General features: G+C 46.1%; 1 long non-coding RNA gene across 1 annotated transcript; it reads right to left on the bottom strand.

Moving 5' to 3' along the window:
* Positions 1-50,983: 50,983 nt before the first annotated feature.
* LOC140463738 (uncharacterized) lies at positions 50,984-95,392 on the bottom strand. Its single transcript, XR_011954765.1, has 6 exons — positions 95,331-95,392; positions 94,601-94,707; positions 87,607-87,707; positions 81,349-81,455; positions 78,837-78,936; positions 50,984-51,212 (listed from the first exon to the last, which is right to left on the bottom strand). It is a non-coding gene; the product is annotated as an uncharacterized lncRNA (long non-coding RNA).
* Between the last annotated feature and the right edge of the window lie 48,787 nt (positions 95,393-144,179).

A 144,179-nucleotide genomic window follows, 5' to 3' on the forward strand; every position in this document is an offset into this window, starting at 1 on the left:
GCAAGCGTGGAGCGGAGAATCTTGAAGGAGAACTGTTGCTGGTGTTTTTGAATCTGTAGTCTGTACTGTTTGTCCTGTTCGGGTCCGAACTCTGCTGGTTTAAAGGTGGTCCAGAGTCCGTGTGGGATGAGTTGGTTACAGAGGCAGGCACTGAGGAAGCAAATGTGGCTGTGGTACCGAGTTTGGTTCACGACTTGGTTGAAGAGCTTCAGAGCAGAGGAAATGACCTGGGAGTTGCAGTGGGAGAGGGACTCCCTGAAATTCTTGGAGAGAGAGGAGGAAAACTTCTTCAAGGCAGGCATCCTTGCAAGAGGATTCGCAGTAGGGTTAAAATCAATGAGGTAAAAACAATGACTGCAGATGCTGGAAACCAGATTCTGAATTAGTGGTGCTGGAAGAGCACAGCAGTTCAGGCAGCATCCAACGAGCAGCGAAATCGACGTTTCGGGCAAAAGCCCTTCATCAGGAATAAAGGCAGTGCGCCTGAAGCATGGAGAGATAAGCTAGAGGAGGGTGGGGGTGGGGAGAGAGTAGCATAGAGTACAATGGGTGAGTGGGGGAGGAGATGAAGGTGATAGGTCAAGGAGGAGAGGGTGGAGTGGATAGGTGGAAAAGGAGATAAGTCCGGACAAGTCAAGGAGACAGTGCTGAGCTGGAAGTTTGAAACTAGAATGAGGTGGGGGAAGGGGAAATGAGGAAGCTGTTGAAGTCCACATTGATGCCCTGGGGTTGAAGTGTTCCGAGGCGGAAGATGAGGCGTTCTTACTCCAGACGTCTGGAGGTGAGGGAGCGGTGGTGAAGGAGGCCCAGGACCTCCATGTCCTCAGCAGAGTGGGAGGGGGAGTTGAAATGTTGGGCCACGGGGCGGTTTGGTTGATTGGTGCGGGTGTCTCGGAGATGTTCCCTAAAGCGCTCTGCTAGGAGGCGCCCAGTCTCCCCATAGTAGAGGAGACCACATCGGGAGCAACGGATACAATAAATGATATTAGTGGATGTGCAGGTAAAACTTGGTGTCTCAGCAGGATGGATGCTTGAGTAAATCCCTTCCCCCTCTCACACACACACACACAGAGCAGGTGAACAGCTCCCTAGTCTGACTGGTTTGGCCAGTTTCCAGGTGGGATGGGTAAACAATTCCCTTCTGGCATTCCCCACATTTCCAGAATCGATCCGTAGTGTGGCTGAACTGGTGTTTTGCCATTTCAGATAAATGCTAGCATACTGTTACACACACCGTTAGCCCCCCCCCCCCCTCCAAAAGAACCCACTATAAAACAGTAAACATTATCTCCTGCTGCGGAGGGACAGCCTGTATTGGTCTGAGTAGGAACACTGAGCAGATTTACCTCAATGACAACTTAATCGGTGACCAGAGCAAGTTAAGCAAGTCCAAATAAAATGCATTATAGCACAGAAAGAGGCCCATCAAATCCAAGCTGGCTCTCCGTAGCAGAATCCAATATTCTCATTCCCCATAAGTACCCCAAACTCTGCAAGTTTATTTCCCTCAGAACTATAAGACCATAAGACATAGGAGTGGAAGTAAGGCCATTCGGCCATTCATTCATGGCTGATGGGCATTTCAACTCCACTTACCCGCATTCTCCCCGTAGCCCTTAATTCCTCGAGACAACAAGAATCTATCAATCTCTGCCTTGAAGACATTTAGCGTCCTGGCTTCTACTGCACTCTGCGGCAATGAATTCCACAGGCCCACTACTCTCTGGCTGAAGAAATGTCTCTGCATTTCTGTTCTGAAATGACCCCCTCTAATTCTAAGGCTGTGCCTACAGGTCCTAGTCTCCTCACCTAACGGAAACAATTTCCTAGCATCCACCCTTTCCAAGCCATGTATTATCTTATAAGTCTCTATTAAGTCTCCCCTTAGTCTTCTAAACTCCAATGAATACAATCCCAGGATCCTCAGCCATTCCTCATATGTTAGACCTACCATTCCAGGGATCATCCGTGTGAATCTCCGCTGGACACGTTCCAGTGCCAGTATGTCCTTCCTGAGGTGTGGGGACCAAAACTGGAACCAGTACTCCAAATGGGGCCTAACCAGAGCTTTATAAAGTCTTATAAAGAACTGATCTAACTGTTTTTATCAATCATTGATCTTCTCTACTTGCACCACCATAATAGGCAGCATGTTCTGCATATTTCCAGCCAATACAGTCAGCAGAAACACTTGCTCATCTCCCGCTGTCTCAAATCCTCACATCTGGTCTTAATTCTTGTGCCATCACCTATCAAATGCAGATATTTTTGTCTGCTATATCTAGGTCTGTTATAATCTTATACAGCTTTATCAAAAATATATTTAACTTGTTTATTTTAAAGAAAATAGCAATCTCTTCAAATCAATCCAGTGACTGCATTTTCTTCATCAGTGAACCACTCCAGTAAGTCTTTACTCCACACCCTGAAGATTACTCATGTTGTTAATGTCTGTTTTGTTCCACAAATCCAGACAACACAAGTTTTCTGTACAACAGCAGTAGCTTTATTATCAGACAGCTGGCAAGAATTTCAAAGCATCTCTAACGTAGGTAAAAACTATGACTGCAGATGCTGAAAATCAAATACTTGATTAGTGGTGCTGGAAGAGCACAGCAGTTCAGGCAGCATCCAACGAGCAGCGAAATCAACGTTTCGGGCCTAACCCTATCGCAAAAGCCCTTCTCTAACGTAGCCAAGTGTCTACTTGTACAGACTCATCTTCATGAATCTCTGCCTTACCCACAGAGACAGTATATTTAGTAAGAATTAGACAAAGGCATATCAGTCACATGGGCGATTGTCATTACATAGTTTAAAGCTGGTAATTATGAATTTACAAAGCTTGATGAATGCCAATGTCCTGTGATAATGTGTGAATGGATTACAGAGACTGATTATCGTATTGTCCTTGATTATGTGTTGATGGGAAGAGATTAAGTCAGAAGGGTTCTTCTTTCAGTAAATGGGGGATTCACTTACCTATGCTAATATGGAGGGGAGGTAAGACAATGGGAGCAGGAGGCAGTTTAACAGGGTTGTGCCCCAGGGCTCTCAGTCTTGTCTGGAAAGGGCAAATTGCTCTATCTGGGGTTATGGTGGAATCCACATGTGTGGCTCCTATTTTGAAGATACGGTCTGCTTCACCCCTACTGAGGTGTTCAGTCTGTATTGGAAGAGTACAGGCCTTGTACTCTTACATTACGGCAGTAAGACCTTTGGCAGGAGAATGTTTAACCCTTGAGTCGCCAATGCATCATGAAAGAGAAGCAAAGTATGGAACAGGCCCCTCTGTGGTATTTTAACTTCCTCATCCTGACCAGGAATCTGTTGACCACAATTGAATGCAATGATTGACTGTGACCTAACTAGAACTTTGTCAATGGTCAGCATCTTTTCCATGAGTATGTTATCATCCCCTCTATTAATGAAGCCCAGCATCCTATACGTTTACTCAAAACACTTTATGTTCTCTCTCCTTTAAGGATTTGTACACATTGTCCTGCATTCCTGCTGTCCTGCTCTCTATGTCTGTGCCATTCAAATATATATTGCCTTTCTACATTGCTTCTCTCAAAATGCATCAACTTACTGTGTGTTCTAAAGAAGAGACATATTACACTCAAAATATTATCTCTCGCTCCACACATTCTCCCGCCTGGAAAACAGAACAGGACAGCACCGGAATAATTGGCCCACCATGTCTGTGCGGATCATGATGCCATTCCAAACTGATTCCATGTGCCTGTGCATGATCCATATCCCTGCCAACCCATGCCTGCCTATGTGTCTGTCCAAATGCCTCTTAAACATTGTGATTGTTTCTGCTTTTACCAACTCTCAGGCAAGTACATTCTAGTCATTCACCATCTTCTGCATAAGAAACTTGTCTGACACAACTCCCTTTTAACTTGCACAGATGTTGTTGGAAATGCTCAGCAGGTCATGCAGCATCTGTGAAAAAAAATCAGTTAATGTTTTGGGTCTGGTCCCCCTTCCTCAGAAATGTTAACTAATTTCTCTTCACAGATGCTGCTAGAACTGCTGAGCTTTTTCAGAAATTTCTGTTTTTCTTTCTGGTTTACAACATCTGCTGTTCTTTCGGTTTTCATTTCCTTTAAACTTGCCCCCTCTCCCCTTAAATCTATGGCCTGTGGAATTGGTAATTTCCACTTGGAAAAAGATTCAGATTACTCACTCTGTCTGTGCCTCTCGGATCACTCCACAGCCACTGACTTTCCAAAGACAACAATCCAAGATTTTCCAACCTCTCCCAATCCAGGCAACATCCTGGTAAATCCATTTCCAACAGCACACAATACTGCAAAGGTGGCCTAATGACAGTTTTATATTCAGTCCCCTGACAGAAGAAGGCAAGCCTGACATCCACCTCCTTCACCACATTCAGGGAGCTGTGAACTTGCACCTGAAGATCCCTCTGTATATCAATGCTGCTCAGGGCCCTTCCTTTTAGTGTATACATTGCTCTTACAATGAGCCGCCCAAAACGCATCACGTCACACTTGTCTGAATTAAAATCTATCTGCAATTTCTCCGCGTAACATCCAACTGATCTCATCCTTGATGTTTCCTTTGACAACATTCTTCACGATTCACAACTTCTTCACTTTGCAAACTTGCTAATTCAATCTTTTACATTTTCAGGCTAATCATTTAATGTATTACAAAGGACAGATGTCCCAGCTCTGACCCTTGTGGAACAGAGGCACTGGTCACAGACCTCCAGCCAGCAACATACCCCCTGCACAACTGTTACTGGGAGAAATATCAAAGAGGAGCCTTGAGTTCTGTGCTGAGCAGCACGACCAATGTTTATTCAGAGCTCCTTACTAATGCAGGATGGAAGAGTTCCCTCTCTGAAATTCTGTGACTCCCCCAGCCAAGTCCAGCATTTTGATGTGTTTCTTTCATACGTTCCACTAATATTTCCCCCCGACCCAATCTCCTGGGTTCGGGATGTGAACTCGGATGTTTATGAGCTCCCTTTCCCAGTCTCTGATTCTCTTTCCGTCTGCAACTTCCCCTCTCGGCTCATGCAGTTGCTTTGTCAGTTCTTTCACAAATTGTTTCACCCGATCCTTGCCATTGTACATCTCCTGCCCTCCCATTACCATACCCTCTGGCAGCTGCATAGTCCAAATTCAAAGGGGGATTGCTCAGTTCCCTTTGCTGGGGTTGACGTCAGTTTTAGATTAGATTAGATTAGATTACTTACAGTGTGGAAACAGGCCCTTCGGCCCAACAAGTCCACACCGCCCCGCCGAAGCGTAACCCACCCATACCCCTACATCTACATTTACCCCTTACCTAACACTATGGGCAATTTAGCATGGCCAATTCACCTGGCCTGCACATCTTTGGACTGTGGGAGGAAACCGGAGCACCCGGAGGAAACCCACGCAGACACGGGGAGAACGTGCAAACTCCACACAGTCAGTCGCCTGAGGCGGGAATTGAACCCGGGTCTCACGCGCTGTGAGGCAGCAGTGCTAACCACTGTGCCACCGTTATTAGGATTGTGGGGAGTACACTAACCCATCCCGGCCTGTCTCTGTCAGGGCCTTAGTCAGACTAGCTTTCAGTGTCTGCTTCATTCCTTCTACTGACCCTGAGCTCTGAGGGTGGGATGTGAGATGGGATTTCTGCTCAGTACCAAACAGGCCACAGAGCTGCTTAACTTCGTTTCCTGGAACATGTGTCCCTTGGTCAGAATCTGCAGGGGAATGCTTCCATCCACTGAGTAAACCGTTTTATTAAGACCCAGCAGGATTTCCTTCCCTGGGATTGGGATGGGGGTGTATGTAAAATCCATCTGTAATTGTTCCCATGAGCCCCTGGGTCCCTGTGGCTGCCTCCATTTTATGCTGATTGTTTTCCCTGGCTCACACTGTGTACAGACTACACCCCTGTGACAAAATCTTCTTGTTCCAGAACACCCCTGTAGATGATCATCCGATATTGCATTTTATCCTGCTCAATATGGGCCAGCCCATGATATGTTTTTCATAATGTTTGTCTTATACAGTGGCACTGCTGGATCATCCTATGTCCTATTACTGCCCCCTTTTCCCATTCCTGTTTCTCCTGCTATGGGATTGTTTCTGGAAATGTCTTTAAACTTTCCTTTCTCACTTCTGTAGCTACTGCCACTGCATCCTCCTCAAATATCTACACTGTTTCAGTAAGTATGCTCACCCATGCTCATCAACTACCCCGTTGTTGTGGGGTTTCTACTTTCCTGTGAGCTCTAATCTTCATTATTGCTGCTTCACTGGGAAAGTTAGCTGCTTCCACTAACTCTCTGACCTGTTCTTCATGCTCAATGTGGCCCCCAGACGGGGTGATATACCTTCACCGAGCCCAGTCAAGGACTATACCAAAGGCATGCTGACTGTGTGCATTTTGCCTCCCTCACCCGTGGTTAATGTCCACGCTTCTGCCAGGGCTCGTGATGGTTCTCTATTTCTGGATAATTCCTCACAAAATTCCCACAATAATTAAACAATCCTAAAGTTTGCCTGATCCCTTTACGGTGTGTGGGTAGATAATTTTATAATCATAGTTTTTGTTCCCGCTGGGACTGTTCCCTCTCCCTTCCTGATTTGATCTCCCCAATATGATGTCCCAGTTCCGTCTCTCCCGACCAATATCTGGATATTTTCTTTCTTACCGCTTGAGGTGATGAGGTGTTGGTAAGATCAGTGTGACGAAATCCATCAAACACACATCAGTGGGATATACTGGAATATTGCGGGATCCCTGAGGTAATAGTATCCTGGAGGCCTGTTCTCCTCGGTCAGTAAACACCACTCTCTTCTGCCATTCAATGTCCACAGGTATTGACCCAGACTATTTCCAGCTTCTGTCAATCTATCACTATCACAATTACTGCCTCCTCAGCCCCAGCTTTGATGAGATCCCGTTTGTGTGGGGAGTGAGAGGGCCCTCGATCTCTACAGGGTCGATAGAAAACAACCCACTTTCCTGTTTGAGTTACACACACCGCTGAGTGGGTCCGAGCTATAACCCACCAGATTCTCTGACTGTCCCAGTCTCCCTACAATGTAGCTACTCCGGAGAGGTTGCCTCTCCTTTTCTTTCTGTTCCAGTCCTGGCCGGAACATCCCCATGTTTAAATTCAGGTGTTGATGTCAATAGTTGCCATTTTAGAATAAATAGGAGCAACTCCCAGAATGGTCCCTTCTTGAGTGTCACACCTCCATATCTGAATACGTTTTGTCATACTCCCGGTCTACATCGGGGCAGGTTTGCTTCATCCAGCTTCCTAGGTAACCTCTCCGACTGCTCTCATTTTAGCAATTGAAGGGGTGAGGGGTAAATCCTTATCGGTAACTGACAAAGATGCTCCGGTGTTAGAATCATGCAAGTGTTGGCCCCTTAACAGCGCGTCAATGAATATTCATGGGCTATGCATATACCTACATGAACACAGGCCACTCACATTATGAACACTTCTCTCCCATACTGTGCCTACGTTCCTTGTCTATGTGCCCTTTCCTGCTTCCCTTGTAACATTGTGGGTCTGATTACCCTCCCTGTACTGCAGCTATTCCCCTGTGTTTCTGTGTTTGCCTCAGCTCTCCTGGCCCAATTCAGAATGTGGTTAGAATTATCTCCCACTGAGAGTCCCATGTTTATAATTACAGTTAAATGGGGTCCCATGTCATCTTTTAAATTCATCAAACCGATTTCATCATCACAGGTTGGGGTTTGGTAATCCCCCATGGTCCTTACACACCTCAGGCTTCCTCTCTGTATGATCCTCTATATTACCCTTGTGTCCCTGAGACACCAAGGTTACTTTAGCCCATTCAGTCTGTCCCCTCCCCAGTGTGAGCCTGCAATATCTGTAAATGCCTGGCGCCATGGATCAGCTGTAATCTGGGGGGAACCGGCTCACACCCCATCCTCTCATTAATAACTGATAATCAACGACAATGAATGAACTGAATAAAATGTGATTATTTGTACAAGTTCTTGCAATGAAAATTCAATTTTATTTAATGTTTGTCACCCATTACACCATGGGCATTGTTATTAGGGAATAAAGTAATGGAAGGATATCAGAGAAAATAAATAGACTTTAATTTTAGCTTCACTGTAATAATGAACCAAAACAATATTTGGACATATGGTTAAAATACATAACAAAGTTTCCAGTGTCATTATTGACATGAAAACTATTTTAGTTTGCAAGTTGTTTTGCACTAAGAATAATTGGAAATGAATTGTGATTTGGAATACACCATTTAAAATATATTTTGAAGACAATAATCAGATACATTTTTTGGAGGAAATTAGGAATGGAAATAAATATATAATCATTGATATTAATAGTTTTAAAATGTTGAGAAGTTGACTGGGATTATTTGATTGAGAGAGGCTGCATGATTATAAAGACCAATTCACCTTTTTCATTGCATTGTTGGTTTCACTAGAATCTGTTGTGGTCTAAGCTCTTGTTGTGTGCAATGGACTGTCACTAATAGCTTAATTAACCTGCAAGTTCCTGATCAGGTTTCCTTTGTCTGTAAGTCAGTCTGTAAGTGAGCAACACACCTCCTTTTGTGAGGGGAAATAAGTGGCAGTTCACACTGAGAATGGTTTCTAGCACACACAATCAGCAGGGAAGGGTTTTTTCTAAAGATTTCCAATCTCTATCTACAAATCTGATTTGTCAGTTTGTGGAAGATTCAGCCCCTTTGTTCTGAGCTGTTTTTATACAAGCAGTTGGTTCATTGTGTCTTTGCCAAGAATGTTGTTTACTTTTCCCTTTTACTGTGATTCTGCAGGTTCGCATATTCTGTGAGTCATTAATGTTCAGTAACTGAACATTGATTGATTTTGGATTAGTGGCGCTGGAAGAGCACAGCAGTTCAGACAGCATCCAACGAGCAGCGAAATCGACATTTCGGGCAAAAGCCCTTCATCAGGAATAAAGGCAGTGGGCTTGAAGCGTGGAGAGATAAACTAGTGGAGGGTGGGGGTGGGGAGAGAGTAGCACAGAGTACAATGGGTGAGTGGGGGAGGAGATGAAGGTGATAGGTCAAGGAGGAGAGGGTGGAGTGGATAGGTGGAAAAGGAGATAAGCAGATCGGACACGTCCGGACAAGTCAAGGAGACAGTGCTGAGCTGGAAGTTTGAAACTAGGATGAGGTGGGGGAAGGGGAAATGAGGAAGCTGTTGAAGTCCACACTGATGCCCTGGTGTGGAAGTATTCTGAGACAGAAGATGAGGCGTTCTTCCTCCAGGCGTCTGATGGTGAGGGACCGGCGGTGAAGGAGGCCCAGGAACTCCATGTCATCGGCAGAGTGGGAGGGGGAGTTGAAATGTTGGGCCAAGGGGCGGTTTGGTTGATTGGTGCGGGTGTCTTGGAGATGTTCCCTAAAGCGCTCTGCTAGGAGGCGCCCAGTCTCCCCAATGTAGAGGAGACCACATCAGGAGCAACGGATACAATAAATGATATTAGTGGATGTGCAGGTAAAACTTTGATGGATGTGGAAGGCTCCTTTAGGGCCTTGGATAGAGGTGAGGGAGGAGGTGTGGGCACAGGTTTTACAGTTCCTGCGGTGGCAGGGTGTGGGATATAGGTAAATTAATGTTACTTCTGCAATTCTGCAATTCCATCTTACAAAGTAAAATGAACTCACACCTGTGTGTAATTGTTTTAGCCAAGAGCTGAGTCAACAAGAATGGAAACGATGTGGAGGAAATATATAATTGTTTTTATATTAGCTAAAACTGTATGTCAGAAGGTAGACATTATGGGCAAGTAGATAAGATGTTGTGAGGGGATGAAGTTAAGCGAGATACGCCTGTACAAACAGTAGATATAAACATGTGCTTCCCACTTTTACAAAAACACAGGAACAAACCACAATTAAAAGGGTCATAGGGATCAGAACGGCCTCGGGAAAGGCACAGATGAAGGGGGTAGATAATGATGAAGAAAGAATATGCCTAACAATGACCTACAGCAGGATGAGGTCAAACAGCCTTGTGAGGCCAGGAATAAGCATTTTGTCACAGACAAGGCCGGATAAGGCAAGAGATAAACAGGGGTAATGGGGGCCGGTCTTAGGGAAGTGGACGATGTAAACAGGGGAGGGAGCAGTGTAAAACAATAGACAGCAAATCATATGAATGTTGTGTATGAATTGAATTTGGGGTGTGTATGTCCTCTACCTTATGGGCACTGGACATCACACCCACTTGCAAGTGTAAAATAAATGGCACTACTGATTCAGATCTTGTCTCGGACTGAAATTATTGAAGTGAGTGGGCTTTGTTTCTCACAATTGGGGGCTGTCCGGGATTTTCTTCAATCACCGGGGGGAGTGGCTGGCCTTGGACACTGGGAAGATGCGTCCCGTTCCCCATTGAGGAGCGGTCTCGTGTCCTGGTTTGGTCTGCTCCCTTGGGCGACTGGTACGAATCCCACAAGAGAGACATCTGAATCAGACAGTGATAGGAGCTCGATAGACAATACGGCACAAAGGGGCCAGGCAACTCTGTGCACAGACCAAGGTAAGAAACCTGACTTTTAAGTATTGCCTTGGTGGCCGGGATTGAGTTTTAGTAGTTAATAAGGGACTAACGAAGGAACTCAATATGGGTTGTGCTGTGGGTAAGGAAAAAGCGTCCGGGAAAACAAAAGAAGGAAAAAGCAATGGAATTGGAGGCGGGGTCCCTTACAACATACCTCCAGAAAGTCCTTTGGGGAGGATGTTGTGGAATTGGCAAAATAATACTTGTACAGGGGAAAAAGATGATTAAATATTGTTGCTTCATATGGACTAAGGAATCCATTCTTTGTCCCGCCTCTTTTGGCCAAAATTCAGGTCGGACAAAGACTGGGTTTGTAAATATCTGAATTTATTTGTCAATGAGTGAGAGGGAGAGACAGAGAGAGAGAGAGAATGAAGAGAGCTGTACAGCTGGTAGAAAGTTTAACCCTTTGTGATTTGGTTTGAATGCACATTTGTTTGTTGGTGATTGAATGTTTGCGTTTTATTCCCTGGAGCTTGAGTTCCGGGACTGTTTTGAATCTGATTTTTATTATGGAAACTTAACATGATTTCTTTTAAGGTTAAGGATTCTATAGAGATTATGAAAAAAAGAATGATAACTCCTGTTCTTCTTTCAGGTCATGACTGCCTTACTATCAGTTTCTAACTAATCTCTTTTATCTTTACATGAAAGCGATTTATGGAGGACAGTTGAAGTTTCAGTTCAACATTAGATTGTAGTAAAAACAAGATCCTATGGTTAATATCTGTGACCTTGGATTCGGCCATTGTTCATGCATTAGAAGTTTTTTTTTAAACTTGAATAGACAAATAATTTTAAGGCAGCTCTGATTATTTCAAGACCAATAGTATTGTAATTGAGCAATGATTGGTCAGGACTACTTTAGAAAACTAATTTTGGATTTAAATTAAGGGACTAAAACTGGGTGATTACAGTGGATTTCAAAATGGAGAACTGTATGCATTTTACATTTTGAATATTAAATACTGAATAAATGAATGTAAATATATAAATATATTTACAAGTTTGGAACAGGCTTTAAAGTTAGTCAAGCATGAATTGATGAATTGATGTTTGAAGTTATGGGGAGCTAGAAATATTGCAATATTTCTTTAAAAAAAGAAAAAGGGGAAGAACGTAATGACTTATCCCCTTCGGGAGGTACAATAGGGGACAAAGAGATTGGGTTTGTAAGTGTCCCCCTCAGCAGTGGGGAGGTCAGAACATTTAAAAAAGAAATGAAGGTCCTGGTTGAGGATCCGGTAGGGTTGTCTGAACAAACGGATCAATTTTTGGGGCCCAGTCTGTATACCTGGGCTGAGTTAATGTCTATTTTGAATATACTATTTACTGGGGAAGAAAGGGGACTTATATGGGGAGCAGCCATTAAAATATGGGACAGGAAACACCCCATTGGAGATGGGGATGCTGGACAGGGAGAGATGAAGTTTCCCCTCAGAGACCCCCAGTGGGAAAACCAAAATCCGGAGCATAGAGAAGAAATGAGGGAATTGAAAGACCTGATTCTAAAAGGTATAAGAGAGGCAGTTCCGAAGTCACAGAATTTGACTAAAGTCTTTGAAGTTAGACAGGAGAAAGATGAGACTCCTTCAGCTTTTTTTTTTGCAGAGATTAAGAGACTCAATGTGGAAATATTCTGGAATGAACCCTGAGAACCCAGTGGCACAGGGTCTTTTGAAAGTACATTTTTGTGACAAAGGAATGGCCAGACATACAGAGAAAGATACAGCAAATAGAAGGATGGAGTGAAAAGCGATTAGATGAATTGTTAAGAGAGGCAGAGAAAGTGTTTGTAAAGAGAGAGGATGAGAGACAGAAACAGAAGGTGAAAATGATGGTAGCCGCGGTTGATGAGGTAGTTAAGAAAAGAGTAGAACCAATCGTGACCAACCGGAGGGGCGGGTGGCAGCATGTAGGGCAGAGAGGAAGGGGGAAAGGGAGAGAGAGAGGGAGAGGACAAGGGGGAGTATTTGATAGAGGGTTCGAGTGACAGGGGCAGAGCTGGAGGTCTCCACAGGCAGGATGCTATTATTGCGGAAAGATAGGGCACTTTAAGCGGGAATGTCCGGCTCTGAAAAGGGAAGAGAGGGCAATTCCGCTTATGAATTTTGATGAAGAATAGGGGTGTCAGGGGTTCCTGCCCCCGGGGACCCACCAGGAACCCTTGATAAACCTGAAGGTGGGATCCTGTAGGGAAGAGGTAGTCTTCCTAGTAGATACGGGGGCAGCACGGTCATCGCTGAATTTTAAACCAAAGAAAGTAGGAATGTCAACACGGTCAATTACTGTTTCGGGGGTAAAAAGGGGAGGGATTTACTGTTCCAGTATTTGAACCTATGATGATAGAAGGTCCTAAGGATAGGGTCACAGGGGAACTGTGGTATATCCCTGATATAGGAAGTAACTTATTAGGGAGAGATTTAATTATCCTCTTAGGACTGGGGATTGGAATTCAGGAAAAAGAATTAGTTGTACAAAAGGCAATGTTGACAGAGGATGTGGAGAGAGAGAGATAGACCCTATTGTATGGGCTAGGGAAGGGAATTGTGGAAAACTACAGATCCCTCCCCTTGAAGTAAATTTTAAAAAACAAGGAAAGGGGACGTTGTCTGTGAGCGACAATATCCCATTTCCATAGAAGGTAAACGAGGACTGCAGCTAGTAATTGAAGGACTGATTAGAGATGGACTGTTGGAGCCATGTATGTCTCCTTATAATACCCCAATACTACCAGTGCGGACATCCGATGGAACTTATCGATTGGTGCAGGATTTGAGAACATTAAATCGAATAGTACAGATCAGGCACCCAGGGTGCCAAACCCCTATACCTTATTAAGTGAGATCCCTCATGACCACAAATGGTTTAGTGTGATAGATTTAAAGGATGCCTTTAGGGCTTGTCCCTTGGCAGAGGACGGTAGGAATTTGTTTGCCTTTGAGTGGGAAGACCCTAAGACAGGACAGCAACAGCAATACCGGTGGACTGTGCTTCCCCAGGGGTTTACGGAATCCCCGAATTTATTTGGACAGATGTTAGAAAAAATATTGGAGAAATTTAGCAGCCCCAAGGGGACTACCCTGTTGCAGGGTGTAGACGACCTCTTAGTAACAGGAAAAAGAAGAGAAAGAGTAGTAGAAGCCACGAACAAATTATTGTATTTCCTGGGCCAGGAGGGACTGAGGGTATCTAAAAACAAACCACAATATGTGGAGCGAGAAGTGAAGTACTTGGGACATCTAGTTAGTGAGGGAAAGCGAAAGATAAGCCCGGAACGGATAGAGGGAATAGTGGGAATGCCGCTGCCCAGCACTAAACGGGAGTTACACAAATTTTTGGGTCTCACGGGTTATTGCAGATTTTGGATTGATTCCTATGGACAGAAGACTAAGAAATTATATCTCAAACTATTAGAGGGGGGAACCACAATGTCTAAGTTGGGATGATGAGGCAAAAGAGATCTGATCCATGCCCCCATATTAGCCTTACCTTCCCTAGATAAACCTTTCCACCTCTTTGCTACCGTGGATAAGGGAGCGGTTTTGGGAGTATTAACCCAGAGGTGGGGGAAGGAATTAGTACATGAAGAATTGATTAAACGAGTCTTGGAGTCCCTATTACTTCCCCGAGAAAAAGCAGTAGTGCATGTAAATGGTCATCAGAAAGGAAATGAACCAGAGGTTAGGGGAAATAGATTAGCCGATGAAGTGGCTAAGGAAGCAGCCCTGAACCCACAAGAAGTGGTGATTCATTCCCTAATACCTACTGTCCCAGGTCCTCGGGAAGCTCCTATATTTACTGAAAGCGAAGAAAAAGAATTGAGAGATTTAGGGGCTGTAAAAACAGCAGACGGGCATTGGATGTTACCTGATGGAAGGAGAATGTTGAACAAAATGATGATGCAAGACATTATGGCTGTCCTACACCAAGGCAGCCATTGGGGAGTACAAGCAATGTGTGATTTGGTTCTTAGGGAATATGGATGTAAAGGAATATATACAATTGCTAAACAAATATGTGAGGGATGTATCATATGCAGAAAGGTAAATAAGAAAGTCTTGAGAAAACAGACCCCGGGAGGAAGAGACCCAGAACTGAGACCTTTCCAGAGTATACAAGTAGATTATACTGAACTCCCCAGGGTAGGGAGACTAAAATATATGCTAGTCATAGTAGATCATCTATCTGGTTGGGTTGAGGCATACCCCCTAGCTACCGCCACTGCGAGTGGAGTGTCTAAAACAATATTGGAGCACATAATTCCCCGATATGGGCTCGTGAACCATATTGATTCCGACCAAGGAACTCACTTTACCTCTAAAGTGTTACAGGGGGTAATGAAAGGGTTGGGAATTTCCTGGGAGTTCCATACTCAATGGCACCCGCCATCATCGGGAAGGGTTGAGAGAATGAACCAAACGCTCAAACGACAGCTCTCTAAATTGATAACAGGAACCAGACTCCCTTGGATCAAATGTTTACCTATAGCTCTCTTGCGAGTACGAACAGCCCCAAGGAAAGATTTGGGACTATCCCCCTATGAAATCTTATTTGGATTACCTTACTTGGGAACGAATGGAGAATTGCCAAGTCCCGAAACTAAAGATTTGTTTTTAAAGAAGTACATACTGGGCTTGTCCTCCTCTTTGTTTTTCCTCAGGAAACAGGGTTTATTGGCACAGACTCCAGCCCTTGAATGCACCATTCATCCCATCCGGCCGGGCGATTGAATCTTAGTAAAATCATGGACAGAGACTAAATTGCAGCCGGACTGGGAAGGGTCGTATCAGGATCCTTTGATTACCGAAACAACAATAAGGACAGCAGAGAAAGGCTGGACTCACTACACTCGGATCAAAGGGCCAGTGGACCCTCCAGTTGAGGAAGAAGTCTGGACAGCCGAATCAACGCAAGATTCGCTGAAACTCAGGCTAAAGAGACTTTGAGTAACTGATTATACAGTGGCGACGCGAGCGCGGGATTATTTCTGTAAGATTGTATATTCAGCATGATGTTTAGAATACTGGGAATGCTGCTAGAGATATGATGCTAGCCCTTTTAGTATTGGGATTTTGTCAAATATCATTTTCATATGTATTATTAACGGTCCCCAAGTCTGATAATCCACAAGTAATAGATGCTGATGTATGCAGCTTAGTAAATTGTGGGGACGTAGATAATCAGAGACAGTACCGCAGCTCTGAGATACATCTTAAGTCCTATGGGGATAGCCTTGGGGATGGTACTTAGTATAATGGTCTCGTCACAGTACGCCAGGCCCCCTTCCGACCAGCTCGTGATTGTCCTGATAAAAAGTGTAACCCAATATACCTAACGATAAGGAAAACCACATGGCATGAAACAATCCTGGTGGGGGGGGGGGGGCACCTATGAGATACAATGAAATGAAATGTTTGGGATAGAAATGAAAGTAAATGGGAAGGATTTCTTGGGCTATTGTTTTCGAATTAGTGTAGGACGGGGAAAACGGGTAGAACTACTGGGTAATAAGATACAATCTTTCACACCTCCCACTGATCCTAAAGTAGTAAAATTTATAGAGGTAAAGGACTTGAAACAGACCATTGAAATAGAAACTGGGTACGGGGATGCAAATGCCTGGGTTGAATGGGTAAAGTATACTGTGAAAAGTCTGAACAAGAGCAATTGCTATCCATGTGCCTCCGGTCGGCCAGTGGCCCAGGTGGTTCCCTTTCCGCTCGGGTGGAAGGGAGACAGGAAGGGCATGAAATGTATGATAGCCCTGTACCAGGATGAGACTGCATGGAATGATAGGAATTGTACCTCCCTATCTCTGATGTTCCCTCCCTTGGAGAAGAATGATGTAAAAGTTTCCCCCCTGTTTTCTGCCGCAGTTGGAAATCACACATCGTGTGTGTAGACGAGGTACAAGTCAGTCGAAAGATTTGGGGGAGCTGAAATTATGTACAGAAATTAAGAATGTAACCGAAATGGTGAAGGGAGGGAACTACTCAGCACTAAATGTTCCCTGAGCGGATCTGTGGTGGGACTGTGGAGGCAAAATATAGAGACCCACCCTCCCTCCGGATTGGAGAGGGATATGTGCAATTGTACAATTGGCAATTCCATTTACCCTGGCATTTGAGAAGGAAAAGATAGGAGGGAAAAAGGGAAGGGGTAAGAGATTACTGTTAGAGACTTCTTTCGATGACAGGATTTATCTCGATTCTGTAGGAGTCCCTAGGGGGGTACCTGATGAATTCAAGGCTTGTAACCAGATTGCAGCAGGCTTTGTGTCAGCTCTCTTTTGGTGGGTAACAATTAATAAAAATGATCAAACCCTGTATACGAGGGCTCACCCAAAGACTGATTGAAACAGCCTTGATGAAACAGGTGCCCCGAAAAGAAAAATGCAGAAGATAACAAATGGTAATTAAAGAAAAGAGGGAAATTGTGGGATATAGGTAAATTAATGTTACTTCTGCAATTCTGCAATTCCATCTTACAAAGTAAAATGAACTCACACCAGTGTGTAATTGTTTTAGCCAAGAGCTGAGTCAACAAGAATGGAAACGATGTGGAGGAAATATATAATTGTTTTTATATTAGCTAAAACTGTATGTCAGAAGGTAGACATTATGGGCAAGTAGATAAGATGTTGTGAGGGGATGAAGTTAAGCTAGATACACCTGTACAAACAGTAGATATAAACATGTGCTTCCCACTTTTACAAAAACACAGGAATAAACCCCAATTAAAAGGGTCATAGGGATCAGAACGGCCTCGGGAAAGGCACAGATGAAGGGGGTAGATAATGATGAAGAAAGAATATGCCTAACAATGACCTACAGCAGGCTGAGGTCAAACAGCCTTGTGAGGCCAGGAATAAGCATTTTGTCACAGACAAGGCTGGATAAGGCAAGAGATAAACAGGGGTAATGGGGGCCGGTCTTAGGGAAGTGGACGATGTAAACAGGGGAGGGAGCAGTGTAAAACAATAGACAGCAAATCATATAAATGTTGTGTATGAATTGAATTTGGGGTGTGTATGTCCTCTACCTTATAGGCACTGGACATCACTCCCACTTGCAAGTGTAAAATAAATGGCACTACTGATTCAGATCTTGTCTCGGACTGAAATTATTGAAGTTAGTGGGCTTTGTTTCTCACAAGGGGAAAGTGCCAGAATGGGAGGGTGGGTCGTAGGGGGGTGTGGACCTGACCAGGTAGTCACGGAGGGAACGGTCTTTGGTGAAAGCGGAAAGGGATGGGGAGGGAAATATATCCCTGGTGGTGGGGTCTTTTTGGAGGTGGCGGAAATATCGGCGGATGATTTGGTTTATGCGAAGGTTTGTTGGGTGGAAGGTGAGCATCAGGGGCGTTCTGTCCTTGTTACGGTTGGAGGGGTGGGGTCTGAGGGCGGAGGTGCGGGATGTGGACGAGATGCGTTGGAGGGCATCTTTAACCACGTGGGAAGGGAAATTGCGGTCTGTAAAGAAGGAGGCCAGGTGGAACTGGTCCTCCTGGGAGCAGATACGGCGGAGGCGGAGAAATTGGGAATACGGAATGGCATTTTTGCAAGCGATAGGGTGGGAAGAGGTGTAATCCAGGTAGCTATGGGAGTCGGTGGGTTTGTAAAAAATGTCAGTGTCATGTCGGTTGTCACTAATGGAGGTGGAGAGGTCCAGGAAGGGGAGTGAGGTGTCAGAGATGGTCCAGGTAAATTTAAGGTCAGGGTGGAATGTGTTGGTGAAGTTGATGAATTGCTCAACCTCCTCGCCGGAGCACGAGGTGGCACCAATGCAGTCATCAATGTAGCGGAGGAAGAGGTGGGGAGTGGTGCCAGTGTAATTACGGAAGATCAACTGTTCTACATAACCAACAAAGAGACAGGCATAGCTGGGGACCATATGTGTGCCCATGGCTATGCCTTTGGTCTGGAGGAAGTGGGAGGCTTCAAAGGAGAAATTTGTCTCTAACAGAGCAGTAGCCTTATTTTCAGCTCAGTCTTCACTTTCTATTTCCTGGTTATATTGAATGTTCCAGAACCAGACTCTGAGCAATGTTTCCATTCACTTGTGTTGGATTCACTGACAGCCACATGGTCAGTCAGTTTCAGCAGTTTGAATTCAATAATCATCTGGAATTATGAGTCTATTGATGAAATTATTCTCGATTGTCAGTAAAAGCCCATCTCGGTCACTGATGTCCTTTAGGGAAGGAAGCTGCCATCCTTACCTAATCTAGTCTACATGTGACCCCTGACCCACAGCAATGTGGTTGACTCTTACCTGCCCTCTGGGTAATAAATGCTGCCCATAGCCAGTGACACCTACATCCAGTGAATTAATTTTCAACAAAGCTCTTAGTCCTGTGACATGTGAGAAAGAAGCAGAAGGTGACCTTTCAGCCCCTCAAGCCCGCTCCATCATTCAATAAGGCCAGGCCTGATCTGTTAGTGATTTGTGTTCCATCTTCCCCCAATGTCCCTTAACAAGAACCTATCAACCTGTGTCTTAAAATACTCAGTGAGCCCACCTTCTGGCAGTTCCAAAGTTGCACAGCCCTCTGAGAGGAAATAAATCCCCTCATCTCTGTCCTGAAAGGGTGAATCTAATTTTAAAGCAGTTCTCTTGAGTTCACGTATGACCCACAAGAGAAAACATCCTTTCCACATCCTCCTTAACAAACCATTCAGAATCTTAGACACTTCAGTCATGTCATCCCTCACTCTCATAAACTCCGGCTGAAATAAACCCAGCCTGTCCAACCGATCCACATTTTATTACTGTCATGCCGAGTTGAAATGTTGTGTTGTGTTTATTATGCAGTGAATGTGTTGTTCCACTGTGTGGGGTCTAAGAGTCAACGTGAGCCATACTAGCTTTCCTGTCTCACTGTGTTACATATATCTTACATCACTGTGGTGATCCCATCCCTCCCTACCTCATATAATCAAAAAGAATGGCAGAGAGAGATCAAGAAAAGTTGTTAGAAAATTTGTTGTTGCCTAAAAGGTACTTGGTCTGTTTGTAGAGATTGCATTGTAATTGAAGTAACCAGTTAATGAAAAGTTACTGACAAAATATTTTAAGCGGAGTTGCTGCTGGTGATGGAAATGCTGCTGGTTGGTATAAGAGAGGGCTGGGGGGATTACTGTACTGATGAGAAAGTTGAGCAAGGTAACCTTTTATCTTTGTCAATAAGAAGAGGCAGAGATTGCAGCTAGGACAGTGTTGGAGCTGTTTTGATCTTGCAGACATTATTTTAATATTTATTTGATGCTATTTGGTTGTCACTGGCTGGGCCCCGCATTTATTGCCCATCCCTAGTTACCCTTGAGATATTGGTGCTGAGCTGTCTTCTTGAACCGCTGCAGTCTACCTGCTGTGGGTTGACCCACGATGCCATTGGGGTGGGGATTTCCAGGACATTCACCCACCGACAGTGAAGAAATTACGATATATTCCCAAGTCAGGGTGGGTTAGTACCTTGGAGGGAACTTGAAGGTAGTTGTATTTCCATCTAGCTGCTGCCTTTGTCCTTCGAGATGGAAGTGGCCATGGGTTCCTTGAGTGTTGTTAGGGCTGCACTAATAGAGGCAAGTGGGGAGTATTCCATCACACTCCTGACTTGTGCCTGGTAGCTGTTGGGCAGACTTTCAGGAGCCAGGAGTTGAATTACTCTTGTAGCCACTGTGTTTGTGTAGTGAGACCAATTCAGTTTCTGATCAATGATTATCCCAAGGATAATGTTGATAGTGGGTGTTCAGTAATGGGAACAGCATTGAATGTCAAGTGATGGTGGTTAGGTCATTTCTTATACTTGATGGTCGCAGCCTGCATTTGTGTGGGATGTAGGTTACTTGCCCCTTGTCAGCCCAAACCTTGTCTGTATTGTCCAGATTTTGTTGTTCTTGGGGTTGGACTGCTTCAGTACCTGAGGAGTTAATTGTTTATCAATGTTCAGTAATTACAAAATTATGCAAATTCCTTTTTCTATCAAATGTCATGGACTGTATCTTGTGGTCACTCTGATATTCACTTTCATTATCTCCTTATTTTCTTCCTAATTCAGACACAAATGATTGAACATCGATCAGGATAAAATTAAATAATTTAAAAACATACGTTTCGACATGTAAATTAATTGAATGAAATGCATTACTTCTGTATTGTCTGCATTTTGAGTAAAAGTCATTTCTTTTCAATAATTACTGAATGGCTCATTTATTGTCCTCAATCCATCAATCCAGCTGTTAGATTTTAGTCTCCATAATGTTCCCACGCAGGAAGTGCAGGACTATAATCACATACTTACTGTGGTTACTCACAGGGAAAACTGCTCAGATATTTATCGTGATAATTGGACTAGGATTGTATTGGACAGTTCCAGTGTGTAATGGATAAAAAGAATTACTAATTTCTAATAATGATTAGATTACTTACAGTGTGGAAACAGGCCCTTCGGCCCAACAAGTCCACACCGCCCCGCCGAAGCGCAACCCACCCATACCCTTACATCTACCCCTTACCTACACTACGGGCAATTTAGGATGGCCAATTCACCTGACCTGCACATCGTTGGACTGTGGGAGGAAACCGGAGCACTCGGAGAAACCCACACAGATACGGGGAGAACGTGCAAACTCCACAGTCAGTCGCCTGAGGCGGGAAATGAACCCGGGTCTCTGGCGCTGTGAGGCAGCAGTGCTAACCACTGTGCCACCATGCCGCCCACAACGAACGAAGCGACAATGATCTTAAATAAATATAAGTCTCATGATAATCAAATAATTCAATATGTTTGAAGCAGTTATTCATATACATAAATTAACATTGACCTGCTTTGTAATGCACATGAATTGGAAACGAAGCATTCGCCATTCAACGTGATGACTCAGCGAAAGACAACTTTCCTCAGTTTCACAGAATTGTGATTTCTAAGAATTCAAGATTTATTGTAAAAGAATAGATCAAACATTTGTTAATTCAAGTTTGTGTACACAAGAAACACATGAAATTTAAATAATGTTTAATGTGAGAAATAGTTAGCTCTTTTGAAATAATCAGAAATATAGAAATGTTAGTATTGAAGTGAAATACAATCAGTACAAGAACGCAAAAAACTGTGAATGCTGGAACTCAGAAACAAAATCAGTAATTGCTGGAAAACAACACAGCAGGTCTGGCAGCATCTGTGGGAAGCATTTAGTGATAATTCTCTGGGTCCAGTGACCCTTCCTCAGAATGTATTTTTGCTCACAGCCAATTCAATCCAACTAAGCTTCCATACTGAAAATTATTTTGCTAAGATTAAGAGATTGTAGAGCGCAATATTGTTTGTCAGTTGATGTATTGAGCCATTGTTCCACATCGACAGCTGGATATATTGCATTTAAACAATGATTACCAGTTAGACATTAGCAATAATTCGTTTTAAAATGGCTGAAACCAAATTTAAGGTTGATAAGAAAATCCTTATTGCAATGTAATTGTGCAGTATATCTGAAAAAACTGAAATATTGAAGTGAAAAATAATTAGCCATCTCTTAATTGATAAGGCTGATTAATAATCCTTCCATTAATATGAGAATTCAAATGAAAGAGAATGAGATAGTTACTATGAGTGTTGGGTGAGAAAACTTTGGTTGATTGCAGGTGTGTTGACCTGAAAAGAGTGTGAATATTTCATTGTGATACTGGCACTAAGAAATAATGGATTCAACTAAAATGTGAATCTCATGATTGTGTGAGAATTGAAATGACAATCAAATAATAATTAATGTTAGAACTCAACACTTAAAATGGTTCAATATATTCAAAGCAATTTGTACTTGATATTCATTAAGATCAGTAAACTGAGAATTAAAATACTGGGTTAATTTAAAACAAAAATCACACCTTCAGAGATTATTCATCAGAATTGTTTTGTCATTGAAAAAACCTCATTTATTCAATAATTCTGCATTTCCCTCATTTTCTGTCTTTTTTCCACAGGGATCTGTACTGGAACCCTTCTGGTTATGATACAAATATATAGAAGTGACATGAATTAAAATCTAATTGGGTGAGTTAATAAGCTTGCAGATGATACAAAGTTCAGTGCAGTTGTGAATAATGTAGAATGTTGTCGAAGAATGCAGCAGGAAAAAAGATAAACTGCAGCTATGGCCAGAGTAATAAAGGTAAAGCTTAATCCATACAAGTGTGAGGTGTCTCACTTTGGGAGCTCAAATGTTAAGGAAAAGTAGATAGTTAATGGCAAGACCCTGAACAGCTTTGTTGTTCAAAGGGCTCTTGGCATTCAAGACCATGGCTCCCTGAAAGTGTCCATGCAAGTAGATAGGGTGGTAAGGAAGGCAAATGGCATGCTGGCCTTTATTAGTTAGGGAACTGGTTACAAGAGTCAGGATATCATGTTGCAACTTCATAAGACTTTGGTTAAGGCGTACTTAAAGTATTGTATTTACTTCTGTTCACCACATTACAGGAAGGATATGAAGGATTTGGAGAGGGTACAGAGGGCATTTACCAGGATGCTGCCTGGATTTGGAGAGTCTGCTTTTTTGTGGAGTGGCGTTGGCTGGGGCAAGAATTGATTGAAGTCTATACAATCATGAGATACATAATTCAGGTTGTCAGTCAGGAAGTTTCTCCCCAGAGTTGAAACATCAAAACTATGAGGCATGCATTTATGGCTAGGGGGGGGGGGGAAGTTCAAGGGGCATGTGAGGGGCAATTATTTTTTACACAGGGAGTGATAGGTGTCTGGAATGAACTTCAAGGGTTGGTGGTGGAGGTAGATACATTAAGGCTATTTAATGTTCATTTAGATAATTTGGATGGATATGGATCAAGGGTCGGCAGAAGGGATGAGTTTCTTTTGCATTATATTCAGCATAACGTTACGGGCCAAAGGACCCATTCCTGTGCTGCACAGATCTTTGAGAGAAAACTAATATCTCACTCATATGACATTTAATCTAATCAATATTTAGCCACTGGTGTCAGAAATAGGAAGAAAATAAGTAGAGAACGAACTTGACTATAATCTAAAGATTAAGAGATATCTAATGACATTTCACCAATAATTACTGTTTATTTCGAAAAACAGCAATGGGAAGTTTCTCATTAACATGCAGTTCATTGACAGCATATTAATAATTTAGTTATTGCTAATATCTAACCACTGATCAATCCAGAAAGGGATAGAAAAGTGGAATTATGGCTCAGTACATCAACTGATGGAAAGATATTGAAGTGTTCACTCTCCCAATTATTATGAATATCGATGTATGTTTTGATTTGATTTGATTATATTTTTCTTCAACACAAAGATTTATTGTAATTCTGATCACAGTAAGATTTAAATATTTTAAAGCTAAAAAAATTTAAATTTGTGACATTTTTTGTAAACAAAAAAATAGAATTTACAGGTGTTTGCTCTTTCCTTTATCAATCAGAATACATTTGGAATTGTTGCAAGTTATACATTTGTAGAAGGAAGAGAAGATGTCTGCAGCTGAATAGTCACAGTGAATGACCTTTTCTTCCGATTCCGTCCGACTGCTAAACATTCTCATTATCTTTTTCTTTATAAGAAAAACTGCTTTAAACGTATTCAGCAGTTGTATTTTTTATGAATTTACAATATGTCGATTTATCTTTCTTCCAATTATCCTGATATTAATATGTAAGTGAGAGCATATGTGCTTAGTACTATTATTATTGTGAATTACTAGTTCATTCTCAGTCCATGACACAGAAACAGTCTAATTAATTCCCAGCCCAATTATCAGAATAAACACTGGTTAGTTTTCATTTGAGTAATCCCAATTGATTATAATCCCACCCTTCCTTGTTGGGAAGATAATGAAAGGCACTTGTGTATCTCTAGTAGTGTCTCTCCTAAGAGACCAGATAACCAGATGCAGAGCCATTGCCTTGAAAGCTAGTGCTTCCAAATAAACATGTTGGACTATAACCTGATGTCATGTGATTTTTAACTTTGTCCACCCTAGTCCAACAGGGAGAAAGTGAGGACTGCAGAGCTGAAAATGTGTTGCTAGAAAAGTGCAGCAGGTCAGGCAGCATCAAAGGAACAGGAAGAAGGGCTTATGCCCGAAACGTCGATTCTCCTGTTCCTTGGATGCACCCTAGTCCAACACTGACATCTCCAAATTATTGTTGCACAAAGGAATTTTAATTTTTAAAAGAAAATATGACTTTAATTAAGATCTTTAACACACGATTATTAATCCCTTCCTATATTAATATAATTGTAATTGAAAAAAAATGCTCACTGAACACGGCACACACAACCACACAAATGTCTTCCTGTTCATCTAATTACTGCTCAAGAGAAAAGCCTGAGTAAATATTTTATTGTTTCTGAGAACAAGAATCACAGTAAACATTTGTTGAGCAGTTCCATCCAATAAATGCACTTGATTTCTTAAATTTCACTTCAGTAATTGCACACGACATATTTCACTAAACCTAATAACAATGCATTATTACAAATGACCGAGGACGCTAACATCAGCATACATAGATTTCCAATCCCCTTGAAGTATCACAAAATAAAATAATGTATTTTGGCTTAGTACAACTGTAGTTGAAAACATTTTGAGCTCGCACATTAAAAATCTTTATCTGCTTATTCAGACAAAATAGTGAAACTTGGCACTGTAAATTTATTTTGACTTTCACTCATGAAAATACTCATGTGAATCGTTTCTCATTATCTTTCTAGTTCTGATCCAAATGTTAAAATATTTACGATAATAAAACTTCAGGAATAATAAGTGTTCTTTGCAAGAATGATATGAAGATGTTCAAGGTCCTCGAATTACTGTTGAATAGAATACTCTTCATAAGGGCCTTATTGTCTCGAGCCGATGTTTTCTGTGACTGGTATTTTTTTTGACTAGTGACTGATGTGTTTTCAAATCATGTGCACTGCAGAAGGATTTTTTTAAATTTTCAATTTGTTATGAGCAAAAAAACTGTTTTGAACACGCTGATTTACTTTTTTTACTCCAAAGTTACTTATCAATGTACACTCATCACAAAATTATGGAAGTTCCCTGTATCTTATTTTCACTGTCATGCACACTTTCACTATCTACTTATTAACTTCCTACTTCTGACAGGAATGTCTAAACATTGGTCATGAACAAAAGTATATAAATTAAAAGCACGTCTCAAGAAGCAAACCAATGGATGGTAACATGTCATTCTTGTAATCCTGCATGTTTGACCCAAAAACAATTCTGCTGAATAATAACTGAATGGCTCATTTTTGTGAATCCATAAAGCTAGCTATTATATTGTATTCCTCAGGTTACCGATCTTAATGAATATCCAATAATCATCACAGCAAAGTGCTTTTAGAATATTAAATCAATTTATTTTTACAGATTATAATGTTATTTTTCCAGTCATTGCCATTACAATAATTGTACAGTTATTGGAGTTAGTCTTTCTAACAAATAGTGAAAATCGCATCTCAATTGCATCAATTGTTTCTGAGTACAAACACTACAATATAAACATCAATTTACTTCTCAGTTAAACGATCCCATAATGGAACCAATGACTTCCCATTCAATGCCTCATTGTAAATATTTGATGATTGCTCATTTGAATGATCACGGTAATCTCAGCCTGAAGTGTTCAGAGAACTGTAATTACTTTTCATTAGAATAATTCCTGGTCGTTTCTTCACATTGTTCAGTGAAATAATCAACTAAGATTTCTCAGTATTCTTAAATTAACTGATAGAATTTGGACAATCCAATTACTGCTATTATTTAATCATTGTTCAATATAGTTCAGGGTATATCTGTGGAATTATGGCTCATACATGAAATAATGTAAAGATTTGCAGTGTATGTTGTAAATATCAATTTTTATTTTAACCCTAGCAAAAGTTGAATTGATTTAATTATGTTTCGCTTACATGTTAACATTTACTGTATTTATAAACACGGTACAAGTTAATCATTTTTCATGGAACAAAATCATTTAAAATTCTTATGACGTTTTGAAGTACAACAAAAGGAACTAACGTCTCTATTGTTTCATGAAATAGTCACAGTACATTTTGAACTTTGGGAAGTGAACATTTCTGGAAAGAAGGGAAGTTGTCTTCAGATGAATAGTCACATTGTGTGACTAATTCATTTATTTTCCTATTCATTTATGTTGCAAAAAACATTTGAATTTTCCTTTTATTCTGTGAAAACTTGCTTTGAACATATGGACTTATTTTATTGATTTTTGTTCATCAGTTTACAATGATCAAATGATAAGGCATTTTTTCCTCTCATGGATCATCATGAGATTCATATTTAATTAAAGTCATTATTGCTTTGTTACATCATTACTGTAAATACTAATTCATTTTGTCAGTTCATTACACACAGGAAATATGTAATTAATTCCCATACAAATTATTATCTGATTCGTTTTCATTTGTGTTGCCACAGAAAGCATGTGATTATGGTCCTACCCTTCCGGGGTGGGAACATTATGAAGGGTCCTTGTGGAGCTCTGACAGTGTCTCTACAACAAGATCAGGAGGAATGATTTCAATTCCCACCTTCAGCAGAGATGTGTCAGAGCAGCTCCAAATATTCATGAAAAAATACGTGAGCATAGATTGAACTGCTTTTCAAAACAACATGAAATATACTTCAATCTGCTGTGCATTTCAATCATCACCATATCTATTACTTATTTTCTTCAGGTCACTGATAAAACGATGCATCTAATTCTGCTAGTTCAACATTCCCTGAAAAAGTAATTGAGAATATTGCAATCTTAAATTTGGAAGAGTCTAAGAAATGATACTGATTTTTTTCTCTCTGTTTGAAAGACATTTTAAGCATATAAATACTTATTCTCCAGTATTATAAAGATGAAAAAATAAACAGTCGAAATTCCTCTTCAGCAACTTCATATTATTCATTGGTCAGTTGATCACCCACAATTGTAACTAAATATTGCAATTCATCTAAATATTGTTATGTGCTTTGAACAAATTAAATTTCTTATTAATATTTATTCTTGAATTGTCAGGAATTTGTTTTTATTTTCCATCCACCTATTCATAATTCATAAGATTGATATGCTTTCAAAATATTGACGTGTTCATGTGAACATTTAATTTGTCTCTCTCTCTCACTTATCTCACTTCATGCATGATAGCTTCAATGCATTTTGCTAATTAACTCTATGAAACTTAAAAATGTTGTTGACTTTACTTCTTTTGTATGCAAGAAAACAATGTAGGTACACCCATTTGTTCTTTAGCTCAAATAACACTAAATTTTAAATTATTGAAAAGACTACACTGGGGGAAAAAGAACGATTCTTCATCTCAAATATCACATTAAATGACACTTTTTCAAATCATGTGACCTCTAAAATGATTTGTATTTTAATTTCATTATAAGAAAAGAAAACTGCTTTGGAAATGTTAGAATCTGTTTCTTTTACTTCCAGCATTAGTTGTCAATGAACAATAATCACGTAATTATCAGTCATTTTGTGCAAAATAATTTTCTGTACCAAATGTCATTTATTCAACCTTTTGTTCACAATAGTACTCACTTTCCTGGTCTAATTATTTTCTTCCTTATTCTGATATAGATGTCTAAACATTTATCACGATAAAAATTAAAAAAATGAATATGACTCAACAAAAAAAAAACCCAATGTTGAACTGTGTCAATTGTTGCTGAGTATTTTTTAGAATTATTAAAGCGACTTTTTATATATTAATTTTCTGTTTATCAATCTTAATTATTACGTAATCGATGTCAGAGCAAAGTGCTTTCAAAATATTAAGTTAATTTATCTATCAATATTCTAGAAACAATGAACAATTACAATAATTACACAGCACTTTGTGCTTGTTACGAAGTCTAAGTTAATGTGTTTTTAATATTTTCTATATTTCTTATTGTGAATGCTACAATATAAAAACCTGTTTGGTGGGGCCAATACACCTAGAAAAGACCAATAACTGCCCTTGCGACATCCTTTGTAAATATCTGACTTTTGCTCATTTGAAAGATCACAGTCATCACAGTCATTGATATTCAGAGAACACCAGTTACTTTACACTGCAATATTTCTCTTCATTTCTGCACATTACTCAGTGGAATAGTAAGATGAGATACCTCATTATTCTTAAATTCATTAATAGTAGTTTTAAAATCAATTTGTTGCTAATATCGAATAATTGTTCAATTTAGTAAAGGATGTGAATGTGGAATTATAGTTCCATATAATAACTATTGCAAGGACTTAGCAATGTACAATCTCTCAATCATTGTGAATATTGCTTTTCATTTTAAACTTGGAAACACTTCTGAAATGATTTGATTGTAATTCACTTCAATGTTAACATTTATTGTGCTTCTAATCACAATAATAGTTGAATATTTTTCTTGTGCAAAATTATTTAAATTCCGATGAATTTTTTTGAAGTGCACAAAAAAAGGATTGACATCTTTCTTGTTTCATTAAACACTCACGGGAAATGGTGGCTTCTTAGAAATCAGACATTTTCAGAATGAATGAAAGTTGTCTTCAGCTGAATAGTCCCACTGACTGACCAATTCATCATTTTGTTCCAATTTACGTGTAGAACAAGAGAAAAATTACGTTGCATTTCATAAAATGAGAAACTATTATGAATATCTAGAATGATTGTATTCATTTTTATTTATCAACTTACAGTAATCACACAAATCTGTCAAGTTGTCATTCTACAAATTATCATAAAAATCATATTTAATTAAGACATCTGTTAACTCCCATCATTATTGTAAATTACTATTTAATTTTAAGTACATTACACACAGGATCCATCCATTTAATTCCAATCCAATTATCACAATAAACATCTGATTAATTTTCACTTGAGTGACCACAGTGAGCATGTGATTATAGACCTGCCCAGCCTGGTTGGGAACATTATGAAGGAATGTTGTGCAGCTCTGATAGTGTGTCTGTTACCAGACCAGGAGGTACAGTTTCAATTCCCACCTTGCACAGAGTTGTGCCAGAGCAGCTCTGAATGTTGATTAGAAAATATCTCAGAATCAATTGAATTGCCAATAACAGAATGTATCTAATTCCACTCAATCATTATTCGTTAGAAAATATTTGAGAATGTTGCAGTCATACAGATGAAGTATACAAAGTAATGACATTCATTGATTTTCTTTTGTTCTGAAGAGCTGAATTCAAACAGTACATAGAACTTGATGCTCCAGTGCTATAAAAATGAGGAGAAAAAATAAATTTCTTGTTCAGTCAAATAAACAAATGCCAATTCCTTTTATTTATCAATTTTTAATTATTGATCTGTTTATGAATTGTGTGAAATTTGTTTTTCGTTTTCCACTCACCTATTCATATTGAATGTGAGATTGAACTGCTGTGAAAATATCCAAGTGCATTTGAAATTTGACTTTGCATATTTATCACAGTGGGATATATGTAAAGTAGTGTTACTTCTGCAATCATAATTGTTTATTCAAGGTAAATGAACTCACACCAGTGTATAATTGTTTCAGCCAAGAGCTGAGTTAACAAGAATGAAAACTATGTGAAGGAAATATATAATTGCTTTTGTATTAGCTAAAATGTGCATACAAGAATGAAATGTGCCTGCAAATAATGGTAGATGTTATAGCCAAATAGTTAAGGTATTGTGAGGGGAGGGGGTGTAGGTTAAGCTAGATGTGCCTGTACAAACAGTTACAAGCATCTGTTTCCCGCTTCAGCAGGAACAAAACAAAACCATCAAAAGGTCATAAGGCTCGGTGTAAATAAAGAATAAAAGGAAATTATGCTTTGGTTAGCACGGAAATAGATGGCAGTGAAGAAGGATAAATAACAATAAGACCACAGAGGGAGGTGGTCAAACGGCCTTGTGAGGCCAGAGATAAACATTTTGTCAGGGATGAGGCTGGATGAGTTCAGAGATAAACAGCCAGGTTTAGATTAGAAACAGATGTAAACAGGGGAGGAGCAATGGGAGGAGGGAAGAGTAACGAATTACATAAATATTGTGTACTCGTTAAATTCAGTGTGTGTGTGTGCCTTGTGGACAATGAACACCACACCCCTCTTGCAACAGCAAGTGACTGAACTTCGTTTCTCACAATCACTTATCTCATTTATTGCATGATGTCTGAAGTGTGTTTTGTTCAGCAATCATATTAACTATTTAAAGAGTCTAATCTTAAATAAAATCCTTAATACCCAATTATCAATCTATTCCTAATTCATGTTATTATCTCAATTTTCTTGAAGTCAATGTTCACACAAAACAGTGCACATAAAGCGACACAAAGATATTCATCATCAGCTGATTACTGTTCAGTGGAATAACCTGAGTATCTTATTGTTCCTGAGACCAATGACAACAGTAAGCATTTGTTTACTCGTCCATGCAGTAAGTGCATTTGATATCTTATATTTCAGTTCAGTTGTTAACGATGATTTATGTTGTTTAAACCAATAATTCTAATTTATCATGGATATTGACTGTAATACAATAACACTGGAAACAATTTTTAAAATATTCTAACAATCTTTAAGCTCCTCTTCTGTTGTGTGTGTGCAAGAGACAATTCAAATTATAACAATTTTTGTTGCAAATTCAACAAATGCTACATTTTGAATTTATGAACTTCTTACATTTTTGCAAAAAGGTTAGTCTTCACTGTATGTCACATTAAAAGACTGCTTTTTCCAATCATGCATGCTACAAAATGATTATTGCTTTCATTGCATTGTAAGAAAAGAAGTGTTGAATTTTTTTGTTGTTTCAATTCCAACACTATTCATCATTGTACAATAACGACACAATTATTACAATCACTTTATAGACCACCCAGCAGTGACTTCATTGTTTGTTTAGTTTCATGCTCATTTTCATGATTTATTAATTCTCTTCCTAATTCTCTTCCTAATGGAACGGGTGCAGAGGAGGTTTACCAGGATGTTGCCTGGCATGGTAGGAAGATCGTATGAGGAAAGGCTGAGGCACTTGGGGCTGTTCTCATTGGAGAAAAGAAGGTTTAGGGGCGATTTGATAGAGGTGTACAAGATGATTAGCGGTTTAGATAGGGTTGACAGTGAGAACCTTTTTCCACGTATGGAGTCAGCTGTTACTAGGCGACACAGCTTTAAATTAAGGGGAGGTTGGTATAGGACAGATGTTAGAGGTAGATTCTTTAGTCAGCGGGTTGTGAGTTCATGGAATGCCCTGCCAGTATCAGTGGTGGACTCTCCCTCTTTATGGTCATTCAAGCGGGCATTGGATAAGCATATGGAGGTTATTGGGCTAGTGTAGGTTAGGTAGGCTTCGGTCGGCGCAACATCGAGGGCCGAAGGGCCTGTACTGTGCTGTATTTTTCTATATTCTGTGTTCTATGTTCTGACACTTTATAATATTAATCAACGTACCATCTCTACAAGGAATCCAGTGGAAAGAAATTCACAATTTGTATATTGCATATATTTTTGAGTTCAGAAAAGAATTTTGTTTAATAATCACTGAATGTCTCATTTTTTCTTCAAAGGAAAGCTAGCTACTATGTTTTATTCCTCAGTTTACTGATCTTAATAAATATCCAATCGACATCACAGCAAAGTGCTTTTGAAATATTGAATCATGTTAATTCTTCATATGTATTGCAGTGTACAATCTCTCAATCATTGTAACAACCAGTGTGAGAAACAAAGCCCACTCACTGCAATAATTTCAGTCCGAGACAAGATCTGAATCAGTAGTGTCATTTATTTTACACTTGCAAGTGGGTGTGATATCCAGTGTCTATAAGGCAGAGGACATACACAACCCAAATTCAATTCATACATAATATTTATATGATTTGATTTCTTTTGTTTTACATTGCTCCTCCCCTGTTTACATCTTCCACTTCCCTAAGACCGGCACCCATTACCCCTGTTTATCTCTTGCCTTATCCGGCCTTGTCTGTGACAAAATGCTTATTTCTGGCCTCACAAGGCGGTTTGACCTCATCCCGCTATAGGTCATTGTTAGGCATATTCTTTCTTTATCATTATCTACCCCCTTCATCTGTGCCTTTCCCGAGGCTGTTCTGATCCCTATGACCCTTTTAATTGGGGTTTGTTCCTCTGTCTCTGTAAAAGTGGGAAACAGATGTTTATACCTACTGTTTGTACAGGCGTATCTAGCTTAACTTCATCCCCTCACAACATCTTATCTACTTGCCCGTAATGTCTACCATTGTTTTGCAGTCACATTTCATTCTGACATACAATTTTAGCTAATACAAAAACAATTATATATTTCCTCCACATCGTTTCCATTCTTGTTGACTCAGCTCGTGGCTAAAACGATTACACTGGTGTGAGTTCATTTTACTTTGTAAAATGGAATTACAGAATTGCAGAAGTAACATTAATTTACCTATATCCCACAACCAGTTTTTCTTTTACCTGTTGAAACATAGTTGTATTAATGTAAATATATTTCACTTCAATGCTAACACTTAAGACAAGCATTTTTCATGCAACAAAATCCAATGAAAAAGCATCAGCATCTCTTTATTGTTTCATTCAACAATGACAATAAATTTTGAATTTTTAGAAGTTCAACATTTTTAGAAAGAAGGAATGTTGTCTTCAGTTGAATATTCGCATTGAATGACTTTTTCACAGTATCTGCTGTTTATTCTCTTCTTCGGGTTCCCAAGAAAACTAGTTCTGCTGGTTCTAAATTCCTGAAAAATATTTGAGAATGTTGCGGTCTTAAAGGTGAAAGGCTAAGTGATCGTAAGTGATTAGTTTTTTTTTGGAAGAGCTTGATTCAAACATTTCGGACATTCACATTGTTATTCTGCTGTGTTACAAGGGGGGAAAGCAAGTCACTTTCTTCATCTGTAAAGTAAACATATGCCACTTCCAATTATTCATTAGTCAGCTAATTACCTACATTTGTAATTAAAAATTGCAATTCATCTATATATTGGAATGACCTTTGATCAAATTAAATTTCTAATTATTTTTCATTCGTGAATTGTTGGAGTTTTTGTTGTTTTCCATTCCTGTATTCGTATTGAATGTAAATTTTACATGCTTTGACAATAGCGGAGCATGTTCATTTGAAATTTGTCTTTGCATACCTCTCACTGATTTTACTTATTGCATATAGTTGCACAGTCGCTCAGTCATTAACAATGCTGCCTCACAGTGCCAGGGATCTCGGTTTGATCCCATCCTTGGGTAAGTGTCTTTGTGTACTTTGCCCATTCTCCCCAAGTCTATGTGACTTTACTGTGGTTTCCTCCAACAATCCAAAGAAGTGCAGGTTAGGTGAGCTGGCCATGCGAAATTGCACATTGTGTTCAGGGATGTGTATGTTAGTCAGCAGTAAATGTAGAGGATTATGGTTGGGAAAGTGTTTGGCTGGGTTACTCTTTGGAGGGTAATTTTTTTCAACGAAATGACCTGTTACCACACTGTGCTAACAGGGATTCTACAATAGTTTAATCGCGTTTCTCTAAGCAATTCTAACTTTTTAAAAGTTGACTTTAGTTAATACCTTGAACACTTGATTATCAGTGTTCCTAAATCTTGTAAAATATCTCAATATTTTTTAAATCATTGCTCACACAAAACACTAAACATGAGGCCACACAAAGGTCTTCATGACCATCTAATTTCTGTTCAGTGGAATAATCAGAGTAACTATCTGATTGTTCCTGAGATCAATCCCCACTGCCACAGTAAGGATCTGGTTATCATTCCCTTCAATAAATGCAGAAGTTGTCCTCTGATATTTCATTTCAGTAATTACACACGATACTGGTTGTTCAAAGCAGTGGTTATTCTTTATTATGAATGGCAAAGGATTCTAACGGAAGAGGTGTTCATATGTCCTAATGTGTTGCATGATCACAAACAATTTTCAGTCCAAATATTGCACAAAAAAGTGTCAATTTGGTTTTGTTCAACTGCCGAGGATAACATTTTCAGTCATGTCCATTACAAATATTTGGAGAAAGTGAGGAAAGCAGGTGCTGGAGATCAGAGTCAAGAATGTGGTGCTGGAATAGCACAGAATATCAGGCAGCATCTGAGGAGCAGGAGAAACCATGTTTCAGGAATAAGCCTTCATCGGGAATCTCCGGCTCCATGGATGCTGCCTGGTCTGCTGTGCTTTTCCACCACCACACTTACGACATAAAAATATTTGCTTATTTGGAGCAAATACTCTCTGTTTGCTCTGTAATTTAAATTTACTGTGCTTTCTATTCAGTCAAGTTCTCATTTTAATAGCTCCTCGTTTTCTTCTTAATCCGATACAAATCTCAAAACTCCGGGCACAATAAAAGCGATATGAATTATAAAATTAGTATCTGGACAAGAGAACCAATGAACAGCTACAAAGACCTCTTGAACAACAAAGATATTAGAATGAAAAAGCAATGCCTTCCAAAAAAATCTCTGTACATCTGTATCCTTTTCCAATTCAATAATCCAGTTGATCTCTCTTAATGATGATCTAATCAATGTCATTGTAAACCACTGATAAAATTGAAACATTTTATTTGTTAAAATGCAAAGATTCATTCTCAATTCGTTATTACAACAATAAGTGAACCATATTTTATCTGTCCGCTAAGGTCTAGTGACCTGTGGCCCATAATTGAACATTCTAAATATTCCTACAGCTGGGAAAAGCAAAGCTAAAAAGGTCAAACTAAAGGAAACAGTAGACAAAGTAACCAGCTCCGGAAAACAGTGGAAAGAGCTCACAAAGGTTCGGGAGATCCTGTTACAACCAGCCCAAGAGTTGTGTTTTGGAGAGGTTGAAGCAGACTTCCTGGCACCTTGACTTCCAGCCAGTGCCTGAGCATTAGAAACCTCACTTGAGAATGACGACAAGTGAAGGGTGTTTGCACGAAACCCATTGAATGCTTAGAATCCAGAATTTTGGTAAAATGTTGTGAAACATTTCCCAGATCATGGAAATCAGCTGAACATTGTTGAAATCAAAGTACTTGTAATGGTCTTCAAGACCACCTAATTACTGTTCGGTGAAAAACACTTTGTACGTGCCTTATTGTTCTCAGGATGAATAATCAAAGCAAACATCACAGTGTCACCAGATCCAAACATATGTAAAAGACACCTTATTATAATTTACACACTACATCTTTCCCAGACCCATGATGACACCTTATTACTTATGACTGAGGATACTACGTGTAACATGTATCGAGATGAAGCAAGTCCTGAATATACCTTTTTTTTTTTGATAGATTCCCAATCCAAAAATTATGATAAAAATGATATTGTGGTTCATTACATTGTCAACAGATCCCCATTAAATGTATTTATCCATTTATTCAGAGACAATATTGAAACAAATACGTTGATAAATGCTGTTGACTATATGCTTCTGTGAAAATAAATCTTCCTTATTGACTTATTTTCATTATAATTCTGACTCAAATGTTGAAATATTGATGATATGAAAAATTGCATGAATTAAATACAATGCAGAATTGTTCTTATTATATATCATATTTCTACAGAAGAAAAGGAGAGAAACCAAGTATAGAAGTCTTGAAGATCTGAGAATTTTGAATGACAAAACATTTCTGATCAACGTTCACTGAATGTCTAATGTCTTTCCATATCATCATGCCAGAACTTGCATTCTCAGCTGACAGATTAAGAAATATCTAGTCAACATCAGAGCAAATCCATTTAGAAATATTGAATCATTTATTTTGCCAAAGTTCTAAAATTAATTATCAATCATTGTCATTCCAAAAATCACACAGTAATTCAGTTTAGGTTTTGTAACAAACATCGTCAAATTCACATTTTAATTTATTTCAGTATTTCTTAAGTGTCAATATTAAAAGAAAGAATAATAGTTCTCTTATTCCAGGATAACACAAACTAATTAATGATTCCTTATCCAACACTCAGAGATAATATCTGTTCCCTTCTCATTTGAATGTTCACAGAAATCATTGGATTAATATTTGGCCTGACATATTAAGAGACGTCTGATTATTTTACACTCCAATAAATGCTGTTCTTTTTTACACATGACGGGCAGCTATATGAGATTTCTAATCATTTTTAAGTTTGCTATGAAATGTTTTTAAGATTAATTGTTGCTTATATCTAATATTTAAGAATTGATCAAATCCAGTATATCCAGCTTTCAGTGTGAAATTAAGGCTCAGTAACGTAAACGTATTGCACTGTACAGAAACCAATGATAGCGAATGGTGATTTTTATTTCAATACTTGAATCTTAGTTGATTTGCTGTTCTGGGCATGGCCTGCCCCCATCTGGAATAGAATGGTCCATATTGGCTCTTACAAAATGCCTGACAATCAAAAACAGGCAGCCTACCTTAGAACTAAAATACAAGGTGTCAGGGGGTGATAAACTAGACTAACATTCTGTTCCAGCCTTAAATTAGAAGAAAGCACATTACCAGTGGACCTACTCCAACGCCAGGACTACAGCATTTCAGACATTTCTTGATAAGAGTATGCCGACATACAGACAAATGACCAATCCTGATCTTCATAAATGAAAGGATAATTGTCCCAGTAAATGAATAAACCGAAGCTGCAGGGTGCAGCCCAGTTAACTCACTAAGCAGCTATCATGACAACAGAAGAGTTCATTTGTCAGATATGGTTATTATTTTACAGTTACTCAGAATATTAAACAAAGGTTCTAATTACAGATTCTTGAGTATAATAGGGGAAATTTGCAACATAAGTTTGATACATGTAACCAATGCCTACTAAAAACATTATAGAAAAGCACTTAGACAGAGATTTGAAGTTAGCTAGTTTTAGGAATTAACTTCACTGTATGATGTTGACAGCCCATTAATTATAAAGTCCTGACAGAAAGAGTAGCTAGACACAATATAACAAACTTTATAACACAAGTCATATTACTAATGTTATGGCAAGGAAGCTAAAATTAACTGTCTTTTCTATTTCTTTGTACATACATAATTAAGACAGTGAACAATATGAGGGGTAATTGGCTTTGATAAATTAAAATATAAAGTATAGCAGAATTCAAAATGTCCCAACTGACAAGGTATCCTGAGAGGCGCAAGGGAGTTCAGGAATAACTTTGGAATCTAAGTCAATAAGATGCATGGAAAGATCCCAATAGGAATCTGGGGATGTCCATTAGAATGCCCATCTGCGATTATGTGTTTCAATTGGGTGGCTGGATGAGGAGGGAAGGGCTGTAACCACATTGCATGTGGCCATTGTGATGCAGAAAGTCCATAAAAATGCTGCTTTTTACTGTACATGTTACAGTGTGTCATGGATCTGCCTTCCGAGATTGATCTTGGGGGATGATCCCTTCATTAACTGGTTGCTGCATGAGTAAACATCTTCCACATGCCTGAGCTCAGCCAGCCTCCTGAGTCTTCATTCCCTGCCAGGGGAAAACACTCCTACAGCTATGATGACATTTCAATTCAATACAAACATTTATTGTGTGTGAAATGATTACACTCAGAGCGATATAATTTTCATGATAAAATTGCTTTACATTTACTTGTTTTGGTGTACAAGAAAACATTTCGATGATATCCATTTGTTCTTTTGTTCAACCAACACTAAGTTTTAAATTATTGTAAAGACAACAATGGGGGAAACGGGGATGAGTCTTCAGCCCAAATGTCATATGAAATGACTGTTTCCTTTTTTCAAACAAAATTGCCCTCCAAAATGATTTTTATTTTCATTTCATTATAAGAAAAAAATTGCTTGGAAGTGTTGACAATTCTCCTTTTCCTTCCATATTAGATGTCAGTGAACAATAATCACACAAGTATGAGAATTCCTTTCCTTATCAAATGTCAGTGACTCTATATTTTGTTCACAATAATAGTCACTTTCATGGCCTAATTCTTTTCCTCCTAATTCTGAAATAAATATCAAAACATTTATTGTGGTAAAAATTACATCAACAAAATTGACATGACTCTTCAAGAAAACTATTGGAAGCATATAAATCTTGCATTGCCTGCATTTTTAAACAAAATCTTTTTTTCAATTGCTGCTGAATGATTTTTTTCACATCATCCAGCTAAATTTTATGCTTTAATTTTCAGTTTCTTAATCTTAATGAATATCCAATCAACATCAGAGCAAAATGTTTTCAAAATATTAAGTCAATGTATCTGTCAGGATTCTAAAAGCAATTATTAATTACAATAATTGCACAGCAATTTAACATGGACTTTGTCAAAATGCAGTGTTTTTTTAAAATTTCATTCATTATTTCTTATTGTCAATGCTACTATATTAATACCTACTTGTTCAGGCCATGCACATACCAATAATATCCCTTACAAAATTCTTTGGAAATGTCTGATTTTTGCTCAGGTGAAATATAACAATTATCTCAGCCTTTGAAATTCAGAGAGCTCCAATTACTTTTCCCTGCAATATTACTCTTCATTTCTACATATTTCTCAGTCTAATATCAAGATGAGATATCTCATTATTCTCAAATTCACGAATATATATTTTTAAAAATCCCTTTGTTGCTAATATATCTAATAATTGTGCAATCCAGTAAGGGATACAAATGTGGAATTATGCTTCTGTACAATAAACACGGCAAGGACATTGCAATGTACAATCTCTCAATCATTGTGAATATTGTATTTATTTTAAACTTGGAAACATTTTTGAATTGATTTGATTATAATTTACTTTATTCTGACACTTACTGTATCTTCAATCACAATATCAGTAGATTATTTGGAGATATCATCGTCCATTTCAATAATCACAGTATCTGCTGTATACTTTCTTCTGGTCACTCATAGCAAAATGTATCTAATTCCACTCAATCAAAATTCCTCAGAAAATATTTGAGAATGTTGCAGTCATAAAGCTGAAATATACAAAGTCACAATAGTCATTAATTTTCTCTTGTTCTGTAGATCTTAGTTAAAACAACACAGAATTTTATGCTCCAGTGTTATAAATATGAGAAAAGATCAATTACTTCTCAGTAAAATAAACAAATGCCACTTGCTATTATTTATCAATTTTTAATTAATGGTCAGTTTATGAATTGTGTGAGATTTGTTTTTAGCTTTCCAGTCATCTATTTATATTGAATGTGATATTGAAATAGTGTGAAAATATCAGAGTGTGTTCATTTGAAAGTTCAATTTGCATATCTCTCACTTACCCCGTTGATTGCATGATGGTTTAAGAACGTTTCACTCGTTAATATCAAAAACTATCTGATTTTAAATCATATCATTCGCACCCAATTATCACTCTGTTCCTAATTCATGCAAATATCTCAATTTTATTGTACCCAATGTTCACACTAAACATTACACATAAAGCAACACAAAGACTTCCATCACCATCTGATTATTGTTCAGGAGAATACCCTGAGTAAGTACCTTATTGCTCCTGAAACCAATGACAACAGTAAACATTTGTTTACTATTCCATGCAACAAGTGCAATTGATATCTTCTATTTCAGTTTAGTAGTTAATGATGATTTATGTTGCTTAAAACAATGCTTCTACTTTATCACTGATATTGACTGTAATACAATCATGCAAACAACAAACGTTTTGTCATTCTAAAAATCTTTAAGTTTACTTATTTTAAATTTGTGTGCAAGAGATATTTCAAATTACAACCATTTTTTGTTGTATAATTCAGCAAACCTAAATTTTGAATGTGGAAAAGTCTGCATTTTTGCAAAATGGAAGCAGTTTTCAGTTTATACAACACAGGAAATGACTGTTTTTGTTTTCAAATCACGCGCCCTGCAAAATGATTATTGGTTTCATCTAATTTGTAAGAAAATAACTGTTTTGAACATGTTAATTCTTTTTCTCTTTTCTATTCCAACATTATTCATCACTGTACAATAATGAACAATTATTATAATTCCTTTATGTACCAAATGTCATCGACTACATCATTTGTTCACTTTCATGCTCACTTTCATGATCTATTAACTTTCTTCCAAATTCTGACACAAATGTCTGAACTCTGATCATAATATTAATCATCTAAATTAAAATAACATGTCTCTATGATGAAACAATTTGATAGAAATTCATATTTATTATGTTACCTTTAATTTTTATTAAAGGAAGAAAAAACTTTTCTATAATCACTGAATGGCTCATTTTTTTCTTGAATTCATAAAGGGAGTTACTATATTTATTCCACAAGTTACCAACTTTAATAAATATCCAATCAACATGACAGCAAAGTATTTTTGAAATATTGAATCATTTTAATTGATGATATACAACATTATCAAGTCATTGTTATGATAATTATTGTACAATTCTTTAAGAAAGTCTTTTGAACAAGTAAAGTGAGATTCACATTTTAATTTGACCAATTGTTTCTGAGTACCAACACTGCAATATGAAACTTTATTTTCAGGTCAAGTTTCCCACAATGGATCCAAGGATTTCCCATCCAACATTAATTATGAATGTCTAATGTTTGCTTATTTGAATCACAGACTTTAAATTCACAGACATGCAATTACTTTTCATTGCAATAATTCCTATTTGTTTGCACATATTCCTCAGTCACATAGCAAAACAAGATTTCTCATTATTCTAAATTCATTGATTGAATTTTATAATTCAGTTGTTGCTCATACCTAATCATTATTCAATCTAGTACGTGCTGTGAGTGTGTAATTATGGCTCTTTACATGAATAACTATTGTAGTGTGCAATCTCTCAATCATTGTTAATATTAATTCCTATTTTACCTGCAGAAACATAATTGAATTCATTTAAATATATTTCACTTTGATGCGAATATTTACTGTATTTCTAATCATAATAAGATTTAAGTACTTTTCCATGACACAAAATCATGTAAAATTCCTATGTTTTGTTAAGTCAAATGAAAAAGAATGAACATTTCTGTATTGTCTCATTAAACAACAACAATGCATTTTGAATTTTTCGAAGTTGAGCATTTTTGCAAAGAAGGGATGTTGTCTTCAGTTGAACAATCGCATTGAATGACTAATTTACAGAATCTGCTGTTTATTCTCTTTGAGTTCCCAAGCAACCAAATTAACTAATTCTGCTGGTTCTAAATTCCTGGAAAGTATTTGATATTGTTGCAGTCTTAAAGATGAAGAAGTCAATGTGATTGTACTGATTTTTTTTATTGGAAAGAGCTAAATTCAAACATTTCAGGAACATAAATTGCTATTCTGCAGTGTTACAAAGATGAAAAGCAAGTCCATTTCTTCATCAGTGAAATAAACAAATGTCACTTCCCGTTATTCATTAGTTAGTTAATTCCCAAATTTTTAATTAAACAATGAAATCCACCTGAATATTGTTGTGCCCTTTGATCATATTAATTTTCTAATTGCTGTTCATTCATGATTTGTCAGGGATTTCTATTTTTTTGTTTTCCATTCACCTATTCATATTGAATGTAAGATTGATACACTTTGGCAACATCCGAGAATGTTCATTTGAAATTTGACTTTGCACATCTCTCACGTATCTCACTTCTTGCATGGGGCTGTGCATTGAGAACAGAGAATCAGTGGTTAGCACTCGTGTCTGACAGTGTTATGCACTTGGGTTTGATTCCATCCTCGGCCACATGTTTGTGTGGAGTTTGCATGTTCTGGTTTTCTCCCACAATCCAAAGATATGCAGGTTAGGTAAATTGGCCATGCTAAGCTGCATGTTCTGTTCAGGGATGTGTAGGTTATGTACATTAGTCAGGGGTAAATGTCCAGTAATCTGAGAGCAGAATGGTGCTGAGTGGATTATTCTTTGGAACGTCAGTGTAGACTTGTTGGGCCAAATGGCCTGTTTCCACACAGTAGGGATTCCATGTAATTAGGATTGTGTTTCGCTAAACAAAACTGACAATTTTTTTAAATGTTGCATTTAAAACTTATCTTTATGTCAGTTGTCAATCTTGTAAGATATCTCAATGTTACTAATTCAATGTTCAAACAAAACACTGCACATAAAGCCACATAAAGATCTGCATGACAATCTAATTACTGTTCAGTGGAATAATCACAGTAAAATTTTATTGTTCCTGAGATCAATCACTACTATCACAGTAAGGATCTGGTTATCATTCCCTCCAATAAATGAATGAGTACCGAATCAATGTCAATGTAAACAGCTGAAACATTAACAACAGATTGATAACTGGGTGTTAAAGATCTTATTTGAAGTGAACATATGTTTGGAATTTACTTGAATTCCACCAGGAAACATTCTTGAATCAAAGTACAAGAAATGAGATATGTGAGAGATGTGCAAACCTTATTTTTAAATGAACAAACTCCAATATTTTCAAAGCATTTCAATCTTACGGTCAAAATGAACAGGTGAATGGAAAAATAAAAACAATTCCCTGACAATTCATAAACTGAACAACAATTACAAATTCACTTTGATCAAAGCACAGAGTAATATTTAGATGAATCACAACATTTAGTTACAAAGTAGGTAACCAGCTGAATGACAAGTAATAGGCTGGTTGGTTTACTGAAGAAGATATCAACTTTATTTCAAATTCATAGCACGAGAGAATAATGTTTAATATGTTTCAATTGTTTGGACTTGCCCCTTTGCAATAAAAAAAGATCAATCTCATTACGTAGACCTCATAATCTTTAATTCTGCAACATTTTCAAATATTCTCCAGGAACTAATAAGCAACAGAATTAGATACAGGTATCCCCACTATCCGAAAGTAGAACGTTATTATGAAACCTTTCATAAGTTGAAAAGGCATAAATCGAAGAAGCGTTAATCTTTTTCCTTTTTTTCGTAAAAGTGAAAATTCTCTTCAGATTTCTTTCAGTTAAAGAAAGCAGGGCAGATGTAAGTATTTTTGTAAAAGAAAAGTGGCTAAAGTAAACTTTCCAAAAGTGGGGGATACGTGTACACATATTTCTTGGTAACCTGACATAAATAAGTATCAGATTTTGTGATTATTGATATAATAGATAAAAGCAGATTTAATGTTGGATTGAAAAGCAGTTCAATCTGTGCTTAGGTACTCTCTAATCAACATTCAGAGCAGCTCTTGATATATTTCTGGTGAAGGTATGATTTGAAACCTTCCCTCGTGTCTAGTAATGGAGACACTGCCACAGCTACACAAGTTCCTTTCATAATGTTCCCACTCAGGACGGTAGGACTGCAATATTATGTTCAATGTGGTTACTCCAATGAAAACTAATCAGCTGTTTATTGCAGTAATTTGAATGGGAATTAATTAGGTAGTTTCTGTGTGTAATGGACTGGAAATTAAACAATATTGTACAATAACAAAAGAATAAAGGAATGATAGTCTTAAATAAAGAGGAATCTCATGACAATTCTTTGAAAGACAAATTGACAAAACTGCGTGATCTTTGTACTTTAATTTTAAAAATGCATCAATCATTCAATGTGAATATTCAGCCGAAGACAAGTTCCATTCCTTTCAACTATGTACAACTTCCACAATTTAAAAATGAATAGTCATTGATAAAGGAAGGAACAAGCAGACATTCATTCTATTTTCTTCACATAAATGTGTGATTCATTTAAGTAAGTTTTATATATGTAAAAAGGAAACTCTTATTGTGGTTCTAAATACGATAAATGTTAGCATGACGTGAAATATAATCAAATCAAAACAAATGTGTTTTCTCAGTTAAAATATCGTTCAATATTCAAAGTAGTCGAGTGATTGTACACTGCAATATCTTTGCAGTAATTCAGTGCTGAGACATAATTCCACATTTATACACCTTATAGTGAAGCAAACTTGTTACAGGAGTCTGAGCAGGTAGGGGAGGTCTTTACTGAGTACTTTGCTTCAGTATTCACGAGTGAGTGGGACCTTGCTCCTTGTGAGGACAACGTGAAACAGGCTGATATGGTCGAACAGGTTGATGTTAAGACAGAGAATGTGCTGAAAATATTTAAAAATCATGGGGATAGATAAGTCCCCTGGGCCATAAGTTGTTATGAGAAGGGAGGCAAGTGATTACTGTGTTTTGGCAATGATCTTTGCATCCTCACTGTCCACTGGAGTCATACCAGATGATTGGAGGGTGGGAAACGTTATTCCCTTATTCAAGAAAGGCAATTGAGATAATCCTGGGAATCATCGATGAGTCAGTCTTACATCAGTTGCGGGCAAATTTTTGGACAGAATTCTGAGAGACAGGATTTATGATTATTTGGAAAAACATAGATTGATTAGAGACGGTCAGCATGGCTTTGTGAGCAGCAGCTTATGCCTCACAAGCCTCATTGAATTATTTGAGGTTGTGGCAAACACATTGGTGAGGACAGAATAGTGATTGTGGTGTATAAGGATTTTAGCAAGGTGTTTTGTAAGGTTCCCCATGGTATGCTCATTTAGAAAGTAATGAGGCATGGGATATAGGGAAACCTGCCTGGTTAGATAATAAATTGGCTGACCCACAGAAGACAGGGTGAGATTAAATAGATAGTTTTCAGCTTGGAGCACGATGACCAATGGTGTTCTGAAGGGATTAGTTCTGGGACCTCTGCTCTTTGTGATTTTTACAAATGACTTGGATGAGGAAGTGGAAGGGTGTGTTAGGAAGTTTGCCAATGACACGAGGGTTGGTGGAGCTGTGGATAGTGTGGAAGGATTTTGTAGGTTGCTAGAGGACATTGACACGATGCAGAGCTGGGCTGAGAAGTAGCAGATAGAGTTCAACCTGGGAAAATGTGAAGTTATTCATTTTGGAATTTCAAATTTGAATGCATATTTTCAGATTAAATGCAGGATTTTTGACAATGTGGAGGAACAGAGGGATCGTGGGGTGCACGTCCATACATCCCTCATAGCTGACATCCAAGGTGATAGGGTTATTAAGACGGTGCATAGTACGTTGGCTTTCATTAGCGGGGAGATTGAGTTTAATAGCCACAAGGTTATGCTGCAGCTCTATGGATCCCTGATGAGACTACACTTGGAATATTGTGTTCTGTTCTGATCACCTCATATGATGCAGAAACTTTAGAGAAGGTGCAGATGAGATTTATCAAGATGTTGCCTGGACTGGAAGGCATGTCTTATGAATAAAGGTTGACAGAACTGGGGCTTTGGTCATTGCAGTGAAAGAGGATGATAGTTTACTTGATAGCTTTGTGTAAGATGATGAGAGGCATAGATAGAGTGGATAATGAAAGACTTTTCCCCACAAAGTGGCATAATTTTAAGATGAATAGGGGAAGTTGTGGGGAGATGTCAGAGATAGTTTCTTTATAGATAGTGGTGAGTGTGTGGAATGCACTGCCAGTGGTGGTAGTAGATTGAGATCCATCAGGGACATCTAAGCGACTCTTGGATAGGCACATGGATGATAGTAAATGAAGGGCATGTTGGTTAGTTTGATTTTAGAGTAGGATAAAAGGTCGGAAAACATCGTGGCCAAAGGGCCTGTACTGTGCTGTACTGTTCTATATTCTATGGATTGAAATGAACAATTATTATATATTAGCAACATTAGATTGTTGTGGTTCTGTTCGCCGAGCTGTCCACTGTAGTGGCCGGTATATTGGGTCCAGGTCGATGTGTTTGTTGATAGAGTCTGTGGATGAGTACCATGCCTCTAGGAATTCCCTGGCTGTTCTCTGTTTGGCTTGCCCTATAATGGTAGTGATATCCCAGTCGAATTCATGTTGCTTGTCGTCTGTGTGTGTGTACCTACTAAGGATAGCTGGTCGTGTCGTTTCGTGGCTAGTTGGTGTTTATGGATGCGGATCATTAACTGTCTGCCTGTTTGTCCAATGTAGTGTTTTCTGCAGTCCTTGCATGGGATTTTGTACACTACATTAGTTTTGCTCATGTTGGGTATCGGGTCCTTTGTTCTGGTGAGTTGTTGTCTGAGCGTGGCTGTTGGTTTGTGTGCTGTTATGAGTCCTAGTGGTCGCAGCAGTCTGGCTGTCAGTTCGGAAATGCTCTTGATGTATGGTAGTGTGGCTAGTCTTTTGGGTTGCGGCATGTCCTCGTTCCATTGTCTCTCCCTTAGGCATCTGTTGATGAAATTGCGAGGGTATCCGTTTTTGGCGAATACTTTGTATAGGTGTTCTTCTTCCTCTTTTTGTAGTTCTGGTGTGCTGCAGTGTATTGTGGCCCTTTTGAATAGTGTCCTGATGCAACTTCGTTTGTGTGTGTTGGGGTGGTTGCTTTCATAGTTTAGGACTTGGTCTGTGTGTGTGTCTTTCCTGTATCCCTTTGTGGTGAATTCTCCGTTTGGTGTTCTCTGTACCATCACGTCTAGGAATGGGAGTTGGTTGTCCTTTTCTTCCTCTCTAGTGAATCGGATTCCTGTGAGTGTGGCGTTGATGATCTGGTGTGTGTTCTCTATTTCTACGTTTTTAATTATTACAAAGGTGTCATCCACGTATCTGACCCAGTGGACAGCTCGAACTGACAACCGGAAGCGGCAGAGACAGGCCACTATAAATGCCGGAGGAAACAGCACAGAAGTGCTTCACAGGAGGCTCCCAAGCACTGAGGATGTCACCTAGACAGGGGACGAAACGTTTGCAAGACAAATTCCCAGCTCAGCGAACAGAACCACAACAACGAGCACCTGAGCTACAAATCTTCTACCAAACTTTGAACATATAGATTTTCAAAATTCTATTAGCATACTTAAGAATAATGATAAATTTCATCTTGCTATTTGACTGTGCTATTTGCAAAAATGAACAGGAATTGTTGCAGGGAAAAGTAATTAGGATTTTCTAAATTTGAAAGACTGGGATTACACAGATCATTCAAATGAGCAAAAGTCATATTTTTAACAGTGCGCGTTGCATCAGAAATAATGGATTCTTTTGTAGGTGGGTTGATTGGAAATAAAATAGATTTTTATATTACTGTACAGTTACTAGGGAAGATTGGATTAAATTCAAATATAAACTTCACTGTAGTTGTTAGGAAGACTAAACTAAAGCATACTATAATTATTGTCGTGCAAATGCCTTAACAATTACTGTTAGAATCCTGAAAAAAAGGATATATTGTACCATTTTTGGGTTGGAAGCATGTTTCATTGCCCCAGATCATCAAAGGTGCTATCTAAATGTGCATCTTTCTTTCTATCTGTCTGAGTTAACAATCAGATGGACAGGTCAATGTCTGAGTGTCTTACCAAATCCCTGATTGAATCTGTCTCCGCCCACAAACTCAGATGCCTCACCACTCACTAGGTCATGGAGAAACTCTGCCGTTACAATGAGAACTGTCTTTGCTGTCACCGCTCCTCATGCTTCCGCCTAATCCCCACTTCCCTTCATTAAATCCCAGCTACCTCTAGTCCACCCACGTGGACATGTTGAAGAGCATGACAGGAGATTGGATTCAAACCGTGTCAGTCAGTAACAATGTGTCAGTCAGTAACAATGTGTTAGACATGGAGGTGAAGTGAGCAGTGAGGGGAAATGTTACCACAAGCTGACGATGTAAAACTTTCATTGGAACAGGAGGAGGCCATTCAGCCCCTCGACTTTGCTCTGCCATTCATGATGATCATAGCTGATGTGTGACCTAATGTACAACTTTCAAAATCCTCTGATTTCATCAATAAACTCCTCTGCAACAGACAAGATGAGTATTGGAAAACTAAACATTGCAAATGCTGGGAAAACCTGAAAAAAATAACAAAATTGCTGGAAAAATTCAGCAGATCTGTGGAGAGTGAATCTTTCAGGACCAGTGACAAGTCAGGTGACCAGCTGCAGCTGACCATTCTACCTGTTCTGGAACACTCTGGAACAGGTTCTGGTGTGAGATTTCAATAATAACTGAGAGAAACAGGAGGACGGGCTCAATCAGAATAAAGAATTCACTTAACCCTCCCAGTGGGACACTAACCGACACAGTCACACTGCAGAGAGGCTGTTCACCTGCCCCACGTATGGGAAGGGACTTACTCGATCTTACAATCTGCTGAGGCACCAAAGATGGCACAGTGGATTTACACCCTACACCTGCTCCATGTGTTAGAAAGTATTCATTCAAATCTCCCATCTGCGGAGACATCAGTGCATTCCCATCGGGGAGAGGCCATTCACCTGCTCAGTGTGTGGGAAAGCATTCACTCAGTCCTCTGACCTGCTTAAACACTACCGAGCTCACGCTGGGGAAAAGGTCATTCACTTGTTCCCAGTGTGGGGGGAGATTCACTCAAATGCAGCACCTGTGGAATCCCCAGTGAGCCCACACAGGGGGAGAGGCCATTCAGATGGTCAGTATGGGAGAAGGGATTCAGTGATTCATCCTGCCCCACTGAGACCTCAGTGAGCCCACACAGGAGAGAGCTCATTCAGATGCTCAGTGTGGGAGAAAGGATTCAGTGATTCATCCCATCCTGAGACCCCAGCGGGTTCACACTGGGTAGGAGCTGTTCACCCCTCTGTGTGACAAGGGATTTGCTGCATCTTCAACCCGACTGAGAGCCCAGTGAGTGCTCACAGGGAAGTGGTCATCCCCCTGCTCCATGTGGACTGCAGGACTCTGATTCTGATGTTACTGTCCATCAGAGTCAGGAGTGGACCTTGTACATGATGACACTGCTGGAGTATTGATGTTGTTATTAATCACATTAACTGTGCTGGAGTTGACTAAACTTATATTGCCACTTTCTGAACCTCAGGATGTCTCTTTGGGCAGTAAGTCTCCACAAGCAGCAATGTGACAAGGAGCAGGGATCATCTGTTTTGATTTAAATTGTGATTGTAGCACGGCTGCTTCACAGCATCAGGCACAAGGTTGGAGTCCAGCCTTGGTCAACGGCCTGTGTGGAGTTCCCACATTCTCCCCATGATAGTGTGGGCACCCTCCAGGTGCTCTGGTTGCCTCCCATAGTCCAAAGATGTGCAGGTTAGGTGGCTCAGTCGTGCTAAATTGTCCACAGGATCCAGGATTGTGCAGACTTGGTGGATCAGCCATGGGAAATGCAGTGTTACAGGGATGGAGTGCTCTGGGCGTGAAGTTCTTCGGATGGTCGGTGGGGTCTGATGGGCCAATGCTCTCCTCCCACACTGTAGGGATTTTATTCTATGATTGAGGATAAAGGTACACAGCAGGGTGTCCTTGGAGAAGGAGCATGTGGTCTGTATCAATGCTCTCGATGCCTTTAGATAGAGGTGGGCACCGTAGGGAATATAGTGCTTTATCTCCACCACTGCCCCCTCCGCACAACTCTACTTTGATTTAGTCCCTTCTCATTCTGTCCCTTGTAATGGTTTGCTTGGCCCGTGATGGGCTTTGTTTGGAAATATTCTATTGGTTACACAAATGGTTGACTGCTGGTGATGATACGTTTAGATTAGAGTGGTGCTGGAAAAGCACAGCAGGTCAGGCAGGATCCGAGGAGCTGGAAAAATCAACGTTTTGTCAAAAGCCCTTTTCCAGCACCCCTCTAATCTAGGCTCTGGTTTCCAGCATCTGCAGTCCTCACTTTTGCACTGCTGGTGATTATATGTTAACCAAAAGCAAAATGACGTAATGATGATTTTGATGGTGGGAAGGTTGTGGTGGTTACATTTCTGGGTCGGAGAAATGGGGAAAAAAGAACGCTTCATAGCTCACAAAACGAGAACTGAAAAGCATTTAAATCAAACCAAAGGTTCAGACAGGGAGGGAATATTTCCCTGGAGTTTGAGTAGCTGGAAAGTGATTGTGTCCGGGAATAGACAGGATTTTACAAAGGTTGAAAGTTTCAAAACCGTTATATTCAGACAGTTTACGTTATTTTCTTTAATTTTATTTGCTGTGCAAATAAACCAAAATTTACAAACCTTCTATGAAAGATAAATGTTAAATAAAATCCATCAAACCATCCCTCACTGAAAACTGTTGTGGAAGTGCAATCTCCTGGAGAATCCCTGCAAACTCCTTGCTGCCCGGGCTCCATGACTATATACAGACCTGGGAGATAGCAGCAGGAGGCCATTCAGCCTTTCAATCCTGCTCCACCATTCAATAGGAAACAGCTGACCATCCAGCTCAGTCTCCTGTTCCTGCTGTGTTCCAATCCCTTTTCATGACTTTACCTCGAAGAACTATATCTAAGTCCTCCTTTGGCTTCACTGCCTTTTGTTCCAGTGGCGTTGTGGTGTTAGTGTGTGGGTGTAGGCAGGGGTAATGTGATGGTGCTGCCTCCTGGAGGATGGACTCAGCATCCCTCATCATCCTGCAGTAACATCAACCGGATTTCAGCAACTAGAGATAGAAACCATTTCCGGGATATGGGCATCACTGGCTCAGCCAGCATTTATTCCCCATCTCTAGTTACCCATGAGAAGATAGTAGTGAGCTGCTGTATTGTACAATTCACAGTCCATTTGGTGTAGAGAGATCGAAAATGCTGTGAGGAGAGTGTTGCAGGATTTTGGTCCAGTGACTCTCCATCTTTGCTTCTTCAAATGCTGGTTAACTTAATCACGACCTGCACGTGATTTGAGATTGCAGTCTACAAATCTTCACCATCTAGCACCCTGTGTAAAGGAATGTGTACAGGTTAGAAATTCAGAACAGACTATTCTAGTTTCTCTGGAATATCTTTTTCCCCCTTCTTCCCCCAAAGCTGTAACCCTCCAGCCCACTTACTCTCTCCCACCGCTCTCTCTCTGACTCTGCTACCCTGTAATGTACACCCTCCAAATTCTCATGGAGCTACTGATAAACAGATCCATGCCACCACTTCCCATCCCTGGTTAGACTCTGCACCCTTTCTGGGTTCACTTCCTTTCCCTTCAGTTGCTGAAAGTCAATAATCTAACAGCAGAATGAAACAAAAGGAAACAGAAAGGGAGGTGGCAGATCCTGGACAGAAGAGGAACCTTCAGTCTGGGAGAATGGGTCAGATTCTTCCTTGCTTCCCATTAATTTATTCCCAGCATTACAATGAATTGGGGATGGAGAGTGGTCCCACGTGGGTGTAGTGACACTTTGACCCCCCAACTGATCAATACTACAAGCAGATACGTTCCTCCTCTAGCCAATCACAGTGCGAAATACTTTCCCCTAATTACCCCAAAACATGTGCTCCAAAACCCGCCCACATTCTGTACATATACAGTGCCGGGTTTCCCCAATCACCTGTGGTCCCTGCCTCAGGAATTATGGGAGTTACAGTCCCCATGAAGTCACTGGAGCCCTGTCTCTGGAAAGTGAATGAAACGTGTGGGGTGGAGGGTGTTGTGTATCAGATCCCCATTCAGACAGACAGGACATATGGCTTGTCACTGGGTTTTACTGAGACATCTGGTTAGTCAATATAGATTCAGTCAATTGCGGGGTGGAGGGGTCAATAAGGGGAAGCAGTTTTAGGCAGAGGTGGCTCAGTGGCTAGCACCTCTGCTTCACAGCTTCAGAGACCCTGGTTTGATTCAAGCCTTAGGTGACTGTGTGGAGTTTACACGTTCTCCCAGTGGCTGCATGGCTTTGTTCGGTGTTCTAGTTTCTTTCCAAAGTCTAAAGATATGCAAGTTAGGTGGATTCGCCATGCTAAACCACAGTGTCCATGCATGTGCAGGTTAAGCCATTAACCATGGGAAATACTGGGAATGAGTGAGTCTGAACGGGATGCTCATTATAGGATTGGCGTGGACTCGATGGATGAATACCCTGCTTCTGCACTGTAGGGATTCTATTTTATTCTCATGAAGAAGAATGCACCTATCTCGAGATGTTGTGAATCTGTGGAATTCCCTATTCAAAATGCGGTAGATACCAAGACAATGAGCAAATTTAATGGACAGATACAGATTTTTAATTTGCAATGAGCTGAAGGGTGAGGGAGAGAGAGAGAGAGAGCAGGCGGGAAAATCCAGCTGAGACCGAGGTGAGCTCAATCATCATGGTATTAAATGGTGGAGTTGATTCGAAGGGCTGCATTGCCTCTCCTGTGCCCAGTGCTTATCTTCTTACGGTAATAACTGGAAAGCTGAATCCAAAACTCACCACCTTCACCAAAGGAGATTTTCGGAAAATGTAGGATAGTCAAGTGGAATAGTATTCAAAACTGAGATAGTGAGGAAGTGTGTAGAAGATAATGATTTTGCAATTTTAAACTGAGGGGTAACAGTGATTTATGGTTATAGACTGTGTGGTACATTCACACTGTCCAGAATACTCTATTGTGAATATCTATTCTGTAATTTATTACAAAGCCAATAATGAAAACCAAAACACCCAGGAAACATCGCCTCACCTCGTAATCTGACAAAAGATGCGTGAGAAATCTGGTTGAATTCAGAACACAGATGGAAAGCAGGTAGATTAAATCCAGTCCCAAGATCCTGTGCTTAAACAAAGAAGACTACAATAGGATGAGGCAGGAGTTGGTAATGTAGACTGGGAGCAAAGACTTTACGGTGGGACAGTTGACAGACGGTGGAGGAATATCAAAGCAATTTTTCGAAGTGCTCAGCAAAAGTCTATATCAGTGAAAAGGAAGGACTGTCGGAAAAGGAGGAAGCTGCCGTGGGTGGCTAAGGAAATAAGGGAGTCTATCAAATTGAAATAGAAGGCATACAAATTGGCAAAGACCAAGGAGAAACTAGGAAATTAGAAAAACTTCAAAGGTCAACTGAAAGCTTAATGGGATTGGGTAAAAAAGTGATGAGTAGCTATGCCCAGGGACAGAATAGCAGTTTACACTGCTAGAGGCTAACCTATTGTGTGGGGAACATATGGCCTCTGTAATTGTTGAAGCATTTAACAGTTACCAGAGAGATAATCCTGATCTGTTAAAAATCACAGCATACCCCAAAAGCTTGTACTTCCAAATAAACCTGTCGGACTATAACCTGGTGATGTGGGGTTTTTAGCCGCTCCAACACCGGCTCCTCCACATCAGAATCCTGACAGACAGCCCCACTGAAACTGAAGTGCCTGTCAGGTACTTGAGGGAGTCAAGTGGTGTGGGGGGTGGGGGGTGGGAAGTGATGTGTGGTTTAATCACTGAACTCGACTTTTTAACTGTTGTTGCCATGGAGATAATCCTGATAGACATTCTCTATGCAAAGTCACAAGTCACAAAAGGTAGAAGAATGGCAGCCGTACATCGGACCTGATGCTGCCTAAAGGCGTTTTGCACGTAAAATACCCAGGTAACTACCATGTCTCATCAATAAATACTCAAAGAAGACCTCTCAGAGTTCTGTGCTTTGTAATTCTGATCCAGTAGGGTTCAGGAAGATGAGTACACAGCAGTCAGTCTTCACAATGGAGAATAAGAAGAACATGCCAGTAATTGATAAGGAGACTGAGGAAGGTGAGGACCTAGATAATAACCATTATCATGAAAGAGTTAGAGCTGGGCAAGCTAATGGAGCTAAAGGTAGACAAGTCTCCTTCCCCTAATGGAATACATCCCAGGATACTAGAGTTCGTGGGAGAAATAGCAAATGCACTTAGTTTCAGCATCCTACAGCAGAGACAGGCCCTTTGGCCCCAAATGGCCCATGCCGATCAGAATGTCCATCCACGCTAACCCCATTTCCCTGCACTTGGCACATTTGTTTCTGACCCTTTCCTATCCATGTATTTGTCCAAATGCCTTTTACATGTTGTTAGTGTACGCCTCAACCACTTCCACTGGCAGCTCATTCCATATACACACCACCCTCTGTGTAAAACAGTTGCCCCTCAGCTTCCCTTTTATTCTTTCTCCTCTAACCTTAAACTGATGCCCTCCAGTCCTTGGTTCCCTGGGAAAAAAGACTGAGTGCATTCACCTTACCCACGCCTCTCATGATCTTATTCACTTCTATAAAATATTCCCCCTCAGTTTCCTCTGCTCTAAACAAAGAAGTCCTCACTTGTCCAACCTCTCCCTGTAACTCAGACCCCTGAGCCCTGGCATCATCCTTGTAAATTTCTTCTGCACCTTTTCCAGTTTAATAACTGAAATCTACACTGCATTCATCCCATTTCCAGTGTTTTCCCACAGCGTTGGAACAGACATGACAACACCAATGGATTACAATCAATGATCGATAATTTACCACCTTACAACAATCCCATTTTCATAGCTTCTTCCATGATGCAGGAATCCTTTTGTCTTTCTGGTTTCATGGTTAATTGTCCTCATACAAAACCAGTGGCTTAACTGTTCCTGGGAAGTGTGCCATGATTTTTTAGATTTTCAAAAACCAATGAAATCTCTCTCCACAGTCCCCACGCTAACATGGACTTCACTGTCTCGGTACTTTTTTCCCAATCACACTGACATTTGAAATATTCGTCCACGGGCAGAATGCACACCTTTCCTTCCAGATGAAAAGGCCAATGATATTCAGATCGGCACGGATCCAGTAACTATTAAAACTGAAAATGAAGTTCAATTTGAATTTCTCAACTGCAAATCCCCCCTTTCAATACTCTACAGCAGAGAAAACTGAAAGTGCTGGAAATCCTCAGCAGGTCTGGCAGCATCTGAAATGCTGACAGATGCAGGAAACATTGCAGCCTTGAAGAAGTGTTCAGATGATCACACCAGGCATGTTCGCTTGATGGCCAGTATGTAGAAGATGGGGGCATGGTGTTCAACAGTTTTATACCAGAGACTCTGACCTCATTTGATTCCATGTTTCTCTGCGATTCCCTCTTTTTGGAAGCAGGCAGGAGTGGGAAGCAGTTGAGAATGTAAATGATGGGTGACCTTCCTAGTGAGAGGATTCGTGTACAGTAGCAGGGATCCCTTTCTGGAAGGGCCTTGGTGAGACCACACCTGGAGTACTGTGTATACATTTGTTCCCCTTTCCCAAGGAAGGCTCTCCTGGTTATTGAGAGAGTAAAGGACGGTCACCAGCCTGAGTCCTGGGATGTGGTGATAGTTAAGGGCTGCAGATGCTAGAAGTCAGAGTCCATACAATGTGGATCTGGGGAAGTGCAGCAGGTCAGGCTGCATCACAGGAGCAGGAAGGTTGATGTTTTGGGAAGGGACCCTTTGTCAGCCCTGATGAATAGTCCTGACCCGAAACATCACCTTTCCAGCCCCATCGTATTCATGCTGGTCATCAAGCACCTATTAATTCTAGTCCCACGTTCTGGCACTCAGCGTGTAACCGATATTGTCGTGCCTGGTGTGATCATCTCAACACTTCTTCAAGGCTGCAATGTTTCCTGCACCTGTCACCATTTCAGATGCTGCCCGACCTGCTGAGGATCTCCAGCACTTGTTGTTTTTATTGTGGATTTCCCCCATTTTGCTCAAGCACTTAGAGTCAGAGAGCTGCACAGCTCCATATTTTGCTGACTATAATTCCTGGGATGGCAGGACTGATGGATGAAGAGGGACTCAATCCTCATTTCATCCTCCTTCCCTTTGGCTTTCTGAGCCGCTGACTACCTCACTAATATTCTACCTCCCATTCCCTGTCCTGAATCTGACCCATCTAAGCCTACACTTTCGTTCCCATCCCCCTGTTAGACTCGTTAAAACCGCACCAATGGGACTGGCAAAAGCCTCCATCAGGAGATTTCTCCCAGCTCTGCCCAGGGGTAACCGGTCAGGCTGGTACAGGACCAACCCAGAAACGGTCCCAGTGCCTGAAGAATCTAAACCCTTCTCAGGTACACCATTTCGCCGGTCACACGTCCAGCTGATCTATCCTCTTATTCCTGCTCTCACTAGCACATGGCACTGTGATTAAGTCTGACATTATTTTATTTCAGGAGCTACATTTTACTGTATCCCTGATCTCCCTATATCCAGCTTTCAGGACCTCATCCCTTTGTTTGTGATGTCATTGGTATCGGTGTGTTCCACAACCACTGACTTTACCCTCCAGCTCCAGAATGTCCGGCAGCTGCTCCATGATAATCGTGGATCCTGGCACCAGGGTGGTAACATACCATCCTGGATTCATGTCTGTGGCCACAGAAGTGCCTGCCTGTACCCCTGACCATTGAATCCCCTGTCACTATAGCCCTGCCACTGTCTTTCCTCCGGTTCTGTACAGCAGAGCTCTCTGTGGTATCATGAACCTGGTTGTTGCTGATTTCCCGAGAAACCACTCCACGCATTCACCCCCAACAGAATCCCAAGCAGGATTCAGTATTTTTTTGAGGGGTGGATGATCACTGGGGATTCCTGCACTGCCTTCCTGAGCCTTTTATTTGGTTTGATGGTCACCCATTCCCTTTCTGCCTTGCAGTGTGACGAACTCACTAAATGTGCTGTCCATAACATTCTCAGATGCTCCACAGTGAGTCCACTCATAACTCCAGGTCGGAAAAGCAGTTTCCCAGCAGCTGCAGGTGGGCCCACTTCCTGCACACATAGCCGTCAGGGACACTGAAAGTATCCCTTATTTCCCACATTGTACAAGAGGAGCACACCACGGGTCTGAGGGCTCCTGTCTCAATGTCTCTCTAGATTCAGCTAATTACTCCCATGAAGAGAATTTAAAAGAGCGTTCAACCTTCCTCTACTTCAAACATTTCCATTGTATATCAAAAGCCCCAATCTTTACTTAAGCTGATATGTTATATTTTAAAAACTTAACAAATACTCTGCAGGTATCACTTACAAATTGGCTGTTCCCATTGGGACCATGTGAATTTCTCAATGGCCTGAACTAAAGCAGAGTTTCAGCTTCAACTTCTCCCTGTCTCACCTCCCTCTGTTTTCACCCAACTCCAAAACACACTCATTGAGTCAAGCAACACCCAGTGCAGCCCTGTCATTTTCCTTGTCTGGTCACACCTACACTGCCCTCAGCCTCCTGTCCTGTTCCAATGCATCTCAATGGGAGCTCAGGAACAGCATCTCATCTTTCAGCTCAGCCCTTTGTAACCCCAGAGTCAACATGGACCTCAGCAGTTTCTGGATGAACAGACAGTTGTCAGAATCTGGAATATTCCACCTGAAAATGTGCTGGAATTTGAGTTCACAAAGAATTTTAATGAGAATTTTGCAGGAAGTTGAAAATTAGGAGTTTACAGGTTAACATCATGAAGTGAGTGATTGGGACTAAATCTGACAGTTCCTGCAAAGAGACTAGGTATAATTTGGATAAGTCTGTGCTCCCACTCAGGCCAAATCGCCCATGGGCAATTCACCCACAAATTTGAACATCTTTATGCATTTTGCTTTACAAAAGTATTGAAGATATTTTCCCAGAGACAGAACAGGCAACCCGTTCTCCATCCACAGTAAAATGCTAATGATATTCAGATCCTGATGACTCCGCTGAGTGCGGAAATCTGCTTTTTTGAGATCCCGTCCTCAATTATTCTCAATTAATATCCCATAAAAAGAATTCACAAAACAAATCTCAGCCAGTGCAGGATCAATTGGAAAGACAAATATTTCTCTGGTATGTGTCTGATGTGTAAATGCTCCTCTTTCAAATCAACCCTGCCCCACCCAGGAAGAGGACATGTCCATGCACCTCGCTGTACCGTGCCCCCAATAAAAATGGCGGCCATAACCCAGGACCTATCACTGACTGAGGACCACAGCCGTTTTCCCATTTGCTGCAAACATGGGACCAAGAGTTTCTAGTTCAGGACTAACACCCTGTACAGATGTGTAAATAAAACCTCCCAGTCTAAACTGAATCATTTTCTCCCGGTTTCCGCTGCCACTCCCCCTTCCCAGTTTCCGGCTCCTGCACACACCAAGGGCCATTCCGGGTCCAGTGACCCTTCCTCAGAACCGACGGCAGCTGGGAACATTAGACTCCCTAGTGTGGAAACAGGCCATTCGGTCCAACAAATCCACACTGACCCTCTGAAGAGTATCCCACCCAGACCCATTCTGCTACTCTATTATTCTAAATTTCTCCTGAACAACGCACCTCACCTTCACATCCCTGAACACGACGGGAAATTTAGCTTGGCCAATTCACCGAACCTACACATCTTTGGACTGCAGGAGATAGGGGTAAAAGAGTAATTAATAGGTAGGATGGAATGACCCTTCAACAACATGGCAACATTTACTCATCTCCTCTCCCTGACCTTATCTCAGATCCAACCCTCCAACTCAGCACCGCCCTCAAACTGTCCCATCTGTCCATCTTCCTTCCCAATTATCCACTCCATCCTCTCACCATTACTCCCACCTGCATTTTCCTATCGCCTTCCCAACTCCCTTCCCACCAGCCCTACACACCCGTCCTATTATCTGTCCTCTTTCCCACCCTCACATTCCTGAAGTAGTGCTTAGGCCCAAATGTCAAGTCGCCTGCTCCTTGCATACTCCCTGACCTACTGTGCACATCCAGCGCCACACTTTAACACAAGCTGGAAGAACACCACCTCATCTTGTACCTGGGGACCCTTCAGCCCTCTGGCCTCAATATTCGATTCCATAATTTTAAGTCCCAAGTCTCCTACGTACTAGTGTCCTAGCCCCCATCCCATAAACCAGGCCCTGTTATTACATCGCCTGCAATTACACACGACCTGTGGTTAGTCACTAACAGTCTCCATAAACAGCTATTCACCCTCCCCCAACCAGATCGTTATCCACTCCTTTGTCCAACTGCTCCCATCGCGTTCTTTGGAATCTATCACCCCCTATCATTTACACCTTAACCCCTACCTTCTGCATATAAACCGACATTGTTTCTCAGGAACATCAGTTCTGACGAAGGGTCGTTGGATCAGAAATGTTCACTTTGACTTCTCTTCACAGATGCTGCCAGACCTGCTGAGCATTTTCAGGATCTTCTGGTTATTGTTTCTGATTTACAGCATCCGCAATTCCTTTGGTTTTCATTTACTGGGAGTTGGTAATTCAGGTCTAGCAGCCTACATCGTGTGTTTATCAACCCACCCAGTACACAAACTCAATTTCTCTCCCAGTCTCTGCTGTCTCTCCCACTCCCTTCACACTCACTGGGTCCCCCCTCACAGTGACATTGCACCTGCACGTGTTGGCCTGCTGGCCAAACCCCTCATTCACTCCCATTGGCGGGAGGATTACACCAACTCCCCTATTGGTCTGAAGCTGCCATCAATCAGCCAGGTCCCATTGTGACTTGAGTGGTAGGAGGCTGAGGGGTGACCTCAGAGGTTTATAAAATCATGAGGGGCGTGGATGGGATACAGAGACAAGGCCTTTTCCCTGGGGTTAGGAAGTCCAGAACGAGGGGGCATAGGTTTAAGGTGAGAGGAGAATGATATAAAAGAGACCCAAGGGGCAACTTTTTTCATGTGCGTGTATGGAATCTACTGTCAGGGAAGTGGTGACAGCTGGTATAGTTCCACCATTTCAAAGGCAGCTGGATGGGTATATGAATAGGAAGGGCGTAGAGTGATATGGGCCAACTGCTGTCTTATAGGACTAGATTAGGTTGGGATATCTGGTCAGTGTGGACGAGTTTGACTAAAGGGTCTGTTTCCTTGCTGTACATGACTCTGGCTCTGCCCTGGGATGAGCTTCATCATTCAGTGAATGGGGCAGTATCACAGAGCACAGGGGCTGGGGGCTATTCAGCCCATTGGGGCTGTACTTTCTTCCTCTGGAGATGCTGCCAACCTGCCCTTACTCCACTCCCATTTACCAGTAGCCCTCCACATTTACCCTCAAATAGTTAAATTCCAAATCTGTTTTGACAATAACAAAAGCTGCATCCAGCTGTGGTTCAAACTGTTCCAGATGCTCAGAACCTACTGAGTAAAATAACCTTCACATTTTTAACCTGCATTATTTACCAATTACCTGAAAGTAGTTACTAAAAATTGTGACAATAATTTCTCTCAGTGTCTCTGTAAATTAAATTTCCTGGAAACAAATCTGTTTCTGGTTGAACCTTCTCAGCTCCAAGGAGAATTGTCAGGTCTTTTGCTAACTCTCCATAAAAGAGAAATTTATCTTAATTTTAATTTATTAGTGTCATAGAGATGCACAGCACAGAAACAGACACTTCGGTCCAACTCATCAATGCCGCCCAGATATCCTAAATTAATCTCGTCCCATTTGCCAACACTTGGCCCATATCCTTCTAAGTTTCCTAAACACGTACCCAATCAGATGCCTTTTAAATGTAATCGTACCAGCCTCCACACTTCCTCTGGCAGCTCATTCCATACACGTAACATATTCAGCTTGAAAACATTGCTCTTTAGATCGCATTTAAATCTTTTCCCTCACACCTCACGTCTATGCTCTCTGGTTTTGGACTCCCCTAACCTGGGAATAAGACCCTGGCTGTTCACCCTAACCATGTCCTTCACGATTTATCAACCTTGAAGGTAACCTCTCAGCATCCGATGCTCCAGTGAAAACAGCCCGAGCCTATTCAGCCTCTCTGTATGGGTCAAACCCTCAACCCTGGAAACATCTTTGCACATCTTTTCTGAATCCTTTCAAGTTTTATAATATCATTCCGATGACTGAAAGCAAAATTCCAGAAATGGCTGAATCAATGTCCTGTACAGCTGCAAAATAATGTCGCAACTCCTATACTCAATGCACAGACCAATAAAGGCAAGTTAACCAAACGCCTTCTTCACCACCCTACCTATTCCACTTTCAAAGAACTATGAACCTGCACCTCAACATCTCTTTGTTCAGCAACACTCCCCAGGCCCTTCCCATTAAATGTATAAGTCCTGCCCTGATTTGTTTTTCCAAAATGCAGCACCTCACATTTATCTGAATTCCACTCCATCTGCCACTCCTCAACCCAGTTGATTGAAGTCTCATTGTACTCGGCGGTAACTTTCTTCCCTGTCCACTGCATCTCCAATTTTGGTGTCGATGTAAAGTCACTAATCATAGCTCCTACATTCACACAGAAATCATTTATATAAATGATGAAAAGTAGTGGACCCAACACCAATCCTTACACCATATTGCTCATCACAGACCTCCAGTCCGAAAAGCAACCCTCCACCACTATCCTCTGTCTCCAATTTTCCAGCCAATTTTGTATAATTTGTTAACCAGTCTGTTATGTTGAACATCTTTCTGAAGACCAAGTTAGTGATTTCCATGCACAAAGCCATGCTGACTATCCCTAATTATTTCTTGCCTTTCCAATTACATCCAAATCCTGTCCCTGAGAAGCCCTTCCAACAACTTGCCTGACTTCAGGCTCCAGGGAATAATACACCGGTGACTTTCCTCACCACCTTTCTCAAATAATGGCGCCCGTCTTACAGCACCTCACCTGTGACTATTGGTGATACAAATATCTCAGCGAGGGGCCCGGCAATCACTTCCCTAACTTCCCTCAAAGTTCTGGGACACACCTGATCAGGTCCCAGGGATTTATTCAGCTTTATGTATTATAAGATATCCAGTACCTTATTCGCTGTAATATGGACACTTGTCAAGTTATCACTATTAATTTTTCCAAACTGTCTCAATTCCACATCCTCTTTAAGTAAAAGCTGACATGAAATCCCCCCCACCTCCGATGGTTCCACAGACAGCCTTGCTGATCTTTGAGGGTCCCTATTCTCTGCCTGATTACTCTTTTGTCCTAGGTGTATTTGTTGAATCTCTTTGGGTTCTCCTTAAAACTATTTCCCAAAGCTATCTCATGTCCCCTTTTAGCCCTCATGGTTTCCCTCGACTATACTCCTACTGCCCTTTTACTCCTGGAGGATTCACACAAACCCAGCTGTCTGTACCTGCCATATCCCTCCTTCATTTTCTTGACCAGGCCCTCAATTTCTCTCGACAGGCAGCATTCCTTACACCTACCAGCCTTGGCCTCAACAGGAACATACTGTCTGTGTACTCTCGTTGTTGCAGGCCTATGGATGCATTGGCAGATGAGGACAGAGAAGCAATCATTCTCAGTAAAGAGGTGGTGTTGGCCTAAAGGTAGATGGGTCGTCTGGCCGTGATGGAGTGCATCCCAGGGGACTATAACAGATGGCAGAGGCTAAATAGCAAACACACTCGTGATAATTCACTAAAATGTGCTGGACTCTGGGACGGTTCTGACAGATTAGATAGCTGCAAATGTGATGCCAATATTTTAAAATGGACCTGTTAGCATAACTTCTGTAATGGGGGAAATGCTCGATCTCTCAAGGAAGAAATAGTGAGCTATCTGGATAGAAATTGTCTCGGAGCAGACACAGCATCGATTCATGAAAGATAGACAATACTAAGCTGAGTGGTAGAGCAATGTGTGCAGAGGCCACTGTAAGTCTGCAGAGGGATACGGATAGGTTAAATGAGGGGGTAAGGGTCGAACAGATGGAGGACAATGTTGGGAAATGTGAGGTCATCCATTTTGGTCGGACTAACAGCTAAGTGATGAAATAGTGAAAACTTGCAGCAGTCTGCTGTACAGAGGGAGCTGGGTTTCCTCGTGTATGAATCACAGGAAGTTGGTTTGCAGGTGCAGCAGGTAAATAAGACAGTGAAGGGAATATTGTCTTCATTGCTAGAGGGATGGTTATGCTGCAGCTGTACAGGGTGCTGGAGAGGCCACACCTGGAGTACTGTGTACAGGTTTGGTCTCCTTACTTCAGGAAGGATGTACTGGCACTGGAGAGGGTGCAGTGGAGGCTCACTGGTTTGAGTGAGGATTTCAGAGGGTTGGCGTATGCGGAGAGATTGAGAAAACTAGTTCTATACTCATTGGAATTTCGAAGGATGGGGGGTTAGATACGAAAAAAATTGAAATTATTAGGGAGTAGATAAACTAGAAGCAGGGACGTGATTTCCACTGGGGACAGAGCAAACTAGGGAGCATAGAGTCAAAATAAGGGGATATCAGATTTAGGACTGAGTTCAGGATGGACTTCTTCAGATAAATCCGTGAATCTGTGGAATTTGTTGCTGAGTGCAGCAGTTGACGTTATCAACTTGACTATCGTTAGGTCAAAAGGTAGATTTGTGAACAGGAAAGGACTTAAGGATTATGGTGAGAGAGCAGGAAAGTGGAGCTGAGGCCATGAAAAGATCAGCCCTGATCTTATTGAATGGCAGAGCAGGCTTGAGGGGCCAGATGGCCTACTCCTGCTCCTCTTCCTTATGTTCTTATGTTCCCACTTTCCAGCCGTCCCTTTACCTAGGAATAGCAAAGAAATATTGAAAGTTCTCGCCTTGTACCGTCAAAATTCGCCTTTATCCAATTTAGAGCACCGTTTAGATCTGGTTTATTATTTTCTGTAACTATTTTAAAACTAGTAGAATTATCAGAGAATCCTGACAGCGTGGAAGCAGGCCATTTGGCCCATCACATCCACACTGACCCTCAAAGCCTCCTACCTTAAACTTGTAACGCTGCATTTCCCACAGCTAATCCACCTAGCCTGCACATCCCTGAACAATATGGGCAATTCAGCCTGGAATATCCACCCAACCTGCATATCTTTAGATAGTGGGAGGAAACCACAGCAAACAGATGAAACCCACGCAGATAATAGCAATAAGGTGATCATCCCTTTCTTATTTCCCCGGTCAACCTAAATAACTTCGCTGGACGTAATCTCAGAATATCCTCCCTCAGCACAACTGTAATGCTACCCCTAATCAAAAAGGCCACTCCGCCTCCTCTCATGTCCCCCTTTCTATCCTTCCTCTTGCATCGATTCCCTGGAACATTACGCTGCCAGTCCTACCCATCTCTGAGCAACGTTTCTGTAATACTCATGATATCCCAGTGCCACATTCAAAACCATACCCTGAGCCCATCTGCCTTCCCTGTCAGGCCTCTTGCATTGAAGTAAATGCAGTGTAACTTGTCAGTTCTACCTGGTTCTGTGCCTTGCCCTTGCCTGCCTTGACTGTCTGACTTCTGAACTGTACCAGCTTAAGACATATCTCTTTTCTCACTATCTCTTTGAGTTTTCCCACACTCCCTCACTGGTTTAATGACTCCTGAGTAGCACGAGCAAATCTTCCTGCCTGGATATTAGACACCTTCCAATTCAGGTACAATCCATGCTTCTTATGCACATCAACTCTACTCCAGAGGAGATTACAATGATCAAAAGATGTGAATCCTTCTGCCCTACACCAGCACCTTAGCCAATCATTCATCTCTGCCATTCTGCTATTCCTACTCTCACGAGCACGTAGCACCTGGAGTAATCCACATATTATGACCGAGGACCTGGTTTATTATATTCCAGGCTAATTTGCTATATTCTCTCATCAGGTCTTTATCTTTTCCCCTTCCTATGTCATTGGTAGGAATATACAATGACCTCCCACTGGTCATTCTTTCCTTTGAGAATAATCTGCTACCTGTCCGAAACATCCTTGACCCTGGCACCAAGGAGGTACCACCCCATTCTGATGTCTCACTGTCAGCTGCAGAAACAGCAGTCTGTGCCCGACTAGAAAGTCCCTTATCATCCTTGAGCGTTTGAAATCTGATATACCTCTCATTATAGTGGAGCCAATCTCAGTACCAGTAACTTGGCTGTCAGTACAACATTCCCTGAAAGTCTATGACCACCTACATTATCCAAAACAGTAAACTTGTTTGAGATGGGGATAGCCACAGGAGACTCATAGCTGAAAAAATGTGTTGCTGGAAAAGCGCAGCAGGTCAGGCAGCATTAAAGGAGCAGGAGAATCGACGTTTCGGGCATTAGCCCTTCTTATGCCCGAAACTTCGATCCTCCTGCTCCTTGGATGCTGCCTGACCTGCTGCGCTTTTCTAGCAACACATTTTTCAGTTCTGATCTCCAGCATCTGCAGTCCTCACTTTCTCCACAGGAGACTCCTGCTCTACCTATCTCCCTCTCCTACCTTTCCGAGAGGTAACCCATCTACCTGACTGTATCTGCAGTTTTCCGGCCTGAAACTGCCACCTATCACACATCCTGACTCTTGTAAATTCTTCATTACCATTAAGCACCGCTCCACCTGATCCATGTGATCCAAGAGGATTTGTATCACTTCCTGCAGGCTATCATCAGGATCATTCAAACTCCCCCTACTCTCCTCCAGGAAGTACACATCACTGTACGAATGGCCATCTCTGCACCTTCATCTGTAGACCCAGAAAAAGGCAGAGTCTTACAGCTTTACAAAAGACTACTCTCGAATACATTGGTACCTGTATTTTATATTTAAAACATTCAACCAAAAGATCATAACAGAGGCATTTAAACTAGTAAACACTCACCCTACTGAATGTTGCGGATTTTAAAAAGTAAAGCAGAGTAAGATTTACCTTTTAAGAGACTGAAACCCACTGAGCTGATCCCCGGCTGCGAGTCACAGACATACAGCACAGAAACAGACCCTTCAGTCAAACTCGCCCATACCGACCAGATATCCGAACCTAATCTCGTCCCATTTGCCTGCACTTGGTCAATATCCCTCTAAACCCTTCCTATTCATATACCCATCCAGAAGCCGAATAAATGTTGCAATTGTACCAGCCTTCACAACTCCCTCTGGCAGCTCATTCCATAAACGCAACACCGTCGCATGAAAAAGTTGCCCCTTTAGGTCCCTTTTACAGCTTTCCCCTCTCACGCTAAATGTATACCCTCTAGTTCTAGACTCCCTCACTCCAGTGAAAATACCTTCTCTATCTATCCGACCCATGCTCATGATTTAATAAACCTCTGAGATCACTCCTTAGTCTCTGACACTCTAGGGAAAACAGTCCCAGCCTGTACAGCCTCTCCCTATATCTCAAACCCTCCAACCCTGGCAATATCCTTACAAACCTTTTGTGAACCTTTCAAGTTACACAACACCCTTGTGATAGGTGGAGAACAGAATTGTGCACAATATTGCAAGAGTGGCCAAACCAATGTCCTCAACAGCTGCAACATGACCTCCCAACTCTCTTACTCAATACTCTGACCAAGAAAGGAAATCATACCAAACACCTTCACTATCCTATCTACCTCTACTTTCAAGGAGCTAAGAACCTGCACAGCAAGGTCTCTTTGTTCAGTAACACTCCCCAGGACCTGACCATGATGTGTATTAGTCCTGCGAAGCTTTGCTTTTCCAAAATGCAGCACCTTGCACTTATCTGAATTGAACTCCATCTGCCACTCCTCAGCCCATTTGCCCATCTGCTCAAAATCCCATTGAAATCTGAGGTAGCCTTCTTCACTGTCCACTACACCTCCAATTTTGGTGCCATCTATAAACTTACTAACTATACCTCTTGTGTTCACATCCAATTCATTTATATAAATGATGAGAAGTAGTGGACCCAGCACCGATCCTTGTGGCACTCCACTCGTCACAGGCCTCCAGTCTGAAAAATAATCATCCACCACCACCTTCTGTCTTCTGCCTTTGAGCCAGTTCTATATACTGATGGCTACTTCCGTGAGATCTAACCTTGCTAACCAGTCTCCAATGGGGAACCTTGTTGAACGCCTTACTGAAGTCCATATAGATCACATCGACAGCTCTGCCCTCCTCAATCTTCTTTGTTACTTCTTAAAAACCACATCAAGTACGTGACACATGATTTCCCATGCAGAAAGTTATGCTGACTATCCCTAATCAGTCCGTGCTTTTCCAAATACACGCAAATCCTGTCGCTCAAGGCTCCCTCCAGCATCTAGTCTAGCACAGCGTCTGTAGCTCCCGGACTTGTCCAAACCGCCTTCATTAAATAGTAGCGCCGTATTAACCAACCCACAGTCTTCTGGCACCTCAGCTGTACCCATCAATAATACAAAAATCTCAGCAAGAGTCCCAGAAATCACTTCCCTCGCTTCCTACAGAATTTTTGGGTACACCTGATCAAAGCCTGGGGATTGATCCACCTTTATGCGTTTCCAGATATCCAGTACTCTGTAGTTTGGACAATTTTCAAGATGTTACCATTTATTTCCCCACATTCTACATCTCCCGTGTCCTTCTCCACAGTAAATACTGATGCAAGATATTGCATCTTGATAAAACAAACGAGGGCAGGACTTACACTAATTAAAAGTAAGGCTTTGAGTAGTGATATGGAACAAAGAGTCCGAGGGGTTCAGGTCTTCTTAGTCTGTGTCACATGTAGACAGGGTGGTTAAGAAGGTGGTTAGCACACTTACATTCATTGCTCAGACCTCTGAGTACCGGAGTTGGGAATTTAGGTTGAGGCTGTACAGGATGCTGGGGAGGTCTCTTCTGGAATACTGTGTCCAGTTCTGGTTGTGCTGTTATAGGAAGGATATTATTAAATTGGAGCGGATTTGGAAGAGACTAACCGGGATGTTGCCATGAATGGAGGGATTGTGTCACAAGGAGAAGCTAGATAGGCTGGGATGCTTTTTCACTACAGCGTAGGAGGTTGAGGGATGACCTTAGAGGTTTATAAAACCATGAAGCGTGTAGATAAGGGGGAGAGGGGGGGATTCAAGACCTGGGTGCATACAATTTGAAAATAGATGAGAAAAGTTTAAAAAATAAATTGGGAATTTGTTTTTATTTTTACATGGGTGAAGTGAACTCCCAGAAAAAGAGGCAGCTGTGAATACAATTACACTGTTTAAAAGACATTTAGACAAGTACATAAATAGGAAATATTTGGATGAATGTGGACCAAGCGGAGGCAGGTGCGATTAGATTAGTTGGGAATTATGGTCGACATGGACTGGTTTAACCACAGGGTCTGTCTCTGTTCTGTATCACTTTATGACTCTAACTCTCGCTATCTCTGTGAATTCCTCCATCCTCACAACTCCCCAGATCTCTGTCACCTCATCCAGACTAAACTCTTCCTTATCTCTAGAAATCCTCTCTCGCCTCAGAACCATCACTATCTCTGGTATCACAAACATCTCAATCTCTGTAACATCCTCCAATCTCCTCCCATCTCATCACCCTCACGAACTCTATCTTGACAACCCCCACAAATCTGTCCTTCTCCACAGTAAACACTGATGCCACTCGTTTAGTATCCCCCCAACAACCCCATCTCCGACGTCTTCACACATAGGCTGCCTTGCTGATCTTTGAGGTGGCCTATTCTCTCTCTAGTGACCCATTTGCTCTTAATGTATTTCTAAAAACCCTTTCGCTATTCGCCAAAGCGGAATCCTGTCCCTTTTTGCCTTACTGATTTTACTCTTAAGTATACTCCTCTTGCCTTTATACTCCAAGGATGTTTGTGATTTTTGGATTGGAATAAATGCAAAATATTACACCTTGGTAAAATAAACGAAGGCTGGACTTACACTGATTAAAAGTTGGGCCTCGGATAGAGATATGGAACAAAGAGACAGAGGGGTTCAGGTCTTTGAAGTATGTGTCACATGCAGACAGGGTGGTTCAGAAGGGGTTTAGCACATTTTCCTTCATTGCTCAGATCTTTGAAAATAGGAGTTGGGACGTTATGTTGAGGCTGTACAGGATGTTGGGGAGGCCTCTTCTGGAATACTGTGCCCAGTTCTGGTTGTGCTGTTATAGGAAGGATATTATTAAATCGGAGCAGGTTCAGAAGAGATTTACCAGGATTGTGATGGGAATGGATGGTTTGAATTATAAGCAGAGTCTGGATAGGCTGGGTCCTTTTTCACTGGATCACAGGAGGCTGAGGGGTGACCTTATTAGAGGTTTATAAAATCCTGAAGCGTTTCGGTAATGTGAGCAGCAGGTGCCCTTTACAGGAGGGGGCGCGATAAAGATTGGGGACATCCTTTTCTCACATTAAAAAGTAAGACTTTAAAAAGTAGTTCCGGATATTATTTCTTGTTTTTGCACAGAATGGTTCACGTGGAATAAACTTGCAGGGGACGTGATAGCTGTGAATACAATTACAATTTCAGGGTGGCACAGTGGCTCAACGGTTAGCACTGCTACCTCTCAGCACCAGAGACACAGGCTTAATTCCTGTATTGGCTGACTGACCACGTGGAGTTTGCATATTCCTCCCCATGTCAGCGTCGGTTCCTCCAGGTGCTCCCGTTTCCTCCCACAATCCACAGACGTACAGGGTAGGTGAACTGGCCGTGCTCAATTGCCCATAGTGTTCAGGGATGATTGGGTTGAGTGAATTAGTCGGGGTAAATGTAGAGCAAAAGGGTAAGGGAATGGGAGTCTAATAGGAAAAAGACATTTGGACCCGTATTTCAATAGGGAATGCTAGGACGGACTTGGACCAAGTGGAGGCAGGTGCGATTAGTTCAGTTCGAATTTACGGTCGACACGGACTGGTTGGACCACAGGGTCTGTGTCGATGCTGTATCACTTTATGACTCGTTACCTCTGTAAAATCTTCTATGCTTGGAACTCTCCCTATCAGGGTCACCTCATCCAGCCTTACAAATCTTCCTCATCCCTATAATTCCTCTCCAGCCTCAAAATCCAAAAACCTCTATCACAAATATCTCTATCTCTGTAAAATCCTCCATCCTCACAATCCTTTCTAACTTGCATCTCCTCCAGCTTCATTATCCTCCCCATGTCTAATTCCCTCCAGTCTCTCAAAGCTCTGTTATATCTGCCTTTCTATATTTCCAGCTTTCAGGATGCCCAATGTTTATTTCTCACTTGATGATGGCCCTTTACAATTCCTGCGCTGAGCTTCTGAATTTCCTCTTAAGCCGCTGCGTCTCACTTTCCTCCCAAGAAAATTGACCAATCACGTGTCATCTATTCTAGTATTACCTTTTCTGACCTAATGTCCAATGGAGCCTGTCATATTCCTATAATAAACAGCTCAGCGGTCTATGGAACAGAAAAACGCTCTGGTGGCCCATCGAGTCTGTGAGAAAGAAAACTACCACCGAACTATCCTCATCTATTTTCCAGTACTTGTGAAAAAGTGTCATCTATCATGGCATAGCAAGTGCACATGAAATACATCTCAAATGTTTTGGGGATTTGTGTCTCCCATTCTCACAGACAGTGAGGTTTAGTGCAACTGTTGCTCGAATGATGACATCACCCACAGGAACACAGAGCAGCTGGGTCTGTGCAAACCAGCGATCGCCCACACATTAGGAAGGATGGTCCCTGAGAGGGTGCACAGGAGAGTTACCAGGATGGTTCAAGGAATGGGGGATTTTAGTTGCAGGGACATGGGTGTTGTTTATACATATACATACTCACCCTTTAATCACCAATGGTCATTTGAGTGGGAGCAGCGGCCGAGGAAAAGCGAACCCGGGAGACTACAGCTAAGGTAAGACAGTTTGTTTCAAAATTACTTACCTGTAGCGGGCAGCGGAAGTGAGGTTGGAGCGCATAGCTGGGCGGGAAGGTAAGTGATTAGTATTTGAGTGGGTGTGTTCTAGACCCCAGGTCCTACTTTCGTAGGGCCTCCCTCCCACCCTCCTCCTCAAACCTAACTTTAAAGTCCACAGGTTATTTACTCAGTGTTCTTGTTTTTGGAGACAAAGTGTACAGTCATGGCAGCGCAGGCGGTGGAACGTTCCTCCTGCAGGATGTTTGAGGTAGGGGTGACCACCGATACTCCTGCCGACTTCGTCAGCAGGAAATGCAGTCAGATCCTGATCCTCACCGAACGAGTTAGGGAACTGGAACTGGAGCTGGACGAGCTGAGGATTATTTGAGAGGCTGAGAGGGTGATCGATAGAAGCTACAGGGACATAGTTACGCCGGAGAACAGAGGTAGCTGGGTAACAGTTAGAGGTGGGAAGGGGAAGAAGCAGGCAGTGCAGAGTTCCCCTGTGGTCGTTCCCCTAAAATGATGTCGGGAAGAAGAGGAGGAACATACTACAGCGAGACTTCGCAGAACTAGGAAGAAGGCTAAATAGCAGGACGTCCAAGGTGGTTATCTCCAGTTTGCTTCCAGTTCCTCGGGCTAGTGTGGCCAGAAACCGGGAGATAATGGACTTGAACGTGTGGTTGGGGAACTGGTGCAGGAAGCAAGGTTTCAAGTTCTTGGATCACTGGGGTATATTTTATGGTAACCATAAATTCTACAAGAGAGACGGCTTGCACCTTAATAGATCAGGGATCGGCATTCTGGCAGGCAGGTTTTCTGCTGCAACACCGCTACATTTAAACTAAGTAGCGGGGGGGAGGGGACAAGCTGGATGTTTAAAAAGGAAATTGAAGGGGTAGTTAGAACAAGAGAAGTCAAGAAAGACAACTGTATCAAGGAGGCAGAAAACTGGAAAAGGCATCATGCTGTAAAGTTGAGTGAAATAAGGGTTGAGGGGAAGGGTGAGAGCAGTAACAAATTAAAAATTCTATATATGAATGCACGAAGCATTAGACACAAGGTGGATGAGCTTGAGGCTCTTTTGGAAATTGGCAGATACGATATTGTGGGGATAACTGAGACGTGGCTTCATGGGGACAGGGCCTGGGAAATGAATATTCAAGGCTACACGTGCTATCGTAAGGACAGACCGACGGGCAGAGGGGGTGGGGTGGCCTTGTTGGTAAGGGAGGATATTCAGTCCCTTGCGCGGGGGGACCTAGAGTCAGGGGATGTAGAGTCAGTGTGGATAGAGCTTCGAAACACTAAGGGTAAAAAGACCCTCATGGGAGTCATCTACAGGCCCCCAAACAGTAGTCTGGATGTTGGAGGTAAGTTGAATCAGGAGCTGAAATTGGCTTGTCGCAAAGATGTTACTACAGTTGTTATGGGGGATTTTAACATGCAGGTAGACTGGGAGAATCAGGATGGTATCGGGCCTCAAGAAAGAGACTTTGTGGAGTGCCTCAGAGATGGATTTTTAGAGCAGCTGGTGCTGGAGCCGACCAGGGATAAGGTGATTCTGGATCTGGTATTGTGTAACGAACCAGAATTGGTCAGGGACCTCGAAGTGAAGGAGCCATTGGGAAGTAGTGACCATAATACAATAAGCTTCAATCTGCAATTTGAGAGGGAGTGGGTACACTCTGAAGTGACAATATTTCAGTTGAATAAAGGGAAATATGGAGCTATGAGGGAGCAACTGGCCAAAGTTCAATGGTGCAATACCTTAACAGGGAAGACCGTGGAGGAACAATGGCGGATATTTCTGTGTATAATGCAGAAGTTGCAGGATCAGTTCATTCCTAAAAGGAAGAAAGATCCCAGGAGGAGACATGGGCGGCCGTGGCTGACGAGGGAAGTAAAGAAACATACAAGGTTAAAAGAGAAAAAGTATAACTTAGCGAAGATAAGTAGGAAAACAGAGGACTGGGAAGCTTTTAAAGAACAACAGAGGATTAGTAAGAAGGAAATACGCAGAGAAAAAATGAGGTACGAAGATAAACTGGCCAAGAATATAAAGGAGGATAGTAAAAGCTTTTTTCGGTATGTCCAAGGCAAAAAAATGGTTAGGACAAAAATTGGGCCCTTGAAGACAGAAGTAGGGGAATATATTACTGGGAATGAAGAAATGGCAGAGGAATTAAATGGGTACTTCAGATCTGTGTTCACTGGGGAAGACACAAGCAATCTCCGAGGTAACAGTGGCTGAAGGACCTGAACTTAAGGGAATTTCTATTTGCCAGGATTTGGTGTTGGAGAGACTGTTAGGTCTGAAGGTTGATCAGTCTCCGGGACCTGATGGCCTGCATCTCAGGGTACTGAAGGAGGTGGCTCGGGAAATCGTGGATGCGCTGGTGATTATTTTCCAGAGTTCAATAGAATCAGGGTCAGTTCCTGAGGATTGGAGGGCGGCTAATGTTGTGCCACTTTTTAAGAAGGGTGGGCGGGAGAAAGCAGGAAATTATAGACCAGTTAGTCTGACCTCAGTGCTGGGAAAGATGCTGGAGTCTATTATAAAGGATGAAATTACGGCACATCTGGATAATAGTAACAGGATAGGACAGAGTCAGCATGGATTTATGAAGGGGAAATCATGCTTGACTAATCTTCTTGAATTTTTTGAGGATGTAACTCGGAAGATGGACGAGGGAGATCCAATGGATGTAGTGTACCTGGACTTTCAGAAAGCTTTTGATAAAGTCCCACACAAGAGGTTAGTGAGTAAAATTAGGGCGCACGGGATTGGGGGCAAAGTACTAGATTGGATAGAGAATTGGTTGGCTAATAGGAAACAAAGGGTAGTGATTAACGGCTCCATTTCGGAATGGCAGGCAGTGACCAGTGGGGTATCGCAGGGATCCGTGCTGGGACCGCAGCTTTTTACAATATATGTAAATGATATAGAAGATGGTATCAGCAATAACATTAGCAAATTTGCTGATGACACAAAGCTGGGTGGTAGGGTGAAATGTGATGAGGATGTTAGGAGATTACAGGGTGACCTTGACAAGTTAGGTGAGTGGGCAGATGCATGGCAGATGCAGTTTAATGTGGATAAATGTCTGGTTATCCACTTTGGTGGCAAGAACAGGAAGGCAGATTACTACCTCAATAGTATCAAATTAGGTAAAGGGGCTGTTCAGAGAGATCTGGGTGTTCTTGTCCACCAGTCAATGAAGGCAAGCATGCAGATACAGCAGGTCGTGAAGAAGGCTAATAGCATGCTGGCCTTCATAACAAGAGGGATTGAGTATAGAAGCAAAGAGGTTCTTCTGCAACTGTACAGGGCCCTGGTGAGACCACACCTGGAGTACTGTGTACAGTTCTGGTCTCCAAATTTGAGGAAAGACATTCTGGCTATTGAGGGAGTGCAGCGTAGGTTTACGAGGTCAATTCCTGGAATGGCAGGATTGCCTTACACGGAAAGACTGAAGCGACTGGGCTTGTATACCCTTGAGTTTAGAAGACTGAGAGGGGATCTGATTGAAACGTATAGGATTATGAAAGGACTGGACACTCTGGCAGGAGGGAACATATTTCCGTTGATGGGGGAGTGCCGAACCAGAGGACACAACTTAAAAATATGGGGTAGACCATTTAGGACAGAGATGAGGAGAAACTACTTCACCCAGAGAGTGGTGGCTGTGTGGAATGCTCTGCCCCAGAGGGCAGTGGAGGCCCAGTCTCTGGATTCATTTAAGAAAGAATTGGATAGAGCTCTGAAAGATAGTGGAGTCAAGGGTTATGGAGATAAGGCTGGAACAGGATACTGATTAGGAATGATCAGCCATGATCATATTGAATGGTGGTGCAGGCTCGAAGGGCTGAATGGCCTACTCCTGCATCTATTGTCTATTGTCTAAAAATAAGTATACAGCTTTGGAAACTGTTGGGGGGGACAGCCTTGCAGGTGTAAGCTGCAGTGAAGGGGTCTGTGGCTCTGAGACTCAGAAGGGAAAGGGGGAGAAGAGGAGAGCGCTAGTTATAGGGGACTCTCTAGTTAGAGGGACGGACAGGCGGTTCTGTGGACATGGGCGAGACTCTCGGATGGTTTGTTGCCTCCCGGGTGCTAGGGTCCGAGACGTCTCGGACCGTGTCTTCAGAATCCTTAAGGGGGAGGGTGTGCAGCCAGAAGTCGTGGTACACATTGGCACCAACGACATAGGTAGGAAGAGGGGTGGGGAGGTCATTCAAGAGCTCAAGGAGTTAGGCTGGAAGCTAAAAGCTAGGACAGACAGAGTCGTCATCTCTGGGTTGTTGCCGGTGCCACGTGACAGAGAGGCAAAGAATAGGGAGAGAGTGCAGTTGAACACATGGCTGCAAGGATTGTGTAGGAGGGAGGGCTTCAGATATTTGGACAATTGGACTGCATTCTGGGGAAGGTGAGACCTGTATAAACAGGACGGGTTGCACCTGAACCAGAAGGGCACCAATATCCTGGGGGGTAGGTTTGCTAGCACTCTTCGGGGGGGTTTAAACTAATTTGGCAGGGGGATGGGATCCGGACTTGTAGTCCAGCAAGTAAGCTAGCTGTGTGTCAGGATGCCCAAGACTGTAGGGAGGCTGTGGAGAAGGTAGCACTGACAGGGACTACTTGCGGACACAGAGATGGGCTCAAGTGCGTATACTTCAACGCAAGGAGTATCAGAAATAAGGTGGGTGAACTTAAGGTGTGGATCGGTACCTGGGACTACGATGCTGTGGCCATCACGGAAACATGGATAGATGAGGGACAGGAATGGCTGTTGGAGGTTCCAGGTTACAGATGTTTCAGTAAGATTAGGGAGGGTGGTAAAAAAGGAGGGGGGGGTGGCATTGCTTATTAGAAATGGTATAACGGCTGCAGAAAGGAAGTTTGAGGGGGATCTACCTCTGGAGGTAGTATGGGCTGAAGTCAGAAATAGGAAAGGTGCAGTCACCTTGTTGGGTGTTTATTATAGGCCCCCCAATAGCAGCAGAGATGTGGAGAAACAGATTGGGAAACAGATTTTGGAAAGGTGCAGAAGCCACAGGGTCGTAGTCATGGGCGACTTCAACTTCCCAAATATTGATTGGAAGCTCTTTAGATCAAGTAGATTGGATGGGGCGGTGTTTGTGCAGTGAGTCCAGGAAGCTTTTCTAACGCAGTATGTAGAGTGTCCAACCAGAGGGGAGGCCATATTGGATTTGGTACTCGGTAATGAACCGGGACAAGTGATGGGCTTGTTAGTGGGTGAACATTTTGGTGATGGTGACCACAATTCTGTGACTTTCACCTTGGTTATGGAGAGAGATAGGTGCGCACAACAAGGAAGATTTTACAATTGGGGGAAGGGAAATTACGATGCTGTAAGACAGGATTTGAGGAGCATACGTTGGGAGCATAGGCTGTCAGGGAAGGATGTGGTGGAAATGTGGAACTTTTTCAAGGAGCAGATACGACGTGTCCTTGATATGTATGTACCGATCAGGCAGGAAAGAAATGGTCGTGTGAGGGAGCCTTGGTTGACGAGGGAGGTTGAATGTCTAGTAAAGAGGAAGAAGGAGGCTTACATAAGGTTGAGGAAACAGGGTTCAGACAGAGTAGTGGAGGGATACAGGATAGCCAGAAGGGACCTGAAGAAAGGGATTAGGAGAGCTAAGAGAGGGCATGAAAAATCCTTGGCGGATAGGATCAAGGATAACCCCAAGGCATTCTATGCGTATGTGAGAAACCTGAGAATGACGAGAACGAGGGTAGGTCCGATCAAGGACAGTAGTGGGAGACTGTGTATTGAGTCGGAGAGATAGGAGAGGTCTTGAACAAGTACTTCTCTTCAGTATTTACGAACGAGAGGGACCGTATTGTTGAAGAGGAGTGTGAAACGGACTGATAAGCCAAAAGAGATATCTGTTAGGAAGGAAGATGTGTTGGACATTTTGAACAACTTGAGGATAGACAAGTCCCCCGGGCCTGACGGGATATATCCTAGGATTATGTGGGAAGCAAGAGAGGAAATTGCAGTACCGTTGGCAATGATCTTCTCGTCTTCACTGGCAACGGGGGTGGTACCAGGGGACTGGAGAGTAGCGAATGCTGTGCCCCTGTTCAAAAAAGGGAATAGGGATAACCCCGGGAATTACAGGCCAGTTAGTCTTACTTCTGTGGTAGGCAAAGTAATGGAAAGGGTACTGAGGGATAGGATTTACGAGTATCTGGAAAGACACTGCTTGATTAGGGACAGCCAGCACGGATTTGTGAAGGGTAGGTCTTGCCTTACAAGTCTTATTGAATTCTTCGAGGAGGTGACCAAGCATGTGGATGAGGGTAGAGCAGTGGATGTAGTGTACATGGATTTTAGTAAGGCATTTGATAAGGTTCCCCATGGTAGGCTTATGCGGAAAGTCAGGAGGCATTGGATAGAAGGAAATTTGGCCAATTGGATAGAAAACTGGCTAACCGGTCGAAGGCAGAGAGTGGTGGTAGATGGTAAATATTCAGCCTGGAGCCCAGTTACAAGTGGAGTTCCGCAGGGATCAGTTCTGGGTCCTCTGCTGTTTGTAATTTTTATTAATGACTTAGATGAGGGAGTCGAAGGGTGGGTCAGTAAATTTGCAGATGATACGAAGATAGGTGGAGTTGTGGACAGTGAGGAGGGCTGTTGTCGGCTGCAGAGGGACTTAGATATGATGCAGAGCTGGGCTGAGGAGTGGCAGATGGAGTTCAACCCTACCAAGTGTGAGGTTGTCCATTTTGGAAGAACAAATAAGAATGCGGAATACAGGGTTAATGGTAGGATTCTTAGTCAGGTGGAGGAACAGAGTGATCTTGGGGTCTATGTACATAGATCTTTGAAGGTTGCCACTCAGGTGGATAGAGTTTGTAAGAAGGCCTATGGAGTATTATCGTTCATTAGCAGAGGGATTGAATTCAAGAGTCGTGAAGTGATGTTCCAGCTGTACAGGACTTCGGTTAGGCCACAGTTGGAGTACTGTGTGCAGTTCTGGTCGCCTCACTTTAGGAAAGATGTGGAAGCTTTGGAGAGGGTGCAGAGAAGATTTACCAGGATGTTGCCTGGAATGGAGAGTAGGTCGTATGAGGATAGGTTGAGAGTTCTCGGCCTTTTCTCGTTGGAACGGCGAAGGATGAGGGGTGACTTGATAGAGGTTTATAAGATGATCAGAGGAATAGATAGAGCAGACAGTCAGAAACCTTTTCCCCGGGTACAACAGAGTGTTACAAGGGGACATAAATTTAAGGTGAAGGGTGGAAGGTATAGGGGAGATGTCAGGGGTGGGTTCTTTACCCAGAGAGTGGTGGGGGCATGGAATGCGCTGCCCGTGGGAGTGGTAGAGTCAGAATCATTGGCGACCTTTAAGCGGCATTTGGATAGGTACATGGATGGGTGCTTAATCTCGGTTAGAAGTTCGGCACAACATCGTGGGCCGAAGGGCCTGTTCTGTGCTGTATTGTTCTATGTTCTATGTTCTATATCAAGAATATCCATCTACAATAGATGGACTCTCATTCTCAACCTCTCCCTTTGCCTGGGCTGTGGTTATCTTCAGGCTAAACCACCACCAGGCATCTCTCCCTAATAAGAGAGCAACCCTATGGTCTGGTACGACAATGCTGACTTTACCTTTTACACAGTGATGTCACTGTACCTCAGGGGTGGAGATAGGGAATGCTGAAGGTGGTGGATGGGACACCACTCAGGCACAGTGCTTTGTCCTGGAGGACATTCGCTTTCTTTAATACTGTTGAGGGCAAGTGGAGAATGTTCCAACATGATCCTGATGTGTGCCTTATAGACAACAAACAGACATTGGGGGATCAGGGGTTTGGGAAAACTGAGATTGTTCTCCTTGTAGCAAAGGAAATTGAGGGGAGCTGAGAGACAAGTGCTAACAAAACATATACATCAGGATGTTAAGCCTTACACTCATCAACTCATCATAAAAGGATTACAGGACACATATTGAAGATTTCAGGGAGATCTATTGACAGGGTGGTTTGATTCAAAGGAGAATTTTTATGCAGAAAATGGAATTGAGATGGAACAAAACACTCACACACAGTGCAGATATCCAGGTCCTGATGAATGGAGTAATTCAATCAGAGTTTGGCGTTACCATTACTTAGATTCCCATCTGAATATCCACCTGTAGTATCCTGTAATACAAGTTTATAAAACCTGTCACTGTCAGGTCAGGTTAGAAACTCACACCATCCCCTCCTCGTGGCCCAGGATGACTGGACACATTACCCCTTGTGGAGACCAGCAGTCAGTTCAGGGGGAAATCTATGTGGGTTTCTGTGAGTTTCCAACTTGGGACTTCATGTGACTGAACAGGACAGATCTTTGACACATGGGACAGAATATTGCAAGAGTCAGTGAGATGTGGAGAGCAGGATTTGCTTCCTTTTCTTTCCTTCCGTGCTGCCGCTGTGCCTCATCAATAAGACATGGGGAGTGAAAGGCTCATGCAGCTTGATGGGCAAGTTGTCTCCATTCTGACCAAAGGGCAGCAAGATCCTCCCAGTCATTTCAAAGAGTCTCTCTAAAAAGATAGCAACTCAGTATGCTTCCCACTGCCCGGTTCTCCCTGGAAAGGTTTAGAAGAATGAGGGGGGAATCTCCGAGAAAATGCAGAACAGTAAACTACCAAAAGGATTATAAACTGTTTACAGAGAGGGATTTGTTGGAGAAGTGGACACCAAGTTGGCAAATGGAGCATAACTTGGGATAATGTGAAGTTGTTCATTTTGGAGGAGGTAATAAAAAAACAGAGGACTATTTAAATGGTGGAAACTGTAGAAAGCTGCAACACAAAAGAGACCAGGAGGTAATTGTGCAGGAAACACAGAAAGCTAGCACACAGTTACAACAGGTCATCAGGGAGGGAGATGAAACATTGTTCCTTGTTTGAAGGGATTTGCAGTATAAGAGTTGGGAGTATATACCTGAGAGCAACTTTATAAAGTGCGAGTGAGACCACAGAGAGATGTTTTGGTCCCTTTATTTAAGGAAATACATCACTTCATCGAAGGCATTCAAAGAAGATTGACTGGGATGATCCCTGGTTTGCAGGGACTCTCTTTTAAGAAAAGGCTGAAGAAGTTGGGACTCGACTCACTGGATTTGGGGGAGAATGAGACGGGATCTTATTGAAACATATCGGCTTATTAAGGGGTATGACAGGGTAAATACTGAGAGGATGTGTCCCATCATGAGGGAACCTGGAACCAGACTCTGGGTCAGTTGCAGAATCAAGGGTTCTGTTTTAGATTTGTCAACTTTAATGCAACACAGACATGGGTAAGGGGTTTCAGTAGCAATGGAGCTGGGGTGAGGTGGAGAAAAGCAACATTTTAGAGATTGGAGTTCCTGGTGTTTGTGATTGTGTAGATGTCTGATCAGAAGATCACCTTGGGGTCAGAATATGAGAACAATATTGTGAAGAGTGTAGTTCTGCCTCAGGCATTTCCCAGTGAGAGGGAGGGGCTCAGCAGTAAGGGAAAGGAATTTGTAATAGCAACTGAAGGCAATGGGTTTAACCATTGCAGTGTTTCATTGGAGGAAATTGCAGCCAATCGAGTGGTAAGCAGTTTGATGAATCAGGAACAGTGGAGCAATGGAGGGGGATGATAGGGAGAGAGAGCTGGGCATTGTCAGTGTACATGTGAAACCAATACGATGTCACCTCCTGGCAGTATGTAGGTGAGATACAGGAGGGGACAAAGATAGATCCTGGATGGACACCACATATGAGGAATTCAGAAAGGAAAGGGAGAGTGGAGATGGAGCAGGATTTTCCAATAACCCCGAGGTCAAATATTAGTTCTTAGCAGAATTGGAGAGAAGGACATAACCAGAAAAGACAGACAGAACAAGGAACAATATTTGTGAATTGGTGAGGGTTAGGAGCCAGACTCCAAAACTGCTATTTCTACATCAGTGACATCACCCAACTCCACCCTAGTCTCAGCTCATTTACTGAAATACTCGTCCATCCCTGTGTTATCTCCAGACTTCATTACCCAAACACACTCCTGGCCAGCCTCCCACATTCAACTTACATATAATCTCAAGAGTATCTAAAACCCTACTGCCCAAGTGCTCACTTGTACCAAAACTTGTAAACAGGAGTCTTTTGATGAATCAACAAGCAACAATTTAAAATTCTCACCCTTGATGTAATTCCTGGCTGTGAACATCCCTGTCTCCCTGCACCACACAACCTGTGAGACCTCGACAACTCATTTTCTTTCAGACTCCCAAAGATGCATTTATTCATTGCTTCACTGGTCTGGCTGTTTCGACAGTTGCCAAGGAAACACGGTCTGGAATTCGCTCCCTGACCCTCTCAGACCTGCTTTCCTCCTTTAAGGTATTCCTGAAAACCGCCTTATTTGGCAATACTTTTGATCACCTGACCTAATATCCCCATCTGTGGCCTTATGTCAGAAATTCTCAATTTCTGTGAAATTATAAAAATGATAAAAATACAAACTGTTGTTGATTTGCACACACATTGTCAACTCTTCACTGTCGCTGAGTGAATAATCTGTAACATCTCTTACCCAAGAACATTGTGGGAGCACCTTCACCCCACGAACTGCAGCTGTACAAGGAAGTCAAACATCACCCTCTCCACAGGCAATGGGGCTTTGGCATCGATCACTGGTGTCTGTGGAGGGAAAAACACATAGTTGATATTTCAGGGAGTGCTAAACGCTTTTCAGGAAATACTAAAATGTTGCAGAATTTGATGGTCAGAAATGGAAGGAAAATGCACTCTATTGTTGAAAAATATAATTATTCACTGGCAAAGATACTGTGGAAAATTTAGTCCGTTGAGAGAGCAGCACATTGTCAGGGGTTGGGCAGCAGAGGAAAATTAACTTACAAAAGGTCTGTGAAAGTAACAGTAAAACACTGAACAAGCCAAACAGCCTGTGCCAAAGACTTTAACTCCCCTTCCCGCTCCAAAGATATGCAGGTCCTGGGCCGCCTCCACCACCGCCAAATCCCAGACATCTGATGCCTGGTGGAAGAACGCCTCATCATCTGTGTTCAGATCCTCCAACCACATGGGATCAATGTGGATTTCACCAGTTTCCTCATTTCCACTCCCCCCACCTTATCCCAGATCCAGCGTTCCAACTTGGCATTGCCCTTTTGAGCTGTCCTACGTTTCCATCTTCCTTCCCACCAATCGGCTGCTGCCTGACCTGCTGTGCTTTTCTCGCATCACACTCTTTGACATTGAAAACATCCTGACTCTGAGACTCTGTGTAAATCCTGCCCTATCACTCCCTGCCAAGGAAGGCTGCGCATGCGTCCCCCTACAGCTTGCCCCTCTCAAAGTTGGCGGCCACACACGTGTCCCATGGATCACTGCCCCCAATAAAGATGGTGGCAATCACTCACACCTTTCACCATTTGAAGCATTTTGCCATTTGCCACAAACACGGGCCTGGGATTTTCAAATTTGTGTTTTCCGATGTGCACTAATTTCTGTAAAACGTCTCAGCCCGTTGCATTAAAATTTCCTTCTCTTCCTGGTCAATAGGTCTTTCCTTAACCATGCCCTGCACCTTCACACATTTCCAATGCCTTGGTCACAACATCACAGTGCTGCCAGTGAAGCTTATCACGTGGTATCACTTTATTCCTGATGAAGGGCTTTTGCCCGAAACGTCGATTTCACTGCTACTTGGATGCTGCCTGAACTGCTGTGCTCTTCCAGCACCACTAATCCAGAAGTTTATCCCGTGGTTGAGTGTAGCCACGCCCCTCATTCACTCAGACCAACCGGCACTCCCTTGTCTTCCAGCCCCGTCCCCATCCTCTTATTGGTCCTGCACTGAGATCAATCACCAGAGGCCCTTTGTGGGCTGGAGCATGCTCAGTGCTTCTTGCTTTTGCTGCTGTTCATCAGGTATAAGAGAGTGTTCATTCCTGTTTCTCCTAATGTCAGACATTAACAACAACAACCTGCATTGTATGGAGCCTTTCACACTGACAATTCTCCTAAAGTGCTTCACAAATGCCTGAAACATTGATTAAAGAGAACAACTTTAAGATACATCTTTGAGGAGTACAGAGGGGGTTGGGAAGGATATTGAAGAGGTGTTTAGATCAGACAAACCATCTAAAGAGCAACCCACCCAGACCCATTCCCCTACATCTAACACTACGGGCAATTTAGCAGAGCCAATTCACCTAACCTGTACATTTTTGGACTGTGGGAGGAAACCGAAGCACCCGGAGGAAACCCACGCAGACACGGGGAAAATGTGCAAACTCCACACAGACAGTTGCCTGAGGTGGGAACAGAAACTGGGTCTCTGGCGCTGTGAGGCAGCAGTGCTAACCACTGTGCCACCGTGCCACCCATCTGCAGCTCTGTCCTCTGCAGCTCCAATCATGGAGTGATGTCTGTGGAGAACAGCTTACAACGGAGACAGTTAGTGGCTAACCATAGTTTAGCAACACCATGTCCTAGCCCCCCTACCCCACACACCAGGCCTCGTTCTCACAGCCTGTCATTACACACTACCTATGGTTAGCCACTAACAGTCTCCATTAACAGCTAATCACCCTCCCCCAGCCAGATCGTTATCGACTCCTTTATCCAATCCTTCTTCTCGCTCTATCCCCACCTATCCTTTACTCCTTGCATCCTCCCCTAAACCCTACCTGCTGCATATAAACCAACATTTTTTTCTCTCAGTATCAGTTCTGAGGAAGGGACACCGGATCTTAAACTTTAACTCTGATTCCTCTTCACAGATGCTGCCAGACCTGCCGAGCTTTTCCAGAACCTCCTGGTTGTTGTTTCTGATTTACATCTTCCGCAGTTCTTTTGGTTCTAATTTACCGGGAGTTTGTAATTCAGGTCCCACAGCCTCTGTCCCAGTCTCTGCTGTCTCTCCCAACCCCAAACAGTGACACTGCACCTGCACAGCTCATGGACAGGTGTCATCTTGCTGGCCACACCCCTCATTCACTCCCATTGGCTGCAGGACCACACCGACTCTCCTCCCATTGGTCTGGAGCTGCCGTCAATCAGCTGGGCCCCATTGTGATGAGAGTGGAGGGCTAATCCCTCTCTCTGCCCTGGGATGAGCTTCATCATTCAGAGTGAATGGGGCAGTATCACAGAGCACAGGGCCTGGGGCCTATTCAGCCCATTGGGGCTGTACTCTCTCCCTCTGGAGATGCTGCAAATCTGTCCCAAGTCCCCTCCTAATTGCCCACAGGCCCCCAAATCTTTCCTTAAAAAGTAAAATTCCAAGTCTGTTTCAGAATACCTGCTGAATCTGTGTCGTTCAGACTGTTCCAGATGCTCAGAACTTACTGAGTAAAATAGTGTTCACATTTTCACTTTGTATTATTTGCCAATTACTTGAAAGTAGTTACTAAAAGTTGTGACAGTGTTAACAATTCCTCTCTCTCCACAAATTCAAGACCTTGGAACCAAATCTGCACCAGGTCAAAGTCACTGCTTCACCTTCTCAGCTCCAAGGACAATTATCTGTGCTGCAGCTTGCTCTCCACGAAAGAGGAACGCATCTTAGTTTATTAACGTCATTGACATGTACAGCACAGAAACAGAACTTCGGTCCAATTCATCCATACCAATTAGGAATCCTATACTACTGGAGTCCCATTTGCCAGCTATTGGCCTGTATCCATCAAAACCCTTACTGTTCACGTACCCAATCGGATGCCTTTTAAATGTTGCGATTTTATCAGCCTCCACTACTGCATGTGGCAGCTCATTCCATACACACACCACACTCAGCTTGAAAACGTTGCCCTTCGATTCCTTGTAAATCGTTGCTCTCTCAACCATGCGCTCTAGTTTTGGACCCACCTAACCTCAGGAAAAAGAACCCCGGCTGCTCACCTTATCCACCCCCCTCGTGATTTTATAAATCTCCATGAAGTCACCTCTCAGCCTTTGACTCACCAGAGAAAATAGCCCCAGCCTATTCAGCCTCTCCCTGTAGCCCAAATCCTCCAATCCTGGCAACGTTTTTGTAAATCTTGTCCAAACCTTTTCAAGTTTCACAACATCCTTCCCAGAACAGAGTAATTCAAACTGAAAACAGAATTCCAGAAGTGGCTTAATCAACGTCCTGTCCAGCCACAATATGGCATCTCAGCTTCTGTATTCAATGTATTGACCAATAACGGAGAGCATTAATGGAGACCCATTTGCTAGCGGTTCACCCTTATCCCTCTAAAACCTTCCTCTTCATGTACCCAATCAAATGCCTTTTAAATGCTGCAATTGTACTAGCCTCTACCCCTTCCCCTGGCAGTTCATTCAATACATGCAATGCCCTCAACATGAACAAGATGCCCCTTAGATCCCTTTTAAATCTTTTCCCTCTCACCTTAAGCCTGTACCCTCTAGTTCTGGACCCACCGAACTTGGGAAAAAGTCCCTGACTGCTCACCTTATCCATGCCCTTCATGATGTTATGAGATCACCTCTCAGTCTCCAACCCTCCAGGGAAAATACTCCCAGCCTATTCAGCCTTTCCCAATAGCTCAAACCATCCAATCCTGGCAAAGTCCTTGCAAATGTTTTCTGAACCCTTTCAAGTTTCTCAACATTATTCCAAGAACAGGGAGATCAGAACTGAAAACAGAACTCCAGAAGATCTGTAATCAGTACCCTGTACAGCCACAATATGACGTTACAACAGCTGCATTCAATGCATTGACCAATAACGGGGAGCGTACCAAATGCTGCATTCACTCCCCCACCTACCTGTGACTTTACTTTCAAGGAACTATGAACCTTCATTCCAAGGTCCCTTTGTTCAGCAATGTCCCCAGGACTTTACCATTAAGTGTATAAGTCCTGCCCTGATTTGCTTTTCCAAAATACAACAGCTCGCATTTATCTAAATTGAACTCTGTCTGCCATTCCTTGCTCCAATGGCCCATCTGATCAAGATCCTGTTGTATTCTGAACTAACCTTCTTCACTGTCCACTACACCTCCAATTTTGGTGTCTTCTGTAAACCTACAGACCGTACCTCACATATTCACATCCAAGTCATTTATTTAAGGGCCCAATATCCATCCTTGCAGCACATTGCTGCTCACAGGCCTCCAGTCCGCAAAGTAACCCTCCATCATCCTCTGTCTCCTACCTTCAAAACAGTTTTGTAATGGCTTGCTCTCCCTGCATTCCATGTTATCTAACCCTGCTAACCGGTCTGCTTTGTGGAACCTTGTTGAATGTCCATATATACAACATTCACCGCCTGGATTAATCAATTTTCTTTGTCACTTCAAAACACTCACTCAATTTAGTGAGACCCAATTGTGCATGTACAAAGCCACATTGACTCTCCCTGATTATTCCTTACTTTTCCAAATAGATGGATATCCTGTCCCTCAGAATCCTTTCCAACAACTTGCCTGCCACTGACTTCAGGCTCACTGTTCTCTTGTTCCATGTCCTCTCCTTACCACCTTTTAAAAATAATGGCATCTCACCTGTAGCTATCAACGATACAAATACCTCAGGAGAGGCCCAACAATCACTTCCCTAGATTTCCAGAAAGTTCCAGGATACACCTGATCAGGTTGCAGGGCTTTATCCACCTAGACATCCAGTACCACCTCCTCTGTAATATGGACACTTTTCAAGTTACCAGTGTTTATTTCTCCAAACTCTCGAGCTTCCATATACTTCTCCAGTTAAAATGACGTGAAATATTTGCATTTCTTTCGCACCCCCTGTGGTTGCATAGACAGCCTTGTTGACCTTTAAGGGTTCCTATTCTCTGATCCAGTTAATCTTTTGTCTGTGATATATTTGTTTAATCTCTTTGGATCCTATTCCAGGACATCCCAGAAAGGCCGACTTCAAGGACCGTAATTTTCCTCTGACTTGATCAACAATGCCCTCCAACACATACCCTCCACTTCCCGTACCTCCGCCTTAACCCCACCCCTCCAGCCACAATAAAGAATATAACCCTGCGGTCTTCACCTTCCACCCCACTAATCTCCAGATACAGCGCATTAACCGCTGTTATTTCTGCGACCTAAAGTCAGACTCCACCAGAGACATATTTCCCTCCCCAACCCTATCTGTGTTCCGCAGAGACCATTCCCTCTGCACCTCCCATGTTCGGTCCACACCCTCCCACCAACCCACGCTCCACACCCTTGACCCTCCCTTGCTGCCATGGGAGATGTAAAACATGCGGCCACACCTCCCTCTGACCTCTGTCCAAGACCACAAAAGGATCTTTTCACATCAGGCAGAGATTTGCCTGCACATCCCAAAACCTCATATACTGCATCTGGACACTATGGGAAATTTAACGTGGTTCATCCAACTAACCTACACATCTTTGGACTGTGGGAGCAAACTGGAACACCTGAAGGAAACCCTTACAGACACTGGGGAGAATGTGCCAACTCCAACACAGACAGTCGCCAGAGACTGGAAACAAACCCAGGTCCCTGGTGCTGAGGAAGCAGCGCTAACCACTGAGCCACAATACTGTGGGATCTTTGGTGCTAATGCGCTGCCCCACTGATACCTCAGTCACTCACCCTGCCTCATTTCCTAAGGGGCAGTGATGACGGAGTGAAATTATCGCTAGACAGTTAATCCAGAGACCCAGATAACGTTCTGGGGACCCGGGTTTGAATCCCATCACGGCAGATTTTGGAACGTGAATTCAATAAATATCTGGAAAAAATAATCTAGTGACGACAAGGAATCCATTGTCAATTGTTGGAAAAACCAATGTGGTTCACTCACGACCTTTAGGTAAGGAAAATGCCATCCTTACCTGGTCTAGTCTGCATGGGACTCCAGACCTATAGCAACGTGGTTGACTCCAACTGGGTAAACGCAGCAATAAATGCTGGCCGATCCAGTGACAGCCTCATCCTGTGAATGAATTAAAAAAAACAGGTCAGGTTTTGTTCCTTCTCTAGCAGGTACATCCTACAAACTGAATCTGAAATGTTCTCGTACACACTGAACAAATACCTTTCCATCCAAGCCCTTAACACTACAGCACTCCGAGGCCATGTTGGTCAAGTTAAAACCCCTTATCATTGTATCCATATTATTCTTACAGATAACTGAGGTCTCCTGGTAAAATTGTGTCTCAATTCCCCGCTGACTATTGGGAGAGAATCTATAATACAATCCCAGTAAGATGGTCATCCCTTTGTTATTTCTCAGTACCAACCAAATAACTTGCCTGGAGGTACTCCCAGGAATATCCTCCCGAAGCCCAGCCATAATGTTATCTCTAATCGAAAACACCTCTCTCCCTGCTCTGTTGGCCCCTTTCTATCCTTGCTATAGCATCTGTACCCTGGAACATTAAGCTGCTAGTCCTATCCATCCCTGAGTGATGCCCCTGTAATTGTGGTAATATCCCAGTGCCATGTTCAAAACCATACCCTGAGCCCACCTGCCTGACCTGTCAGGTCTCTTGCACTGAAATAAATGCAGTGAAACTGGTCCGTCACACCTCATTCTGTGACTTGCTCTTGCCTGCCTTGACAGTCTGACTGGTGAACAGTACCAGCCTCAGACTCACCTCTTTTCTCACTATCTCTTTAGGATTATCCCGACTCCCTCACAGGTTTAATGCCTCCCGAGTGGCACTAGCAAATCTCCCTGCTCGTCAGGACCCCATGCTTTCCCCTTCCTGTGCCATTGGTATCAATGTACAATGTCCTCCCACTGGTTATTTTCCCTTTTGAGAATATTCTTCTCCCTCTGTGAAACATCCTTGATACTGGCACCAGGGCAGCACCACCCCATTCTGATGTCTCACTGTCAGCTGCAGAAATGGCAGACTGTGCCTCTGACTAGAGAGTCCCCTATCACCATCGATCGTGTGGAACTGGATATACCTCACATTATGTTAGAAGCCAGTCTCAGTACCAGTAACTTGGCTGTCAGTGCTACATTCCCCTGAAAGTCTATTACCACCTACATTTTCCAAAACAGTATACTTGTCTGAGATGGGGATAGCCACAGGAGACTCCTGCAGTACCGACCTACCCCTCCTAGCTTTCCTGGAGGTAACCCATCTACCTGACTGTATCTGCAGTATCCTGCATTCCTTACACTGCCACCTATCACACGCCCAGGCTCCTGTCAATCCCTCACTGCCTTTAATCACTCCTCCACCAATCCATGCAATCCAATAGGATTTTCAATCACACTTGCTGCAGACAATCAGGATCATGGAGACTCTCCCTAATTTCCTACATCCGACAGGAACAGCACGCCACTCTACAACAGACCATCCCTCTGCCTTAACAATCTACAGACCAAGACAAAGGCACAGTCTTACTGCTCGAAAAATACTGCCCGAGAATAACTTAATGCTTACGGTTCATATCTTAAACACTTAATCAAGAGACTGTAAGACATTAAAAAGAAATCCTCACCTTACTCACTATTGTAGATTGAATAAAATAAAACCAACTAAAATTGATATTTGAAGAGACTGAAACTCACTGAGCTGATCCCTGGCTCTGAGTACTTCCAAGGGTGAGGTCTCTCTGAGGGCAGCTGTGAAATGTCACTGTTTCTCTTCTCTGCCCACTCCATTTCCATAGAGGTTTTTAACTTCACAGCAAGTCAGCTCAGAGAGGTCACTGCTTGGTTTTATTCACTGGGGGTTGCCTTTGCTGCCCAGACCAGTATTTATTGGCCACCTTTACTTGTCTTGGAGAAAGTGGTGGTTAACCGCCTCCTGAAATGCTGCAGTCCATGTACACCACAGTGATGTTTGGACAACAATCCCCCTCTGGCCCCACAACCCTCCCTGTCTCTGTAATCCCCCTCCGGCTTCAGAAATTACATGTCCGTGGCGTACGATTTTTATTTGGATTCATTTTTGGTGAATAAACCCCCCCCCCAAAAAGAAGTGAAATATTTCACCCCCAAACAAATTTCTGTTGATTGACCTTTTGGAGAGGCTGACACATGGACGTTGCAGTATTTTATCTCACATTGTACATGTAGAATGATGGAACTTTCTTTTAAACATTGTTAAAAAGGGAGGCAATGGCTTAATGGTATTCCTGCCAGGTGAGTGACATGTGCAATATTCCGAGGATTAGGGATAGAATCCCAACATGGCTGATGGTGGCATCAGAACTCAATACAATCTCGAATGAAAAGGTGAATGGTGACCATGAAACTATTGTTGATTGTTAGAAACCCATCTGGTTCACTAATGTCCTGTAGGGAAGGAAACGGTCATCCTCACCTGGTCTGGCCTACATGTGACTCCAGACCCACAGCAATGTGGTTAACTCTCAACTGCCCTCAGGAAAAGTACTTTAACAACTGTTAATAAATACTCAGCAGGTATCACTTAAAAACTGGCTGTTCACATTGGGACCATGAGAATTTCTGAATGGCCTGAACTAAAACTGAGTTTCAGCTTCACCTTCTCCCTGTCTCACTTCAGTCTGTTTACACCCAACTCCAAAACACTCTCATTGAGCCAAGCAGCCCTCACAGTGCAGCCCTGTCATTTTCATTGTCTGCTCATACCTACATTGCCCTCAGCCTCCTGTACTGATCCAATGCATCTCAATGGGAGCTCAGGGACAGCACCTCATCTTTCAATTCAGCCCTTTGTAACCCCAGAGCCAACATGGACCTCAGCAGTTTCTGAATGAACAGACAGTTGTCAGAAGCTGGAACATTCCACCTGGAAAAGTACTGCAATTTGAGCCCAAATGGATTTTTAATGGGAAGTTTGCAGGTAATTGAAAATATGAAGTTTACAGGTTAACATCATGAAGTGGGTGATTGGGTCTAAATCTGAGAGTTCTTACAAAGAGACGAGGTGTAATTTGGATAAATCTGTGCTCCCTCTCAGGCCAATATCTCCTTCCTCAGCTGCAGGGCCCAGAACAGAGCACACAGCCAAAGGGTGATCCAACCACGAATTTGTACATTTTTCTGCTGAACAAAAATATTGGAGATATCTTCCCACAAACAAAACAGATAAACCTTTCTCCTTCCACAGTTAAATGCCAATGATATTCAGATCCTGATGACTCCATTGACTGTAAAAACTTGCTTTTGAGATCCCAGCCTCAATTATTCTGATTTAATATCCTATGAAATGAATTCTCAAAACAAAACTCACAGTCAGTGCAGGAAGAATATAAAGACGTACTGTTCTCTTGGTATGTGCTTGATGTGTAAATGCCTCTCTTCAAATCGAAACCCCCCATCCTAGGGAGTGGACATGCACATGCGCCTCACCTGTACCTTGCCCCCAATAAAGATGGCGGCCATATCCCAGGGCCTATCACCGCCTAAGGGCCGCAGTCATTTTCCCATCTGCTGCAAACGCTGGATTAAGAGTTTCTAATTCAGACTTACGAACTGCACAGAATGTAATTAAAACTTCCCAGTCTAAAGTGACTCATTATGTCCGTCTCCAAGGCCACTCTCCCCTTCCCTGTTTGCGTCTCCCACATTCACCAACGGCCAAGTCACGTGGCACTGCATCGGCTGAGTTACTGGTGACGTGTCATCCCACTGGCCACGCCCCTCATTCATCCCATTGTTTGGATGACCAGCTGGTTCCACTTGGTCCACCAGTCCCACCACCTTTTCCTATTGGTCTGAAACTTCCACCAATCAGCTGGACCCCATTGTGAGGTCAGTGGTGAGATCCTCCGCCTGTTTGAATCAAACCTGGAAGCTACATGGAAAGCTCAGCAGGTCTAGCAGCATCTGGGAACAGAAATCTGTCCAGTGGCCCTTCCTCAGAACCGATGGGAGCTGGGAAAATTAGAATCCTGACAAGTGTGGAAACAGGCCATTCGGCCCAAAACTTCCACAGCATCCCTCCGAAGGGTATCCCACCCAGACTCATTCCCCTACCCTATTACTGTATATTTCTCCTGACTAATGCACCTAATCTACACATCCCTGAACATTATGGGAAATTTAGCTTCGCCAATTCAACTAACCTGCAGATCTTTGTCCTGCAGGAGATAGGGGGTTAAAGAGTAAATAATAGGCAGGGACAGAACCCAAAGAGAGACCAGAACATTTGGAAAGACAAAGGAGTGGATTACGATCTGGCTGGGGTGGGGGGTGAGGGGGGTGGGGGGTGACAGCGGCCCAGCCAGCAACTCACTGTATTAATCACTGCAAAGTCTCAACACAGGAATGAAACTGGATGGACCAGTTGGCAACTAACAAGGCACCAGAAATTACAACCACAGAATCAGCCCTCTCGATGGTGCAACGTCCTCCTCACTAACATATGGTTTTTGGTGCCAAAATGTGGAGAGCTGTCTCACAGACTAGTCAAGGGACAGCCTGACATAGTCATACTCACGAAATCATCCCTTACAAACAATGACCAGACACCACCATCACAATCCCTAGATCTTGACAGTGCGGTGCTGGAAAAGCACAACAGTCAGGCCATATCCGAGGAGCAGGAGAATCGACGTTTCGAGCCTAAACACTTCATCAGCCTGACCTGCTGTGCTTTTCCAGCACCAGACTCTTGACTCTGATCTCCAGCATCTGCAGTCTTCACTTTCTCCTGAAATCTCTGGATATGTCCTGTCCCACCGGCAGGACAGACCAGGCAGAGGTGGTGGCACAGTGGTGTACAGACAGGGAGGATTTGCCCTGGGAGTACTCAGCATTGGCTCCGGAGACCAGGAAGTCTCATGGCTCCTGCTGATTATCACGTCCCGTCCTCCCTTGGCTGATCGATCACTTCTCCTTAGTGTTGAATAACATTTGGAGGAAGCACTGAGGCAATAAAATGGTGTCAAATGTACTCTGGGTACAGGATTTCAATGTCCACAATCGAGACTAGCTCTGCAACAGAATTACTGACTGAGCTGGCCAGGTCCTAAAGGGTATAGCTGCTCAACTGAATCTGCAGTGGGTGGTGAGGAAACCAACAAGAGGGAAAAACATACTTGATCTCATTGTAATGAATTGACCAGCTGCAGATACATCTGTCCATAACAGTATCGGTACGAGCGACCATCACACAATCCTTTTGGAGACAAAGTCTTGCCTTAAAGTTGAGATAAACCTCCGTGTTGAGTGACACTATCACTGTTCTAAATGGGACAGACTTTGAAGAGATGTAGGATCTCAAACTGGTTATCTCTGAGGCACCTTGGGACATCAACAGCAGCAGAACTGTACTCCAGCACAATCTGTAATCTCATGGGTTTGTAAATCCTGCTCTCACCCATCACAATGGACAGGAAAGGAAGGCATGCCATGAGCAGCACCAGGCAGATCTAAAAATGAAGTGCCAACCTGGTGAAGCTATCAAACAGAACTACCTGCATATCAAACAGCATCAGCAGCAAGCAACAGAGCTAAGTGATCCTACATCCAGTGGAACAGATCGGAGCTCTGCAGTTCTGCCACACCCAGTTGTGAACGGTGATGGACAATTAAACAACTCACTGGAGGAAGCATCACAGATATCCCCACCTTTACTGATGGAGGAGCCTCACACACCCGTGCACCAGATAAGATGACAGCATTTGCAGCAATCTTCAGCCAGAAGTGCAAAGTGGGATGATCCATCTCAGCCTTCTCCAGTGGTTTCCAACATCACAGATGTGAGTTTTAAACCAGTTCAGTTGAGTTTGAATAAAATCAAGAAATGGTTAAGTAGTGCAAAGGCTATGGGCCCTGCCAATATTCTGGCAATAATACTGATGGCTTGTGCTCCAGAATTTTCCTCCCGCCGAGCCACGTACAGCTCCAGCACTGGCACCTACCGACAATGTGGAACATTGCCCAGGGATGTTCAACACAAAAACACAGGGCAATCCAACCCAGCCAATTTCACTCTATCAGTCCACACTCAACCAGCAGTAAAGTTATGGAAGATGTCATCGACAGGGCTACCAAGCAGTAGCTGCTCAGCAACAGTCAGCTGAGCGACGCTCATTTTAGGCTCCACCAGGGCCAATCAGCTCCCGATTGTGTTCCCGCCCTGATTCACAATCTGGCAACCAGTTTAATCCCAGAGGTGAGGTGAGGGTGATAACTCAGTCCCACTCTAAGACCACTATTTCTAGCTGATTCCAACCTTGTCTCAGCTCATATACTTTCATCCACCTTGTGTTACCTCCAGACTTCATTTTCCAAACACACTCAGGGCCAGTTTCCCACATTCAACCTCCCTGCAATCTCAAGAAAGTCTAAATCTCTGCTTGTTGATTCATCAAAAGGCTCCTAATTATAATCAACAGCATACAGCCATAGAGATGTACAGCAAGGAAACAGACCCTTCGGTCCAACCTGTCCATGCCGACCAGATACCCCAACCCAATCTAGTCTCACCTGCTAGCACCTGGCCAATATCCCTCAATTTAAAATTCTCACGCTTGATTTAATTCCTGGCTGTGATAATCCCTAGCTTGCTGCATCTCACACCCTTTGAGACCTCGACAACCCGTTCTGTTCAAGACTCCCAATGACCTGTTGATTCATTACTTCACCTGTGTGGCTGGTTTTACAGTTGCCAAAGCAACAAGGTCTGAAATTCACAGCTAAAACCTCACAGGTCTGCTTTCCCCCTTTAAGACATTCCTCAAAACCTGCTTATTTGGCAATGGTTTTGGTCACCTGACCTAATATCTCCATCTCTGGCCTTATGTCTAAAGTTCTGAATAGTATTTTTGTGAAATTATAAGCATGATAATAAAAATACAAACTGTTGTTGATTTGGACATTATTTTCAAATCATCACTGTTGCTGAATGAATAATCTATAATGCCACTTACCCAAACACATTGCAGGAGCACCTTCACCACACAAACTGCAGCTGTACAAGAAAGTCAAACATCACCCTCTCCACAAGCAACAGGGCTTTGCCATTAATCACTGGTATCTGTGGAAGGAGAAACAAAGTTGATGTTTCAGGGAGTGCAAAATGGATTACAGGGAATGAAAATGGTGCAGAATTTGATAGTCAGAAATGGAAGGAACATACACTTGCTTGTTGGGAAAAAGAATTCTTGACTGTCAAAAATATTCAAGAAAAAAGTAATCTGATCAGAGAGCAGAACATGGTTAGGGGCTGGGCCGCAGTGAAAAACTCATTTACGAAGGGTCTATAAAAGTAATAATACAGTAGTAAACAGACCAAAAATACACCCATGGTTCGAGAGTGAGGAAGCTAGATATTGACAAAGTGGTTATGAGGGAGCCCAGAGGTGAATCAGAGCAGTATTGGCTGCTGTGATCACAATGACTCTATACTAGATACAGGCTGCACATGCGCCTTGCTGCACCTTGCCCCCTACAAAGATGGCGGCTCCGCACGTGTCCAGTTAATCGTTGTCCCGAATAAAGATGGCGGCGCTCACTCAGGCCTGCAGCCGCGCCGAGGCCATGCCCCATTTACTGCAAACACGGGACTGGGACGTTCAAATTTGTGTGTTCCGACGTGCACAATTTGTTTGTAAAACCTCTCCGCTCATAGCATCACAGTTTTTCTCCCGTTTCCCTTACCGTATCCTTTCTCTCCATAACTTTCCGAGCATTCATTACATCGACACTGTGCTGCGCAGGCGCATGATCACATGGTTTAGTTTAGCTCCGCCCTTCATTCCCTTTAATTGGTTGGAAAACCAACCTCCCGCGAGGTCGTCCAGCTCCGCCCACCGTCCTTTCATTGGTCCGGCGCTAACATCAATCCCCCGCGGTCCCTTTGTTGGTTAGAACATGCGCAGTGTGTCCTGCTTTTGCTGATATGTTGGGTCAAGTGATGGGAGAGTTTATTGAGGGTAAGAATTCACTTTGTGTGAGCTCTGCAGTAGATTTCCTTTATTCATGGAGGGAATTGCCTTCCTACTCATGACTGTATAGCTGTGATTGATGAATCAATGCCAACTGAATCAGTACATAAACACCCAATTTTCACAACATCTGAGATCTTCAGCACATTGTATCACGCTCTTCTTTGGAAACATAAAAACATGAAATGGAGCCTCAAAGGAATCGGAGCAGGAGTAGGGCATTCATCGCCTTCAGCCTGTTCCCCCATTCTATCAGATCATGGCTTGGCCAACCCAGACCTCAACACCTCTTTTATGCTTGATCCGCATAGCCCTCAACTGCTCAATATTTCAAAAATCTATCTGCCTTCTTTTAAAATAATTTGAGATAGAATCACAGATTTCCTAGTATGTGGGAACAGGCCCTTCAGCCCAACAAGCCAGAACAACCCTCCGCAGAGTAACCCAACCATTCCCCTCCCACATTTAACTTTCACAATTGTTTGGGTGGGCAAATTCTAGCCATTCACTGAGAGAAAAAATTCTTTACTTTTTCTAAAATGAATGTTCCCTTATGTAATGTCCCTGGTTTGAGACTTCACTGGTGCTAGAAGATCTAGTCAACATCTACCCTGTCAAGCTCCTCAGAATCTTGTTTCCATAAGATCACCCCTGCTTATCTATTCATGATAGGTCAACCCTTTTGTCCTCAAAGCAGCTAAATGAAACTTTTTTGAATGGTCTCCGATGTTGGTTTATCCTTTATTAAATATGGGAGTTAACATTGGATACAGTACTCCAAGTGAGGACTCAGCAACAGCCAGTGTGGTTAACCAATCCTCAGTCCATGCTAATACATTACCCCGATACCATGAGCTCCTAAATTGTGTAATTAACATTTATGTAGCACCTTATCATTTACATTTTTAAAATCCAAATATAGAACATCATTGGATTGCCCTTTATCAGCCCTGCTTGTTATCTCCTCAATGAACTGTCGTAAATTTGTCAAATATAGTTTCTTCTTCACAAAACCCAGTCTACCATGTTTAATGATAAGCTTTTCTGAATGTCCTGCAATATCGTTCTTTAATATTCAACTCTGTAGATTCTTTCAGTAAATTTGCTAAGTATGATTCCCCCTCTTTTAAATCCATGTGGACTCTGTCCAATCCTGTCACTGTTCAGCAAGAAACTTGACTGTACTCCAATAGAGTTAGTAAATGTACCTGTATTTATTTTTAAAAATTGATTATTTATAAATGCTGGACCTATGCAATATCAATGAAGTAGTGACTCTGAATTTGGGTTATAATGTTTTTTTTTGTTAATTCCTTTTCGTACTGTGTTATGCAGACAGCACCAAGTGATCACTCTTAATTGTGAGTAACTTTGAAAATAATATATTTTAAAAATGACATCCCAAAATGCTGCCTCATTATTGTGCAAGGAGGATTTTGCATTCAATAGTTTGCAGATAAAATTGAACACATTTTTGCTGCAATTTGGCCAGACTGCAGGTTACACCAAAGTGGCAACTCTGTTGTCAAATTCTTACTTGACACTGCCCAAGGCGATACTGATGGGACCTCACTTTGCCATTCTTGTTCACCAGCTTTATTTCCAGGTTTAATCGTATAATCATTCTAGAGCTTGTAATTTTAGACAACTTCTCTTTTAGGTACATATGTAAATATCATACTGAAATGTTGCACTGAATGGTACCAAATCTGAAATTTGTCTCTAATCTGATAATAACATGCTCTGACCCTTCTACAGATGTATTGGCATAAGTCTGTGCCAGTTATTTTTCTGAGGCCTGTGAAGGGCTTATGTCCGAAACAACAATTCTCTTGCTTCTTGGATGCTGTCTGACTTGCTGTGCTTTTCCAGCATGACACTTTTCGACTCTGATGGCCAGCTTCTTTCGTCGTCACTTTCTCCTTTGAGAAGATTAAACCAAGAATAATTTTTGTTGATCAAAGTGCGATAGGAACCAATTCATGAAATTCAGATATCGCACATTTACCTTAACTCTGTGAAGGCTAAGACATTACTAAATTATTGTCAGTAATTGAAACCGTGGTGACAAACTTGTGCAGTATCAGTGCCTCACCTTTAGAGTGTTCCCAGATATCGCTCAGCTGCAGTATTTTGTTTTGCACTCAGCTATATGTTGTTCTCACTTGTTTCTTTGTGAAAGATTACAAAATTAACTTGCATGAATGAACTTATGATTTCTTTAACCAATGTTGGGAGAAAAAAAATGTCAGTATTTCAAGTGCTGATAAAGTAAAATAAACTGATAATCAGTAGAAAGGGTTTAAGATGGATATGGAACAAATGCTGGCAAATGGGATTAGATTAATTTTGGATATCTGGTCAGCATGGGCAAGTTGGACTAAAGGGTCTGATTTTGTGTTGTACAACTGTGACCTCATTCTCTCAATTATTCAAGAAGTTCAATACTTCGAGGAGGAAAAGGAGAATTTATGCAGAGAATGCACTTGAAATGATGATTGAGTATATCAAACTCACATTATTTCATGACCTTTTCATCTGGGTTCTTCAATGAACAAACTTGTTTTATTATCTGAATAACTATGTATCATGTGATTTGTTTCGCACAAAATATTTTGTTAGGATCGAGTGAACTAGTAAGAAGTGTTCATGTTTAAAATTTAGGCAGCTTGATTGTTAAGCAAGAAAAGGCTGGCGTTATACTCCCACTGAATCATTGCTCTATAAAAGGTAACAAGCTTTTTATCTGTTCTGGGCATTGAATATATGGAAGTCAATTCTGAAGGAAAAAATCCTCATCGGTAATGTTCCCACATATGTGGAGTAATTGCTTCTGGTCACTCTTCAGGTTATAGAGGCTCGGAAAGAAATGAGTTGGCCAAAGTTAGCAACGTCATTTGGATGGACTATGCTCATTAGGGAAACTTGCAGGATATGTAGAAGGAACACGTGTTTCAGAGTGTATGCAATAAACCTGAACGTTATTATTTTTTTCACAGAGCTTGGGACCCGACTGGAGCAGCAATGAAGCTCGTATTGTTTTTAAAATTTCCAAGCTTGCCAAATTATTGCAGGTGACTTTATCAAAGCACATTTCACACTCCCCAGCCAGGAACTTGGTCCCAATTCTGTCAGTCCGTCCATTCCTATGGATAAGAGGTATTTTAAATGTGAGCACTCCATTTAACTATTTGAATTGAATACTTCAGTGGTTACGTCCTCTTGGATTCTTAATTTCAAATTACTCAGTGATTTTTTTTGTCCCCCCTGAATTTGCAAAGCATTGGGCAGTTCTGGAATATTCCAAATATTTACAATAGATGCATTCACACTATTGAAGGCAACCTGGCAGATTTGAATACCATTCGGGTAGTCAACAACAATACATAAATAACTTTTTGAATTGCTTACTGTACACCAACAATGCAAGCCAAGTACTATTGAAACCACAGATTGTCTCCCAAGGATTCCCAAATCTAAACAGCGCATTCCAGATATGCTCACAATCACCATCTGGGAGCAGTCTCCTAAAATGCTCCCAGAATTTAGAAAGCACATACACTGCCCTCCAAAGCTAAATCTGCTGTCACAGGCTTCACTCTTATTGTATACAATGACATTTATTGTCCAGTTCTTTAATGTGACAAATGATTTTACAAACAATTTATAAAATACTTTAAATCCTGAAGATATGTGATGTCAGCTCTTTGTAGAAGTGAATGGAAAATGTGATGTTTGCTTGAACTTTGGCTCTATGTATCAGGCCGAACTGAGCCTTTAGCAAGATGAGGGATGTTTCCCACACACTTTGTTTAAAAAAGTAAAGATTATGCTTTGAGATTTAAATGTTCAATCAGGTTTAATAAAAATCCTTCCAAAAATTGAGTTTGACTTCAGCTCCTTTAAAGAGACATGCTCTTGGCCTTCAATTTTGTGCCATGTGATCATTCTTTGGTAAAGGTGGCTGTGTGTAACACTGCAGGATGTTGTGCTGAAGTGCCTCATTGAGTGGAGGAGCTGTATTACTGATGTAACTTGGCTAATTTTGAGATGGAATATTATTTTGAGTTAGATCTTGTTTTGAAACTGAGACGTGCTTGTGTAACTCAAGTATGGAAACTATGCTCATGTTTGCAATGAACCTTTCACTTTTGGAGATTATTTACAAAACAGATCAGAAAAGTACTAAAGTCCAATATAGGAAGCACAGTGCTGGAGAACCGCAGGTCCAGCAGCATCTCTGAGGGGAATAAAACATTGTAAGCTCCAAGTCTCATGACCATTTGTCTGTTCAGACGAAGAGTCACTGAAATTGAAATGTAACATTATTTTTCTCTTCACCGATGCCCTCAGAACTGCTGAGTTTCTCCAGCACTTTGTTTCTGGGATTCAGATCTCCAGCACCTGTAGTTTATTGTTTTGTTATTGATCCTATGATTTGACTTGGGGAGTGAGAGGCAGCAACTGTGATCAACTAGAATAAAACTCCCCAACCATGAAAAAAAATAGTTCTTTATACTTTGCAAAACACGACTGTAAATAAGAAATACAATTAAGCTAAGTGCAAGGTGGCATACCATCTGCCTTGTCTCAAACTTGCTACTCATCTTTGAGAACTAATCTGTCAGAATTGTGTTTGCTCACTTCCTTTGAGATTACAGTTTTGAGTCGCAGTTCCAGTTCCTGGGCCGGGCCCGGGTACCACATTACAGTGGGGTGGGGAGTTTGTGTCAGCCTGAAGTTTTTGTTAATAACAACATTGCAGGTTGAAGTTGACGGTTTTGACGAATATTGCGTCATCAAACTTGGAGGAAATCCTTCCGAATGTATTGATTAACTGGATAGAGCCCGTTTACATGCAGCCCTGTTAGTAGTGCTGTAATATTCTCAGTTAATAATCACACAACACCAGGTTATCGTCCAACAGGTTTAATTGGAAGCACACTAGCTTTCGGAGCACCGCTCCTTCATCAGGTGATTGGGGAGGGCACAATTCTAAGGCACAGAATTTATAGCAAAAATTTAGTGTGATGTAACTGAAATTATCCATTGAAAAATACCTCAATTGTCTGTTGAGTCTTCCATCTGTTTGAATACCATGATAGTTTCACTTCTTTCATGTGTAAATTACAAAACCTGTTGTGGTTCTGTTCGCCGAGCTGGGAATTGTTCCCAGCTCGGCGAACAGAACCACAACAACGAGCACCCGAGCTACAAATCTTCTTCCAAACTTTGAATTACAAAACCTTTTTTAAAAAAGTTGCATTCCTGACAGTGGCCTATCAAATCACTCATTGTATTAATCACTGCACAGACTCAACAAAGGAATGAAACTGGATGGACCACGTTACATCTACCAATGCACTGGAAATTATAACAACACAATCAGCCCTCTTGACCCTGCAATTTCTGTCTCACTGTGGGCCAAAACAGCAGCAGAACTGTACTCCAGCCCAATCTGAAATCTCATGGCTTGGTATATTCCCCATTCAACCATTAACATCAAGCCAGGGGATCAAGCCGAGTTCAATGGAGAGTTCCGCAGGAGCAATACCAGGCATACCTAAAAATGTGGTGCCAACCTGGTGAAGCTACCCAACCTTCATGCCAAACAGCGCAAGCAACATCAAATAGAACTATGTGATCCAACAACCAATGGATCAGATCTGAGCTCTGCAGTTCTGCCACACCTAGTCAGGAATGGTGATGGGCAATTAAACAACTCACTGCAGGAAACATCACAGATATCCCCACCCTTACTGATGGAGGGGGCTCACATATTCATGCAACAGATAAGACGACAGTATTTGCAGCAATCTTCAGCCAGCAGTGCCAAGTGGATGAGCCTTCTCCATTGGTCCCTGACATCACAGATGTGAATCAACTTGGTTGAAAACTTATTTCAAATCAGATCAAGAAACGGAGAAGAGGTGTAAAGGCTGTCGGCCTGACCAACATTGTGGCAATAATACTGATTGCTGTGCTCCAGAAATTGCTGCCCACCAAGACAAGTACTGCTCCAGCACTGGCACCTACTGACATTGTGGAACATTTCCAAGGATGTTCAACACAGAAACGCAGGACAGAGCCAACCCAGCTAATTTCCCTCCATCAGTCGACACTCGCTCAGCAGTGAATTGATGGAAGGTGTCATCAACAGTGCTGTCACGCAGCTGCTCAGCAATAACCTTCTGTGACACCCAGTTTGGGTTCTGCCAGGGCCACTCAGCTCCTGATCTTGTTACAGACTTGATTCACAAACTGACAAACAGCTGAATTCCAGAGGTGAGGTGAGGGTGATAGCCCAGTCCCACTCCAAGACCATGATTTTGACTTCTGTGATATCACCTGACCTCACCACAGTATCAGCTCATTTACTGAAACTCTCATTCATTCATTTTGTTAACTCTAGATTTCATTATCTAAACCCACTCCTGGCCAGCATCCCACAATCACCCTCCCTATAATCTCCAGAATATTGAAAACTCGACTGCCCAAGTGCTCACTTGTACCAGAACTTGCTGATCCATCAAAAGGCTCCCATTTATAAGCAACAACAATTTACTTTCACACCCTTGACTTAATTCCTGGCTGTAATCATTCCTATCTTCCTGCACCACACACCCTTTCATATCTCAATAACTCATTTTAGTTTAGACTCCCAATGATGTGTTTATTTTTGAGTTCAGCTGTGTGCCTGTTTCTATAGATTCCAAGGCAACACGGTCTGGAATTCCCACCCTCTAAGATCTGCTTTCTTCCTTTCAGGCATTCCTGAAAAATTGCTTATTTGGCAATGGTTATGGTCACCGGACATAATATTCTCCAGCTGTGGCCTTATGTCAAAAGCTCTCAATATTTTTGTGAAATTAAAAACATGTTGATTTGTACGATATCTTCTACTTTTCACTATTGCTGAGTGAATAATCTGTAATGTCTCTTACCCAACCACGTTGTGGGAGCGCCTTCACCATTCAAACTGCAGCTGTACAAGGAAGTCAAACATCACCCTCTCCACAGGCAACAGGGCTTTGGCAATGATTACTGGTTTCTGTGGAAGGAGAAATACACATGATGTTTCAGGGAGTGCAATATGTTGCTTATAGGGAATGAAAATGGTGCAGAATTTGACTGTCAGAAATGGAAGAAAAATCCACTCACTATTGGAAAAAAGAATTCTTGACTGTCAAAGATATTGTGGAAAAAAATAGCCTGATAATGGAGCAGCATACAGTCAGGAGTCAGGTAGCAGTGGATAATCCATTTACAAAAAGGTCTGTGAACGTAGTAGTAAAATACTAAACATGGCAGAAATACACTCATGTGAGACTGAGGAAGCTGGATAATGAACAAGTGGACATCAAGGAGCCCAGAGGTGAATCAGAGCAGTGTTCACTTTTCTGATCCCACAGTCAGAGATGTCTAGCACCAAAACAGACTCTTCAGTCCAACCCATCTATGCAAACCAGATATTCTAACCTAAACTATTCCCATTTGCCAGCACTTGGCCAACATCCCTCTGAACCCTTCCTATTCAAATGCTTTTTAAGTGTTACAATTTTAGTTACCCTTTAGGCTCCTTTTGAATTTTCCCCTCTCACCCTATATCCTCTAGTTCTGGGCTCCACCACCCCAGGGTAAACACCTTGTCTATTTACGCTATCCATGCCCCTCACGATTTTATAAACCTCTTCAACATCACACCTCAGCCTATGACACTCCAGGGAAAATGGCCCCAGCCTATTATGCCTCTCCCTGCAGCTCAAATCCTCCAATCCTGGCAACATCCTTAAACAATCAATTCTCAAACCTTCCATGTTTCAGTGCCTCTTTCTGATAAGAGGGAGACCAGAATTGCACACAATACTCCAAAAGTGGCCTAACCAATGTCCTGTACAGCTCCTTTACTCAATGCTCTGACCAACGAAGGGAAGAATCCCAAACAATTTCTTCACTATCTTATCTACCTGTGACTCTACTTTCAAGGAACTATGAACATGCAATCCAAGGTCTCTTTGTTCAGCAAGACTCTCCAAGACCTTACAATTCAGTGTGAGTCCTGTTCTGATTTGCTTTTCTAAAATGCAGCACCTCGCATTTATCTAAATTAAACCCTATCTGCCACTCCGCAGTCCCATCTGATCAATATCCCATTGTATTCTGAGACAAGCTTTATCACTGTGTACAATACCTCCAATTTTGGTGTCATCTGCAAACTTACGAACGGTACCGGCTCTATTCACATCCAAATCATTTAAATGGATGAAGAAACAAATCCAGAAAAAATATATCATCAATTTCTCTGGGTTTGAATGTGCTCTGGGTAAATCCTGCCCTATGAATCTCTACCAGGGAGGGCTGCACATACACACCTCTGAACTTTGCCCCCGACAAAGCTGGCGGCCGCGCACGTGCCCAGTGAATCTTTGCCCCGAATAAAGATGGCAGCGATCACGCGATAAAGTTATTTTCTTGTTTACCGCAAAAACGGGACTGTAAGTTGCAAATTTGTATTTTCCGATGTGCACCAAATCTTTGTAAAACCTCTCAGCCCGTATCAACACCATTTCCCTCCCACTTCCTACTGTTTATTTCTTTCCTTACCAACAGCTCTCCATCCGCGCCCACCGTGAGGATGATCACGTGGTATAGTCTCGTCCCGTCCCTCATTTACTCTGATTGGTCGGAGGACCAAATGGCCCGCGAGGTCCTCCAGCTCTGCCCCTGCCTTTCCATTGGTCTTCCGCTGACATCAACCACCAGGGGCCCATTGTTACCTGGAGCATGCGCACTCCTTCATGGCTTTTGTTGCTGTTTGTCAGTTACAAGAGTGAGACACAAAGTTCAAAATCACACAACCACCTGATGAAGAAGCTGCAAAGCGAGTGCTTGGAGTATAACCTGGTGTTCTGTGAATTTTAATTTTGTCCATCCTAATCCAACACCAGCACCTGAAAGTCAAGAGTGCAGGAGGAATGCAAAATATAACAACAAAAGAACGAGGAACAGGAGAAGGCCGTCCTGCCCTTTGAGCTCTCTCTGCCAAACATTAAGATCATGGCTGATCATTTCGTGGACGCAGAACCATTTACCAACGTTCTCACCATATCCCTTAATTAATTGGTTATTTCTTTAAAAAAAAACCTGAGCTTTAAAAACGTTTACTGAACTAGCATCAACGACTTCCCTGGGCAATGAATTCCATAGAGGTCAAGAAGTTCCTTCTCAATTCAGTCCTAAATTTGCTGCCTCTAATCTTGAGGTGATGCCATCTTTTCCTGTCTTCATCTGCCAGTGGAAACACTCTCTCTACTTCTATTTTATCCATTCCATTCATTATTTTATATGTTTCCCATTCTTTTGATTTCCAATGAATATAATCCCAATCTACTCAGTTTCTGTTATGCCAACCCCCTCAACTCCGGAATCAACCTAGTTAACCTCCTCTGCACCCCCTTGAGTGCCAGTACATCCTTGAGCAAGTAAGGAGACAGAAACTGCATGCAGTACTCCAGGTGTGGCCTCACCAGCACCCAATACAGCTGGAACATAACCTCTGCTTTTAAACACAATCCCTTCAGCAATGAAGGCCAAAATTCCATTCGCTTTCTGAATTGATTGTTGTACCTGGTGACCAACCTTCATGCAGACGGTTACTCAGGTGCCCCTGCATAGTAAATGATGCAACTTCTTTAAAAATTCAAGTAACAATCTCTTCTTTAACCAAACAGTAGGACTTTACATTGATGAACATTCAATTCCAAATACCAGACCATTGCCCACTCACACAATGTATTTATGTTTCTCTGCAATGTTTCACAGTCCTCCACACATTTTGTTCACCGACTCATCTTAGTGTCATATGCAAACTTTGACACCATACATGTGGTCACCAACTCCAAATCATCTGTGTCAATTCTAAATAATTGCAGTCCCAACACTGATCCCTGAGGCACACTATTAGTCATTGATTGCCAGCCAGAATAGTACTCATTTATCCCGACACTTTGCTTTCTGTTAGTCAACCAATCTTCTATCCATGTTAATACTCTACTCCTAATGCCATGCACCTTTATATTATGCAACAGCCTCTTGCACAGCACCTTGTTGAAGGCCTTTTGGAAATCTGGGTACACTGCATCCACTGGGTCCCCGTTGTCCACCTTGCTCAAAATGTCTTCATAGAATACCAAAAGATTTGTGAAGCATGACCTGCCCAACATAAACCCATGCTCTGTCTGCCCAATGGGACAATTTCTATCAAGATTCCCTGCTATTTCTTCCTTGATAATAGACCCAAGCATCTTTCCCACTACAGAGAATAAGCTAACTTGTGTATAATTCCCCACCTTTTGTCCACTCCTTTTTAAAAATGTGGCATCACTTTTGCTGCTTTCCAATCTGCTGGGACTGCCACAGAGGCCAGTGAATTTTGGAAAATTACTGCCCGTGCATTTGCTATTTCTCCTGGCATCTCCTTTAGTGCCCTGGGATGCATTCCATCAGGGTCAGAAGACTTTTCTGTCATTAGCTCAATTAACTCCAACAGTCCAACACTAGCTGTTCCATAATAACGATCGATTCCAAATCCTCACCTATCTTTATCTATTTGCTAATTATTGGCAAGATATTAGTTTCCTCCACTGTGATATCCCATAATTAAATGTTCCTTCTCATTTTTCAAAGGACCAACATTTACTTTAGCCACTCTTTTCTCATTCAATATAAAATTTTGCTATCTGTCTTTATAGTCTGTGTTAGTTTTATTTTTCTCATGTTCTATCTTACGTTTCTTTATAGCTCTTCTGTGGCTTTCTGTTGACCTTTAAAGTTTTCCCAGTTCTAGTTTCAGGCTGTTTTTGGCCACTTTGCTTTCCTTAGATACCCATCGCAGAGTATGCCTTTTCTTACAGTCCTTCCTTTTCACTGAAAGATACCATTGCTGAGCACTTTGTAAAGTGCCTTAGAAAATCTTCCACTGCTCATCAAATGTTCCACCATAAAATCTTTGTTTCCAGTCTACTTTATCCAGGTTCTCCCTCATTCTATTGTAGTTCCCTGTGTTGAAGCACAGGACCCAGGTATTAGATTTTATCTTCACACTCTCCATATGTATTCTAAATTCAACCATACAGTGATCACTTCTTTCAAGAGGATCCCTAACTCTGAGGTCATTAATTATTCCTGTCTCATTGCACAGGGCCAGATGCTGGATAGATTGCTCCCTTGTCAGTTCCATTTCATACTGTTTAAGAAAACTATCATGGATACACTTAATAAACTCAAGGCTACCTTTACTGAGCTGGTTCGATCAATCTACATGTAGATTAAAATCACCCATGGTAATGGACATACCATTTTTACAGGCAATAGTTATTTCTTTGTTTATTGCCCATCCCAATGTGATGTTATTATTTGGTGGCCTGCACACTACACCTGTCAGTGACTTTCTTGTTAGAATTTTGAATGCATCATTCCTGTTTCTCCTAATGTACAGCAATAACAACAACTACTTGCACTGTATGAAATCTTTTACAATGGCAAATCTCCTAAGGTGCTTCATGGATGGTCAAAACGTTGAATCAAGAGAATGATTTTAAAATACATTTAAAGGAGGATAGAGAAGGTTAGGGAGGGTATTCCACAGACTTCTGCCCTTGATAACACCACTCGTGGAGTGATGCAAGTCAGGTGGGTTGGAAAGGGAACGTGCAAAGGGGAAATGGAGGAGCACAGGCAGTGCATAAGGTTTTAAGGACAGAGGAGGTTCCAGACTGAGTCTGTTTGTCAGAGAGTATGGCTGCCTCATGGAGTTTGAAGCTCTGCAATGGGTCCATGCATGTCATGTTAGTCGAGGAGAGTATAACGGTGGCTGACAGAACTTTTGATGAGGACTAGTCTCCTGAGGTAGTGTTGGCTGAGGTTAGAAACAGAAGAGGAGAGGTCACACTGCTTGGAGTTTTTTTTTAAATAGGCCTCCTCAGAGTTCCAGGGAGGTGGAAGAGAGGATTAGCAAAATTATTCTGGATAGGAGTGAAAGTAACAGGGTGATCATTATGGGGGACTTTAACTTCCCCCAAAATTGACTGGAAATGCTATAACTCTAATACGTCGGATGAATCAGTTTTTATCCAATGTGTACAGGAGGGTTTCCTGACACAGTATGTTGAAGGGCCGACAAGAGGGGAGGCCACATTGGATCTGGTCCGTGGTAATGAACTAGACTAGGTGTTTGATTTAGTTGTAGGTGAGCACTTTGGAGAGAGTGACCATAATTCAGTTAAGTTTAGTTTAGCGATGGAAAGGAATAAGTACATGCCACAGGTCAAGAGTTATTGATGGGGCAAGGGCAATTATAATGCAATTAGGCAAGAATTAGTTGCACAGAATGGGGTAGCAAAATGCAGGGGATGCAGACAATGGAAATGTGGAGCTGGTTTAAGGAACAGATATTGCGTGTCCTTGATAGGTATGTCCCTATGAGGCAGGAGGAAGTGATAAGGGAAGGGAACCTTAGTTTACTGAGGAAACTGCATCTCTTGTTACGAAGAAGAAGGAGGCTTAGGTGTTGATGAGGCAAGATGGTTCAGATGAGGCGATGGAGAATTACAGATCAGCTAAGAAGGATTTAAAGAGAGAGTTAAAAACAGCAAAGAGAGGACATGAGCAGTCTTTAACAAATAGAATAAATGAGAACCCTAAAGTTTTCTATATGTATGTGAGGAATAAAAAGATAATTAGGGTAGGAATCAGGCCAATCACAGACAGAATGGGAAGATGAGTGTTGACCCTGTGGAGATCGGAGAGATGCTAAATGAACATTTCTCATCAGTTTTCACTCAGGAAAAGGAGAATATTGTGGAGGAGGAGAATGAGGTGTGAGATATTAGACTAGAAATTATCAAGGTTAGTTATGAACAGGTGTTATCAATGCTGGAAGGAGTGAAAATAGACAAGTCCCCTGGGCTTGATGGGATTTATCCGAGGATTCTCTGAGAAGCTAGGGAGAAGGTAGCAGAACCTTTGGCTTGGATATTTGAGTTGTCATTGTCTGCAGATTTGGTACCAGAGCTCTGGAAGATTGCAAATATTGTGCCCTTGTTCAAGAAGGGCAGTAGAGATGAACCAGGTAATTATAGACCAGTGAGCCTTACTTCTGTTGTAGGAAAGGTTTAGGAAAGGATTATAAGAGATAAGATTTATAATCACCTGGCAAACATCAATTTGATTTTGTCAAGGGCAGGTCCTGTCTCACAAACCTCATTGAGTTTTTTGAGAAGGTAACCAAGCATGTAGATGAGGGTAGGGCATTTGATGTGGTATACATGGACAAAAGTAAAGCCTTTGACAAGGTTCCACATGGTAGGCTGTTGGAGAAAATGCAGAGGCATAGAATTGAGGGTGATTTAGCAGTTTGGATTAGAAACTTGCTTTCTGAAAGAAGGCAGCGAGTGGTGGTTGATGGAAAATATTCAGCCTGGAGTCCAGTTACTAGTCACATGCCACCAGGATCTGTTTTGGGATCACTGCAGGTATAGGTGAATGGATTAGGAAATTTGCAGACGACACTAAAGTCAGTGTAGTCGTGAACAGTGTGGAAGAATGTTACAGGTTGCAAGGGGACTTGGATAAACTGCAGAATTGGGCTGAGAGGTGGCAAATAGAGTTCAATGCAACTAAATGTGAGGTGATTCACTTTGAGAAGAATAACAGGAAGGCTGAATACTGGGTCAATGGAAAAATTCTTGGTAGTGTGGTGTGCAGAGGGATCTTTGAGTCCATGTACATAGATCCTTGAAAGTTGCCACCCAGGTAGATAGTGCTGTTAAGAAGGCAAACGATGTGTTCGGTTTCATTCGTGGAGGGATTGAGTTCCGAAGTTGAAATACCACACTGCAACTATACAAAACGCTGGTGCAGTTACACTTGGAATATTGTGTTCAGTTCTGGTGCCCATATTTCCGGAAGGATCTGGAAGCATTGGAAAAGGTGCAGAGGAGATTTACCAGAACATTGCCTGGTCTGGAGAGAAGGTCTTGTGAGGAAAGGCTGAGAGACTTGAAACTCTTCTCCTTGGCAAGAATAAGGCTAGAGGGGATTTGATAGAGACATACAAGGTGATCAGAGGATTAGAAAGGTAGACAATGGAAGTATTTTTCCGAGGATGATGACATCTGCATGGGGGGAATGGGGGTGGAACCCTGCTCATGACTCCACCTCCATTCCCCCCACTCCAGTTACAGGCTCCGCCCCCACTCCCAGCTCTACACCCACACCGGATCCCAGCTCCCAGCCCTCCAGACCTTCCCCTCACTGAGGACGAATGATCAGTTCTCACAAAGGCCTCACCTTCATTTCCCTGCATCCACATATCAATGAATTTAATACACGCCGTGACGTCGAACACTTCTTCCACCGCCTCCGCCTCCGAGCTTACTTTCACAATCAGGACTCCTGCCCACCTTCCGAGGACCCCTTCGTCCACTTCCAACACACTGCATCCACCTGGACACCCGCGCTGGTCTATTACCTGCCCTCGACCTCTTCATTTCCAACTGCCATTGGGACATTAACTACCTCAACCTGTCTACCCCCCCTCCCCCACTCCAACCTCTCACCCTCACAACACGCAGCCGTCCAATCCCTCTGCTCCAATTCCAACCTCACCATTTTGCCAGCGGATAAAGGGGGCACAGTGGTAGTCTGGCGCACTGACCAAGCCAAACGCCAACTCGAGGACACCTCTTCCTTCTGTCCCCTCGACCATGACCCCACCCCCATCACCAAACCATCATCTCCCAGACCATACAGAACCTCATCACCTCAGGAGATCTCCCACACACAGCTTCCAACCTCATAGTCCAGGAACCCCGCACTGCCCGGTTCTACCTCCTACCCAAGATGCACAAGCCTGACCACCCTGGCCGACCCATTGTCTCAGCATGCTCCTGCCCCACTGAACTCATCTCTACCTACCATGACACTGTCCTATCCCCCCAGTCCAGGAACTCCCCACATACGTTCGAGACACCACCCACGCCCTCCACCTCCTCCAAGACTTCCGTTTCCCCGGCCCCCAATGCCTCATCTTCACCATGGATATCCAATCCCTCTACACCTCCACCCGCCATGACCAGGGCCTCCAAGCCCTCCGTTTTTTCCTCTCCCGATGTTCCCAACAGTACCCTTCCACTGACACTCTCATTTGTATGGCCGAACTGGTCCTCACCCTTAACAATTTCTACTTTGAATCCTCCCACTTCCTCCAGACCAAAGGGGTAGCCATGGGCACACGTATGGGCCCCAGCTATGCCTGTCTCTTTGTTGGCTATGTAGAACACTCAATCTTCCGTAATTACACTGGCACCACTTCCTCTGCTACATTGATGACTGCATTGGCGCCACCTCGTGCTCCCGTGAGGAGGTTGAGCAATTCATTAACTTCACCAACACATTCCACCCTGACCTTAAATTTACCTGAACCATCTCTGAAACCTCCCTCCCCTTCCTGGACCTCTCCATCTCATTTGTGACGACCGACTTGACACTGACATTTTTTACAAACCCACCGACTCCCACAGCTGTGTGGATTACACCTCTTCCCACCCTACCTCTTGCAAAAATGCCATCCCGTATTCCTAATTCCTCTTCCTCCGCTGTATCTGCTCCCAGGAGGATCAGTTCCCCCACAGAACACAAAAGGTGGCCTCCTTCTTTAGAGAGCGCAATTTCTCTTCCCACGTTGTTTAAGATGCCCTCCAACGCATCTCGTCCACATCCCACACCTCTGCCCTCAGACCCCCCCACCTCCAACCGTAACAAGGACAGAACGCCGTGGTGCTCACCTTCCACCCCACTAACCTTCGCATAAACCAAATCATCCACCGACATTTCCGCCACCTCCAAACAGACCCCACCACCAGGGATATATTTCCCTCCCCACCCCTTTCTGCCTTCTGCAAAGACCGTTCCTTCCATGACTACCCTGTCAGATCCACCCCCCCCCCCCACAACCCACCCTCCCAACCTGGCACCTTCCCCTGCCACCTCAGGAATTGCAAAACCTGCGCCAAAACCTCCTCCCTCACCTCTATCCAAGGCCCTAAAGGAGCCTTCCACATCCATCAAAGTTTTACCTGCACATCTGCTAATATCATTTATTGTATCCGTTGCTCCCGATGCGGTCTCCTCTATATTGGGGACACTGGATGCCTCCTAGCAGAGCGCTTTAGTGAACATCTCCAGGACACCCGCACCAATCAACCACACCGCCCTGTGGCCCAACATTTCAACTCTCCCTCCCACTCTGCCGAGGATATGGAGGTCCTGGGCCTCCTTCACCGCCGCTCCCTCACCACCAGACGCCTGGAGGAACAACGCCTCATCTTCCGCCTCGCAACACTTCAATCGCAGGGCATCAATGTTGACTTCAACAGTTTCCTCATTTCCCCTTCCCCCACCTCACCCCAGCTCAGCACTCTCCCCGTGACTTGTCCTGACTTGTCCTACCTGCCTATCTTCTTTTCCACCTATCCACTCCATCCTCCGACCGCCCCGGACCTATCACCTTCATCTTCTCCCCCATTCACCTATTGTACTCTATGCTACTTTATCCCCAACCCCACCCTCCTCTAGCTTATCTCTTCATGCTTCAGGCTCTCTGCCTTTATTCCTGATGAAGGGGTTTTGCCTGAAACATTGATTTTACTGCTCCTCGGATGCTGCCTGAACTGCTGTGCTCTTCCAGCACCACTAATCCTGAATCTATACCCCACTACATCACTTTGCCCCCCAATCGTGATATCTGGCTGTGCACAAGGAGTGGCACAGTCTGTGCTGGGATGCCCTGGGGCCCTGAAACACATGGTAAAGACTAAAATCACCAGAGCATTGAGAGCCCCACCACATTGTTTGCATGTTCTAATGTTTTTACTCTGTTCCTGCCTTCACTTGTTTTTTCTTAATAAAGTTGTTATTACACACACCTGCACAAGCTGTGAAATGAACTCAGGCCTCTCGATCCAAGATTCGAGATATTTTCACCACATCTCAAAACATCGACTCTAACTTCCCTTGTCCCTTAGCCTGCTGAGACGTGTCTGAATCAACTCCGCAATTGGGAGGAAGGGGACGAACAGGAGGACCGAGCAGCGGCCGGTCCACCAATCAGAGTGAGTGAGGAGCGGGGCCAAAGCATTCTCGGGGAGTGAACGCTTCAGGATTGGTCAGAAAGCAAACTATTTTGCAGGATTGATCATCCTCACTACATAGTGGAGTATTAAACCTCTCCCATGAATCAATGTGAGATTTTTAAGAAATAGTTGAGATGTAAATCTGATAACGTACATTAGGGAGATTTAAACAATCCTTAGATAAACACAAAGGCGATTTTGCAATAGTGTCGGGGGACGAGCTGAGAATAATTCACTGGTCGGTATGCACAACTCGAGTAAGAAACTTATTTTCAAACTCCCAGAACGATTGGTAATTTTCATATCTGGCGAGTATGGTTAAGTTGGACCTAACAATCTATTTGTATACTAATCATCTCAATGACTATAACTCGGCAGAGCAATTGTTAATGACTATTATTTCACCCATGATTCTGTGCAGATATGAATATTCTCTATAAATTCACCGATAATCTCAGACGCACGCGCAGTTTGGTTTCATATGGAGCATGCGCAGTGTCACATTGATCATTAGAGAAAGAGAGAAAGACATGGAGCTGCTTTCTCCGGCAGCGGCTGCGATTGGCTTCAGAGAGCGGCGCTCAGGGCCGGTGTGAGGGAGCCTCGCTGGGAGAAAGGAGCCGAGAGAATTCCCAAGTCCCGGATAAAGGTTAAAAATAACTCGAAAAAGACCCTCCAGGCCCGGGTAAGGAGGTGGCGGTCTCTGATCAGGGAAGTGGCTCAGAGTCACCGCCGCCATTTGTTTGAGGGAAGAGTGAGGACGGCCAGGGCCGCCATCTTGAGAAGGTCAAGGGGCAGGAGGGCGGGGCTCCCGGGGTCTGTAGACCAATCAGAGGAAAGGGAAGCCCCATTGTTATTGATTAATTCCACGAACACAGCTTCACTGGGCGATCCTGCAGGAATATCCTCTCTCAGTCCTGCTGGGATGTTTCACCCCATCAGAACCAGCAGCTCCCCTCCTCTCTCAGCTCCCCTTCTGTCCTTCCTGCAGCATCTGGCCCCTGGAACATTGAGCTGCCTGTCCTGACCCTCCCTCAGCTGTTGTTCTGTAATACCTGTGATATCCCAGTCCCATCTTAGATAACTTCACTAAAGACAGGAATGCACCCTATGGATGTTTCTTAACTTCAGCAAATGTTTAATATTCACTTACCTGTTTTTAATTATATCTTTTTTGAAGCATTTAATTCACATTCAATCGTTTGCAATGGTGGGATTTGAACCTGTGTCCAGAGACCACTTGCTGAGTTTCTGGATAAATTGTCACACAATAATGCCACTAGGCCATCACTTCGCCTGCTCACAGTTGGTATATCCCAGTGCAGCATGAATCAAAACCCTTTCTCCCTGCACAATTGTTTGACCTGGCACTCTGGTGATGTGACTCTCCATGTGGTATCCCTTACTGTGTGGGTCTAATTGCTGCCTCTGTCAGTGTCTCTCACTCTTGCAGCTACTCCAGATCATGAGCCAACAGAATTCTCCACTCCACAGAGATGAGGCAGTACAGGCCAGGAATGGAGACTGGGATTTTCCAGATCTCCTTGCGGCTCAGTGCCATTCTATACGTGTAACCCTCAAAGCATTAGTCTAATTTCCCATTCTGCCTATTTCTGTGTCTTCTACAGGTACTCATGGAGTTCCTGACTCAATAGACTTGCCAACTGTTGGTTGGGACGATGGTTGGTCAGCCAGAAAGACAAAGTCAGGGAGGTCAGGAGTCTTCAATAAATCCTGCTGCCAGGTAAGATCATTCCAGTGCACAGAGGAGAAAGTAATAAGGGGGATCCAAACATCAGCTAACAAGACATGACATAGAGAAAGTGCTGGAGGGGGAGCACAGTACAGACACACCCCAGGCTGAATCACCACGCCTGCTGCAAGTTTTGTTGTAATGAGACAGCATTGGGAGTTCCCAGTTATCAGTCCAGGCCTGTGCTTTCTTAGGGAGCATCAGAACAACTGAGGGGAAAGCAGGCCTCCCACGAGAGGGTGGTAATGCTGTCTGGGATCTTTCTGTTCCCTATTCCCTCTTCAACACTGTATCTATGGCTTGTATTGAGGACCAGTGTCTTCAATCATTCTAACTCCTATAACAGTTCCTATCTCTGTCATCTCCTCCCCTCTCAACAATTATTTCACACTTAGCTAAGTGTGAAGTCAGTCAGTTTGGTAGGAGTAATAAGAAGATGGATTACTGGGCTAATGGTAGGCTACTTGGTAGTGTCGATGAGCAGAGGGATCTTGGTGTCCATGTACACAGATCTCTGAAAGTTGCCACCCAGGTAAATAGTGCAGTGAAGAAGGCATATGGCGTACTGGGCTTTATTGGTAGAGGAATTGAGTTCCGGAGTCCTGAGGTCATGTTGCAGTTGTACAAGACTCTGGTGCAGCCTCATCTGGAGTATTGTGTACAGTTTTGGTCGCCATACTATAGGAAGGATGTGGAGGCACTGGAACGGGTGCAGAGGAGGTTTCCCAGGATGTTGCCTGGCATGGTAGGAAGATCGTATGAGGAAAGACTGAGGCACTTGGGGCTGTTCTCATTGGAGAAAAGAAGGTTTAGGGGAGATTTGATAGAGGTGTACAAGATGATTAGGGGTTTAGATAGGGTTGACAGTGAGAACCTTTTTCTGCGTATGGAGTCAGCTGTTACTAGGGGACACAGCTTTAAATTAAGGGGAGGTTGGTATAGGACAGATGTTAGAGGTAGATTCTTTACTCAGCGGGTTGTGAGTTCATGGAATGCCCTGCCAGTATCAGTGGTGGACTCTCCCACTTTATGGTCATTCAAGCGGGCATTGGATAAGCATATGGAGGTTATTGGGCTAGTGTAGGTTAGGTAGGCTTCAGTCGGCGCAACATCGAGGGCCGAAGGGCCTGTACTGCGCTGTATTTTTCCATGTTCTATGTTCTATATTTGAAACCTCCAGTCCAGATGACCATCTTTATCGCTGTAACTTGCTTCAGTCTCGACAACATGCCTTGTCTCGATAGTCTCCTCCTCCAATAACTGGAGACATCGGGTCTGTTTCTATGCGGCATGACTCTTCGGCCGAGGTTTCCTAAATGGAATGAGTTGCATTTGCCTGTGTTTGGCTCATATCCCTTCAAACCTTCTCCTCTCCATGTACCTGCCTGAGTGTCTTTTCCATGTTGTAATTGTACTTGTTTTTACCATTTCCTCTGGCAGTCCATTCCGTCTATACACCATCCTCTGTGGATAATGTTGCCCCTCAGCTCCCTCTTTAAATCCTTGCTCTCTTACCTCACGTTTATGCCTCCAGCTTTGGACTCACCTACCTTTGGCAATTCACCTTACTTCGGCCCTACATGGTTTCATAAACCTTTATAAGGTCACCCCGTGGCCTCCTCTGCCCAGAGAAATTTGACGACAGTGTTACCAATATCTCCAACTCATGTACTTAATGCTCTGACCGATGAAGACAAGTGTGCCAATTGCCGCTTTCAACACCCTGTCGCCCTGTGATGCCAGTCCAAGGAACAATGTTACTGCACCCCTTGGTCTCTCTCTTTTCTACAACACTGTCCCGGCCCAACCATTACCCGTGTTAGTCCTCCCTGGTTTGTCTTAACTAAATCCAACACCTGAATTAAATTCCATCCTTCATTCCTTGGCCCACTGGCCCAGTTGATTACCATACCCTTCAATAATTATATTCCCTGCCCACTCTTCCACTAATCTTGGTATCCACAAACATACTAACAGGGACTCCTGTATTTTCATAGAACATAGAACAATACAGCGCAGTACAGGCCCTTCGGCCCTCGATGTTGCGCCGATCAAAGCCCACCTAACCTACACTAACCCACTATCCTCCATATACCTATCCAATGCCCGCTTAAATACCCATAAAGAGGGAGAGTCCACCACTGCTACTGGCAGGGCATTCCATGAACTTACGACTCGCTGAGTGAAGAACCTACCCCTAACATCAGTCCTATATCTACCCCCCCTTAATTTAAAGCTATGCCCCCTTGTAATAGCTGACTCCATACGTGGAAAAAGGTTCTCACTGTCAACCCTATCTAACCCCCTAATCATCTTGTACACCTCTATCAATTCACCCCTAAACCTTCTTTTCTCCAAAGAAAACAACCCCAAGTGCCTCAGCCTTTCCTCATAGGATCTTCCTACCATACCAGGCAACATCCTGGTAAACTTCCTCTGCACCCGTTCCAGTGCCTCCACATCCTTCCTATAGTATGGCGACCAAAACTGCACACAATATTCCAGATGCGGCCGCACCAGAGTCTTATACAACTGCAGCATGACCTCAGGACTCCGGAACTCAATTCCTCTACCAATAAAAGCCAGTACGCCATATGCCTTCTTCACTGCACTATTTACCTGGGTGGCAACTTTCAGAGATCTGTGTACATGGACACCAAGATCCCTCTGCTCTTCCACGCTACCAAGTAGTCTACCATTAGCCCAGTAATCCATCTTTTTATTACTCTTACCAAAGTGAATCACTTCACACTTAGCTACGTTGAACTCCATTTGCCACCTTTCTGCCCAGCTCTGCAGCTTCTCTATATCCCGCTGTAACCTGCCATATCCTTCCTCACTGTCTACAACTCCTCCAACTTTCGTATCATCCGCAAACTTGTTCACCCAACCTTCTAACCCTTCTTCCAGGTCATTTATAAAAATGACAAACAGCAATGGTCCCAAAACAGATCCTTGCGGAACACCGCTAGTGACGGCACTCCAAGATGAACCTTTGCCATCAACTACTACCCTTTGTCTTCTTCCAGCCAGCCAATTCCTAATCCAAACCTCCAACTCACCCTCAATGCCATATCTCTGTATTTTCTGCAGTAGCCTACCATGGGGGACCTTATCAAACGCCTTACTAAAATCCATATATACCACATCTACCGCTTTCCCCTCATCTACCTCCTTCGTCACCTTCTCAAAGAATTCAATAAGGTTTGTGAGGCACGACCTGCCCTTCACAAAACCATGCTGACTATCCTTGATCACATCATTCTTATCCAGATGTGCATAAATCCTATCCCTTACAATTCTCTCTAAGACTTTGCCCACAACAGAAGTGAGACTCACTGGCCTATAGTTACTAGGATTATCCCTACTCCCCTTCTTGAACAAGGGAACCACGTTTGCTAGCCTCCAGTCCTCTGGCACTACTCCTGTCGACAAAGAGGACACAAAAATCAAGGCCAATGGCTCTGCAATCTCCTCCCTTGCTTCCCAGAGAATCCTAGGATAAATGCCATCAGGCAAATTGTTTATGTAAGTGGTGCACAACAGTGGTCCCAGCACCAATCCTTACAGCACACTGCTGGTCAGAGGCCTCCAGTCTGAACAACAACCCTCTCCCACCACCCTCTGTCTCCCACTGTCATCCCACTTTGTATCCAGTTGGCTCGCTCTCCCTGATCCTTTGTGATCTACCGTTACTAACCAGTGTATCATTCTACACCCTGAACAAGGGTTTGTTGAAGTCAGAAACCATGTCTGTTGCTCTGCCTTCATTTATCTTTTTGGTCGCATCTTGAGCAAACTCCAGTCAAGTTTGTGGGACATGTTTTCCCATGCACAAAGCCATGCTGGCTGTCCGTAATCAGGCCTTATCTTTCCAAATGCATGTAAGGCCTACCTCTCAGAATAATCTCCAACAACTGACCCACCCTGATGTCTCGCTCATCAGTCTGTAGTTCCCTGGCTTTCTCTTGCAGCCTTTCTTAATTGATGACATACCATTATAATCATAGTCAGAGTCATACCGCACTGTTTGGTTAACGCTAACCATTCTCTAAAATGGATCTCATCCCACCTGCCTGTTCCTGGATCATATCCCTGCAAACCTTTCCTATTCCCTGTACTAATTCAAATGTCTTTTAAACATTGTAATTGTCCCCATGTTCACCCCTTCCTTGGGAAGTTCATTTCACACACAACCCACCCTCTGTAACAATGTGCCTCATGTCTTTTTTTTAATATGTCTCTCCTCTAAACTTAAAAATGTAGTGCCTTGTCTTGAAACTCCCCTGTCCATGGGAAAAGACAACTCCCATTAATTCTATCTATCCCCCTCATGATTTTATAAACTTCTATGAGGTCATCTGTCAACATTCAGGTTTCAGTGAAAAATACCAACCTATTCAGCCTTTCTTGATACTGAAGCCTTTCGTACCCAGCCACATCCCAGTAAATCTCCTCCGAACCCTTTCCAGCTTAATAATATCCTTCCGATAACTGGGCGACCAGAACTGGACACAGTATTCCAGAAGAGGACTCACCAATGGCCTGTATAATCTCAATATGAAATCCAACTCCTGTATCCAAAGGACTGAGCAATGAAAGCAAGTGAGGCAAGCACTTTTTTTTCAACTATCCTGTCTCTCCATGTTGCAAACTTCAAAGAATTATGGAGCTGAACCCTGAGGTCCCTCTGTTCTACAACACTACCGAAGGTCTTGACAGCCAGACTACTATGACCACGAGGACTCATAACAGCACACAAACCAACAGCCACTCTCCAACAACAACAAAATCCCATGCAAGGACTGCACAAAACACGACATAGGACAAACAGGAAGACAGTTAACGATCCGCATTCATGAACACCAACTAGCCACGAAACGACACGACCAGCTATCCTTAGTACCCACACACACAGATGACAAGCAACGTGAGTTCGACTGGGACAACACTACCATTATAGGACAAGCCAAACAGAGAACAGCCAGGGAATTCCTCGAGGCATGGCACTCATCCACAGATTCAATCAATAAGCACATCGACCTGGATCCAATATACCGACCACTGCAGCGGACAGCTGGAACTGACAACCGGAAGCGGCAGATACAAATCACTAAGTGTCAGAGGAAAGATCACAGAAGTGCTTCACAGGAGGCTCCCTGAGGAAGTCACCTAAACAGGGGACGAAATGTCCCTCCCTCACTGTGTGTGTGAGCCTGTCCCTCCCTCACTGTGTGTGTGAGCCTGTCCCTCCCTCACTGTGTGTGTGAGCCTGTCCCTCCCTCACTGTGTGTGTGAGCCTGTCCCTCCCTCACTTTCTGAGCACATGTCGCACCCTCGCTGTGTCTGTGTGTCTCAACCTCGCTTTGTGTGTGCGCGTGTCCCACCCTCGCTGTATGTGCCCCTCTTGCTGTGAGTGAGGGTGTCCTCCCCTCGCTCTGTATGTGTGTGTGTGTATGCATTTCACTCAGTCTGTGTGTCCCTCCCTCACTGTGTGTGTGTGTGTGTGTGTGTGTGTGTGTGTCCCTCTCACTGTGTGCGCGTCGCTCTTGCTGTGTGTGGCTGTGTGTGTCCGTGTCGTTCGCTGTGGGTGTCCCTGCCTCGCTGTGTGTGTGTCCGTGTCCCTAGCTGTGTGTGTGTGTGCGCCTCTTCCTCGCTCTGTGTGTGTGTCCCTCTCATAGTGTGCACGTCGCTCTTGCTGTGTGTGTGTGTGTGTGTGTGTGTGTGTGTGTGTGTGTGTGTGTGTGTTCCTCCCTTGCTGTGTGTATCCGTGTCCCTCGCTGTGTGTCCGTGTGTGTGTCCTTCCCTCGCTGAGTGTGTCCGTGTGTGTGTCCCTCTTTCGCTGAGTGTGTCTGTGTGTGCGTGTGTCCCTCCCTCGCTCTGTGCGCGTCCGTGTGCGGGTGTCCCTCCCTCGCTCTGTGCGCGTCCGTGTGCGGGTGTCCCTCCCTCGCTCTGTGCGCGTCCGTGTGCGGGTGTCCCTCCCTCGCTCTGTGCGCGTCCGTGTGCGGGTGTCCCTCCCTCGCTCTGTGCGCGTCCGTGTGCGGGTGTCCCTCCCTCGCTCTGTGCGCGTCCGTGTGCGGGTGTCCCTCCCTCGCTCTGTGCGCGTCCGTGTGCGGGTGTCCCTCCCTCGCTCTGTGCGCGTCCGTGTGCGGGTGTCCCTCCCTCGCTCTGTGCGCGTCCGTGTGCGGGTGTCCCTCCCTCGCTCTGTGCGCGTCCGTGTGCGGGTGTCCCTCCCTCGCTCTGTGCGCGTCCGTGTGCGGGTGTCCCTCCCTCGCTCTGTGCGCGTCCGTGTGCGGGTGTCCCTCCCTCGCTCTGTGCGCGTCCGTGTGCGGGTGTCCCTCCCTCGCTCTGTGCGCGTCCGTGTGCGGGTGTCCCTCCCTCGCTCTGTGCGCGTCCGTGTGCGGGTGTCCCTCCCTCGCTCTGTGCGCGTCCGTGTGCGGGTGTCCCTCCCTCGCTCTGTGCGCGTCCGTGTGCGGGTGTCCCTCCCTCGCTCTGTGCGCGTCCGTGTGCGGGTGTCCCTCCCTCGCTCTGTGCGCGTCGCTCTTGCCGTGTGTGTGTGTGTGTGTCCCTCTCACTGTGTGCGCGCGCTTGTGTCCCTCTCACTGTGTGCGCGTGCTTGTGTCCCTCTCACTGTGTGCGCGTGTGTGTGTGCGCATGTGTCCCTCTCACTGTGTGCGCGTGTCCCTCTCACTGTGGGCGCGTCCGTGTGTGCGCGTCGCTCTTGCTGTGTGTGCGTGTGTCCCTCTCGCTGTGTGCGAGTCCGTGTGTCCCCCTCGCTGTGTGCGAGTCCGTGTGTCCCTCTCGCTGTGTGCGCGTCCGGGCGTCCCTCTCGCTGTGTGCGCGTCCGGGCGTCCCTCTCGCTGTGTGCGCGTCCGGGCGTCCCTCTCGCTGTGTGCGCGTCCGGGCGTCCCTCTCGCTGTGTGCGCGTCCGGGCGTCCCTCTCGCTGTGTGCGCGTCCGGGCGTCCCTCTCGCTGTGTGCGCGTCCGGGCGTCCCTCTCGCTGTGTGCGCGTCCGGGCGTCCCTCTCGCTGTGTGCGCGTCCGGGCGTCCCTCTCGCTGTGTGCGCGTCCGGGCGTCCCTCTCGCTGTGTGCGCGTCCGGGCGTCCCTCTCGCTGTGTGCGCGTCCGGGCGTCCCTCTCGCTGTGTGCGCGTCCGGGCGTCCCTCTCGCTGTGTGCGCGTCCGGGCGTCCCTCTCGCTGTGTGCGCGTCCGGGCGTCCCTCTCGCTGTGTGCGCGTCCGGGCGTCCCTCTCGCTGTGTGCGCGTCCGGGCGTCCCTCTCGCTGTGTGCGCGTCCGGGCGTCCCTCTCGCTGTGTGCGCGTCCGGGCGTCCCTCTCGCTGTGTGCGCGTCCGGGCGTCCCTCTCGCTGTGTGCGCGTCCGGGCGTCCCTCTCGCTGTGTGCGCGTCCGGGCGTCCCTCTCGCTGTGTGCGCGTCCGGGCGTCCCTCTCGCTGTGTGCGCGTCCGGGCGTCCCTCTCGCTGTGTGCGCGTCCGGGCGTCCCTCTCGCTGTGTGCGCGTCCGGGCGTCCCTCTCGCTGTGTGCGCGTCCGGGCGTCCCTCTCGCTGTGTGCGCGTCCGGGCGTCCCTCTCGCTGTGTGCGCGTCCGGGCGTCCCTCTCGCTGTGTGCGCGTCCGGGCGTCCCTCTCGCTGTGTGCGCGTCCGGGCGTCCCTCTCGCTGTGTGCGCGTCCGGGCGTCCCTCTCGCTGTGTGCGCGTCCGGGCGTCCCTCTCGCTGTGTGCGCGTCCGGGCGTCCCTCTCGCTGTGTGCGCGTCCGGGCGTCCCTCTCGCTGTGTGCGCGTCCGGGCGTCCCTCTCGCTGTGTGCGCGTCCGGGCGTCCCTCTCGCTGTGTGCGCGTCCGGGCGTCCCTCTCGCTGTGTGCGCGTCCGGGCGTCCCTCTCGCTGTGTGCGCGTCCGGGCGTCCCTCTCGCTGTGTGCGCGTCCGGGCGTCCCTCTCGCTGTGTGCGCGTCCGGGCGTCCCTCTCGCTGTGTGCGCGTCCGGGCGTCCCTCTCGCTGTGTGCGCGTCGGTGCGTGCGTGCGTCCCTCCCTCTCACTGTGTGCGCGTCGGTGTGTGCGTGCATCCCTGTCACTGTGTGTGCGTGCGTCCCTCTCGCTGTGTGCGCGTCGCTCTTGCTGTGTGTGCGTGCGTCCCTCTCACTGTGTGCGCGTCGGTGTGTGCGTGCGTCCCTTTCACTGTGTGCGCGTCGCTCTTGCTGTGTGTGCGTGCGTCCCTCTCACTGTGTGCGCGTCGGTGTGTGCGTGCGTCCCTCTCACTGTGTGCGCGTCGCTCTTGCTGTGTGTGCGTGCGTCCCTCTCACTGTGTGCGCGTCCATGTGTGCGTGCGTCCCTCTCACTGTGTGCGCGTCGCTCTTGCTGTGTGTGCGTGCGTCCCTCTCACTGTGTGCGTGTTGGTCTGTGTGCGCGTCGGTGTGTGCATGCGTCCCTCTCGCTGTGTGCGTGTCGCTCTTGCTGTGTGTGCGTGCGTCCCTCTCACTGTGTGCGCGTCGGTGTGTGTGTGCGTCCCTCTCACTGTGTGCGCGTCGGTGTGTGCGTGCGTCCCTCTCGCTGTGTGCGCGTTGCTCGTGCTGTGTGCGCGTGCGTCCCTCTCGCTGTGTGCGCGTCGCTCTTGCTGTGTGTGCGTGCGTCCCTCTCACTGTGTGCGCGTCCGTGTGTGCGTGCGTGTGTGTGTGTGCGTGTGTGTCCCTCTCACTGTTTGCGCGCCCGTGTGTGCGTGCGTGTGTGTCCCTCTCACTGTGTGCGCGCCCGTGTTTGCGTGCGTCCCTCTCACTGTGTGCGCGCCCGTGTTTGCGTGCGTCCCTCTCACTGTATGCGCGCCCGTGTGTGCGTGCGTCCCTCTCACTGTGTGCGCGCCCGTGTGTGCGTGCGTCCCTCTCACTGTGTGCGCGCCCTTGTGTGCGTGCGTCCCTCTCACTGTGTGCGCGCCCGTGTGTGCGTGCGTACCTCTCACTGTGTGCCCGTCGCTCTTGCTGTGTGTGTGTGCGTCCCTCTCACTGTGTGCGCGTACGTGTGTGCGTGCGTGTGTGTCCCTCTCACTGTTTGCGTGTCCATGTGTGCGTGTGTGTGTGTCCCCCTCTCACTGTGTGCGCGCCCGTGTGTGCCTGCGTCCCTCTCACTGTGTGCGCGCCCGTGTGTGCCTGCGTCCCTCTCACTGTGTGCGCGCCCGTGTGTGCCTGCGTCCCTCTCACTGTGTGCGCGCCCGTGTGTGCCTGCGTCCCTCTCACTGTGTGCGCGCCCGTGTGTGCCTGCGTCCCTCTCACTGTGTGCGCGCCCGTGTGTGCCTGCGTCCCTCTCACTGTGTGCGCGCCCGTGTGTGCCTGCGTCCCTCTCACTGTGTGCGCGCCCGTGTGTGCCTGCGTCCCTCTCACTGTGTGCGCGCTCATGTGCGCCTGCGTCCCTCTCACTGTGTGCGCGCCCGTGTGCGCCTGCGTCCCTCTCACTGTGTGCGCGCCCGTGTGCACCTGCGTCCGTCTCGCTGTGTGCGCGCGCGTGCGTCCCTCTCACTGTGTGCGCGTCGCTCCTGCTGTGTGTGCGTGCATCCCTCTCACTGTGTGCGCATCGCTCCTGCTGTGTGTGCGTGCGTCCCTCTCACTGTGTGGGCGTCGCTGTGTGTGCGCGTGCGTCCCTCTCACTGTGTGCGCGTCGCTGTGTGTGCGTGCATCCCTCTCACTGTGTGCGCGTCCGTGTGTGTTTGCGTGCGTGCGTCCCGCTCACTAATTGCGCGTCCGTTTGTGCGTGCGTCCCTCTCACTGAGTGCGTGTCCGTCCCTCTCACTGTGTGCGCGTCCGTGTGTGCGTGCGTCCCTCTCACTGTGTGCGCGTCCGTGTGTGCGTGTGTGTCCCCCTCTCAGTGTGCGCGTCCGTGTTTGCGTGTGTCCCTCTCACTGTGCGCGCGCGCATGTGTGCGTGTGTGTGTGCGTCCCTCTCACTGTGCGCGCGTTGCTCTTGCTCTGTGTGTGTGCGTCCCTCTCACTGTGCGCGCGTCCGTGTGTGTTTGCGTGTGTGTGTCCCTCTCACTGTGTGCACGTCAGTGTGTGTGTGTCCCTCTCACTGTGTGCGCGTCCGTGTGTGCGTGTGTGTGTCCCCCCCTCACTGTGTGCGCGTCGGTGTCTGCGTGTGTCCCACTCACCGTGTGCGCGTGCGTGTGTCCCTCTCACTTTTTGCGCGTCCGTGTGTGTGTGCGTCCGTCTCGCTGTGTGCGCGTCCGTGTGTGCGGGCGTCCCTCTCACTCTGTGCGCGAGCGTGTGTGCGTGTGTCCCTCTCACTGTGTGCGCGTCCGTGTGTGCGTGTGTCCCTCTCACTGTGTGTGCGTGTGTCCCGCACACTGTGTGCGCGTTGCTCTTGCTGTGTGTGCATGCATCCCTCTCACTGTGTGCGCATCCATGTGTGCGTGTGTCCTCTCACTGTGTGCGCGTCCGTGTGCGTGTGTGTGTGCCCCTCTCACTGTGTGCGCGTCGCTCTTGCTGTGTGTGTGTGTGTGTGTCCCTCTCACTGTGCGCGCGTCCGTGTGTGTGTCCCTCTCACTGTGTGCGCGTCCGTGTGTGTGTGTGTGTGTGTGTGTGTGTGTGTGTGTCCCTCTCACTGTGTGCACGTCCGTGTGTGTGTGTGTGTGTCCCTCTCACTGTGTGCGCATCGCTCTTGCTGTGTGTGCGTGTCCCTCTCACTGTGTGCGCGTCGGTGTGTGCGTGTGTCCCGCTCACTGTGTGCGCGTTGGTGTGTGCGTGTGTCCCTCTCACTGTGTGCGCGTACGTGTGTCCCTCTCACTGTGTGCGTGTTGCTCTTGCTGTGTGTGCGTGCGTCCCTCTCACTGTGTGCGCGTCGCTCTTGCTGTGTGTGCGTGCGTCCCTCTCACTGTGCGCGCGTCGCTCTTGCTGTGTGTGCGTGCGTCGCTCTTGCTGTGTGTGCGTGCGTCGCTCTTGCTGTGTGTGCGTGCGTCGCTCTTGCTGTGTGTGCGTGCGTCGCTCTTGCTGTGTGTGCGTGCGTCGCTCTTGCTGTGTGTGCGTGCGTCGCTCTTGCTGTGTGTGCGTGCGTCGCTCTTGCTGTGTGTGCGTGCGTCGCTCTTGCTGTGTGTGCGTGCGTCGCTCTTGCTGTGTGTGCGCGTCGCTCTTGCTGTGTGTGCGCGTCGCTCTTGCTGTGTGTGCGCGCGTCCCTCTCGCTGTGTGCGCGTCTGTGTGTGCGCGCGTCCCTCTCGCTGTGTGCGCGCGTCCCTCTCGCTGTGTGCTCGTCTGTGTGTGCGTGCGTTCCTCTCGCTGTGTGCGCGTCTGTGTGTGCGTGCGTCCCTCTCGCTGTGTGCGCGTCGCTCTTGCTGTGTGTGCGTGCGTCCCTCTCACTGTGTGCGCGTCGGTGTGTGCGTGCGTCCCTCTCACTGTGTGCGCGTCGGTCTTGCTGTGTGTGCGTGCGTCCCTGTCACTGTGTGTGCGTGCGTCCCTCTCACTGTGTGCGCGTCGCTCTTGCTGTGTGTGCGTGCGTCCCTCTCACTGTGTGCGCGTCGCTCTTGCTGTGTGTGCGTGCGTCCCTCTCACTGTGTGCGCGTCGGTGTGTGCGTGCATCCCTTTCACTGTGTGCGCGTCGCTCTTGCTGTGTGTGCGTGCGTCCCTCTCACTGTGGGCGCGTCGGTGCGTGCGTGCGTCCCTCCCTCTCACTGTGTGCGCGTCGGTCTTGCTGTGTGTGCGTGCGTCCCTCCCTCTCACTGTGTGCGCGTCGCTCTTGCTGTGTGTGCGTGCGTCCCTCTCACTGTGTGCGCGTCGGTGTGTGCGTGCATCCCTGTCACTGTGTGTGCGTGCGTCCCTCTCGCTGTGTGCGCGTCGCTCTTGCTGTGTGTGCGTGCGTCCCTCTCACTGTGTGCGCGTCGCTCTTGCTGTGTGTGCGTGCGTCCCTCTCACTGTGTGCGCGTCGGTGTGTGCGTGCATCCCTTTCACTGTGTGCGCGTCGCTCTTGCTGTGTGTGCGTGCGTTCCTCTTGCTGTGTGCGCGTCTGTGTGTGCGTGCGTCCCTCTCGCTGTGTGCGCGTCGCTCTTGCTGTGTGTGCGTGCGTCCCTCTCACTGTGTGCGCGTCGGTGTGTGCGTGCGTCCCTCTCACTGTGTGCGCGTCGGTCTTGCTGTGTGTGCGTGCGTCCCTGTCACTGTGTGTGCGTGCGTCCCTCTCACTGTGTGCGCGTCGCTCTTGCTGTGTGTGCGTGCGTCCCTCTCACTGTGTGCGCGTCGCTCTTGCTGTGTGTGCGTGCGTCCCTCTCACTGTGTGCGCGTCGGTGTGTGCGTGCATCCCTTTCACTGTGTGCGCGTCGCTCTTGCTGTGTGTGCGTGCGTCCCTCTCACTGTGGGCGCGTCGGTGTTTGCGCGCGTCCCTCTCACTGTGTGCGCGTCGGTGTGTGCGCACGTCCATCTCACTGTGTGCGCGTCGCTTTTGCTGTGTGTGCGCGCGTCCCTCTCACTGTGTGCGCATCGCTCTTGCTGTGTGTGCGTGCGTCCCTCTCACTGTGTGCGCGTCCGTGTGTGTGTGCGTCCCTCTCACTGTGTGCGCGTCCGTGTGTGCGTGTGTCCCTCTCACTGTGTGCGCGTTGGTCTGTGTGCGCGTCGGTGTGTGCGTGTCGCTCTTGCTGTGTGTGCGTGCGTCCCTCTCACTGTGTGCGCGTCGCTCTTGCTGTGTGTGCGTGCGTCCCTCTCACTGTGTGCGCGTCGCTCTTGCTGTGTGTGCGTGCGTCCCTTTCACTGTGTGCACGTCGGTGCGTGCGTGCGTCCCTCTCGCTGTGTGCGCGTCGCTCTTGCTGTGTGTGCGTGCGTCCCTCTCACTGTGTGCGCGTCCGTGTGTGCGTGTGTCCCTCTCACTGTTTGCGCGTCCGTGTGTGTCCCTCTCACTGTGTGTGTGTGTGTCCCTTTCACTGTGTGCGCGTCGCTCTTGCTGTGTGCATGTGCGTGTGTCCGTCTCACTGTTTGCGCGTCCGTTGTGTGTGTTCCTCTCACTGTGCGCGTCGCTCTTTCTGTGTGTGTGTGTGTGCGTGTGTCCCTCTCATTGTGTGCGCGTCCGTGTGCGTATGTGTGTGTCCCTCTCACTGTGTGCACGTTACTCTTGCTGTGTGTGTGTGTCCCTCTCACTGTGTGCGCGTCTGTGTGTGCGTGCGTCCCTCTCACTGTGTGCGCATCTGTGTGTGCGTGCGTCCCTCTCACTGTGTGCGCGTCACTCTTGCTGTGTGTGCGTGCGTCCCTCTCACTGTGTGCGCGTCGGTGTGTGCGTGCGACGCTCTCACTGTGTGCGTGTCGCTCTTGCTGTGTGTGCGTGCGTCCCTCTCACTGTGTCCGCGTCACTCTTGCTGTGTGTGCGTGCGTCCCTCTCACTGTGTGCGCGTCGCTCTTGCTGTGTGTGCGTGCGTCCCTCTCACTGTGTGCGCGTCGCTCTTGCTGTGTGTGCGTGCGTCCCTTTCACTGTGTGCGCGTCGGTGCGTGCGTGCGTCCCTCTCACTGTGTGCGCGTCGCTCTTGCTGTGTGTGCGTGCGTCCCTCTCACTGTGTGCGCGTCCGTGTGTGCGTGCGTCCCTCTCACTGTGTGCGCATCCGTGTGTGCATGCGTCCCTCTCACTGTGTGCGCGTCCGTGTGTGTGTGTGTGTGTCCCTCTCACTGTGTGTGTGCGTGTGTGTGTGTCCCTTTCACTGTGTGCGCGTCGCTCTTGCTGTGTGCATGTGCGTGTGTCCGTCTCACTGTTTGCGCGTCCGTGTGTGTGTGTTCCTCTCACTGTGCGCGTCGCTCTTTCTGTGTGTGTGTGTGTGCGTGTGTCCCTCTCATTGTGTGCGCGTCCGTGTGCGTATGTGTGTGTCCCTCTCACTGTGTGCACGTGCTCTTGCTGTGTGTGTGTGTCCCTCTCACTGTGTGCGCGTCTGTGTGTGCGTGCGTCCCTCTCACTGTGTGCGCATCTGTGTCTGCGTGCGTCCCTCTCACTGTGTGCGCGTCACTCTTGCTGTGTGTGCGTGCGTCCCTCTCACTGTGTGCGCGTCGGTGTGTGCATGCGACCCTCTCACTGTGTGCGTGTCGCTCTTGCTGTGTGTGCGTGCGTCCCTCTCACTGTGTCCGCGTCGCTCTTGCTGTGTGTGCGTGCGTCCCTCTCACTGTGTGCGCGTCGCTCTTGCTGTGTGTGCGTGCGTCCCTCTCACTGTGTGCGCGTCCGTGTGTGCGTGTGTGTCCCCCTCTCAGTGTGCGCGTCCGTGTGTGCGTGTGTCCCTCTCACTGTGCGCGCGCGCATGTGTGCGTGTGTGTGTGCGTCCCTCTCACTGTGCGCGCGTCGCTCTTGCTCTGTGTGTGTGCGTCCCTCTCACTGTGCGCGCGTCCGTGTGTGTTTGCGTGTGTGTGTCCCTCTCACTGTGTGCGCGTCCGTGTGTGTTTGCGTGTGTGTGTCCCTCTCACTGTGTGCGCGTCCGTGTGTGCGTGTGTGTGTCCCCCCCTCACTGTGTGCGCGTCAGTGTCTGCGTGTGTCCCACTCACCGTGTGCGCGTGCGTGTGTCCCTCTCACTTTTTGCGCGTCCGTGTGTGTGTGCGTCCGTCTCGCTGTGTGCGCGTCCGTGTGTGCGGGCGTCCCTCTCACTCTGTGCGCGAGCGTGTGTGCGTGTGTCCCTCTCACTGTGTGCGCGTCCGTGTGTGCGTGTGTCCCTCTCACTGTGTGTGCGTGTGTCCCGCTCACTGTGTGCGCGTCGCTCTTGCTGTGTGTGCGTGCGTCCCTCTCACTGTGTGCGCGTCGCTCTTGCTGTGTGTGCATGCATCCCTCTCACTGTGTGCGCATCCATGTGTGCGTGTGTCCCTCTCACTGTGTGTGCGTGTGTCCCGCTCACTGTGTGCGCGTCGCTCTTGCTGTGTGTGCGTGCGTCCCTCTCACTGTGTGCGCGTCGCTCTTGCTGTGTGTGCATGCATCCCTCTCACTGTGTGCGCATCCATGTGTGCGTGTGTCCTCTCACTGTGTGCGCGTCCGTGTGCGTGTGTGTGTGCCCCTCTCACTGTGTGCGCGTCCGTGTGTGTGTCCCTCTCACTGTGTGCGCGTCCGTGTGTGTGTCCCTCTCACTGTGTGTGTGTGTGTGTGTGTGTGTGTGTGTGTGTGTGTCCCTCTCACTGTGTGCACGTCCGTGTGTGTGTGTGTCCCTCTCACTGTGTGCGCAACGCTCTTGCTGTGTGTGCGTGTCCCTCTCACTGTGTGCGCGTTGGTGTGTGCGTGTGTCCCGCTCACTGTGTGCGCGTTGGTGTGTGCGTGTGTCCCTCTCACTGTGTGCGCGTGCGTGTGTCCCTCTCACTGTGTGCGCGTCGCTCTTGCTGTGTGTGCGTGCGTCCCTCTCACTGTGCGTGCGTCGCTCTTGCTGTGTGTGCGCGTTGCTCTTGCTGTGTGTGCGCGTCGCTCTTGCTGTGTGTGCGCGTCGCTCTTGCTGTGTGTGCGCGTCGCTCTTGCTGTGTGTGCGCGTCGCTCTTGCTGTGTGTGCGCGTCTGTGTGTGCGTGCGTCCCTCTCGCTGTGTGCGCGTCGCTCTTGCTGTGTGTGCGTGCGTCCCTCTCACTGTGTGCGCGTCGGTGTGCGCGTCGGTCTTGCTGTGTGTGCGTGCGTCCCTGTCACTGTGTGTGCGTGCGTCCCTCTCACTGTGTGCGCGTCGCTCTTGCTGTGTGTGCGTGCGTCCCTCTCGCTGTGTGCGCGTCGCTCTTGCTGTGTGTGCGTGCGTCCCTCTCACTGTGGGCGCGTCGGTGTTTGCGCGCGTCCCTCTCACTGTGTGCGCGTCGGTGTGTGCGCACGTCCATCTCACTGTGTGCGCGTCGCTTTTGCTGTGTGTGCGCGCGTCCCTCTCACTGTGTGCGCATCGCTCTTGCTGTGTGTGCGTGCGTCCCTCTCACTGTGTGCGCGTCCGTGTGTGCGTGCGTCCCTCTCACTGTGTGCGCATCCGTGTGTGCATGCGTCCCTCTCACTGTGTGCGCGTCCGTGTGTGTGTGTGTGTGTGTCCCTCTCACTGTGTGTGTGCGTGTGTGTGTGTCCCTTTCACTGTGTGCGCGTCGCTCTTGCTGTGTGCATGTGCGTGTGTCCGTCTCACTGTTTGCGCGTCCGTGTGTGTGTGTTCCTCTCACTGTGCGCGTCGCTCTTTCTGTGTGTGTGTGTGCGTGTGTCCCTCTCATTGTGTGCGCGTCCGTGTGCGTATGTGTGTGTCCCTCTCACTGTGTGCACGTGCTCTTGCTGTGTGTGTGTGTCCCTCTCACTGTGTGCGCGTCTGTGTGTGCGTGCGTCCCTCTCACTGTGTGCGCGTCACTCTTGCTGTGTGTGCGTGCGTCCCTCTCACTGTGTGCGCGTCGGTGTGTGCGTGCGTCCCTCTCACTGTGTGCGTGTCGCTCTTGCTGTGTGTGTGTGCGTCCCTCTCACTGTTTCCGCGTCGCTCTTGCTGTGTGTGCGTGCGTCCCTCTCACTGTGTGCGCGTCGCTCTTGCTGTGTGTGCGTGCGTCCCTCTCACTGTGTGCGCGTCCGTGTGTGCGTGTGTGTCCCCCTCTCAGTGTGCGCGTCCGTGTGTGCGTGTGTCCCTCTCACTGTGCGCGCGCGCATGTGTGCGTGTGTGTGTGCATCCCTCTCACTGTGCGCGCGTCACTCTTGCTCTGTGTGTGTGCGTCCCTCTCACTGTGCGCGCGTCCGTGTGTGTTTGCGTGTGTGTGTCCCTCTCACTGTGTGCACGTCAGTGTGTGTGTGTCCCTCTCACTGTGTGCGCGTCCGTGTGTGCGTGTGTGTGTCCCCCCCTCACTGTGTGCGCGTCGGTGTCTGCGTGTGTCCCACTCACCGTGTGCGCGTGCGTGTGTCCCTCTCTCTTTTTGCACGTCCGTGTGTGTGTGCGTCCGTCTCGCTGTGTGCGCGTCCGTGTGTGCGGGCGTCCCTCTCACTCTGTGCGCGAGCGTGTGTGCGTGTGTCCCTCTCACTGTGTGCGCGTCCGTGTGTGCGTGTGTCCCTCTCACTGTGTGTGCGTGTGTCCCGCTCACTGTGTGCGCGTCGGTGTGTGCGTGCGTCCCTTTCACTGTGTGCGCGTCGCTCTTGCTGTGTGTGCGTGCGTCCCTCTCACTGTGTGCGCGTCGGTGTGTGCATGCGTCCCTTTCACTGTGTGCGCGTCGCTCTTGCTGTGTGTGCGTGCGTCCCTCTCACTGTGTGCGCGTCGCTCTTGCTGTGTGTGCATGCATCCCTCTCACTGTGTGCGCATCCATGTGTGCGTGTGTCCTCTCACTGTGTGCGCGTCCGTGTGCGTGTGTGTGTGCCCCTCTCACTGTGTGCGCGTCCGTGTGTGCGTGCGTCCCTCTCACTGTGTGCGCATCCGTGTGTGCATGCGTCCCTCTCACTGTGTGCGCGTCCGTGTGTGTGTGTGTGTGTGTGTCCCTCTCACTGTGTGTGTGCGTGTGTGTGTGTCCCTTTCACTGTGTGCGCGTCGCTCTTGCTGTGTGAATGTGTGTGTGTCCGTCTCACTGTTTGCGCGTCCGTGTGTGTGTGTTTCTCTCACTGTGCGCGTCGCTCTTTCTGTGTGTGTGTGTGTGTGCGTGTGTCCCTCTCATTGTGTGCGCGTCCGTGTGCGTATGTGTGTGTCCCTCTCACTGTGTGCACGTTGCTCTTGCTGTGTGCGTGCGTCCCTCTCACTGTGTGCGCATCTGTGTGTGCGTGCGTCCCTCTCACTGTGTGCGCGTCACTCTTGCTGTGTGTGCGTGCGTCCCTCTCACTGTGTGCGCGTCGGTGTGTGCGTGCGACGCTCTCACTGTGTGCGTGTCGCTCTTGCTGTGTGTGCGTGCGTCCCTCTCACTGTGTCCGCGTCACTCTTGCTGTGTGTGCGTGCGTCCCTCTCACTGTGTGCGCGTCGCTCTTGCTGTGTGTGCGTGCGTCCCTCTCACTGTGTGCGCGTCCGTGTGTGCGTGTGTGTCCCCCTCTCAGTGTGCGCGTCCGTGTGTGCGTGTGTCCCTCTCACTGTGCGCGCGCGCATGTGTGCGTGTGTGTGTGCGTCCCTCTCACTGTGCGTGCGTCGCTCTTGCTCTGTGTGTGTGCGTCCCTCTCACTGTGCGCGCGTCCGTGTGTGTTTGCGTGTGTGTGTCCCTCTCACTGTGTGCACGTCAGTGTGTGTGTGTCCCTCTCACTGTGTGCGCGTCCGTGTGTGCGTGTGTGTGTCCCCCCCTCACTGTGTGCGCGTCAGTGTCTGCGTGTGTCCCACTCACCGTGTGCGCGTGCGTGTGTCCCTCTCACTTTTTGCACGTCCGTGTGTGCGTCCGTCTCGCTGTGTGCGCGTCCGTGTGTGCGGGCGTCCCTCTCACTCTGTGCGCGAGCGTGTGTGCATGTGTCCCTCTCACTGTGTGCGCGTCCGTGTGTGCGTGTGTCCCTCTCACTGTGTGTGCGTGTGTCCCGCTCACTGTATGCGCGTCGCTCTTGCTGTGTGTGCGTGCGTCCCTCTCACTGTGTGCGCGTCGGTGTGTGCGTGCGTCCCTTTCACTGTGTGCGCGTCGCTCTTGCTGTGTGTGCGTGCGTCCCTCTCACTGTGTGCGCGTCGGTGTGTGCATGCGTCCCTTTCACTGTGTGTGCATGCATCCCTCTCACTGTGTGCGCATCCATGTGTGCGTGTGTCCTCTCACTGTGTGCGCGTCCGTGTGCGTGTGTGTGTGCCCCTCTCACTGTGTGCGCGTCGCTCTTGCTGTGTGTGTGTGTGTCCCTCTCACTGTGCGCGCGTCCGTGTGTGTGTCCCTCTCACTGTGTGCGCGTCCGTGTGTGTGTCCCTCTCACTGTGTGTGTGTGTGTGTGTGTGTGTGTGTGTGTCCCTCTCACTGTGTGCGCAACGCTCTTGCTGTGTGTGCGTGTCCCTCTCACTGTGTGCGCGTCGGTGTGTGCGTGTGTCCCGCTCACTGTGTGCGCGTTGGTGTGTGCGTGTGTCCCTCTCACTGTGTGCGCGTGCGTGTGTCCCTCTCACTGTGTGCGCGTTGCTCTTGCTGTGTGTGCGTGCGTCCCTCTCACTGTGTGCGCGTCGCTCTTGCTGTGTGTGCGTGCGTCCCTCTCGCTGTGTGCGTGCGTCCCTCTCGCTGTGTGCGTGCGTCGCTCTTGCTGTGTGTGCGCGTCGCTCTTGCTGTGTGTGCGCGTCGCTCTTGCTGTGTGTGCGCGCGTCCCTCTCGCTGTGTGCGCGTCTGTGTGTGCGCGCGTCCCTCTCGCTGTGTGCGCGCGTCCCTCTCGCTGTGTGCGCGTCGGTCTTGCTGTGTGTGCGTGCGTCCCTGTCACTGTGTGTGCGTGCGTCCCTCTCACTGTGTGCGCGTCGCTCTTGCTGTGTGTGCGTGCGTCCCTCTCACTGTGGGCGCGTCGGTGTTTGCGCGCGTCCCTCTCACTGTGTGCGCGTCGGTGTGTGCGCACGTCCATCTCACTGTGTGCGCGTCGCTTTTGCTGTGTGTGCGCGCGTCCCTCTCACTGTGTGCGCATCGCTCTTGCTGTGTGTGCGTGCGTCCCTCTCACTGTGTGCGCGTCCGTGTGTGCGTGCGTCCCTCTCACTGTGTGCGCGTCCGTGTGTGCGTGTGTCCCTCTCACTGTGTGCGCGTTGGTCTGTGTGCGCGTCGGTGTGTGCATGCGTCCCTCTCGCTGTGTGCGTGTCGCTCTTGCTGTGTGTGCGTGCGTCCCTCTCACTGTGTGCACGTCCGTGTGTGTGTGTGTGTCCCTCTCACTGTGTGCGCATCGCTCTTGCTGTGTGTGCGTGTCCCTCTCACTGTGTGCGCGTCGGTGTGTGCGTGTGTCCCGCTCACTGTGTGCGCGTTGGTGTGTGCGTGTGTCCCTCTCACTGTGTGCGCGTGCGTGTGTCCCTCTCACTGTGTGCGCGTTGCTCTTGCTGTGTGTGCGTGCGTCCCTCTCACTGTGTGCGCGTCGCTCTTGCTGTGTGTGCGTGCGTCCCTCTCACTGTGTGCGCGTCGGTGTGTGCGTGCATCCCTTTCACTGTGTGCGCGTCGCTCTTGCTGTGTGAGCGTGCGTCCCTCTCACTGTGTGCGCGTCGGTGTGAGTGTGCGTCACTCTAACTGTGTGCGTGTCGGTGCGTGCGTGCGTCCCTCTCACTGTGTGCGCGTCGCTCTTGCTGTGTGTGCGTGCGTCCCTCTCACTGTGTGCGCGTCGGTGTGAGCCTGCGTCACTCTAACTGTGTGCGTGTCGGTGTGTGCGTGCGTCCCTCTCACTGTGTGCGCGTCGGTGTGAGCGTGCGTCACTCTCACTGTGTGCGCGTCGGTGTGTGCGCACGTCCATCTCACTGTGTGCGCGTCGCTTTTGCTGTGTGTGCGCGCGTCCCTCTCACTGTGTGCGCGTCCGTGTGTGCGTGCGTCCCTCTCACTGTGTGCGCGTCCGTGTGTGCGTGTGTCCCTCTCACTGTGTGCGCGTCGGTGTGTGCATGCGTCCCTCTCGCTGTGTGCGTGTCGCTCTTGCTGTGTGTGCGTGCGTCCCTCTCACTGTGTGCACGTCCGTGTGTGTGTGTGTGTCCCTCTCACTGTGTGCGCATCGCTCTTGCTGTGTGTGCGTGTCCCTCTCACTGTGTGCGCGTCGGTGTGTGCGTGTGTCCCGCTCACTGTGTGCGCGTTGGTGTGTGCGTGTGTCCCTCTCACTGTGTGCGCGTGCGTGTGTCCCTCTCACTGTGTGCGCGTTGCTCTTGCTGTGTGTGCGTGCGTCCCTCTCACTGTGTGCGCGTCGCTCTTGCTGTGTGTGCGTGCGTCCCTCTCACTGTGTGCGCGTCGGTGTGAGCGTGCGTCACTCTAACTGTGTGCGTGTCGGTGTGTGCGTGCGTCCCTCTCACTGTGTGCGCGTCGGTGTGAGCGTGCGTCACTCTTACTGTGTTCGTGTCGGTGCGTGCGTGCGTCTCTCTTGCTGTGTGTGCGTGCGTCCCTCTCACTGTGTGCGCGTCGCTCTTGCTGTGTGTGCGTGCGTCCCCCTCACTGTGTGCGCGCGCGTGTGTGTGCGTGTGTCCCTTTCAATGTTTGCGCGCCCGTGTGTGCCTGCATGTGTGTCAGTCTCACTGTTTGCGCGTCCGTGTGCGTGTGTGTGCGTGCGTGTGTGTCCCTCTCACTGTTTGCGCGTCCGTGTGTGCGTGTGTGTGTGCCCCTCTAACTGTGTGCGCGCCCGTGTGTGCGTGCGTCCCTCTCACTGTGTGCGCGCCCGTGTGTGCGTGCGTCCCTCTCACTGTGTGCGCGTCTCTCTTGCTGTGTGTGCGTGCGTCCCTCTCACTGTGTGCGCGTCCGTGTGTGCGTGTGTGTGCGTGCGTGTGCCCCTCTCACTGTTTGCCTGTCCGTGTGTGTGTGTCCCTCTCTCACTGTGTGCGTGCGTCCCTCTCACTGTGTGCGCGCCCCTGTGTGCGTGCGTCCCTCTCACTGTGTGCGCGTCCGTGTGTGCGTGTGTTCCTCTCACTGTGTGCGCGTGCGTGTGTCCCTCTCACTGTGTGCGCGTGTGTGTTTGCGTGTGTCCCTCTCACTGTGTGAGCGTCCGTGTGTGCGTGTGTCCCTGTCACTGTGTGCGCATCCGTGTGTGCGTGTGTCCCTCTCACTGTGTGCGCGTCGCTCTTGCTGTGTGTGTGTGTCCCTCTCACTGTGTGCGTGTCCGTGTGTGCGTGTGTCCCTCTCACTGTGTGCGCGTCCGTGTGTCCCTCTCACTGTGTGCGCGTCCGTGTGTGCGTGTGTCCCTCTCGCTGTGTGCGCGTGCGTGTGTCCCTCTCACTGTGTGCGCGTCCCTGTGTGCGTGTGTCCCTCTCACTGTGTGAGCGTCCGTGTGTGCGTGTTACCTGTCACTGTGTGCGCGTCCGTGTGTGCGTGTGTCCCTCTCACTGTGTGCGCATCGCTCTTGCTGTGTGTGTGTGTCCCTCTCACTGTGTGCGCGTCCGTGTGTGCGTGTGTCCCTCTCACTCTGCGCGTCCGTGTGTGCGTATGTCCCTCTCACTCTGTGTGCGTCCGTGTGCGCATGTCCCTCTCACTGTGTGCGCGTCCGTGTGTGGGTGTGTCCCTCTCACTGTGTGCGCGTGCGTGTGTGTGTGTGTCCCCCTCTCACGGTGTGCGCGTGCGTGTGTGTGTCCCCCTCTCACGGTGTGCGCGTGCGTGTGTGTGTGTCCCTCTCACGGTGTGCGCGTCGCTCTTGCCGTGTGTGTGTGTGTCCCTCTCACGGTGTGCGCGTCGTTGTTGCTGTGTGTGTGTGTGTCCCTCTCACGGTGTGCGCGTCGCTGTTGCTGTGTGTGTGTGTGTCCCTCTCACGGTGTGCGCGTCGCTGTTGCTGTGTGTGTGTGTGTCCCTCTCACTGTGTTTGCGTCCGTGTGTGCGTGTGTCCCTCTCCGTGTGTGCGTGTGTCCCTCTCACTGTGTTTGCGTCCGTGTGTGCGTGTGTCCCTCTCACTGTGTACGCGTCCGTGTGTGCGTGTGTCCCTCTCACTGTGTGCGCGTCGCTCTTGCTATATGTGTGTGTTTCCCTCTCACTGTGTGCGCGTCCGTGTGTGCGTGTCACTCTCACTGTGTGCGCGTACGTGTGTGTGTGTGTCCCTCTCACGGTGTGCGCGTGCGTGTGTGTGTGTCCCTCTCACTGTGTGCGCGTGTGTGTGTGTGTCCCTCTCAAGGTGTGCGCGTCGCTCTTGCTGTGTGTGTGTGTGTGTGTGTCCCTCTCAAGGTGTGCGCGTCGCTCTTGCTGTGTGTGTGTGTCCCTCTCACGGTGTGCACGTCCGTGTGTGCCTGTGTCCCTCTCACTGTGTGCGCGTGTGTCCCTCTCACTGTGTGCGCGTGCGTGTGTCCCTCTCATTGTGTTCGCGTCCGTGTGTGCGTGACCTCTCACTGTGTGCGCGCCCGTGTGTGCGTGTGTCCCTCTCACTGTGCGCGCGTCCGTGTGCGTGTCTCTCTCACTGTGCGCGCGTCTGTGTGTGCGTGTGTGCGTGTGTCCCTCTCACTGTGTGCGCGTGCGTGTGTCCCTCTCACTGTGTGCGCGTGCGTGTGTCCCTCTCATTGTGTTTGCGTCCGTGTGTGCGTGTCCTCTCACTGTGCGCGCCCGTGTGTGTGTGTGTCCCTCTCACTGTGCACGCGTCCGTGTGTGCGTGTGTCCCTCTCACTGTGCGCGTGTGTGTGTGTGTGTCCCTCTCACTGTGCACGCGTCCGTGTGTGCGTGTGTCCCTCTCACTGTGCGCGTGTGTGTGTGTGTGTCCCTCTAAATGTGCGCGCGTCCGTGTGTGCGTGTGTCCCTCTCACTGTGTGCGCGTGCGTGTGTCCCTCTCACTGTGTGCGCGTGCGTGTGTGTCCCTCTCACGGTGTGTGCGTGTGTGTGTGTCCCTCACGGTGTGCGCGTCGCTCTTGCTGTGTGTGTGTGTGTCCCTCTCACTGTGTGCCCGTCGCTCTTGCTGTGTGCGCGTCCGTGTGTGCGTGTGTCATTCTCACTGTGTGTGCGCGTGCGTGTGTCCCTCTCACTGTGTGCGCGTGCGTGTGTCCCTCTCTCTGTGTGCGTGTGCTTGTGTGCGTGTGCTTGTGTCCCTCTCACTGTGTGCGTGTGTCCCTCTCACTGTGTGCGTGTGCGTGTGTCCTTCTCACTGTGTGCGCGTCACTCTCACTGTGCGCACGTCCGTGTGTGCGTGTCCCTCTCACTGTGCGCGCGTCCGTGTGTGCGTGTGTCCCTCTCACTGTGCGCGCGTCCGTTTGTGCGTGTGTCCTCTCACTGTGCGCGCGTCCGTGTGTGCGTGTGTCCCTCTCACTGTGCGCGAGTCCGTGTGTGCGTGTGTCCGTGTCCCTCTCACTGTGTGCGAGCGCGTGTGTCCCTCTCACTGTGTGTGCGTGCGTGTGTCCCTCTCACTGTGTGCGCGTGCGTGTGTCCCTCTCACGGTGTGCGCGTCCGTTTGTGCGTGTGTGTGTGTGTCCCTCTCACGGTGTGCGCGTCACTCTTGCTGTGTGTGTGTGTGTCCCTCTCACGGTGTGAGCGTCGTTTGTGCGTGTGTGTGTGTGTCACTCTCACGGTGTGCGCGTCGCTCTTGCTGTGTGTGCGTGTGTCCCTCTCACTGTGTGCACGTTCGTGTGTGCGTGTGTCCCTCTCACTGTGTGCGCGTCCCTGTGTTCGTGTGTCTCTCTCACTGTGTGCGCGTTCGTGTGTGTGTGTCCCTCTTAATGTGTGCGCGTCGCTCTTGCTGTGTGTGTGTGTCCCTCTCACTGTGTGCGTGTCAGTCCTGCTGTGTGTGTGTGTGTGTGTGTGTGTGTGTGCGCGCGTGTCCCTCCCACTGTGTGCGCGTCCGTGTGTGCGTGTGTCCCTCTCACTGTGTGCGCGTTCGTGTGTGTGTGTGTCGCTCTTAATATGTGCACGTCGCTCTTGCTGTGTGTGTGTCACTCTTGCTGTGTGTGTGTGTGTGTGTGTGTGTGTGTGCGTGTCGCTCTCACTGTGTGCGCGTCGGTGTGTGCGTGTGTGTGTCCCTCTCACTGTGCGCGTCGCTCTTGCTGTGTGTGTGTGTGTGTGTGTGTGTGTGTGTGTGTGTGTCCCTCTCACTGTGCGCGCGTCCATGTGTGCGTGTGTGCGTGTGTCCCTCTCACTGTGTGCGCGTGCGTGTGTCCCTCTCACTGTGTGCGCATGTGTGTGTGCGTGTCTGTCCCTCTCACAGTGTGTGCGTGTGTGTGTGTGTGTCCCTCTCACGGTGTGCGCGTCGCTCTTGCTGTGTGTGTGCGTGTGTCCCTCTCACTGTGTGCGTGTGCTTGTGTCCCTCTCACTGTGTGCGTGTGCTTGTGTCCCTCTCACTGTGTGCGTGTGCGTGTGTCCCTCTCACTGTGTGCGTGTGTGCGTGTCCTCTCACTGTGCGCACGTCCGTGTGTGCGTGTCCCTCTCACTGTGCGCACGTCCGTGTGTGCTTGTTTCCCTCTCACTGTGTGCGCGTCCGTGTGTGCGTGTGTCCTCTCACTGTGCGTGCGTCCGTGTGTGCGTGTGTGCGTGTGTCCCTCTCACTGTGTGCGCATGCATGTGTCCCTCTCACTGTGTGCGAGTGCGTGTGTCCCTCTCACTGTGTGCGCGTGTGTGTGTGCGTGTCTGTCCCTCTCACAGTGTGTGCGTGTGTGTGTTTGTGTCCCTCTCACGGTGTGCGCGTCGCTCTTGCTGTGTGTGTGTGTGTCCCTCTCACTGTGTGCCCGTCGCTCTTGCTGTGTGCGCGTCCGTGTGTGCGTGTGTCATTCTCACTGTGTGTGCACGTGCGTGTGTCCCTCTCACTGTGTGCGCGTGCGTGTGTCCCTCTCTCTGTGTGCGTGTGCTTGTGTCCCTCTCACTGTGTGCGTGTGCTTGTGTCCCTCTCACTGTGTGCGTGTGCGTGTGTCCCTCTCACTGTGTGCGTGTGTGCGTGTCCTCTCACTGTGCGCACGTCCGTGTGTGCGTGTCCCTCTCACTGTGCGCACGTCCGTGTGTGCGTGTGTCCCTCTCACTGTGTGCGCGTCCGTGTGTGCGTGTGTCCTCTCACTGTGCGTGCGTCCGTGTGTGCGTGTGTCCCTCTCACTGTGCGCGAGTCCGTGTGTGCGTGTGTCCCTGTGTCCCTCTCACTGTGTGCGAGTGCGTGTGTCCCTCTCACTGTGTGTGCGTGCGTGTGTCCCTCTCACTGTGTGCGCGTGCGTGTGTCCCTCTCACGGTGTGCGCGTCCGTTTGTGCGTGTGTGTGTGTGTCCCTCTTAATGTGTGCGCGTCGCTCTTGCTGTGTGTGTGTGTCACCCTCTCACGGTGTGCGCGTCGTTTGTGCGTGTGTGTGTGCGTCCCTCTCACGGTATGCGCGTCCGTTTGTGCGTGTGTGTGTGTGTGTCCCTCTCACGGTGTGCGCGTCGCTCTTGCTGTGTGTGCGTGTGTCCCTCTCACTGTGTGCACGTCCGTGTGTCCCTCTCACTGTGTGCGCGTCCGTGTGTGCGTGTGTCCCTCTCGCTGTGTGCGCGTGCGTGTGTCCCTCTCACTGTGTGCGCGTCCCTGTGTGCGTGTGTCCCTCTCACTGTGTGAGCGTCCGTGTGTGCGTGTTACCTGTCACTGTGTGCGCGTCCGTGTGTGCGTGTGTCCCTCTCACTGTGTGCGCATCGCTCTTGCTGTGTGTGTGTGTCCCTCTCACTGTGTGCGCGTCCGTGTGTGCGTGTGTCCCTCTCACTCTGCGCGTCCGTGTGTGCGTATGTCCCTCTCACTCTGTGTGCGTCCGTGTGCGCATGTCCCTCTCACTGTGTGCGCGTCCGTGTGTGGGTGTGTCCCTCTCACTGTGTGCGCGTGCGTGCGTGTGTGTGTCCCCCTCTCACGGTGTGCGCGTGCGTGTGTGTGTCCCCCTCTCACGGTGTGCGCGTGCGTGTGTGTGTGTCCCTCTCACTGTGTGCGCGTGCGTGTGTCCCTCTCACTGTGTGCGCGTGCGTGTGTCCCTCTCATTGTGTTTGCGTCCGTGTGTGCGTGTCCTCTCACTGTGCGCGCCCGTGTGTGTGTGTGTCCCTCTCACTGTGCACGCGTCCGTGTGTGCGTGTGTCCCTCTCACTGTGCGCGTGTGTGTGTGTGTGTCCCTCTCACTGTGCACGCGTCCGTGTGTGCGTGTGTCCCTCTCACTGTGCGCGTGTGTGTGTGTGTGTCCCTCTAAATGTGCGCGCGTCCGTGTGTGCGTGTGTCCCTCTCACTGTGTGCGCGTGCGTGTGTCCCTCTCACTGTGTGCGCGTGCGTGTGTGTCCCTCTCACGGTGTGTGCGTGTGTGTGTGTCCCTCACGGTGTGCGCGTCGCTCTTGCTGTGTGTGTGTGTGTCCCTCTCACTGTGTGCCCGTCGCTCTTGCTGTGTGCGCGTCCGTGTGTGCGTGTGTCATTCTCACTGTGTGTGCGCGTGCGTGTGTCCCTCTCACTGTGTGCGCGTGCGTGTGTCCCTCTCTCTGTGTGCGTGTGCTTGTGTGCGTGTGCTTGTGTCCCTCTCACTGTGTGCGTGTGTCCCTCTCACTGTGTGCGTGTGCGTGTGTCCTTCTCACTGTGTGCGCGTCACTCTCACTGTGCGCACGTCCGTGTGTGCGTGTCCCTCTCACTGTGCGCGCGTCCGTGTGTGCGTGTGTCCCTCTCACTGTGTGCGCGTCCGTTTGTGCGTGTGTCCTCTCACTGTGCGCGCGTCCGTGTGTGCGTGTGTCCCTCTCACTGTGCGCGAGTCCGTGTGTGCGTGTGTCCGTGTCCCTCTCACTGTGTGCGAGCGCGTGTGTCCCTCTCACTGTGTGTGCGTGCGTGTGTCCCTCTCACTGTGTGCGCGTGCGTGTGTCCCTCTCACGGTGTGCGCGTCCGTTTGTGCGTGTGTGTGTGTGTCCCTCTCACGGTGTGCGCGTCACTCTTGCTGTGTGTGTGTGTGTCCCTCTCACGGTGTGAGCGTCGTTTGTGCGTGTGTGTGTGTGTCACTCTCACGGTGTGCGCGTCGCTCTTGCTGTGTGTGCGTGTGTCCCTCTCACTGTGTGCACGTTCGTGTGTGCGTGTGTCCCTCTCACTGTGTGCGCGTCCCTGTGTTCGTGTGTCTCTCTCACTGTGTGCGCGTTCGTGTGTGTGTGTCCCTCTTAATGTGTGCGCGTCGCTCTTGCTGTGTGTGTGTGTCCCTCTCACTGTGTGCGTGTCAGTCCTGCTGTGTGTGTGTGTGTGTGTGTGTGTGTGCGCGCGTGTCCCTCCCACTGTGTGCGCGTCCGTGTGTGCGTGTGTCCCTCTCACTGTGTGCGCGTTCGTGTGTGTGTGTGTCGCTCTTAATATGTGCACGTCGCTCTTGCTGTGTGTGTGTCACTCTTGCTGTGTGTGTGTGTGTGTGTGTGTGTGTGCGTGTCGCTCTCACTGTGTGCGCGTCGGTGTGTGCGTGTGTGTGTCCCTCTCACTGTGCGCGTCGCTCTTGCTGTGTGTGTGTGTGTGTGTGTGTGTGTGTGTGTGTGTGTGTGTGTGTGTGTGTGTGTGTGTGTGTGTGTGTCCCTCTCACTGTGCGCGCGTCCATGTGTGCGTGTGTGCGTGTGTCCCTCTCACTGTGTGCGCGTGCGTGTGTCCCTCTCACTGTGTGCGCATGTGTGTGTGCGTGTCTGTCCCTCTCACAGTGTGTGCGTGTGTGTGTGTGTGTCCCTCTCACGGTGTGCGCGTCGCTCTTGCTGTGTGTGTGTGTGTGTCCCTCTCACTGTGTGCGTGTGCTTGTGTCCCTCTCACTGTGTGCGTGTGCTTGTGTCCCTCTCACTGTGTGCGTGTGCGTGTGTCCCTCTCACTGTGTGCGTGTGTGCGTGTCCTCTCACTGTGCGCACGTCCGTGTGTGCGTGTCCCTCTCACTGTGCGCACGTCCGTGTGTGCTTGTTTCCCTCTCACTGTGTGCGCGTCCGTGTGTGCGTGTGTCCTCTCACTGTGCGTGCGTCCGTGTGTGCGTGTGTCCCTCTCACTGTGTGCGCATGCATGTGTCCCTCTCACTGTGTGCGAGTGCGTGTGTCCCTCTCACTGTGTGCGCGTGTGTGTGTGCGTGTCTGTCCCTCTCACAGTGTGTGCGTGTGTGTGTTTGTGTCCCTCTCACGGTGTGCGCGTCGCTCTTGCTGTGTGTGTGTGTGTCCCTCTCACTGTGTGCCCGTTGCTCTTGCTGTGTGCGCGTCCGTGTGTGCGTGTGTCATTCTCACTGTGTGTGCACGTGCGTGTGTCCCTCTCACTGTGTGCGCGTGCGTGTGTCCCTCTCTCTGTGTGCGTGTGCTTGTGTCCCTCTCACTGTGTGCGTGTGCTTGTGTCCCTCTCACTGTGTGCGTGTGCGTGTGTCCCTCTCACTGTGTGCGTGTGTGCGTGTCCTCTCACTGTGCGCACGTCCGTGTGTGCGTGTCCCTCTCACTGTGCGCACGTCCGTGTGTGCGTGTGTCCCTCTCACTGTGTGCGCGTCCGTGTGTGCGTGTGTCCTCTCACTGTGCGTGCGTCCGTGTGTGCGTGTGTCCCTCTCACTGTGCGCGAGTCCGTGTGTGCGTGTGTCCCTGTGTCCCTCTCACTGTGTGCGAGTGCGTGTGTCCCTCTCACTGTGTGTGCGTGCGTGTGTCCCTCTCACTGTGTGCGCGTGCGTGTGTCCCTCTCACGGTGTGCGCGTCCGTTTGTGCGTGTGTGTGTGTGTCCCTCTTAATGTGTGCGCGTCGCTCTTGCTGTGTGTGTGTGTCACCCTCTCACGGTGTGCGCGTCGTTTGTGCGTGTGTGTGTGCGTCCCTCTCACGGTATGCGCGTCCGTTTGTGCGTGTGTGTGTGTGTGTCCCTCTCACGGTGTGCGCGTCGCTCTTGCTGTGTGTGCGTGTGTCCCTCTCACTGTGTGCACGTCCGTGTGTCCCTCTCACTGTGTGCGCGTCCGTGTGTGCGTGTGTCCCTCTCGCTGTGTGCGCGTGCGTGTGTCCCTCTCACTGTGTGCGCGTCCCTGTGTGCGTGTGTCCCTCTCACTGTGTGAGCGTCCGTGTGTGCGTGTTACCTGTCACTGTGTGCGCGTCCGTGTGTGCGTGTGTCCCTCTCACTGTGTGCGCATCGCTCTTGCTGTGTGTGTGTGTCCCTCTCACTGTGTGCGCGTCCGTGTGTGCGTGTGTCCCTCTCACTCTGCGCGTCCGTGTGTGCGTATGTCCCTCTCACTCTGTGTGCGTCCGTGTGCGCATGTCCCTCTCACTGTGTGCGCGTCCGTGTGTGGGTGTGTCCCTCTCACTGTGTGCGCGTGCGTGCGT

Source organism: Chiloscyllium punctatum, chromosome 38 (genome assembly GCF_047496795.1).
Source record: "Chiloscyllium punctatum isolate Juve2018m chromosome 38, sChiPun1.3, whole genome shotgun sequence".
Classification (NCBI taxonomy): domain Eukaryota; kingdom Metazoa; phylum Chordata; class Chondrichthyes; order Orectolobiformes; family Hemiscylliidae; genus Chiloscyllium; species Chiloscyllium punctatum.